General features: G+C 40.7%; 1 protein-coding gene across 1 annotated transcript; it reads right to left on the bottom strand.

Moving 5' to 3' along the window:
- Positions 1-36,762: 36,762 nt before the first annotated feature.
- On the bottom strand, positions 36,763-115,014 carry PLB1 (phospholipase B1). The gene is made up of 61 exons (XM_077782530.1): positions 114,996-115,014; positions 113,925-114,068; positions 113,451-113,516; positions 109,770-109,807; positions 108,583-108,646; positions 108,052-108,110; positions 106,592-106,623; positions 105,675-105,718; positions 104,629-104,713; positions 104,090-104,141; positions 102,870-102,956; positions 102,320-102,382; positions 100,943-101,025; positions 100,104-100,115; positions 98,553-98,616; positions 97,771-97,875; positions 96,208-96,297; positions 92,497-92,559; positions 91,621-91,701; positions 90,183-90,249; positions 89,405-89,463; positions 88,247-88,320; positions 86,697-86,740; positions 85,762-85,870; positions 84,818-84,869; positions 82,811-82,891; positions 81,270-81,335; positions 80,480-80,580; positions 77,736-77,817; positions 77,054-77,158; positions 76,307-76,402; positions 75,818-75,889; positions 75,144-75,203; positions 74,679-74,739; positions 73,902-73,960; positions 72,029-72,096; positions 71,020-71,063; positions 69,698-69,806; positions 65,888-65,939; positions 65,669-65,749; positions 64,513-64,578; positions 63,997-64,097; positions 62,501-62,582; positions 61,962-62,066; positions 60,156-60,251; positions 58,989-59,060; positions 57,329-57,400; positions 55,592-55,652; positions 54,844-54,902; positions 52,290-52,348; positions 51,090-51,133; positions 49,785-49,884; positions 48,360-48,411; positions 46,507-46,587; positions 45,460-45,525; positions 44,808-44,902; positions 43,570-43,651; positions 42,149-42,253; positions 40,980-41,075; positions 37,468-37,542; positions 36,763-36,984 (listed from the first exon to the last, which is right to left on the bottom strand). The coding sequence occupies exons 1-61, from the start codon at positions 115,012-115,014 to the stop codon at positions 36,763-36,765; spliced, it is 4,584 nt and encodes a 1,527-aa protein (XP_077638656.1).
- Positions 115,015-117,055: the final 2,041 nt, after the last annotated feature.

Raw genomic sequence — 117,055 nt, 5'->3', positions numbered from 1 at the left:
GCAGCCCTGCCAGCTCGCAGCCTGTTAAAAATAATTTTTAAAAAGTCTGTCATAACTGGTGCAGCGCGCTGTGCTCTTCGCAGCGCTCTTCTAACGCAGCTGTCAGAGAAAACTCTAGTTCGTGACACTCATAGTTTCACTGCGGCTGGAGATGCTTAGAGGACTTTTTTGGTGATTTCTGGAACTTTTTTTTTTTTTTTTTTTTTTTTTTTTTTTGAGATGAGCTCTCTAAAGACATGTTTACATACTTCTGTCAGCAGATGCTTGCCTTGGATGGACAGAGAAGTGCTTTAAAATTTAGGTGGTGAAAACCCTCTGTGAACCGGGAGAGCAGATAAATACATGTATGTTGACAAAGTAACAAAGTGCAGATGTTCTAGGAAAAACAGACCTCTCCTTTATATACCTAAATATAGATGTTGGTGTAGAAACTCGAACTTTTCCATCAGTCCCTACAAGCAAGCAAAATGCTGCCACCTTATATAATGTTGAAATCCAATATTTATCTCCTGATTAGAAGAAAATGAGTATGAGCAAAACAAAAGCAATTAGGACAAGGTGGGGCCATGATTAGGTATCAGATGTTGCTAAGTGTCCAGACAGGTGAAAGAATGCTCTTTTGAAATGCCTACACAGGTGGGCAGGTTATACGGAAATAAAATTTCAGCTCATCTGCTCATGACAGGATGTACATCTATCCTTTCTTGTTTTTCCAATTCTGCTGGTATTGGAAAACTAAATTAAAAAAAAAAAAAAAACACTAAAACGTTTTTCTTTCATTTTTTCTTTAAACTAGGAAAAACAATTATTCCACTTTTTGAAAGTTCATCCTTATCCCAACTACTTCATTGCTGCCAAGACTAATAGGTCTGCAGTCCCTCTTGAGCTTTTAGGAATTGTCCCAGTTTCATTTCACATAACTGATCTGCCCTGGAGGCTATTTTAAGCCATCACAACATCAGGTTCAGACAGTTCAGACATAATAATATATTATCGCAGAACATTCTGCATTGATAATTAAACAGGGATATGAAATTATCTTCCACCGTGGCATAAAAATATAATTAAGGCATCTTCCCAAACTCCGTAGTGTGATAAACTCTTCCAGGTACGCTGAACAAAACAATCCTCTAACAACTGTTTTTACTAGGCATGTCAGCATGTTCCAGAAACAATTCAGCAGCATATCATAACAACAAAATATTTTAATATAAGCAGAGATGCTATGAAAAAGAACAAGCTGCAAAAAATAGCTCATTCTTTCCTTGTAGATTCTGTGCCAGTGTCTTTTCTTATTGGGAGCACGGCTGACATGCTTTATTGGGTGACAGCTACTGCCCAGCTGTACCTGGGCTGTCACTTGGGTGGAAGGTCCCCTCACTGTGCTGCATAACCCTGTAAAGTTTGCAGCCCCCTTTCTTTGTAGCTTGAGCAGGGACACAAATAAGTGGGTTTCTCCCTCAGTGGGTTAAAACTTAACATATCCCATTGACATAATCCAAGTACAGTAAACAGAATTAAAAGATCAGAGAATGAGGCTTATTGTCTTCTGCAGTACAGAAAGAAATAGTCAATGAAAGCACTTTCTGTGATCAAGGGTAGATGTTCAGTAATTTCAGCATTACACCATGCACAGATACAGGCCAAAGACAGCTAAGTGGTGATTCAAGTACAAGGGGGAACTGGACTGATGCCTTGTCAAAAGCCCAGTAATAATCCTCACCTTTCTAAATTGTCTTTCAGTTATTTTGAAATTCCTCTCACGTCCACCAAGATGGTTTTTCTTCTAACTTTCCCCTTCTTGGTCTCAGTGCCATTTACCATAAATACCTCATGTGTCAACTTTCCTTATCCACATGCTCTCTCAAAATGTCCTTTCATTTGCACTGTTCTTCTGCTCAGTTTGTCAGATCTGAAAGACAAAAATTTCCAAAGAAATTGGCAAAACAACTATGTGTTAGTAAATGTCATTCCCTCAACTGTGACTGTGTAGACGCGAGTTCTCACTTTAGGCTGCTGTTGCTGGGAATTTGAGAGAGTTGCTTCCCCAGCTACAGAGCACTGACTACTCCTTCCTGGTAACCTCATGTTGGTTCAGACAGAACTTCTGCTACATATGCACAAAAGTATATGTAGTGCACATTAAAGTTAGTGCGCTACATATACTTTTGTGTTATTTACTGTGGTGTTGTAACTGTCAAAAACTATCACCCTCCTGGGTCTGTCATCAGTTACCTGGTAGACAGTACATGACAGTATTTTACAGCATTATCCCATCACTGCAGCTCATTTCCATTGTACTTTATCACCTTGGCAAACTGTAACTCAGGGCTGACTGCAGCTCTTGTGTGGATAGGAGGGAGAGGCCAGTAGGAGCCATGTGGTTAGTTTTCCAGTGTGTAATTAAGAGCGTATCCTCCCTGAGTGGCAATAGCTAAACCACTGCTGTCTCCTCAGTTCCCTTTTCCAGTTTCTTACTTGAAATAGAAATTAGTGATCCAATTGAAAGTGTATTTTCTTAGGAGAGTTTGTTTACAAAAATATTGACAGATCTCTTTAGTCAGAAATTATAAGAAACTGTATTAAGGTAATCTCAAAATAAAACCTGCAGATAACTTATCCCTGTTTTGTCCAAAAAGCTTAGATTAAGTGATAGAAGAAGAAAAGCCAACAGATCCCACTCTGTAGTACTTTATGACCCTTTTTTGTTTCTCAGTATTTGCACTAAAACTGGGTAAATTGTTGGGTTTGGTTAGAACATTTTAAGATGTAAAAATAAAATATTCTCCTACACTGAACTAAACCCAAGATTTTCTCAACCTTCCTCACAAATTAAGGAGAGTCCCAAACTAGCCAGCGGTTTGCATTTGGTGGCACATACCAAGGATCTGGAAAACTCTTCTCTAAATGCCTGCATCCATACTGATTCTCTTTATATCCCTGCTTGGAACTGCAACACTTTGTGTAAACAATTAAACATCCACTGGCCCAGGCATTCTAGTCTGGGTCCATGTCCAGTGAATGCCCCAGTCATTCAGTGGTAGTGCTGTTTTCTCTCTCTCTTAATATAGTTTTTGTTTGAAGCATGAGGTCTTTGATTGAGACACAAACCCTGTACTCATCAAGGCAATAGTATTTTTTGAAGAACAAGATTGTTTTGTAGGTTAATACTGACCTTTGATTCCTGTGAATGTAGTTATGCCATCATTACCTTTTATGCATATTTAAAAGGCAGGGCAGGGCAGATCTTGATGTTCCCAGGAAACAGATTGTTTATGTCAAAAACCAATGCTGAAACAGTAAAAAAAGATTAGAATAGATATCGTAAGTAAGACCCATATTGAAAAACTAATTTTTTAAAAAATAGCAGCTCCCTCTGCCCTATCCTGACAGCCCCCAGCTGAGTTAGAGTCTGGAAGGCAGTAGAGAGCCCCCCCAGAAGCTGCATGCAAAATAGGGACAAGGTGAAGCATAACCAGGGTTTTGTATCACAAGTTACTTAATCTCTCTGTGTCATATTTCAAATGTTTTGTTTTATTTTCTTTAAATTACGTTTATTAGCATGTGATAGAATCTCAATTCCCCTGACAGCCTGTCCTACTGCCCACAAACTATGAGAAATACACAACACTTGCTGAGGTGTTACTCCCCAAGTGAGGAAGGGGGAAGGACTTCTGAAGCAAAACAAGGAAAATAATTTGGGACTGCAAGATCTGCATTTTGCAGGATGTCAATCAAGCTTACTATTCCTCTGCTTTGGAGAGAAAAAAATCTTCTCCTACTGTTTCCCAGGAAGGAACAGCTGCAAGAACTGAAAGTGTCTGCATCTATTTTCCTCAGTAAACATGGGAATATTTAGTTTCAGCAAAACCAGATGGTTTACGCCCTGTGAATATGCTGGCATTTGACACCAGCAGCCAGTTTCACAAAGTGCATGCAGAGAGTGAGAAAGAACTCCTTTAAACTCTGGGACCTGACACAAGGAATAAAAGCTCTGAAGGCAGAAATAACAGATTGACTAAAAACCCAACCTTTATCAAGGGATCTCCAAGTGCTCGCTAAATATCATTAATCAGACTACATAACAGTCCATGAAGTGATTAAATTTTGATACACATTTCTTACACTGAAGGTTACACTTAAAAAGAGAAGGTAAATAAGTTCCTCTGGGTTATGTGGTGAGTCACGGTCTGGTCTCCTGCACGCTATGTCTACGTCTCTTCTCACTAATGTGTCTCCAGTGTGCTGTGTCCTCAGCCATATTCCCAGGACACAATTTTAAAATGTGAAACCATTACAGTTAATAGCACAGGGACAAGATTGCAGTGTTTGCAGCATAAATCACCATAGCTGGGGCATCTGAGTGCTCTATGGGGAATTTATAATATGCTAAAGAGATTTATGAACAGCCCTCAAACCTCTTGCTAATTGTAGTTGCAGTGGGTGTTAAGTGACTGAAGATTCTTAATTATTTGATGATTTTTATTGATTTGTGTTGTTATTGCTTAACATGACTCTGTAGTAACAAGGCATCTGTCAATCTGAAAGTGTTTTCCAGCCAGTGAATTATTGAAGTATGTGGTTCTTATAGGTTCTTACTGTTCTGTTGGACTGCTGGGAGGCTGATGTGGTTTGCTCAACAATACTCATAGTTTGCAGGGCAAGGCTAGGGGGACTTTGGGCATCACGATCACTGATGGATGCACCACATGTTCCTGAGCCAAATCTGCCCCTGCTGACTCTCTGTTTGCTGCATGTAAAAGCAGGCTTGGGAAGGATTTCTTTCTACCTGCAGTTTCAGAGGGAACCTTCCCACAAAAGCACATTAATTCATGACTTAGTGAAATGCATATTTACAGCGAATCACTAGATATTGCTTCTCCTTAGCCCTACAGCCATGAGCCCTAAAGGGGTTCTAGTCCTGGCTCAGGACACAGCAAAGGCCTGCAATATCTCCTTCAGTTTCCTGGAGAAGAGCTGTGTGGTGCTCCAGTTTATCCCATCGTCTGCATGATGGAGGGTGTGCCACCAAGCACACCTGCTCTGCCGTTGAGGCAATGCTATAATTTAATATACTTTGTGATCAGCATTTTAAGAGTTTGAATTTGCTATTTCTCCATTATGTAATTACATAATAATAATAATTTAGCTAACATAATGTACGTGGAGTTTTGCTGTTGCTTCTTATGTAAATTAAAGATATTTAGCAATATGTTGCAAAATGGATATGTCTATTTCTGAGATGTAAGAGGTTACTTTGATTCAGAATTAAATAAAAAGAAGCTGTTGGAAAGACCTATTTTATAAAGAAATAACTATTTAATTATAACTCTTTATCCCATGGCTTATTCACTACTGTAGAAACTGCAGAGCTTCAAAGTGTTTAAATTTTAAAAGAAGACCAAACAAAACCTCTCTGTACTTCTGTCTCTTTAGAAAAATTCAGATATTTAAATGTAGATTCAGGAACTGAAATTATATACTAACTAAGCATTAAGGAAATAGCTAATCTTTAGGTAGAAAAGAACACTTATTTTAGTTGTTAATCTGCTCATAAGAAGCAGAGATACTCTATATTTAAAGTATGCTACAGAAGAACTTCTAAAGAAGTTGAAAGTCAAATTTAGATATCAAAATGTGTCAGACAGCTTGACTTTTACCAAATTGTAACTAACACTTCTTATTCCTATTATGTGGCATTTTTATTAAGTAATCTAATTTAACCCTGTTGTTCCAAAAATAATTCACTGGCATATAGTATGGCTCAGAAGAACAGGAGGTGGGTGAGACCAGAGCAATGAGTCACATTGACAGGTTTAAGCCTTGAGTCAGCAAAACCTGGCCTTACTCTCAAACCTGGGTGGGCTTGATTCAGAGGAGACCATAGCTGTCATTTGGGTTTGGGTTTGGGTTTGGGACTGTACACGTGCTCTCACAAAAGGTCTGCAGAAACACGCATGGTCATGGCTGGCCACGCTGAGCTTTCCCTGGTGCCAGCTCTGGCTGGAGCTGGTCATTCCAAGCTCCTGCTCTTCCTCCCCACTGTGATTTGCCATCCTAGCCACCATGCTGATGTGTTTCTGGGAGTGCACTGCAAGTCAGGTGTCTGCAGTGATCCAGATGAATAACAAATCCCTCTGGCTCTCTGGAAAGAAGTAGCTTTAACCCATGTTGCTCTGGGTGATCTGGTGTACAGCAGCCTCCCAAAGACACCGTCACAGCCCAGCTGAGGACTGAACTCTGTGGTGTGAGGCTGAAACTGGCAGTGGCTGGTGGAGGAGGGGTCTGGCTGAGCAGCCCCCCAGAGCAATGGTGTGGGGTAGCTGTACCATCAGTGGGCTAGCAGGGAGGCTACAGCTCCCAGCTGCAGCTCTCGTGTCCTACTGAGTCATCCCGTGACTCCAGATAAGCCTTGTGCCTTATCGTGCCTCAGCCTGCCACCTGCAAATCAGTGATAACAAAATTTAAATAATTCAGAAGAACGTAGCAAGGCTTAATGGAGGTTTGTAATATGTTTTGAACTCCCTACATACAGTAGAGTGAAATTTAAGATATCGCTGTTACGGAGCATGTTGCTAGTAGTGCTGTCTTCCTTTAATAATCCCTGCAAACTCCCTGTCTTCCTACTCTCATTATCAGTGCTAGGCTTTGGTGTCATTGTGTTGCTTGGACACCTTCTAATTTAAATTTCATGTTTTGATTTCTGGGTGATAACTTCAAACAATTTTCTTCTGCTACGCTATGCAGCCTTTTGCTCATTTTAATGAAACCTAGCAACCACAATATAAATTGGAAATAACTACAGCCCATTAGACTACTGAAATCCCTGAAGATTTGAATTATTCACTATTAACAGAACTTGTATAATTATAGGTTAAGATATCACTTAGGCATTTAGCATACATCAGCTCCACTGTTAATTTTTAGCTTTTGATCTGTATTAGTAACCTCAGCTTGCTAAATTAAAGGATATGCCTCCAATTAGCCTAAATTTAACATTCAAGAACACATCTCTAGTGGGATGATGCTTATAAGTTTAGAACATCCAGGCAATTTCAGCTGATCTCCAAAGTCTCTATCAGAAGTGAAAGAGAAAACATTTTCTTACAAACACTTCCGTGACTTTCATAGGGGTAAAAGAATAAAGGACAAAGCTGCATTTTGTGTAAGATCCAAAGCCAAAAGTGTGACAAGCATTGCAGTCCTCTGCCCCCTTAGGGTTCCCCCAGAAAGTTTGTACCTGGGACAGAGGCAGCTGGGTCATTGAATGAGGACATTCAGAAACCTAAACACTTAGTCTGAGGCAAGAAGAAAGCATTGAGATACATAGAAAAAAAGGGAGAGCACTGACATTGTTAGGGAAAAAAAACCCAAACCAAACCAAACCAACACAGTAAACAACAAACCAGCAAAAAAGTTGTTACTTTTCCCCAAGAACTTTGCCTGTGTTTAACACAGCAGAGTTGGGTAGAACACTTCTGTTTGTGCACTGGACATGTTAGGCATGTACTACAGTACAGGCAGTTGTGGCACCTGTGCAATGTGTGGTCCTCACAGAGTTTGGTGCTCTAAAAACAAAACTCTGCATAAGCTGAGTGTCAGAATTGAGCAGTGTAAATCCCTCATTCAAAGCTGATCTCATTTTTTGGGATTGTTCCCAGGAATCTTCAGCATCTTCTTTCCAATTAAATGACCAGAACAATTAGTGTGACAAAGATAAAATTTCATATACTCATCCATTAAAATAAGGCTGCTTTCCGAGTACAGGGTAAACTGTAATTGTCTGGTTAGGGATCTTAATAACAGCATTTCAGCTACCACTGAGCAGTTTTAACCCCCTCTTGAGGGTCAGAAACTCAGCTGCAGTATCTTCAGCTGTATCTTCAGTATCTAACACTCAACATTTGTCTTTTTTCTTCTGAGAGCAATGAGATTATTTTCTGTTTGCTAGTGTATAAATTAACTTTTCTGTTCCACTAGGAAAGAAAGATTCCTGCTAAACATCTGTGTATTTTTTCAAACCATTTGATACCTGCTTGAGATTATTTGCTTGCAGTAGATAGTCCTAGGTAATCACACTTTCACTTCTGGAAGGCCCTTTTAAAATATGTAGTTAGAAAATGGTTTAGGCTTCAAAGCAAATGATGAGTCTGTTCACACGTACTGGTCAGAAGTTGGATAGAATCTTAAAGCTTTTGTCTTGGCCAACACTGAGAAAAGATATAGCTTTTGACAGTGTTATGTCTTCTATTCATAAATTCAATAAAATTAATTTCAGTAAACATAAGTGATCTTGTTAATGAGGAGAAATGTGTTGCACTTGGTAGCTGTATAATTGTGTCATAAGTATAATTCAAAAATTGGTTGCTAATATTGATGAGTGTCTCCATAGGAAAGCTCTGGGTGATAACAAATCCTCTTCCTGGGAAATCTGCTTATAAACTTATAATTACAGAGAAGGGAGAAAGCACTAAACTGGAAAATGCTATTAAAAATGTAATAGAACCCAAATTATTCAAAGATTAGTCATGACATTCATTCAGCAAAACTTGTTGCAAAGTGTGGATTCTATTGGAAACAATTGGAATCAAAAGATTATACTACTAAAACCTAACTTTGGTGTATCCAGAACAAATGAAAAAGAAAAAAGAACATTTTCAGCTCACAGCACTCTGAGGATTTTTCCTCAGTTTTGGTTTTTTTTTTCCACTTAGGAAATTGGACCGTGTTATATAAAACCTTTTGTCATGCTAAGCAGTCACTGTAGTGTGTGCATCTTTTTAGTTAGACCTCCAAAATGATGGGGGTGCCTCACTCCTTAGACAGTTCCTTCTGGCCATGTCAAATTCCAAAGCCATAATGCCCATAGTTGTCCTACCAGCCTCCAAATGAGGGCTTTGCTTGATGAATCTCAGATTTGTGACATCCTCCATGTGCTTGCAGTCCTGTTTCTGAGCAACCAGGTGTGGTCCAAGCACAGGTAGTGCTGGTACTCCAATGCCTCTGTTTCATGAGGCTCCTTGAACTTTTCATTCCTTTGGCTGCACTGTTTGTCCCTGATGCCAGGATTATTTGTGTCCTATGTAAAGTGGATGTCATCTAGTATAAAATCCAGTAACAGCTCTGACAGCAAGGACCAAAGCTGAGGTGCCTGACTAATTCAAGGCAGCTCACTGATGAGCACATGGGATTTTTCATCACCCTTTGGAGGCTGCTTATTCTACTCTGTGGTTGCTGGAAATGCCTGTGTGCCTGACTTGAGTGCTTTGAATCACCCTACATGGACAGGGACCGACTCCTCAGCCCTTGCAATGTCTCAGTAGAGCTGCCTAAGCTGTCTGGCCTCCTCCTCTGCCTCTCCTTGTGTGGGTTTATGCCTGAACCCTTGCAGTTTTCTCTTTAAAATTGTCAAATGTTTAAGGAGTTTGGATTTCTCTCATCTACTCTGGAATTTTACTTTTAATTACTTAGAACAAAGACTTTTCCCATTCTAATTAAACACCTTTTGCCTCAAGTGCAGACTATTTGTGCTTTTGCATGATCATTTACTTTTAAGATTTTGAAAGCATTTTTCACTTGCATGCTCCAGATGGCTTGCCAGTGACAACATTCATGCATTTAGTTCTTTTCTCTCATTAAGCCTGTGGATTTTCAAAATATTTCTGGAACGCAATCTTACAGTTTTCTCTCTCTCTCTCTTTTTTTTTTTTTTCCTTTGCCCTTTTCAACCCAAATGCAAGAAAAAGTACTAAATAGGTGTTTCCATGTCTGACTTAGATGTTGGGGTTTTTTTGGATGGAGGAAGAGTGGAAAGGTACAGGCAGAACTTACTACTTTAGTGATGTCAACAGTCAGAAATACAACAGGCAGGTACAGTGCTGCTCAATTGCTGTAATCCCTTAAATCTGACCTTCTGCCCAGCCTTCCTGGGTACATATGCTCTGTGAACTGGCAGAATGAGCCAAGCTACTGACAACCCGAGCTGGTAAGGCTTGCCCACACAGCATCACACAGATGCATCTAGCCACACCAGCCCATCCACAGACAAGAAAAGAGTCTCCTGAAGCTGTTATGACAGCCAGAGCCAGCAGCTGTATGGGGTGAGGGAGAACCTGTTCCATGCAGGGTACAGCCTGCCTGGTGTCCCGTAACATCTCTTAAATCCCTTTTGTCCCAGCTGCACCCGTGCACTGATTAGTAAGGAAGTTAGAGCTGGCATGATTTATACAGGATGGTGAAAAGTCATATAAATACGCCAGTAAGTAGGACTAGGACAAGCAGGACTAATTTTTTGCATGTTTTTGTACTTCCCAGGGTGTTGCTTTTCTCATTATACCACCCTCTGCTAGTGGGAGAATCCCACTAATGCAGCCTTTCTTTAAAGGATCGGGCCTGATCTCGCTCCGGTGGGCTGGTGTCCTTCTGTTGGCTTCTGAACTGGGTAAGAGTCAGACCCACTGTGTGGCTGGGGAAGGGGAGGTTTTGGAAAACAAATTATACTTTGTTAAGTGGTTAGAAGACACGCTGACTTAAATAAGCACTTAGCTCCCATTTACACTTGAAAGTTTTGTCGTGCTGGTAGAGTTCTGCCAGTAAACTCCTCCTACATAATTAGAGGCTTTTTGCCTATAAGATGCATTCCAGTCTGGCAAGCAACATAAGCCAAAACATCAAAACCACCACTTCTTTTTTTTTTCCCCCCTGGTGTTATTGTATCTATGCAAGAGCTTTTGTTGAAGTAGTTATGTCATAAAAATCACTCTAAAAATCACCAAGCCTTCAAGTACAAACTAAAACCTTGTCTACCCAGCCAGATATGGCCGTGTTTTAAATAAAGTTATGGAAAAATCAAGGTAAATTTGTTAGAACGTGCTGACCACAACTGAATAGTCATCAGAGATTAAGTTAAATCCCATTCATCACTATATGAGCTAACCCTATATCCAGAGTGGTATAATCTAATTTGACTTTTTCATAGCTGTGGTTGGACAGGAACTGTTCAGCTTGCCTTAAACTATATCAAATTTTAATAGGGCCAGAATGAAATCTGCTTTATTTCAGTTTATTTTTCACTAGCATTATAATGTATTTATTCTGACATCTCTTACTTTGGTTGTCGTCACAATTAAGTGTGTTAAGCAGTCTTCTTTTTAGGCTTTCATATTCATTTGCCATTTTTTGATACCATGAACTCTAAGCATAACTGAGATCCCAATGAGAAAGAAATATCTGTCACTTTTATATTCCACTGGATCTTTAAATGCAGACCCCCTAAAATTACTTAATTGCCTAAGTTAAACTATTTTCAAGCATTAGTATAGCAGATTATCAATAAAAATGACAATATATCTTCTTAGATTAGTATCACTTTCTAAAGGAGGTCATTAGACACACTCAGATTCACTTTTCCCAGTGGAGAGTAATTTGGTCTTGAATTTCTAATAGTCTACCACATTTTAATTGTATTTCTTTCACATGAATGTTGTTAGATTTCCCCAAAAATGCTGCCCTTCAGAAAACAGTAACAAGTTTTTATAATTGGCAAGGCTAGGATCTGAAGAAGTAACAGAAACTTACTTATTAGGCCCCATAGAAAATCAATACTACCTTACACATACAGTGCAAGTTTCACTCACTGCTATCAAAAGTCCATCTGCTAATGAAGGACTGGAGCCAGATTTGCCCCCGAATCAGTCACAGTTTGTTACTGAATTCAGAGGAGGTAGATTTAGGCCTATACTAAGTAAGAGAGAAATGTAATTTTTCTCTGAGATGCAATGAATTCTGCAGTGTGATGTGGACCAGTTCAAACAGTTCTGCTTATTTCCCAGACATGAGAATGCCCATGACCATGCTGCAAGTACCAGCTAACAGTGTGAACAGGTTGTCAACAACAGTCAAAGCAGGACATGCACAGTGCTATGTCCCGGTGATACCACTGCCAAATGTGACTGGACAACATAAATAGCCAAGCTGGAATTAAACTAGGCATTGTATTTTATTTCAGAAAGCACTGGGGGTTTCCTACTTGCCACAGATAGGGTTTGTGCCTCACTCCAGGCAGGTATTGTGGCTCATGATACGTTTGAACTGTGTCTGGCAGAGAGTCTGTTGTGTCACTGTGACCTCTGTAAGACTTAACGTGACAATAATCCTTGGAGAGATCCCTGCCACCAGCACTTAAACTACAGAAAGGACAAACTGAAAGGCTGAACCAGGGGTGTAGTAGAGTGCTGGCATATGCTTTCAATTATGGGATGCTAAATAGACACAGTGACTGAGGTTTTCAGAGGACCATGAGAAAGTCAAACACTTGGATATATTTTTTGTATTATTTTTTTGCCTGCAAGAACAGTGAAGGGACTAATGGTTGATATTCCACTTCAGGCCAGAGCCTCACACTGAAATAATGAAATTCTTGCTTCATTACTCAAGCAAACAGACCCAAGAGCAGTTTTTCTAAACACAAACAAAACTGATGCAAATGCAATTTTGTTGCTGGCACACAGCCTCCATGTGTATTGCACCCATTACTTTTGCTTTGGTGGCAGGCTGAAAAGAAAATACATATAAGCTTACAAAGCTGTTTAAGGTCAATCCTGCCAGGCTAACAGTAGGGTTTTCTCTGACCATTTATTTACTATCTATCATTGTCATCTGTATCACCACAGGAGAGTATCATCTCCTCTTTGCTCTAAGTGTTTGCTGTAACCCTTTGCAGCACCAATTGATTTCCTAGTACAGATAATAATAAACACCCATAACACTTACATAATCCACCCACAATTTTCCAAGAGAGGACATTAAAAAATATGCCTGTGAAAAGCAGAAGCTTTCAACTTCAAAGAATACTGTGCCATTTTGGTAAATAGTCTTAAATATATAATTCAAGAGTGGAAGTGGGAACTGTGCAATTCCAAAGATTCATTAGTTGCTAGGTATCTTTTAGCTCCAGGCCACTGAGTGAATCTGGACCACATGAGTAGCAACAGAAAGTTGTTACTGCCTGGCAGCCAAGGGGAGAAGACATGGTGTTCCATCCCACTCAGGTTTTTCATGGGCTGCTGACCACAATACAAAGACCCTGTACTGAACAATGTGCACACATTAATCATCTGACTCTGATCTGGGAATTAGCCCTTTTGATTGGGGTAGATAAGCAATTGCCCTGCATGAAAAGCAGTCTTACCACTGCCCTTTCTATATTTATGGTATGAAAAATGAATACAGGCAGACCTGTAGCCAGTCCAAATTGTCAGAGTTTGGGTCATTGATTTCAGAGTGACTACCATTGCTTATGCTGCTGAGAAGCTGACCCAACAGGGTTTACACACATTGATGGGAGCCAGATTTTTGCAAGCATTACATATACTTCTTATATATGTCTACTGTAGAATAATTCTCCCATCTTTTAAAGATATTAAATATGATTCTCAAATTACTTGCAATCAATCAATATCCAATGCACTAGATTCTTTTCCAGCCTCTTACTATACCAGATTTCATTCATTTTACAGCACATTGGAGTAAAACACATGGCTTTAGATTTTTGAGAGTGCCTTTTTGAGAGTGGTATTTTTTCTGGGAAACTACTTTCAAAGTTGGGTAATTGGTTTTTATTTTCTTTTTTTTTTTTTCTGTGCATTCATTAATGCAGCCTCAAATTCTGATATTTCTGTCCTTTTCAACCTTTGATAGATAAGAACAGGACACACCATAGTACATTCAGAATTCCCATTTCACTGCAAACTTTTAACTTGCTCTATACATCACATAGCTCATTCTGCTGCTAGGGGAAGGTATGTACAAATTATATACCGGGTATTAGTGGTGTTAAACTCTAAGAACTCTAAACTCTAACCTATAAGAAGTACACCTGTCACTACATATCTCAAGACATGGGCAGAACACTTTTTTAACTGTCTCAGAGGAAGCAGCATGGGTGCAGTCTCATGCTTAAGAACAGCCATTTCTGCTTCTTCACATCTCATGAACAGCAATAAACAGCTGCTGTGATTAATGAAATGATCTACAACCTTCTCCAACCTGACTCGAGTATTTAGTTAGTCAAAGCAGTTCTTTACTTCCCATGTGACAAAGCAACAACAGTTCCTATAATTAATAAAAAAGCAACAATAAATCATGTTGAGAATATGAGCTTTATGAATGTTTACTGAATGCTTGAACAGAACTAAAAAACCCCAAACTCCTCCAAAGATGATTATATAACCCCATGTTTCCCTGCCCTGAGTTTCTGGAGGCGAGCTGTACACGCCCCAGTGGCTCAGCTCTGCTCCGGTGTGGGCGAGAGGAGGGGACACGAAACCCACATGAATGAGGCCGCTGGCCAAACTCCACTGTTTGTGGCACACCTCAGAGGCACACACACCCACAGAGGTGTGGCTGTGTTTTCAGTGCTGTAGGGCACCTGAAGACAAGCTGGGGAAAGAGCCTGGGCAAGTGGAAGATTTGCATCTCCTCATGGAGAACCCCCCAGTGTGACAGACCTGACGTCTGGGTCTCATGGCTGGCTCATGGTCTGCACTGTTATCAACCTGAGCAGCACAGATCAGCCTGGCAAAACAGCACCATTGTTTGGTATTCCCAAATGGAATACCAAAAATACCCTTTGGTATTCCTAAATGAGGGGTTCCAGTGTCCCTTTTTTATCTCTGCAGCTGCCATTTCATATGCCATACAGCTTTTCACCTGCCAAGAGCCTTTAACTCACAAAACATAAAATAAAACCTCAAAGCATCTCATCCCAGCCACAGCAATATGAAGTTTTTCATCATTTACTTGGTTCTTTTTTCAAAGAAAAAAGAAATACTTATTTGGGGGAGAGGCACAGGGACCTACTTATCTACTGATTTCATTGTCAAATTGGCAGATCACATATAGCCTCCCCAAAGCTTCTCTGTTGCTGAGTACCCCGTTTTTCCATGGCTTAGCAGCCTGACCTCCTGAAGGGGGATTTACTCAAGTAACATGCTGCTTTTCCCAATAGCATTTTCTTTTGCCAACACCCATCTTCTCAATGAGCAATTTGTGATCCTAGCTTCACGGTGGACCAAAAAAATGTTTTGTGTATTTGAATAACATCTGGTGCATTTGACTGGAACTGCAAATAGAATGGACACAAAACTAACTTTGGCTTCATGGAAGAAAGTTCAGTGAAGTAAAAGTTTAGTGATTCTAACAGAGCTCAAAATTATTTGACCTGGGTTGAATTTGAGCTTGAAAGAAGGGCAAATTGAGACCATACAAAGACCTGAAGAATAGTTCCATAAAGAAAAAAGGTACCTTATCAGATAAGCATTCACATTAATTTTTATTCAATCTCATTCAAGGAAGTGATTTTTTCATGCAAACAGGTTATGTTAAGATTAGTTCTGAAATCCTAGAACAAGTGGTTGGTCTCTGTTTCTGAGCCATGACTGAATCCTCAATGAGTAGAGGACAAAACAGCAGACAAATGAAGAGCCTACAGCCCTGGGAGGGGATGATAGGGGCTGGCCTGAAAAGGGCAGAGGCATCACCATTTCCCTATCAAGAAGTGTGAGGTGGGGCAAAGACAACTCTTTCTGTCAAGGTTTGGTGCAGACAGGAGAACCTTACACCCAGCTGGCCAAGCTCTTAATGCAGGGGGCTTCTCTTCCAGAAACAGCTAAGCTCCAAGCTGTGGCCTTGCCCTACAGAATCCATGAAAAAAATAATATAAATAGTGTCCACCATACATTGGGATTATAGAGGGAGAGTTGTGACATAGTGCTGATTAGCCCATGATTTTATTCTGCTTTTTTTTTGCCTTGCTCTTCTTTTCCTAAAGTTTTCCACTGTTTTAATTTCTCCCTCTCTAATTCAAGATGTGTTTGAAAAACCATTCAACCATTCCTCTCCATGGACTACAGTGGGGTTTGGATCAAATCCTACAATATATTTGCAGCTTGTTAAATTGCTAAACATTCTTGCTTCACAATCTTTGTGCTATATATTGCTTCATCAGATGAAACTATGATAAAATTTGATCATATGGTCTAATTCCAAGGAAGGCCAGTACTCTACCCTAGTCAGAACTAGCATGCCAGCTTAGCCTTTTAGTCCTTTGGAAAGCTGGGCTCCACTAAGCACAGGCTTTCAACGCTGGTAGGTGGCCTGATTTACAATACCATAAATTACTTGCTCCTGGAGAGAATTGTAATCAGATAAATACAGTGAATTCTTTCTACTGTCTGGAGGCAGTCTCTGAACAAAACCCCATTTCATACAGCCTGATGTGACTGAGTTAGTGTTATTTTACAGGGATACGTGCATTTTTTATGACGGCTTACTTTTAAGAATGTTTATTTTTTCAATAGTGATCTCTATTTTACTATCACTGTGAATCCAGGCAAAGGAAACTTGTGGATCACAGTCCATTGCCCATATCAGTCCTCACTCCCAGTACATTCAAAGTATGATGTGAGTCTAAATTTACAGCTCATTAAAGCCTGTTAAATAAGGCAAAGGTTTTTTCTCTTCTGATTTAACCTAGTAAGTAATCATAAAGAAGCCAAGAAGGAGAAAAAATGGTTCAGAATAGGTTTCTCTGCAGTAAACATTCAAAGACTGTGAAAAGATTATGCCATTATCATTACCAGAATATAAAACTGGCATAAAGGAATAATACATATTTCAGTGTTGCAAACAGTGAGGTTACAAAATTAATTAAAGAACCTTGCCCATATATAAAAGATGGTGAGCTAGTCTAGTCTCAAACCTATAAGTGAAAAACATGTGGGGTTTAAAATGAGTACCTCAGCTGGTGCTCTGGACAAAAACCTTTAACCAATAATTAAATTAGTAAAATCCTGAGTTGTTTGGCATTTTGGGGGTGTTTCTTTGGGGTTTTGTTTTATTTTGTTTTGCTTCTGAGGTTTTTTTTGTTGGTTGGGGTTTTTTTAGTTTGCTTAGGGTTGTGGGGTGGGTTTGTTTTTGTTTTTTTTATTGGGTTGGTTTTTTGTTTGTTTATCTTGTTAAATTGCTATATATATATATATATATTGCTATATATATTAATACTATACCTGCCTTAAGACACCAAAACTGTCTCCATGTCTGAGAAACTAAGTGCTCACAACCATAATATGTTGGCTGCTTCTGTAGCTTTGTCAAGGAGACCTCTCTGGCAGATTTAGGGCCAGCTTAGTGGTTCTCAAGCTAGGATTATAATAAATATATGGAGACTTTGATACCTGTTTCTTGCTTTCTTTCCCCCTTCCTTTTCTTATTAGCTTTGGCATCAAAGACCTTCACCCTGTAACACTTGTTACTTGGACATCAGAATAAATGCATTCAGTGCCCATGAAACCCTACAGAGAGCACACTGCACGTGGGTTGGGTGAGCAGGGAAGGATACTCAGGGACAAACAACTCTCAAGCCTGTAACTGTTCCTCCTAACTGCATCTGCACATCTGGCATTCATCTATCTCTCTTTATATTTGCTAGCAGCTTTATTAATATCTAGGCCACTAAGCAGATTTTCTCTTCAAAACCTGTGGCCCAAATTCTTAAGAACACACATTATATCCCCTTAAAAGGACAGAGAGGAGTGTACATGTTTGTTTACATTTGATTAGAAAGCACAATGAGCTAAATTGTGACACATTTGCATAAGAAACAGTGGAAATTTGCTTGATTAAGAGTTCCAATAGATTTCTGTTTTCTGGTCAGTATCTGCCCTGCATTCAACTCACCTTATGATGGTTAATTCTGTCAAAAATATAAATAATACAAGCTAGGGGGTCAAGCCTAGAAGCCAGCAGCTGTCTCCCCTGCCTCTTCACATCCAAAATCCCTCATGTTAAAGAAGACTGCAGCACAGCTGTTTAATTGTTCAGCCACTTAAAGGACAACAAAACCAGTTAAGCATTTCTGAACCCTGGTCTTACACTGGCTGTCAGCTCTCTAAAGAGCATTTTGCACCTTAGAACATAGTACAGAACAGTAAGAAACCCCACAGTGAAGCCTCCCATACAGGTGCACTTAATTAAACTAACACCCTGTGGTTTAAGAAAGACGAATTGTGCATTTCAATTTGCTTGAGAACATCCTATGGACATTGGAGTGGAAGGATTTTTTTATACTGATGGCACAGGCTGGGAGAGTGCTCACCTGGTTTTGTTCCCTGGCCTTAGCTAATAACTTCTAGCATCATCCTCGGCACACTAATTATCTCCTGGTTACATTTAGAAAAATCCCATGAATAACTTTCCAAAGCTGGCTTTTTTTTTCAGAATTCTTGATGATGTGAAATGATTAAATCAGGATTAATGGTGTTTCTAAAAATACATACTTGTGCAGACACAGGTTGTTCGATCCAATGTAGGAAAGAAGGTTAAATTATACAACATAAGCAGAAGTTCAGCATAGTTGATCATAACAGTCCCTGCTGGACTTAATATCCATGAATTAGTGTATGACAGGGGATAAATGCAGTGGGACACAGTGTGATTACTGACTCCAGCTCCTGCTCCCTCTTCTATGAAGTGGCTCCCAAGCCTAGCAGTTTACAACCCCCACTGCATCCCTGATATAACAATAAATAACAACACTAAATTGCTGCTGGGGTACAGGGCACTGAAAAGCAACAGAAAAGACCACATAATTTTCTTATGCAAGAATATGTGCATTTTGGTCACAAATGTAGGGATAATCAAGGGTCAGAACAGAACTTTCCTGTCACTATCATTACATAAGTAGCAAACATTTGGGATCTCTCATGCTATCTTTTTTTGGCTTTTAAAAAAACTTTTTCCTTTCTTTTCTTTGAAGCCTCAGATGCTGACCACTATTCAAGTCTGAATCACAGAATGGGTTGGGTTCAGAGGAACCTTAAAAATCATTGAATTCCAGACCCCCTGCCATGGGCAGGGACACCTTCCACTAAACCAAATTGCTCAGATCCTCATTGTACTTTACCTTAAGCATTTCAGGGTATTGGGCATCCAGAGTTTCTCTGGGCAACCTGTTCTAGTGCCTCCCCACCTTCACAGTAAATAATTTCTTCCTAAAATCAAATCTAAATCTGTCCTCTTTCAGTTTAAAGCCACTCCTCCTTGTCCTATCACTAAAATGATGAAAACCTTAACAGGTTAATGGCTTCATCCTTAGTGCAGGGTACACTTTTTGGTAGGTTGGAAGAGTTCTTTTTAAAAACACACTAAGTAGGTGCCTTTGACAAAGTAATTTTTTTCAGTGTGAGCTTTTATCTCTGACTGTTCTTCAAAAGGGGATCACCCAGTGCTGACTTAAGGCAGTGGTAAAGCTTCCATGTGACTTCAGTGACCCAACCTTCTGCCACTGCTCTTATTCCATCCACCCAGCACAATGAATCAGCTGATTGCATTTAGGAATTTGCTGTACACCTGTAATTTATTGTGCTGTCATCTCAGAAAGAACTATTGTTAAAGAATGACATAGTCTTTCCTTTAAAATTTACTGTCCCAATAAAATTATTCACCCAATCTCCAGTTCCTAGAAAACTCCACAGAGGAAATAAAATTTTAAAGAGGGTCCTTTCTCATCACTAACAACCAAGTAAAAAGTGAATCATTGCAGAGGACTTGATGTGAAATACAGAAATACACCAGTCCTCATTTTTTTTTTTAGAGAGAAACCTCAAGATAATTCAGCTATTCAGCTGAATGATTAAAGGATATAATTTTCATGAGTCTTTAGAGGATATACAGAAATCAAGAGCACCATCCAAATTTTGCCACTAATTTGCTATGGTTAGGTCACTTAAACTCTCCATTCTCCCTTATTCTTGCCCATAAAGTAAAGCCAATTCTAATGACTGCTCTTATTGCAGAAATACTGCAGGAAGGAAGATTAAAGGAAGATTTAATTAACTAATATTTTTCCAGCAGGGGAAATATATAAAGTACTCAGCAAATGCAGCATGTTACTACTAGTGCCAAAACAGTGGTGGATAGTAAGAGTGCCAGCCCTTTTTGCTAAGGGAGAGATAGAAAAAATCTGTTTATTTAGATGGAACCAAAATTGAAATGGGTTCAATTTTTACAAATTTTCCCAACTGCACATTCCCCAGGCATTATGAAATCACACAACATATTTGCTGCTTTTTGAAACCAGGAGAGTGACTCCCTCATCTCCACAAACACACTTCAATCTTTCTTCTACTGCTTCTTCACATACTATTTTCCATTACATATTTTAAAATCTCTATGCCAGGCAAAATGAATTAGTTCAAAAGTCTTATGGAAAACATATTTAAAACTTGTTTGATAAATGCTGTGTTTCAGCCTAGCATGGTTTTTCTTTGCACATTAACAGATGAAAGCTGCCAGCAATGACGATAAAGAAACTCAGGTAGTATAAAAGTACTCTTCAGTTGGCTTAGGATGACTTATACTTTGAGGATCTGGACACAAACCAAGAGGAAGGTTGCCAACAGAGCTTTTCCTCAGCAACCGTCTCTTAGAGAGGCTGTTGCAATCCCAAATAATTTCCTCTACTAAACCCCTGTTCCAGCTCAGGAGTTCCTTCCTTTTGCAGTAGCAATGGGAAAATGCAACCAACAGCATCAGACCCATCTGTACAAGTAGTTTAACTATACAGATCCATGATTAGTATTTCAATTTGTGCCCTGTGCTTACCAAAGAAGCTTGAGAGCCAGCTTCAATTCATAAGGAAACATATTTTTCAAAGCCATCTGAGCCGACATGTTCACAAAAGAACACTATCTGACTCACTGAAATCAAGATCCTCCTCGGCAATAAAAACCTGGGGAAAGAGAGGATTTGCATCTTGCCCAGGATGTCAACAGGATTTGCTCAATGACAAAAGACACGCTGATCACTGGCAGCCTAAACCCAGCACAGCAGGCATCAGCACTTAGCCCTGTCCTTGTAGATATCTTGGATGTGTTCATAATTTCCCTCATTTCATCCATTTCATTAAGATGAGAATGTTCACATCAGTAAACACACACATTTGGTGAAATAAGCTTATATAAAATTGCACTCTGTACTGGAGTTTCCCTGCTACCAGGATGTGCAGCTGACATGGGGACGTGCCTGAGGCACAGAGAGAAGCTGATGTTAGTGCACCTCTGCTGCCACAATGCAGTCCAGGTTTGTGGTTTGGGTCGTGGTCATTAAGGAGCACAGCAGATTGATTTTTTTCCTTATTTATCCCTTCACTGTAGCATTCAATTTCACTAGGTTTATGTCTTGCACAAAATGTACTGCTACATGTAGAGGAGAAAAATACATACTACATACAGAAAACATATCCTGCAAGGACCTTTCAACATCATTTCCAGATATCATATTTTTCTGGTTATAAAACAACTCCTCAGTATCTTCAGCTGTGCATGGTGGCATGACAAACCCAACACAGTCATATCAAGGAATTTATCTGTTCCCATCTTGTTTCCTGCCACCAGCTGTATGAGAATAATTTACTTAAAAGCAACTTTGGAATACAAGTATTTTGACCTCAAGTATATCAAAACATCTCCAGGCAACCTCCATGCAGGATCAGCTGAGTATAGACCCATTTCCACCATGACATGAGGAATAATGTCATTTGATCTCATTCTTTTTGTCTTTTCTAATGCTTTTGTCTCTTTTGCCTACTCCTCCTGTTACCTGGTGTGCAATATGCACCTTAAGAGATCCAGGGTACATTGTCTCAGAGAAATAGCAATTAATTATTAAACCTGTCTCTATAACAGCCTTCCAGGTGTTGAGACAATCTGTAAGCTAAGCACCGATGTTTATCTCTGTAACATGGCACTATTGTATGAAACCTGTCAGCCCAACTGCTGCAGAAGCCTTTTATTTATTTTTTATGGAATTGCCTTACAGTGGAAAAATGCCTATTTACAGAAAAAAAAAAAAAAAAAAAAGAGAGACAATCTGTGGTTAAATCCTCCCTTTTGTCCAGTTCTGGGCAGGCATATGTCACCATGCAAAATATCACACTTATTTCAGTACTGTCCTTATCACCTTTGCTGTGTAAGCAGTCAGGAGCTGGAAACCTGGAGCCAGGCTTAGATGCAGCACTTGCCATTTCCAAGCCAGCTCATTTCTTATAGGATTACACATGTCTACACATCGTCTGACTAATTTTAAGGTTGTCCAAGGAAGGGGAATGGAGTGGGTGAGGGCTGAGAATCTGCTGCCAGCAAAAAAACCCCAAAATTGTAGGGTGAGATTTTGTGCCCTGCAGTTGCCAGATGAACCTTTAGTGATTAGATTTTCTTTGTCTTTATCAGCATCATTACAGGTATTTTTTTCATGCTCTATAGCAATACATTAAAAATCCCTTTCAGGGATCTAAAACTATTGTCATCACAGTGCAAACAACCTAAAAGTAACTTAATAAACACTACAAGAGTCCAGGTTTCTTATGGATTTGTTTCTCATACTTATTTGAAGGTGCAAACTGAGGCACTTTGTTTGGTGCCTAACTAGTGTATCTCCCTTATGAACTTTTTGGTATCTACTAAGATAAAATATATCTGCTACTTTTCTTTCTGGCATGTGACTCCAGGGTTCCTCTCTGCTCCAGCTGGCTGCCTGCTCACACAGAACTTGCAGGAATTCAATTAGCTTTAAGGCCATTCTCCAGCAGCCAAATTTAATCAACTGGTGTGTTCAACAGTTATTTGAGGATGTACAGAACATGATAGCCCTATTTCCTGAGGAAACCAGACTAGCAATTCCTACTTCTAAGACCTAATCAATTGCAATGGATGTATGAAATAAATGGGAAAATGTGAAGATTGCAGAAAAGCCAAAGTTAGGTAATAAGAAGTGGAACATTCTATTGTGCAAAAAAATGAACATTAGTCACAGTGCAATGCTGACAGCTGGCACTAGCTTTGCAACCAGGCAAGGCATTTAAAGGAAGAAAGTGGCAAGGTGGCATTTTGTCCCAAATCATCTTAAATATGCAAGGCAGCATGGGGGGAAGATCCACTTGAAGGGAACTAGTAGGAGATTGTTACAGTGAGCTCATGGGCACTCTATTTCCCCTTCCCTGGGACCCTGTGACTCTGATCAGATAACCCTGGACCCTCCTTCCTGCCCTGACAGGGTTGGTGGAGAGCCAGGGAAGCCCACCCTGTCCAAAGTCTATACAGACCCCTGACATTTCCTGTTCATCCTCTTTTGCCCCTCTCTCCACATGGACATCACAGAATAAAGAGAGCTGAACCAACATATATTGGGGTAAGAGCTTCTTTTGGAAATCTTTGCCATCTCCTGATATTCCTCCCCTCACAGCCTTGGACCTCTGGGTTAGCCTGATATTCAGGGGGCTGTGCAAGGGGGGGAACGTCAGGAGATATATAAGCAAAGGTGGTTGTATCATATGAGCAGGGATGAGCTTTTCCACCCTGGATCCATGTGCTGATCCAGGGAGACTGACCTGCCTCCAGCCTTGCCCCAGGACTTGCCATTCACCCTGCCCTTAACCTGGGGGCTCATCTTCCAGCTGAGCACCTCATGGAAGTACTCCTGCTGCCTCAACCCAAATGGAGCAAGGAGAAACTTACTTTGTAAATTCAGACACGAGCAGGTGGAGAGCTGCTGCTGTGGGAAGTCAGCAGACAGTAAGTTTTTGCACTCTTTGCAAAAGAGGTGTCTGCCCACATTCTCCACTGGGCTGAGTAAAAAGCAGCAGCAAACAGGTGCTGGTGACTGAATGGTAGGAAATGTGGGCCACAATGGCAGAGACAGGGCACAGTACAAGGTTCTGTGGAGCTGGGACTACTCACAGGTTTGACTGCTTCATGTATCCATAAGGCAAAGTCACGCGTTCTGTTTGATCAAGTGAAATGAGCCTGGAATAAATAAATGTGAGAATTATGAGCTGAAGCAGTAACAAATCAGACATGTATGCTTTGCCTCTAGAAAAACTATTCTTCTTCCTCTCCCTGCATTGAGAGCAGGAGTTGGCTCTTATCAGCTCTTTCCTTTTCTAGCCCTCTGCTGTCAGAGCTACCTTTTTCCAAGGGAGCTTTTTCCCCACTGGCTAAGCCTGATGCTTTAAGGCCCATGAAGGTTTTAAAGCTGCTTACAGATTGCAATGTGACCTTTTTTAGTCTTCAGACTGAGATTGACTCATGTGAACTCAGAGTCCCTGAACATGGCTAGCAAATTGTCTTTCATATTCTTAAACTGTCAGAAAGTAATTAGTTATAAATAATAAATGTTGCGTGGCTTGCAAAATACATATCCAGCCTATTTAAGAATATTTAATGCTTGTGGTAAGTTTTTTATCTCCAAGTATTTTTATCTTAACTAGTGGTTTCAGCCATTGGCCTCAGAACTGCCTATAAGAAGGAAGGAGAAAGATAAATATCATACATTATACTCTTAAAAGGTGAAGAAAAGAGAAGAGTAAGCCAAAGACAGAACTTGGATGAGACCCAGGAGGAATGAGGACGGACTTGTGCATGCATTAGCCACCATGGTTGCAGTGCTTTGCAGAAAGGCTGTGCTTTACACTGGCTTATTGCCAGACAGCAGGCAGGAAGATTTTCTGCAAGCCCCATTCTCAGCCTCTGGGAAAGGCAGGACAGGAGGCAGAGCAGGTCCCCAAAACTCCTCCTGCTTCACCCAGTACTGACTGCTGTGCCAGTCTGCAAGGCAGGCAGGGGACACATATCTTGGCTCCACGTGAATATTGCCTGATTCCTCTTTCCTCTCTCCAGTTCACTAAACTCTCATTTCCTATGCCTCTGCTAGAGCAGTTCAGGTTGAAAAATAGTCTTTGTAATGCCCAAGCTTGTTTGCTTTCTTTGGGGATGTTTATTTAATATCTCCTCACAAATGAGTCAGGTTTTTTCTATGATCCACAAGGCATCAATATTGCATGTGCTCAGAGACCCAAAGGCTAAGAAATACAGGGATGCTAAGCACTGTGTATTTCAAGCACAAGTGTTTTGTTAATAGCAACAGCTAAACAAGTCAGGGAACAGCCTGAACTTCTGGAGTCAAAGCACATAAAGGTTAATGGGCAAAACGCCACAGGAGCCTTTCTGCAGTGGGAATTTATGATTTACAAGTGTACCAAGAAAAGACTGCTTTAATCACTAGATTACGCTAAGTACTTGCCAATTTTAATATAGTAAACCACTATTTTTTTCCTACTTCAGCATCCAAAAAACTTCCCTTCTTAAATATAGAAACATATAATCAGATTCTTATAAAATGCTTTCCCCCTCCTTCCCCAAGAAAAGCATTAATATCATTAATAACACCCTCAAGATCTCTGAGAAAGGGGTGCAGAGGATGGGGGCAGATTTTACCTCTTCCTCCCTGTCCCTATCCTGTTTCATGCCTCCCATGACTATTTGCTTGGAGACTCTTGTCCCATTTGCTTGTGCTGCCCTCTGGGTTATTTTCTGCATGACTTGGAGTTGTCCTCTGGGCACAGAAATCCCCTGATGCCCTCCCCAGTAGCCATGTGTACCTCAGCTGCCCAGCATGCTCCTCAGACAACAACTTTGCCAAAACAAGGGGGAAGTGATGTTGAGGAGCCTCACAACCACATGTCCCTTGTGCAAAGGATGTGCCACCCAGAGGGTCACCCCACAGCCAAGAGAAGCTGCTGTAGGAGCAAGGCAGCAACCCTGGCTCACCACCTCCTGAAAATAATATGCTAAAAATTCTATTGTGAGCTTAAATGGTATTTATAGACACCATCAATCACAGAGGTCCTAAACACATTAAATCAAAATTTCTTTAAAAACCAGTGTTCTTCAAGACTCCTAAAAACAGCTCAAAAAGATGATATCATTATAGTCCTCCCCAAAATTTCAGGGTTTCAAGTAGGTCAGCAGGGCTTGGTTTACACGGAGGCTCAGCACCTGACACTGGTATCCATCAAAAAGGGGAGCAGAGACAGCAGGAAGCAAACTCAGACTGACCCTTTCTGTTACAGGGAACAGGGCTCACAGCTCCTTACCTTAATGAAACAAGAGTCAGTGATGTAACATCAGCACAGATGTAACTGCACAGTACAGTAGCATCAGTGCAGAATAAGCTAGAATCAATCTCATAACCATCAGAACTGGTAAAGATCAAAAGAGAGCACAAATCCAGAACCCTATTTCTAAGCCAAGGCAAACAGCTGACCTCTTGCTCTGTTTTTAAACTCCAACCCTCCCCTCCCTGTCTCTGACCATAACTGGGCACAGCTGGGTGCCTGCTGCTTGCCTCCAGCCAGGGGGAGGTTGCGGCAACAAACAGAAAACATATGTGAACTACAGACCTTGCTAAATTAGCTGTATGCAGTATTTTTCATTCTTGATGTGGTGGCATTTTAGACAGCGTTGGAGTGCAGTTTCTTTGGCTAAAGCTTGCTTTTTGGTCATCTGAACCTAATTATGCAGCTGTAGCAGATGTGGCACAGCTAAGGACACAGGGATAGCAGCAGGCAGTACCAGTACACCAGCAGTATGATAGGCACAGTTCCTCAGTCATCAGTGGACACGTATATTGCTACCCTGAGTTTGACTCTTAGGTCTAAAATGAGGTACCCTCTTGAGTTTGGATTTTCCTGGCTACTTGTGTTTTTATTTATGTTTACCAATTCATTAGTGCTGCTTGCAAAAATAAGATAGCACTTACAAGATATTCTCAAGAGAAGCAGCATTTTACATTCTGAGTTTTACTAGAGCAATGGTACTAGAAGCATAAATAAGACATAAGTTAGTGTGTTGCAGTAATGCTGCTTATTCCCTGCATAAATAACCTACAAGGGCGGAGGAATATTACGTACCATGTAGGCCACTGATTTTCTCATTCTGCAGAAAGCCAAACCACAGGCAGCTTTCTTCTACAAACAAATCCAATTAGTTAAGATTGTGGATTAAGATTTAAGACTCCACATAGGAGCCTGGATGGAAACCCTTTACGTTAGCCACTTCTTATTCAAAAACAAACAAGGATGGCGGGCAGCACCACATTTAACTTGGGGACTGGTGGGTGGAAACCACCAGATAATTAAAGATCTCTCTTTATCACCCTTGCAAGGGGAGGGTCAGATGAGGCAGGATATGACCCATTACTGGCAAGGACAGGTATGTAGGGCACTGTGTCACATGGAAAGATGCAGAGCAGAACCGGAGCAGCAGCCTGCACACAGTGGCCCAGATCAAAGAAGAAATTGGGGACACCTTCAGAAAGAGCTCTGCCCATGGATCAGGGAACAGCAGAACAAAGAAAAACACCATACACTTTTCCCTCTGGAAAGACAAATGGTCATATTGGCTGCTGTCAGGAGATAGCTGATGAAAGAAAAAAACCTTTAATGAAGAATTCCTAGGATTTTTTAGGGCCAGAAATAAGGAAGGCAAACAGGTGCAGGGAGTATGCTGACAGCTGCATGTACAGCACTTCTACTTGATCCCACTCTTCCTGAAGTTCTTTCATCCAGAAAAAAAACTGTCAAAGAGAAGAGAAGGGAAGAAAGATTTCTCTCCTAAGGCATGGAACACAAATTAGGCAGATGGCAGGACTAATACAAAGGTTTCAGGCATTCATTTTTTGGGAACGGATTAGGAGAGATCTGAATCCACCTTCAGCAGGGTGAACCATCAACGAGTCTGCAGCTCTGGCTGAACGGCTGCTATTGCTCTTGGAAATAAAAGTTGCCAGCATGTAGAAGCCAATAAAGTCCACATGGTCAGCTAAAACTGATGGCATGAGAGAATCCTGCAGGACCAGCTACCCAGCAGGAGTCACTGAGGGTAGAAGTGCTGACAGTCACTTCTCCACTGCTTTCTAGTGATGCCTGTTTGGATCCATGTGACTCCAGGAGGCACCATGCTTGTCACCTGCCGGGCAGTTCCCTTGATTACATGGTGTTGCACAGCAATAGTATCTGTTTCCCTGGATGAAGAAGTGGGTATTTCAGGACACAGTATATTAAATAACTGTTTATATAGTGACAGCTGGCTGCAATGAAGTCATCAAGTGTTTCTGAGGTTACTTAGTACTGCAGAAAATCGAACAAGGATCTGCCTGAGCTCCTTAAACATGCTTGTGTCCCAAAGGGCACCACAAAACCCATGGAAGTGGCAAGGGCTCAGCACTGCAGCAGAAGTTGCTTTGGGTGCTAGCAACCCAAATTTTGGCAGTCTTTGATCTAAACAGCTTGAATATTGGGGGAGAATCCGAACACTGCAAAAGCCTCTTTTATGATGAGGGTGATTAAACACTGGAGCAGGTTGCCTGGAGAAATAGCAGCTGCCACACCCCTGGACACTTCCAAGGCTGGGTTGGACAGGGCTCTGACCAGCCTGATCTGGATGAAAATGTTTCTCATCATTGCAAGGTGGTTGGACTAGATAACCATTAAAGGTCCCATGCAGCCCAAATATTCTGTGATCTCAATTGCATCAGCTGCTCATTCTGCCCTCATCAGGAAGGTAGTGTTGCACTCTCTACTTCTGCTGCTACTACCTCTGAGCAGAAAGCTGCCAGTCTATCAAGAATATCTGCCACCAACAGAGCTTATTAGAGGATAAGAGGAGTCTTGTGTGAATGTTGAGTTGGAAATGCATTTTCTTTCCATATAGTAATAAATCTGAATGGTACAACTCCCTGGAAAATAATTGTTTAGGATTGATCATAATGGAGAAACAATTTTTTAGAGTATGCCAGTAGACTTTTTGTGTCATTATGAAAACAAACATCTTATATGGAAGAAGAAAACTTATTCTAAAAAGTCCCCAAAAGTGAAAGCAAGACACTTCACTATCATCCAAAATTCACAAAGCATTAATTTCTGTAGAACTATATTTTTTTTACTGGCCTGCAGTAGCTGTAATTAGGTATTCACTTTCTGTCTAATTCTAATCAGTATAGCAATATCCAACAAGGTGTGCTTAAAAATTATATCACATTATATGGGCGAAAATGTACTTATAATGTATTTGTAATGACAAAAGAATGAGGTTAATAAATGTAGTTTATTTCACTCTGGGGTGGGGGTGGTCTGAGAGATCTGCAAAAGGCTGGTGGGACCCAGATGAGCCTATGCTAAAAGAATTTTAGTAGGAGCTGTATCATCAAATCTCTTCTAGGGAGCAGTAGACAATATGAAAATATTAGATTAGGTGCAGAGTGGTCATTTTGAGCAAATTTGCATTTAAAATTGCCAAGCAAACAGCAGGTTGAGAGAGGCCAGGAGCACAAAACCTGGGTTCCAGTATTAGCAAGTCAAATTGTGAACTGACATCAGGAACGTGGTGAGGATTATGTCATGAATTATGTCACAATATTTGGTGCAGTTTCCTACAGCTCTTACTCCTGCAACTGCTTCCAGCCTTGGAAGTTTAGAAAGTATTAACCAAGCACTCCAAGCCAAAAAAGTAAATAAAAAAGCACATCAAACTAATTATTAAACTGCCCCAAACTCTCAGGGTTTTCCAGCAGACAGCTCATGCTGTGTGATGGTCTGAGTTGAGCTGATAGTGCTGACTGCTCAACTGGAAAAAATCTGATTTTCTGTTATTAAAGATAAGAGGCTAAAATACAGTGGCAGTGTGGTTGGTTGGAAGGAATAGCTGTAGTTTTCATGTGACTTTTTATGTCTGTGTGAGAGATGAAGCTAGGAGAAAGACTAGAAGTGGATCCTAGCTTTCATGACAATCTTTACTTGCTCCCCATCTCTTGCATATATTTCTTACATAGCACTACAGAAGTTTTTGGACACCTGAGAAATGCATCACTACCTGGGATATATATACACATATACATGTGTGTACATATTCATATATACCTGTATCTGTGTATTTTAAATACCTGCAACCCTTTAGTCACCTTGGGCTTTGTAAGAAGCAAGAGCCACAACATGCAAGAGGTACTAAAATAAGAATGTAGCTGCCACAAATCCATCTTTAATCCTCCTTTAATTACCCGGGCCAGTGGGGCATTAACGCTGAGACAGCACCGTGCTGCAGAGAGCTCCAGCAAGTGTAAAGGAAGCAGCAGCACCTGATGATGCAGGACCATACAGGACAGTAAAAAGTGAAGGCTGTAATTAGGAAACCACTTCATTGTGAAGCAGACAGCCCAATGAAAGCAGCTGATGAGACCAGCTGACTGCATCTGTATTGACAATAGCCTGCTAGCACCATTAATATCAGTCATTGTTCTCCTCCCACCCCAGTGCATCTCTGAGTGAGGTAACCTCCCCACACCATAATGACCAAAATCCTCAGTGAATTGCTTGGCTGAGAACTGCCCTGAATTTCTGTGCTGTGGTGGCCCCAATGTCGGGTGTGGGGGAGGGTTTCATCTCTGGGCTCACCTATGGCAAACAGCCAAGGAAGGATGGCTGCATCCTGCTCCTGCTTCACATATGCTCCCCCATGTGTGAAGGACACGGAGCAAACAGAGAAAATATGACTAGGCAGTGATAGATGCAGAGGAACAGACTATGCTCAAGCCCAGCAGAAAGATAACAAATGCAAAGCACTTCCACAGAGCACTTCCTCAGCAAACTTAAAATGCTCCTCACACACTTCAGTGAATTCATCACTCCTGGCTCTCCTGAGAGGGGATCAAAGCCCAGTGACCCGTTCTCCTCTCAGGAACGCTGGGGCAGAGGGAGGGAGCAAGGTGCTTCTTTGAGGCCTGACACGTGAACAGAAAATGAGTCTGCTACCTTTCGGTGCTTAATTCTGAAAAAATTTAGTTTACATGCCTCAAAAAGACCTTTGGAAATCCCTGACTAACCCGTCCCTTACATCTGGTACCCCAAACTTATTTCCTCCCTGAGGGTATTTTGTGCAGTTTGGCTTGGAGGAGCTGACAGCTTCTCTGTGTATGCTGAGAGACTAGCCCCCTGCTTCTCAGCTCAGCTGTTAATGCAAGTGGAAATACATCCAGGAAGAAGTTTGCCCTTTTGCTGCCCTTGATGCACCTAGACTGAGCCTACAGCATTTCAGGTCTCCGGAGCTCTCTGTCTAGCAGCTTGTGAAAACATTCTGAATTTACTATCCTTTTAACCAGCAAAGAAAATAAATCTTCCTTGCCATAAATGCTAATGTTGGTGCACCGAGAAATCCAAAGGGAGGCTGCAGAGGGAGAGAGAAGCATTCCCCATGCGATGATTAAAGTGCCAGTTCATGAAAGCTGACGTCAGCGCGTGCTTTCAGGGTGGCAGAGCACTTTGCATTTATCCTTTCCTTGTTTGTGCTCCATCTGGATGGGCTCCAGTGGAAATAAAAAAAAAAAAAAAAAAAAAGAGGGAAAAGGAGAAGCTAATGCCTTTCTAATGCACTTCTGAATTCCTTCGGTTTCACACAGGGAGCAGGCTCTGAAACATCTAGATTCTGCTTGGCCAGTTCAGAGAGATAAAAGAAACCGAAGGCAGCTGGTGCTGGGGTCAAACTAAGTCATAATTAGATTGTCAGAGCAAAGAGCCAGCTAGGGCAGCTCAAAGGAAGACCAAAGGGAGCACACGGGTAAATTACATCTTCTTAGGATTTGATAATTTGCAGGAACATCCCTGTTTCCCATCAAGAAGATTCATCCCAACTCACAACTGCTTTCATATAAAGTTATGAAATTTCAAAACTCAAAAAAGCTACACAAGTAAGCTACAGGTTTCTGCTAAATATGGTCTGGTGAGAAGACACCCAGGAGCAGCTCTCCAACTCCATGGTTGGGAAAGAGGATAAATACAGCCAGTACTTTTGATGTCATGAATTTCACAATATTTGGTGCACTTTCCTACAGCTCTTGCTTCCTATTGAAGCAGATTTTCTTTCCCCAGGATAGAGCAGCGCAGGGAGTGCCATAAACTCCCTCTTTCCATAACTTTTTTTTTTTTTCCCTGAGCTGCTATTGGAGTCAATAGGAAAGTCTTACCCAATCACTATGGTCACACACATGCTGCAACTGCTCCAACAATTATACTGCAGGGTTTCTTGCTGAAGATGGCTACTGATAATTTGGTTTTAGAGCTACACACTGGTACTGTCGGGCAGCAGGGATGATGATTGTGCACAACAGTGGTTTTGGTCTCTGGTCACTCTCATAGCTTTCAAAATTATTTGGTAGAGACAGATCATGTTGATAAATACAGGAGTTAGCTTGGCAGTGAAGCTGCCTCTTAAACACTTTAAATAACAGCTTTGCATTTACTGGAATTATTCAAAAGAAACAACTTTTCTTTCTCCTCAGACATGCTGATGATTTAGTGTTATCTCCCATTCAAAAGTCAGGATGGCAATATTAAAAATCAAAAGGTTCCAAATCAGTAATATTTTTCAGCTGAAAAGTAAGTCTAAAGTCAGACATCCTGCATTGCTGAATATTCTGAAACTAAATAGCCTTTGAAATAACATTCTGAAATGAAAACTTTCATTTAGGTCCACTTTTCCCCATCATTTTTCTTTCATCAAGTAAAAAAATGAAAGACCAACAGCACAAGAAAAAAAAACTCAATTTTATCAACTTAATTTCTTCTCAATGGGATCCACTCTTTTCTGTTCTGGAGGTCATACCATCACCATGGTATGATCCCTGAAAACCCCGATCTGCTCAATGTGCAAGAATCCTTTCAGAGCTGCAGCCTTGCACCTTGCAGGCTGGGGGTGGGACCTGGAGCTAATGACTGGGTGTGGAAATGCAAGTGGGAGCAGGATGGGAGGACAGTGAATTTCCATCTCTGAAATTATCCCCACCCCACAATACTCAGGGCCAGGGTTCCACACAGTGCCCTGCATCTGTGTGTGAGTGGAGCATCAGGATGGACCTGGTCCCCAGTGGAGTTTGCTGCTGCCCACCCCTCTCCCCCCCTTGGAACAACCTGCCAATATTTTGCATTCATTCTAAGGTGAAAAAAAGGCATTAATCTGGCACAGCCAGCAGTCTCCCTGTGTTAGTGATCAAGTGATAAGTTGTGCAGTGGTTACACAACTGGGCTGCGTCTGTGGAGCCAGGGCTGCTGGGTTTAATCTCCTGCTCAGTCACTGACTCACCACGTAGCCTGGAGAACATCATTTCACCTCTCTGCACATAAATTTCATCATCTTTAGTTGGGGGGGTAATAAGGCTATCTCACAGGACGCACAAATTGCCCTCATAAATATTTGTAAAATTCTCTAGATGATGCTTCGACAAAGGCAGTATGTTTTTTGTTGTCGAGTAAGTTGAATAAGCAACAGCGAGGGGAATGTCCTAATTGTCAGGCTGGTTTATTTACTTACCTTGTACCAGAGATTTCTGGCAGCTATGACAAAAGGATGTCTCAGGTAGGGGAAAGGGTGAAGAGATTCTGTGACTACTGCAGTAGGAGCAGCAGCAGGAAAAGGTCAGCTCAAGCCACAAAAACAAGTACGTGACAGATAAATGTTATGTCAAAGGCTAAGTGGCATTTGTGGCATTTGCAGCTCAGATGCACAAGCAGCTTATGTAGATGGTACAGTGATGCAATAGGTATGTCTAATCCTGTTATCAGTGCTCCCCACAGTGCCATGCCATTTCTTCAGAGAACATGCTGAACTCTGGTTTTGGATTCAGAGGCATTTAGATACCTGAAGTTCTGCTTTTGTGCCTTCCTGAAGGTATCATTTTTCATGCCTAATGTGAGGACCTGTGTCTGTCTTCCACCTGAGGCTGCCTGGGAAGCACAGCCTGATTGTGTCAGCACCTCTGATCCCCAGAGGGTCTGGGATGAATCCTCAGGGGCAAGACATGATGACATGATTCATGCAGTCACTCCGTTTGGGTTTGGCTGTGGGATGTTTAGTTGATGCTGCAACCCAAGCCCCAGAGGCTGCATTGCAAACAGGTTCCTGAGGTTCCAAAGTCTATGCTGAAGTAACATAAGATGGTCACTGAGAGACGTAAGGAGAGAGACAAGCTGGAAGCTTTCAAAAGATGAACCCTTGATTTTTGTAGTCTAATCTATCCCAGCTGTGTCCTGCCCACTTACTCCTAACTCCTGTGTTTTTCTTTGATCTGGAAACTGATTCAGAGGATACCTGTGGGCAGCCTGGCAAGTGCAGGTAAATCCCTGGTGGGTGGAGGAGAGCTGCTGAACCAGGCAATTCCTGTGTCTTTAACCAGTGCAAGAACACAGAAAGTATCTTCTGCCTCATCCACCCACTGGGGAGCCCTTACGCCAGGCCCAGCTGCCCTGCTGTTGTTGAATTGAACCCAGCTGAGCAGCCCTGGCTGCTGTTCCACTTTGGGGATTCTCTCCTATCACTACCTAAGCCCTTTGGGGCCCTCAGGTGGTGCTTTCCATCACCTAAGCAACACAAGGGGTAGATAAAGGGCTTTCCTCCATGGCTAGTTTTTAACACCAAAAGGAATTTTTATAAAATCTTTGATGGTTAAGATATACTTTGAAGGGACCGTGCTCCCTTTCTTCACAGCCATAATAATTTTACAGCAATGAGAAAGCTCTCCTAGACCTCTGGAAGAAGCTGGCTTCTCCAGCAGAAATAACTCACTCCAGGGTCAGCCCATGGATCAGTGGCAGGAATTCCTGGCTGCCTCTCACAGAACCGTGTCCCTGCAGCACCCCTAGTCCAAAGGGACTATTAAATCTTTCTTGTAGGGAAGCAGAAGGCCTGGAAACTACAAGCACCCTACCACAGAAACACATTAAATGGATCCCACACTTCATCCAACAGAGAACATTAGCACATTTTCATACCCAACTTCTACAAATCCTGCTGAAGGCCTGCAATTAGAGAAAACCCATACAGTTCAGCAAATTATGTTTTCTCAGTGAACTTAATGCAGTTATGACTTCATCATGAGTGACATTTTCATAGATCACAGAAATTTAAAGACAATAAGAAACTCCCTTTAAGTGAGTAGCTCCAATCACCCTTTGAACAAGCTCACCTAGGTTTAATAGTTCTATAAAATAAATCTAAAACTGCACAAGTCCTGCGCTTTTTCTGTCTTTTCCCTTGGGGTACTGTTCTCTCCAATGGTCAAAACCAGAACAAACTTTTTTTGTGCTAGAATGGTCATCAAAAGCATCTAAAGTTAACATTTTTCAAAACAAGTATGAGAAATCTACCATTCTCAGAAAGACAGTGAAATATCTGATATCTACCAAAGTTAACTGTGGCAAGGGCACTTAAATGGAAGATACTCAGCATGTGCTAAGTTAAAATGTGCCAGCCTGGTGGAGCAAAATGGGTACACACAGACACTGGGCAGCACTGAGGTGCAAAATGAGTACTTGGAACAGAATTAGTTTTAACACAATAATTCACAGGAGCATCCCTCCCTGTTGTGCTCAAAGATCTATGATACACAGAAAATTTCTTTTATTTAAGTAACGTATTAACTATTTTATGGATAGAGTTTTTTTTTTTTTTTTTGTTCTGCTCATCCCAAAATCCCAGATACCTTTCTTCTAAAAACAAAGGGGTTGTGTGAAGGGGAGAAGAGCAAGCACTGCAAACCTATGATCCTCCACTAGCAAATTATTTAAATATTCCAGGAAGTGTAAATCACAAAAATGAAGAGCTGTAAAAATCCAGAGCTTTTCCTTTCTTTAGGTGGGGTTGTTTCACCTCAACATTTTAGCAAAAATCCCTCAAAGTAACAAAACTCTTGCCCAGATGTCTCAGGCTATCACATACTGCCTAGCTGTTAAAATGACATAACTTGTCATTAGCACATCTCACCACCTAGAAGGTGGAGGGGGGAAACATGTAGAATCACCTTTGCACCTTCAATGCAATGGTCTTGCTGGAATATAATATGAGAAATTGCAGCTGCTGTTTATCTCATGCCTCACTATTGGAGAATACAAGGTTGCAATCACAGACTTGTCTCTAACATTCTAAATAGAGGCTTGTAAGAGAAAAGGACAGATGCACAATTAAGAAGCCAAGATGCATAAACAGGTGTTCTTGCTTTGTGCAATTGAGTGATATATTCATGAAACAGAGAATTGGACCCCAGAATGAAAAAGCTTTTAACACTTTGTCCTGGTTTCAGCTGGGATAGAGTTAGTATTTTTCGTAACAGCTGGTTCAGTGCTGTGTTTAGGATTTCATATGAGAATAATGTTGATAACAAATTGGTATTTTAGTTGTTGCTGAGTAGTGCTTACTCTAAACCAAGCACTTTCCAGTTTCCTGTGCTCTGCCAGCACAAAAACCTGGGAGTGAACATGGCCAGGATAGCTGACCTGAGCTAGTTAAAAGGATATTCCATGCCATAGAAAATCATGCTTACCATATGGAGTGGGGGAAGAAGTTCATGAGGGGCTGATTGCTGTTCAAGGACAGGTGGGCATCAGTCAGAAGGCAATGAGCAAGTGTAGTGTGCGGCACTAGTTTCTCCTGAGTTTTATTCCTCTCTTTTTTTTGTTACTTCCTATTTAATTTCAATTATTATTATTACATTTTACTTTATTTCAGTTATTAAAACTGTTCTTATGTCAATCCATTAGTTTTACCTTCTCCCAATTCTCCTCCTTATCCCACTGAGGGGGACTGAGTGAGCAGGTGTGTGGTACTTAGTTGCCTGCTGGCATGAAACCACAGCATTACTCTGAACTTCATCCTCCACCTGCCTGGTCCTCAGAAGACAACTCCAAAATATATTACTGATCAATGTTATTTGGCACAAAAATCCCTGGGCAACCATGAAGCTTCACTCACATCCAACAGGTTTTTCGTCCTGCATTCTCTGTGTCACAGCAGAGAGCTGCCTCATCAGAGAGAGGTGTTTGTTCCACTTGTGTTACAGAGGGGTTGTTTTAATGTTGTTTTCTGTGTCAGCCTTACGTTGGTTCTTCTTGGTTCTTCTTCGTGACACAACCCAGCCAAGTAAAGAACCCACCAGGATCCCCCCTACTGAAGCCACAATGACTGCCCAGTAAGGGACTGAAGATTCTGTTTTCTCCAAGCTGAGATCTGAATTTCCAAATCCACTATTTCTTCTCGTGGAAAGAAAAGGTTTATCCTACAAAAGGAGAGCAAGGGCTTTATTGATCATAGATCACTCAATGGGCAGTATTCCAACAATATGACACTGCCCCTTCTCAGAGAGGAATGGTAGATCTTTAGACAATCAGCTGGTTTTGCCTTCTCTCTATCTTATCCCAAACATTCTCCTGCTCTATTGTCTGAAAATTCTGAGAACACAAAAAAAGAAGCCACCTCAGAATCATGAGTGGTGGCATCACTTCCCAATTTGCTGCAAATAAGCAAATGGAAATACACAGACTCATTAGAACTAGCTTTAATGAAAGGCTTTCCACTGCAGGGAGGATAAAGCTTTTTGTCTTAAATCTTAAGTAGATTTCCCTGTCTGTAACAAAACAGGAATATATTTTAGCTATTTGAAACCTTCACAAAGATACTCTTTTAAAGAGCTCTACCAGTGTGAAGAAAGGAGATAAAAATAGAGGTAATTAATGGAGAGAGCACCTTGACCTTTACTTACAGGGTTTGGACACCTGAGTTTTGATCTGTCATGGGTAAAGTTGTTGTAAGTCTGCTTTTCACCAACTGGCTCCAGCTGAAGAAGAGAAAAGCAATGTTAAACTTAATGATGACTCTTTTTCTTCTCAAACTCTCTTGATTCAGACAGTTACAACTTCTTATGCAATCTTTTGCTCCTTGCAGTAACAAAGAATTGTGGTAGAAGGAGCAGAGGAAAGTTTGCAAACATTTTAACACTTGTGAACTGAAGACATTGAGAATCTGATGTACTGGCTGCAGAATAACTCCCTTGGAAGCAAGGAATAGGATGAGTGTTTCTTCCTTTTGCATTGCTCCGAATACAATGCATTTAAAATGTTCAGCTAAAGCAAAGTGGTTCACTATTACACCCAGTTCTGCCATGTACTTGTCTCAAATGGCAGTATAATCCACAGGAAAAAACCCACATGACAGATGTTAGACATATTACTTAGCACATTACTTAAAGAAAGATGCCTAAGGTGTCATGGTGATGGGAGTTACTTCAAAAATGACAGTTACAGAGAGAGGATGGGACAATGCCAACCTTTGCAGTCCTCACTCAGGCAAGAAATTCCCTGGGAATTTTAGCTGAGGCTGGGTTCACAATCTTGCAAGAAGCAAGTTAAACAGAGCCTTTTATATTATCAGTTGGCAGCTAAATTGCAATAGCTGACCATAGGCTCACCCTGAGCCCATTTCCAGCTCAACATGAGATATGCCTGGGCTAATAGCAGGCAGCTGTGCTTGGCTAGGAGTGCACATACCACTGGTTGCCATAGTTAAGCTAACGAGTAGAGGCTTGCTCAGTCATGTTAACTAAGTGTTTACAATTGTTGTATGGACATGCCTGAAGTAACAACTACAAGATTGGTCCATAGAGAACTGCAAAGCTGTCATCCAGCACTTCTGGGAATCCAGCACAGAGGATGGCTGTTGCTTCTGCTATTGTCCATGCAGGCATTTACTGTCCTCAAGGGATTAAAGTGTCAGCTGCATGCTGAAGAGAAACAATAGAGCAACGAGACCAACATGGAAAAAACAAATTTTATCCATAAGATTCTCATATGGAAACACTGAGAATACTTTCTTGTTCATTTTTAATAAAAAATTTAAAAACCAGAAAGAAGCTAGCACAGACTGAAAAATAAAAAGATATGAACCACAGAAAATATAACGAGGGAAGAGAAGAAAGTTAAAAATTGAAGAGAAGATTAGAAGCAAAAAACCAGGATGCCAAGTTTTGCTGATTGTTGTAGGGTCCTGATGGACTCTTTTATGACTCCTAGTCACTTGGCCCACCCACCAGCTAATGCAGTGAAGACTGAATTTGATATTTTTTCTGTACATTAAAGGGAACAGCTCTGTTATTTGTATGATGTGTGGCTCATATCTTGCAGCATTCTGCCTGAGGTGCAACTGGTTATTTGTAGATAATTGTAATTCTTCCCATGCCAGGGCACTTGGTAAGGATTCTGGCACAGAGCCCAGACAAAAGATAATAAAATGCAGAATTTTATAACCACCCATGCTTACTTCATGTTTTATGCAATCTGTTCTTCAGGACCATTAGCTTCTGGGCTTTGAAGATGACAGTATCCTCAAGTCCATGAGCATACAGGACAAGTTCTGGAAGAAACTTGTTGCTCCTCTAGAGCATGTGGCAAGCATGGAGGCAGAACACAAACCAAACACTCTGTCTACATGTCTCTTCACCTTGGCCAAACACCTGACAAAGTGGGTTTGGGACCAGTAAAAACCCCCTTAAGACTGCAGAGTCCTCTGACCTCAGAGAGCAGGAGCACACTTTGTTTTGCAGGAAGCCAAAAAAGCAAAGAACTCCGTGAGCCATCCCAATCCCTGCACACCCACACAGTGGCCAGGCACAGTCTGGCCCTTTCTGTGCACTGACAAGAATCCGTGTCATTTGGCCATAAGCCTGCCCAGCTTTTCAGGGAACAGGGAAACAATGCAGCCTTACAGTAAACTTGCACAGCCTAGCCATACAAGGACTGCCAGGGAAAAGCAGGGATGTGTTACAAGAACTAGATTTAAATAGTAAACAGTAAGATCTGCAGTTGGCATAGACCGACAGATCTCTCTGGGAGGGAATAGTTGTGCTTTGCAGCAGTGAGAACCTGATCCCTGCCACCCCAGTAGAAAGCTTTGTGGCAATATCCTTCTATGCGTAGGAAATGAATGACAGCCGGGACAGGAAAAAAGCTCTGGTGGCATAGGAAAAAAGACTGATGGTGATTCAGGAATGAGTAATGGCCAATAGGAATACCACATGGCAACAGAAACCCAATTTAAGACCGCCATATGCTCAGGTACTGTCCCTTTATGTTTTCTTGAAACCCTCAGCCATGCTCAATTTGAATTTTTCTACATTTGCCTGGGGTTTCTGGCCCACCATTAGCCCTGTTTAAGCTACGAAGCTGAGTGAAGCCTACCAGCCTGCTGTCATCTGGAGTCCCAGACAGGGAAACCTGATGGAAAACAGGCAGATTTGCTGTGCATGCACAAATCAATTACTCCGAGCATGTGCTTGTATTGTACATTTTATAATCCTGGACCTACAGCTCATATGCTATGCTGGGCAGCTGCAAAGATTCCTGCCCTGCATTTTCCAGTCCTTATTTTCAAGCTCATTCTGGGGTATCCTCTAAGTTTCTTATCTTGCTTAAACTTTTACTTGGATGGAAAAGAAATTCCCCTCCATTTATGTTTGCTTCTTGTGCAAACCAGGATGCAGGATTTCTGCTAGCACGATGTATTTCACTACTGGTGTTTACAAGACAAGGGGAGGAAATGTTGCTGTGGCATAAAAATGCTATAGTCTTCCTTCCAATGTGGGGAAACGTTTCTAAAAGCAACTGTGACCTTGGAGTTATCAAGTCTGGCATACACCTCTGACACCTTCTTCCAACACTATTCATTTCCCCCAAAATGACAGATGGAATGTGATTACAAGCACTGTAAGTTTGATTTCAGCCCCCCATTAGTTTCAGTGACTCTACTAAAACTGCCTCAGATACAAGAGTGGGTGGTACAACATGTCCACACTATTAATGGCAGCAAAAATTCAGTCACATATATGTTTTCCTAATAAATATAACAGAATTCACTGAAGAAGGGCAAGATCATTGAGCAGACACTTTCAGCAAACTACAGAACTGAATATTTAACTAGGCTGACATTTTGTTTTAGTGCAAGTTATTTACCAAATCAGAAAGGAATTTTTTGTTTTCTCAAGCCTCTTTAGACTTCCCAATTTGAATGAGCAAAGACTTGCACTGTTTCATGCAATATGATCAGTTTGGGTTACATTCCTAAGAAATGCAGAGTGAGAAGAACCTCAGAGTTGAGCAAGCCCCTCTTGTTAGGATATCAATTTTATGTCTTGCTTACTCTTTTGTTTCAGACACTTTTCTCATGATCTTTTGTAGATGCTGCTACCACAAACACATAGGGATCTAAGTTGTAATTTCTTACCATATTGTTCCAGAGAGCCATGGCCATCTCAGCATAGCCTCTTACACTGAAATGAAAGCAGTCTGCAGCAAAGAAACTCATATCTGGCTTGCTAGTCTGCAATAAAAGCAAAAATTTATTTCTCAGCAATTTCAATCTTTGAGATCTGACATATTAGATCTAATAGTGTACTGTACTTGATATACCCACCCATTTCACAATTTTGGTATCTTCCTAAAGGTAATATGCCCATGTTTTCACACTGGAAATAAACTTGGGTGCTCCAAACAATGGGCTGATTACTGCACCTTGAGACCTGTGTAATGCAGCCTGCTCAACTTCACACAAAAATTTTCATAACAAAACTGAACTTAGCATCAAGCCAACAGCCACAGCTGTTGCACGGACCCTGCCATTGACCCACATTCCATTGTGTACAGAACTGATAGAAAAGTGCTTATTATTACTTTTTAACCTTCTGTGACTCAGACTTACAACATTTCAAGTGTTGAAATATCTGCTGAATTTCAGATAACAATAAGAATGGTGGGCTTATCCAACAGTGGCAAATGTCTCTCTTAGGGGGAATTTGCTTCATCACTACCTGTATGGTGACCATTGGTCAACCTTGTAGGCCGACAGAAAAAAAAATTTGGGATGCTATGAAAAAAAGTATCAGTATTATGCAAAACTGGGTTGTTTTGATGAGGAGTCATGCTGGATATTTGTATCCTTAACTACACAGCATACATAATGCTAAGGCTGGAGAAAAGGAGGAGAATCAGTGTTTGGTTTCAAAGGCTGCTTCCTGTTTCTGTGCTTGGATGAGTCAGAGATTCAAGTGCCGGTCTCCATTTGAAGAAAACCTGAACACATTCCATAACCTAAATCGGGAAACTGTGGTGAATGCTAACCAACCTCCTCAACAAGGGAAGCCACACACAGTTGAGAGGAAGTCAGAGGGGTGCCTAGTTTATGGGGGCAGGCTATGAATGTTTCCTAAAGCCATTTTGAGTCACAGGCAGCACTGCCAATCTTCTTGCCTTACTGTGAGACGTCTTGTCTTCTCCTCTCTCACTCTTACCGCAGATTCCACATTGAAAATACAGTCCTTGTGGCATGGATCTTACTGGTTTAAGAGAAATCCACACACTGGCCCTTGCACGATGGGAAAGCAAAGCAGGACTCACGCTATCCAGGGGCAGCAAGGTGTTCCGGAGGAATGGCTGGATGACAACGGCGAAGTCCTCCCGCTGTTCGTACCGACCGCCGCTGAGCAGCCGCAGGGCTTCAGCCTGAGCGCCGTGCGACCGGCCAAAACAGAGCAGTTACTTGCAAGGCTCACCTAACATTTGTCAGCTAGCAGAAACATGCAGGTGAAGCATCTTTCAGCGTAGGAAGCCATGAATCGTTTGTGTAAATCCAGCTAAACGCTATAAAGCGGTCAAGCAAATGGTTCAGAAAATGATTTGGTTCATGAGGAGGTTTTCATGAGGAAAACGCACAGAAGATGGATTATTTCAAACAAAAAAAAAAGTAAAAATTATAAAGTTACTTTACTTAAAAAAAAAACATTAAAAAAATAGTTCAAACCTTACTTATAGAAACCAAAACTGCACAATTGCAATTACATTAAAATTTGCAGAAAAATATATTAAAAAAAAGGATCAAGGTCAGCATGTTTAGAAGTGACAAATGAGTCCAGAATGCCAACTTGAAGCTGAAGTATGCTTGATTTTTCAGAAAGGTGTGCTTGAATTAAAATAATACTTTGAATACATTGAAAAATTACCTGCCACTTTCAAAAGTTATGGTACCAGACCTTCATACACATAAAAAACCCCATCTCATTGTAACTTGCCATCTTAGGGGTATAAATGCTAATGATCCTGGTCATATCTCAAAATATTTCTAATCCCTTTAGTTAAAGAAAATGTAGTAGGCTTGTAGGCTTATAGAAGCATTACCCAGGGTAAATTTCTTGAGCTTTGTCAGATTCATTGGACAACACCACTGCCAGAGCCAGAATGGAGAACATTATGTGATCTGATACAGTGATTCCTGTATTCATAAGAACATCGATGGAAAAAGCTTCTGCTCCAATAGCTATTTATAGCCTCTGTTAATTTTGAGTGAATCTTACACCTGAGGCTATGAAAAGTTACTCTCAGATAGCAAGCTGGCCCACGGTTGGTTTAGTTAATTTCTTCTGCTAAGAGTAACCACAAAACAGCTGATGCAAGGTCATTTGTCACTCTTGCAGTGACACATTAATTCATGTGAGCTACGTATTGGACTCATAACAGACAAACGCATATCAACAAAGCAGCCATCATTACTAAATCCTTTTTGGCTGTTGAAACAGCAGCTGGAAACAGAGCTGGTCTCCATCTGCATCCAGCTCAGAACTTAGAAAGAAGAAGGCAATGTGAAAAGTCCTCCACTGCTACTAACTGGTTAGCTGGGAAGGGTTTTGGTTAGGCTGTAGCCAAGTTGTTTTCCAGTTATCCCTCCCTGTACTGCTGAGAATATGCATGACAGGAAGGGCAGTGAGGGAAGCAATATAAAAAGACACAAGTGAAGATGACCAGTTAGAAAATCAATACATTACCTGAAAATCTCTGTTAACTCTCTTAATTTCTTGTAATTCAGAAGAATTTTCCTCTGGGTTTAAGAAACATGGGCAAACTTTCCTTCGATGAAAGAAATACTAGAATTAAAAACCAGTCTAGAATAGTTTATTCACTTCAGCACTGCGTGTCTGCTTCAAGAAGCTCAGGATAGGTGTTCAAATTTCACGTGCAGAAGGGAGAGCCACGTTGGTGACTTAGGAATGGACAGATATTTCACAAAAGAAAAATCTCTACTGACTTACTTTTCAAAATGAGCACTTACCACAGGCAGAAAGAGCTGCACGATCTGCAACTCGAGTCAAATGTGAAAAAAGTGTTTAGTATGCCACACATCAGCAGGAAATCATATGTGTTAGAATAACAAGAAAACCCACCCTATGAATGGGCTTACAGCAGAATTTCAGACATCTGGGATTTTAAAGTAAGAAAATACAATTTTTTCATGCAGTCTGAGTCCTTGCACCACTCTGTTTTATTATGTTACCTTCATAACAAGAGGTAATAACTTGTGCTTCACTGAAATTCATCTTCTAAGAATGTGCTCGGAATGAATAGGAAGGCATTGAGCAAAACCATCAATTCATTATTTTTCCTTCCAGTGTGTTCCTGTAGTTAATCACTTGTATTTCTAAAAATCTGTGCCTAACTTAATTGGAATTCATTCGGCATCACCTTGCAACTACTGGTCTTTGTTATACCTTTCTCTGCAAGACTGAAGAGCCTTTTCACATCCATTCTGATGCCTTTAGAGACACTGCTGCTTTCTAAAGTGAGTCTCTCAACCTTTTTTGAGTTAAGATTTTGGTCTCTTTTTTTAGGTGCGAGGAGCAGTTCCTGGTTGTGCTCTGCTGCATGCAGCCCAGCCTGCACCAGAGGTAATGCAACACTGGATAACAAAGAGAGGAATCAGGGATGTCAGCCTGTGCTGCTGACCAGCAGATGGCTGGGCAAAAAAAGCCTTTGAAGCTCAGCAATCATATACTGTCTGGTGCTGTGTCATGATGCCTTATAGCTGAGAAGGGAGAACTCTGCTATCTACAGGTGCAGGCTTTTCAGCTGAAGTATTGCAAGAAATAATAGAAAGTTGATGGGTGCATCAGGTAAAGGAAGCAATGCAAGTAGCTTGGAAAGCTCAGTGTGGATGTGCTCTTGTAGAAATTGAGACTGAGCCAAAAAACCATCACTTTAAAGGCAAAGAGCTGTTTTGCTCACTTACTTTGCTGTCAGAGCACACTCTGAAGAGCTTGCTGTGATTTGACGCAGTCCAGAGAGCTCTAGGACCTCCACCATGTTGATAAAGACTCTTGGGAGCTGGGAGGATTATAATCACCAGACATACAGACATGTTACAAATAACAGAACATGATACCACTACAAAGAGCAAGAAGTGGCATCTGTAGGTCAGGGAGTCAGTGCAAACTGCACTGGCTGCAGCCAATGGCATGTGCAAGGATGATGTATAAAAGGAGGGGGAGGGAGACATACAGTGGATGTCAGCCAAAAAAATTCCAGCAGCTAGTACAAACTAGCTGAAATGCTGCTTCACTCCCTGGGACATTTTTATTTGCTCTAGGGTAAATGAAACTGTTCATGGTTGGTTTAGCCACGAAAACTGGCTGTAGGGTCATGGTATGTTTGGTCCACAGCATAAATATTGTCAAACACACAGCTTTTCTGAAACTGCAGCTCTCTTTCTCAGGGCATTAGCTAGTATAGTCATTGAAATACAGCACTGAGGAACAGTCTGACTCCAGCTATTTGAAAGATGACCTTGTATGAAACATAATCACTGACAGTCTATCAGAGGTGAGAAAAACATCAGTGTACTTGCCAGGAACATAGCTTGCTAGGGTATCTTAAAAGCTTACCTCCTCATAGAAAATATCCAGAGTGTCCTGCAGGTGCTTTACATACTTTTGCACTGAATAGGTTTCCTATTAAAAATAAAAATTAAAAAAAAAAAAAAATCGAGTCAGTCTTTTTCAGGAACCAACAAGGCGATCAATGAGAAGCCATACCAACTAGATGCTCCTTTTTGATTTTGTTGGCAGATACATTTCCAGATCAAGAAGTTTACTGGCACATATACAGAGGTTATATAGCACTTACATTTTTATGCCATTAATATATTCCTCTGATTTCTGTAGAAAATCCTGAGGTGTCTTGGCAGAGCCTTTCCCTGATAATGACTATATCAATCACATTTTTGGATTTTGGGTTGTCTTTTATGGGACCCAGAGCAGACTGATTTGCCTTATGTACAGAACAATATCTTTATTTCAAAGTGCCCATCTGGACAAACTGATCTGAAAGCAGTTAGATCCCACAAAGCCTGTAAGCAAAACAACTTTGTGCTGTACAGAGGTGTAGTTTTGGGGACAAAGGCTCCAGGCAGCTGCCTGTCAAGGAAGAGCAAAACAGAGAACATGACTGGTCATTTCAACAAGCTGGGGTACAGACCCCCAGTCTGTGCCACATAAAGAGTTTTAGAGGGGATGGCCACTGACAGCTAAAGAAAATACATGTTTTTCACTATAAACTGATATTATTTTGGGTGTCATTCTGAAGCAATAATTATTGTGTGGAGATTTCACTTGTGTCCCTAACATGCCTGAGACACCACACTGATTACTTTGTCCAGTTAAGCAGGGAGAGCTCTTCAGCCTAATCTTTGTGTTTTGTTCAATATGAGCAGGTTCCTAGTACTCAAATAATGCATTTTTCCAGAGCTGCAGTGCCCCTGTATAAAAACTTGTGCATTTGTTTCTGATATAATACAGATGAAAGGGGCAGGATTTCTAAGTGCTTTTTAAACAAAGTGGAACTTTGGCTCCCTGAGAGAGACAAAAGCTCTGTTTCCAGGGCTGGTCACCTGCCAAATGCTGGGTGAGCATGCCTAATTCAGATATACAAACCTTGTCCAAGCAGTACTGGCACAGGTCACTGCCTCCAACAAGGATGGTAATCAGCTTCCAGTCTTCCTTGAAGTTAATTTTCTAGCGGCACATAAAATAAACAGATTGCAGCATCCATTGCTTAGGCATGCAGAGGTAACATTCACAAATGGGGCTAAATGGGCACAGACAGTAGGGCAGAACAAAGGAGGTATGCTGAGTTAAACTGGCAAAAGAAAAGCATCTCTCCAGGGGGAAAATCTGAGCTGTTTGCTAGTCTACTGCAATTCACCTTGGCTTCTGTAAGGAAATTCCCTTCAGCAGACAAGCTCTGCCAGGGTAACCAAGCACGGGAATGTGTCTGTGGCAGCAAGCATCCCTAAAAGAATGGCAGCTTCAGCACAGAGGTGGACAGGAGAGATCTGCCAGCCGTGGCTGCACGCTGCAGGCAGCGTGGGGATGAAGAGTGGGAGAGGAGGCTGGAGTCACTGATGTGGCTGTGGAACCGGAGCTGCTGGGGATCCCTGCCAGCTGGGCAACAATTACCCCGTGGCCAGGAGGGGCAAGGGCTGCCCCAGGGAACAGACAGCTGGATTAAAATAGAAGAGTCCGGGAGGCTGGTGACTTCACTGAGCTCATATAAGGGCAGCTGCAGCATCCACGTCACCACAAGCTAACAATAGGCGCTGCTGAGAGCTGGATCTCATCAAAACACTTTGTAACATTCGGTACAAAGAAAGGAATCAAAGGCAACTATTTTTAGCGTAGTGCATTTACATAATAAACATCTGCAAAAGGACCCCACAAATAGAGGGAGGGCCTGGGAATCACCCAGGTCTGAATTCTCCTCTTTAACCAGCAATTTGCTCAGAAAGACTTTCATGAAGAGGCAGTGTTATGGCAGGGACAGACCCCTTTCCCTTTTTAAAAAAAAAAGAATGCATAAAAAGCTGTGAATAAAACAAAGCACGACAGCCTCTCCTCTTCTATTCTATTGAAAAGCCATGCCAGCTCTCTTCACTCTGCCAAACAATTGGCAATGCAGAGTAACTGACAGTGGGGTGAGCATGCAGCATCCATCAAGAGTTCTGGCATGGGGAGCCACATGCTTCGACAAATCCTGCTTATTCAGTGCCTTCCTTTCCCATTCAGTCTGAGCCAAGGAGCACCAGGCACTCCTTTTTCCTTGGAGGGAATGCTCTCCCTGAACCAACAGTTCACACCCAGACAGTCATCCACTCAAATGCAGCCAACACTCAGAGCAGAGCAGCCTTGTGTTTCTCAGATTTATTCCCCTCCCTGCTTCTGATGCCCTTTGTTGCCCTCAGCGGAGCTGGAACATCAGACTGGTCCACAATGCCAGATCCCCTTCTAATTCTCTAAAAGATTATGGTGTGACAGAGATTCATCCATTCCTGAGCTTTCTGGTCACTGATTAATTATTTGCCTGCTCAAAACCAGACTTTGAGCGGGCTTTTTCTCCAGCAAAGACTTCATAGCCCCTCTTCCCAGTATTGTGGATATTGTGACGGATATTGTGACTCATGTTGGTCTGCAGACCTACCTGCTTCAGCAATTTAACACTCAGCCTTTATCACCCTCACTTTGAAGGCTGCTGCTCAACAAAGCAATCCTGTGATCTCACCAGAGCCTTCAGATTTCTCCTCTTCCTCTCTACCATCCTTACATGTCCTGGCTGCACTGCAGCCTATATTAGGGCTAATTCATCTGGCACATTCATCTGGGAAAGCACAGCAGAGACAAGGACTTTTCTTCCATCAGTAAAGCACTCTTCATGACTCAAGCATCCCATTAATTACAGTCATCCCCCAGGGACCCTGGCAGCACCGAGGTGTGGCCCAAATCCCACTTACCGAGCTGCTTCTCATCAGCTCCACCAATGCACGTGCTTGGGCTGGCATATCACTAGGAGAGAGAACAGAAGATGTGTGCTCCAAAAGCACATCACTTTCTGCACCCCACTCCTCGTTGCAGGGGATCAGCAGAAATCAGAATAAGGAAAGTGATGCCTCAAAAGGCTGAGCAAACACTGAAGGACCAAGTTGCACAAGTGAATAATCTGATCTGAAAAGGCTTCAGCTGGGATGGCTGCCAAGTGGCAGGCAACTGGTAAGAGTCCTTCCTATCTCAGACTTGGCCTTGGTGCATTTTGTTTGGGAAAAAACACTAATACCCAGGTGCACAGAGGCATTGAGTTGCATAACTCGCTTCAGAAATCTAGTGGGGGAGTTTGGTGCTGACACAGAGGCTGGGCACCTAACCAGCCTTCCTGATCTGGCCTTAAATTCCTATGGCTTGTCTTATGGCTGGAAGAGAGTGCTTACATTGTGGGACTGCCAGGCTTGAGTCCCAGTCCAGTTCTGGACAGGATGCAACATCCATGGGCCAAAGCACAAACCTTGCTGAGACACCAGCTGGAAATGAGCTCCTCATACACTAGAAAAAGACTGTGCTTGAGCTAATAAGCCCTGCCTCCTTCCAGCAGCTACACAAATGCAGTTACATTATTTGGATTCCTAGAACCATACTGATCATGCTGAGTCAGCTTTGCTCAGGGAACCTATGAAATATTTAGTAGCTATACAGGCTTTGATAGTTATCCTAAATATCTCTTGCAGCAGATTTAATGGTTGTTAAAGGTGTCACAAAAAGCTTTGGAAACAAATTTTGTGAGTGTTCATGGAGCAGGAACAGTGTAAGCCATACAAATTCTTACATGTTTTGGTTGTTAACAGACTAGCAGATTTTTTTTTTTTTGGGTGGAGAAAGGAGTTATTTCCCAGCTGCTTTTTTATTTCCCCCTTTGCACTGCAAACAGGGATAATTTTTAATGCCATTAGGGTAGAAGTGAGCTTCTATTTGTTAGTATCAGGTACATTCTTTAGAAATCAAGGAATAAAATAGATGCTAATGAATTTATTCCTCATTACAGATATTGCCTGACAGTGAATTAGAGACCTGTACACTGAAGATTGGGCAGGAAAAGGTACTGGTTGTATTAGAAGCATAACTAAGGCATTGGCTCAAAAAGTATGGGCAGAAATCAAATAAAGAAAGGAAGCATGTGTTCTAATTTAGAAAAAGATAACAAATAAATTCCCCAAATTCCAAATTGAGTTAAAAAACCAAAACCCACAATTAAAACCATCAGATCACATAAACATGCTGAAAGCCAGCAGACCACCAGCATTACCTCAGCCCTGACATCCATCACAAAGGTAACCTGCCAGTCCATCACTTCTCACTCCTTTGCCTCTCTCCTTTGGGATCGTCCTTACCGTGCTGTGGCATTTCTCTCTGCAACGTTGAATCCAGCCGTTTCCTTAGAAGTGCCAGTGGAGAAGCCAAAGAGGTTCGGATTGAATTTTTTCAAGATGTCTTAAAAAGAAAAAAGCACAGTGTTTAACCATTCACAGCCAGCAGCGCTGCCTCCCTGCAGACACAGGAGCCAATTGAGTGGTGAGAATACAGACTTGTGTTTTCCCCTCATTCACCGTGCTCTACAGCAGCTAGAGACACTCCTGCTTTGAAGACTCTAGTTACTGTCCAAATTTCATCACTGCAATTATTTCTCTCCATGGGCTTGAGGAACCAGGGCTTGGTGGCCCAGGAGATTCATAGATGGATCTCAGGCAAATCAATCTTGCATTTGTCAGAGCATTCGTGGTTACTTCCCTTCATGTACCAGAAGCAGGTGCCCTGACTATGCCCTCTACCTCTCCCTCCTCCACCTAGACAAGAATACTTGTGGCAGAGAAGTGAATTTTTTTCATTTTTCTAGATTTCACTGAAACTTTCCGTGGGGAAGCATGACACCTGAAAACTGTTGTTACTGTGCCCGCAGTACTGCTGTCTGAAATCTCTTTATAGAATCTCATTTATAATGCACAAATGAACTGCACTTTCTATTTTTCTTCCAACACAGTGATATGCCTGGTACAAGGCAAAGAACATCAGTTTTTTTTACTAACAATGTCAAGTATTGTCAAACTGCTCCACAGCATGGATCACATACAAATAGAGCAGGCATTGTAAACCAAGTGCCTTCCAATATATTGTCACATTGACCACTTAGTGGTTTCTGTGGCAGGCCCAATTACACAGAACACTAGGGCAAAAATTTATAGTACTTTTAGATTTTTTTTCCCCACTGCTATGTAGCAACTTGAAATCATCTGGAAGAATCATAGTTTTGTCAACAATCCTGGCTAGATGGACTGGTAATTGTTTCATAATTCTTCATTTGTCCACAGATATTACAGTCAGTCACTGGAAAGCACAAAACAAAATAAGGAACAGGTCTGCTATGAACTTCTGTCGCCTTCAGCACATTTACTCCTAATTCTTTTGGCCAAAAGGATGATACAGCCAGCTGCAGGTCCTGTGACGTGGAGGGGCTGAATCAACTTTACAGCTAATCAGGTCAGTCTGGATCTCAGCTCTCACTCATATGAACTGCTTATACCCACAACAGATGGACATCCCCACTGTTTTCAAGGAATGACCATTTCCAGAGGTTTCCTAGCATGCACTTAAACCACTGTCAGTGTAATACCCAACTTTTGCTTTTCTAGGATACTCACTGGGTAAAGTAGCCTGGATCTCCAGAGTGTCATCACCCCCAATACTAGAAAGGGAAAGAACAAAATCACCCAGTAGGGTTAATCCTGCAGCCATCTGTCTTCTTGTCACCACATGTTGTTGTAGCTGCCCAAGAAGGAAAAAACAACCCCCCTCCCCCAATATTTCCTTCCAACAGGACTAAGGAGATAAACCACAGGAATTCAGGGAAAGCAGTGAAGGGATAACTCACATTAAATAAAGCAAGGTAGCACTAGGATAGAAGCTGTGCCTTCAGGCTGGGAGCAGACCATATTGAGAGAACTGATTTTTCATATGGACATGCTGGGATACCTATCACAGAAAGGCATATTTCCTCACCAAAGCTGCTCCATGTTGCCTTGCTGAAACTACATTTGCATGCAGTTAAGCATAGGAGAGACTGCATCAAATATTCATTAACTACCTATTTGCAATGCTGCAATGCCAATTACATAGAGCCTCTGCCTTGCCATTCAAAATTTGTCTGTGTGCAGAGCCAAGACACTCTTAGAGCAGTTGTGGCAGCCCCTCCTGGAAGTATCCATGCTGCAGACACATGCAAAGGGATGCAGAAAGAGCAAGGAGGATGATGTACACATGCACACACTTATCAGCTACATGTCTGCCCATAGGGAGCAGGCAGCTTCCTTGCACTCTAGCATGGATATTGAGCTCCACTCCCTCTGACCTGCATTGTTTGCCCACTTTGCAATAGCAAAGGTGTTTGGAACATCTTCACTGAGCAGTGCTTTCTCCATGTTCATGCCAATCCACACTCACTCAGACCTTCCAGCATTACATACTGCAGTAGATAATCACAGCAACATTTTGAATAAGCTCCAGAGAGACTAACAAAAGGCTAAAAGGTACTCTGATACAGGACCACGCTTGTAGCAATCAGGTTGTGTTAACACACACACTCCAAAAAAAAAAAAAAAAAAAAAAAAAAAAGCAAGAAAAAGCCCACAAAAACAAACACTACCCGTCCACCCCAACCCCCCACAGGAATCACTCCTTTTCTCTTCCAGCCCTGACTACTCCAACCCTTAACAAGCAATACTTGCTGTCAGCATCCTTCCCCCAGAATTTACATATAAAGACATAAATACACAACCAAGTGACCCACAGTTTTAACTGTGTGGACAAAACCAGATTTTAAAAAAAGGAGCATTTTCACTCACCTCCAGGAAAGTCCCTTCCAGTCTGTTTGTAGGTCTGGTACTTTGGCTCCTACTGCAGTCTGGAAAAGATGGAAATAACAACTGATAAAATATGAAAAGATAAAAAGTCCTATGAATTTAGGTAAGATAGACATCATGTTTTGAAGGTGATGAAACATTCTTTTAACATTACTCCAGCCAAGCTTTTGCAACATCCCAGCTTTAGCATAAGTGGTCTGTGTCCTTATTCACCATCACACATTGGCTTGTGGGCAGCCTTGTATCTCCCATACTCCAAATTTCCATGCTTTTCCTCATACACAAAAAGAACTCATCTAGATACCTGACCATGGAGCATCAGAGGAGATGCAGCCCAGCCAGAGGACATCAGATTGTAAGGTCAAGGACATGAGACTTTAAAGATGCTACTCATACTGTTTTAGCAACCCAGTGAGACCCAGATTAACACCAACTGCTTTGTATTTTTTGTATTTTTTTCCTGATGGAAAATGCTTCATCCTGGCATTTCCTGAGGAAGGATGATTTTGAGAGACTTAATAATCCAGGAAAAAAGCCCCAAACACTGATGAAAAATCTCCATCCAGTTTTAGATGTACATAAATCAGAGAAGCTGTTTTTTAATCTGCCAAAAAACCAAATCTTTGGTGTACAATCCATTTTTCCTCTCCTAGATCCAGTCTGCTACTTATCACACAGACTTGATGAGGTGTGGACAGGATTTTTTTTGCCAGTATAGATAAGCATGTTGGTGTGTCTACGCTTTCAGTGTGCATTGGTGCTAGAGAAGTCAGACAGATGAATTATAACCAGTGACATGACTAAATTGCTCAATGTTTCATTAATCTCCAACTGTATCTAGATTGAGACAGCCTTTTTTCCTGCACTGTGAATTTTCATATCCTTCAAAATTAAATAAATGCAGAAAGCCATCAGAACAAAGACCTCTGTGCTGAATTTGAGTATCTCACAGGATGGGGACAGGGCTCTAGCAAGGTCAGCACCCTGACTCACATTTAGGGCAGCAAACATGAGAAGGGGTTCTCCTGCAGCTTTACAGTTTTGTAGTGGTCTCACCTACTTTTTATTCTTCAAAAATCCATGGCACCAATTCAGCCACGAACACTGACTGCATTCAGGGATCTTGTGAGGAGTACCAGGAGGACAATCCATGCCAATTTTGGCACTTTGCCTTTGCTGCTATAGTCCCCTTGTGCCAAGGATGGCTGCCCTGTACAAAGTGCACGTGGCTGCTGTGGAGGTGTTAGTATGTGCACACACATGGGAAATACTCTGCCACTTTTTCTGCCCCCCCCCCCCCAAATAAATAATTTAATAAAACCCCCAAGCACACCTTGCTGTGGCAACTGGTAGGAACTGCACGAATAATGGCATTATGAAAACCTGCCTTGCTCAGCTCTTGAGACAGAGACCTCAAGCATCATAATCTGGCCCTATGCCTAGGGTTGAGATATTTTATATATCAAAAGAACTAATATTTTTAAAATAAGATATATATGCTAGTGCACATACCTAGCACTTGATGTGGGAGAGGAAATAAAGCAATTAATTTTAAGAGTCATGGCAATGGATAGGAGGGAGACTTGTAGGGCTTTACTGATTTCTTCTAAAAAAAGCTCAAAGCTAAAAAAAGCTCTGCAACGGGGGACAAGCCAGGATTACATCAGGTCAAGCAAAATCAGGTTCAGAGCTAATGAGAAGGTGCATGATGCATAATGAAGACATGCACACCTGACTGTAAGATAAGACTGATCATTTAAGGGCTTCAGACCCTTCAAGTCCCTCTGAACTCAACAGGAACAGAAGCTGCTGGAATGAGCACTGGCTTAGTTCAGGAGTTAAAATTCATGGAAACTGTTGACGCAAATGCTTGCTTTCATCCCATGCCAGAACAATTCTGCAGGGCTGTGTAATTCTAGAACTTTTTTCTCAGAAAACTTCAGTGCAGATCTGCAGTTTTCCCTGCTATTCTTCCCTGCAGCCCTTTTGGGTTTATTTTTTTGTTTTATACCTCCATTTCTTAGTACTTGAAATACTTGAAAATCAGAGCTGTAACTGGAAGACATCTAACCCAGGAAGCAGATCTGAAAGCAGAACTCTGAAATACAGAAGGATCAGAATTATCTCAAGTGGGAAGCACTTAATTTCATAGTCAATTATTTCCATGAGAGTTTTCAACAAATGTCTTTTTGCATCAAAAATATCAACTGCTTTCACTTCTTTTTTTTTATGTCAAAAGAGACTATTCCTGTAAGACAGACACATCCATTTTCAAAAACACTTGGATAAACTGTATGCAACAGAGAATGGGATCCCATTTCTGTCCCAGCCTGAACTATTCATTACTGGATTACACAATTGCCAGTGTCACTCATATCCCTTCAGGCTATTTCTTTGCAAAGGGAACCAGGTAGATGAGTTTTGCTTTGCCAAGCCAAAGCAATTTGCCTTCTGATGATGCCTGACGTGACAACATCTGGGTAGAAATCAACAACTGCTCTTCTCACTCTAAATGTGGGAATCCAGCAGTACTCACAGTCAGGGAATCTCCAAGTGCTCCTATGACTTTGATGTCAGCAGGCCGTAGCTCATGGACTAAAAAGCAGTAGGAGAATAAAAGCAGGATTACAGACAACTGACAAAATACTGTTTAATAGAATACAAGTCTTAGGTTCCAATCTGATGGCATTTCTGCAGACTTTTTAGGTAGGAAAAGCTTCAGGTTCTGTGTGTCACCTAGGCAAAATGTTTAATTTCTTGCCTTTACTTGCAACAGTGCATTACACTGACGTGGAAAGAAATGGAACTCAAAACAGTTTAGGTAAAAAATGAAAACAGACTAGATATGTTTACAGATACATACAGTCAATCTCTCTTAAATTACCTATACATCTGGGTCTTAGATCAATATTTCCTATTAAAAATCCCCTTGTAAAATCTTCAAACTGCACCCAGCATTTGCACTGCTTCTCAGAGCACATTCCAGCTTGCTAAGTCACTAACCCTCCTGGGCAGTTTTAGTCAGCCACCTTGTTGTATGATGAATGAGGTACAGGACACATGCATACAATAAAAGTGATCACATTTATCCACAGAGATGACCTGCTGTCATGCAGAACTCATTGTGAATGGCAAGACACACTTCTTCCCTTTGTTGCTAAATATATCAACTTTTATTGTTTACTTTCCATCTAGGATGTGCAATTTCAACATCTTATTTCTTTTAGAAACAAAAGATGAAATTTTTTCCTGTGTATGATTTTAGGTTGGGAATTCTTTCTCACCTGATGTTGGGACAGGACTAGATGGAGTATGACCAGGACAGGACAGTTCACTGCCCCAATTCTGAAATGAGAAGTTACAAAATTGTTTCATCTTGTAGCTAAAAGATAATGTGGAATTCAGAAATGGTTTAGTTGTACAGTATAGAGCAAAACCAAATTAAAACATAGATCCTAGTTTGGTGCCTATGTAGCTCAACAGTCTTTTACACCTCTCTGGAATACTATCCAAACAATAATTACTTCTGGTGACATTTTCTAGCCAAAGCATAAAACCTTATATATTCTATTATTATATTATTGTTCCCCATGTACTTTGCCAGGAACCTATTCTTTCCTTAGAAACTTTCAAAAATGGCTTGTTTTTACTGAATATAAAATTTGAAAAAAACCTCAAAGCTTTAAAAGTTCTAGTAAAGAAAACTGTTAGGCTCTAAATAATTGTAATTTACCATGCATTTTTAGGTTATATAATAGTTATTATGTATATTCCACCAATAGAGGATATCAAATCAAATATTGCAGAACACCTTAGTTCACCAGCAGTGAGAGCTGATCAATGTCTCCCCCTGCTTTTTGGTAACAAGCAACCATATTAGCCAAGAAGAAGCAAGGGAAAAACTAAAATTGTTACAGCAGACAGCCCTTGCAGGAGCATTGACAACTGTGTGCTCAGATTGAGAGGCCAGCCCTGCTAGAAACAGGAGGTCAGGCTAGGGATGTCCTGAGGTCCCTTCCAACCCCAATTATTCTGTGACTGCACAATTCTACCAGAGTAAAACTACATAGACCAGTGGTCTTCAGAAAGCATCACGACAAATTAATCTGTTCCTGCAAAAAATTGTTGTACTATGCTCCACTATCAACCACTAAAGTCTGGCTGCAGAAGCTAGAAAGGACAGATAGACTTATTTTTAGATCAGAAAGTCTTGCTTTACCTTCTCTCTACTTCTTTCCTTTATCACTTCAAAAGCTGTTGCTGTTGAGATTCAGTGGAATTACCTATTAAAGTATAATTCTAGCTCTACAGATAAAAATCCCGTATCAGTCCTGCAAACTATGACTTGCTAAGACAATAACTGCTGTTCTTTGTGACCCTCATGGCACACAAAAAATTTTGATAATTGGGTTAGTCATGAGCACCCCCAGTATGTCAAACTAGCCCAGTCCATTTTGACTGCCAGGCAAATAATTGCTCCATTTCTTCAAGTCCTACACACAAGATCTGTTTCTGCAGTTTATTGAATATGCCTTATGATAGCTGCTCAGCCATGGTGGAAGTTAAGTCTCTATGAAATGGGATTCCTATCAGCTTTGTATAGGGTCACACATCCAATATGTAAAGGTGACTGCCCTCTACAGGTTAAGCTTACTTGAGTGAAAGGAAGAACAATGCATCCAGAGGAGAATATCTAAACCTTCCTCAGATTATCTGGGGGTCAGGATTCTAAAATAGCTCCTCCATACTGTGAGGAACTTGCTATCTGAATTAATTATGCATTCCAGGTTACTTACTTTGGTTACAGTTTTGATACTATTCCACCATTAATATAATTAATGTTGTTTTAATATAATTAATGTTCTTTTAAGAACACATTTGTTTACACAATGAAAAGTGCAATGCAAGGCAGAATTCTCTTTCCAAAAACTGGTAATAGCTTATACAATCTATAAATTCAGGATGATGTGTTAAGAGACCAGACAGTTTGCCTAAAATGCAGCAAAAGGTGCAACAATTACCTCTATTGGCTCTCTAGTGGGCTCCACAGGTGTGTAGTTGCTATTCCTGTATGTTCCCAGGAAGGGACTGTTCTGGAGAAAGAGGAAACAAAATAAGAAAAATAAGAGAAACTAGGCAATAAGCACATGGCACAAACCATAGCAAGTGATATCAAGGTGTCATATAACCAAGAAAAAAATTTCCTAAACTATAAAATTTGAATCTTGACTTCAAAACCGTGCTTCATCCTTAAAATTGATAAAATTTATTTTTAGTGCCTTAGGACAAAAATGGCATATGCCAGATGCCAATTGCAGTTTAATATTTTCCTCTCCTAGCATTCCAAATTAGACATTATTAGAAGTTTAGTCCTTTTCAAAAGATGCTGATATAGAGTCTAGACAAATCTGGACAGATCTGTGTCAGCAGCAGGGAGATGAAAGATTGCTCACTGAAAAGATCATTCTTCCCTCCAAGGGAGGTTGTAGAAATTTCATTGTTATTTTTGTCCCCTATTAATGCAGCATGCATTCAGGAAGACATGCACATCATACAGACTAAAAAAATTCACCTGGAGGCTCACTTACCTCAATCAAGAGAAACTCCAGCATCTGCATAAGACAATCTTAAAAAACTTAAAATTAGAAGGCAGGTTTTTATGGTAGTTAAGGTTGCCTCAAAACAAATAATTTTCCATGGCTACTGGCACTTCTATCAATGACCTTTTCATAGCACTTAGGGTTACTAAAGGCTTACTATTTCTGCAAAAAAAGGCCATTTTCTTTTCAAGGGATATAAAACTTTTCTTTGCCTCTTCTGAAAAGCAACATCTTTGGACAAGAGTGTAGGAAGGGAAAGAAGCATAAAATCCACATTATTTGGCACTGAAGAAGTTGCTGAGTTCATTTAAAGCTGCTTGGAAAGAAGGCTGAGTAAAGGAAATAGGATCAATTTGAGCAAATCAGAGGACTTCTGAAATATGCTGGTTAATAACTCAGCAGATTTTCCTCATCTGACAGGATGGACACAATATGGACAAAAGCCTCGTGCATAACTTGAACACCTGCCTCCAGAACTAAGAGAAGTCAGAACTCAGCTCCCTGATCTGTTCAGCTCTTCAACCTTCTCGTTGGAAGTGCTGAAGAAAGGGAGCCAGTTCCTGCTGCCTGCAGCAGTCATTTCCACGTGCTGGTACCCAGCAACTGTCCTGCAAGTTCAGCAGCTTGTTTTGTAACTGCAGAAGCAGCTTCCAAAGCTCTGAAGTTTCCTCTTATGGATCAGGCCAGGAAAGCCAACCTGACACTAATCCAAGAGACAACAGATTCTGGGTTTTCAAAGCTGCTGTGGTGCCCAACCTCATTGATTCTGATGGGAAAGTTAATGCAGCATATTCTGTTGTTTGCTGCTTGAGCTGCCTCTGTACTTCACAAACAACAAAGAACAACCTCTGCTGTAGCTGCAAACACACAAATCAGCGTGTTGTCAATCAGTATTCATGGCACAGCAAAACGGCCATGGGACATCAGTGCAGGTATATAAGAATACCTGCTCACTCAGAGGTAAACAGACAACAAAGCTTTAAGTAAACTTATTCCAGATACACCAAATCCCTGCTCTCTGCAGTACATACAAGCAGTACAGCCTCCTGACAGCAAACTTCCATAATGTGGTTTTGTTTACCTGAGCTGGACAGCCAAGGACGATGTCAGCTGAGAAATCAAATGAGTCCGCTTTCTGGCCTACAGGCTGTAACTAGAAACAAAGACAAAGGAACCTATTTTTTAACCATGTAAGCTCATCTTAAATTTGTAAAACAATTCTAATTTTAAAAAACTCCAACATAAATATACTTTCAAATCTATATACAGATGCCTGTATTTACAGACCTAGATTCAAGGCTGAAATGCGTCTACTTGCCAGAAAGAGCATGGCAACAGCAAAACAAAAGAGCAGCTCTAGAAAGAAGCTTAAAATGGGAAGTGGAAAGCTACAGTGGATCAGTTTAAACTCCTGGAGGATTTTGGCAGGCACATGAAGTACCTTGGAATTTTGCCAGAAGGCAAGGTCATAAACTTTCTTCTCTTGCACAAAAGACATTAAGAGTCCCTCAATTTTTTATAGCTAAGCTGCATGATGGCATCTCCAACAAAAGGTTGTTTATGTGTAGAAGATAGTACCAAATCTAATTAGAGGTACTGCTTGATGATTGCAAGCAATCATGTCAGCTGTTAAAACATTAATCCAAAGTACATGGAAGTTACTATTCAGGATCCAAGATACTGCCCCTGACTGCTGGGTACTCCTGCACTGCAATGCTAAGTAAAATGGGTTTGCTTAAGCAATCTTCAGTGACTTATCTTTATTGAGCTTAACTCATTTCCAAAAGTAGTAAAACTTAACTGAATTAAAGCCACTTTAATTCCTAATGAGACATTAACAACACAGGGATTTAAAACAAACATCTAAGTAATCAGTTTTAAATTGACAGATGCAGTTACAATTCTTTATTTGGTGGTTTCCCATAGCAGCCCATAGAAACCCATAGAAACATCATCCTTATTAAATGCTATCCTGCCTTGCATAAAAACAGATGAAGAAGACCTGAAGTCACAAAATTACTCTGATCATGCACTTGGAGCACCCCTCTCCTCACCACACACTTAAAGAACCAAGAGATTCTAGGCAGAGAGCAGTGCCAAAGCTGGAGAGTATTTAACTAGTTAAGGAGAGATAAACACAAGGGCCAGCATTATTCAGGCCTTAATTGCAATGCTTATTACAGAGATATTTTAATGGTAGTCAGGTCTAGGTGAAGATCTCACTGCATGCAGAGCCATGTCACCTTACCACAGTATTCCACAGAGCCCTGGCAAGCTGAGAATGGCCTTTCTGGCTTGGATGGAAGCAGTCAGGTGCAAAGTAGGAGACATCTGGTTTCCCATCCTGCAAATAAAAGCATAAAGGACATCTGAGCATAGAAAAATCCCCACACTTCCAATTTGGAGTTGCTGAGGCCAAATCAGAACCACTGAAGAGAGATTCATGTTACTTGCTCTCCCTGCTCCATTGCAGAAAAGCTCCTGATTATCTGGCAATGCAAGCTGTACTTCAGCAGACCCATGAACTACCAGAAATACCTAGCTAGGGATGACTATGTGCTTCCATGGGCAGATCCATCCAGAAGCAGCAAAACCACAATTTCAGTGATGAGTGCAGTTCCTCTTCAGGTTCTGCAATAAGGATGAGTTCCTCTCCCTGGTTGCAGTTGCCATTAGAACTGGAACCACAGGCAGCATTATGCTCTGCAGTACCTTCTGCAAAGCTGTGAGTTTTGAAAGGACCAAGAAGCAAGTAAATGTTTGATGGAAGGCAGCCAGTCCAACCAAGCACACCAGAGCTTTCTAAACAAACTGTACTTTAATACAAAATACAATAATACAAAACTTTCCTTTCTAAACAGAACTGTACTTTAATATGGTGTTAATACAGGTACTGGAGGATCTGGAGGAATGGAGTTTGGAAATTTGTCTGTCACATGAATCCTGAAATTAGGGTCACACATGACTGAAACAACTATTTTTGGTCAGAGCGGTTTTTCCTCAAGCCTTGAACAGGTTTTTTTCAGTGTGGTTGGACTTGCTTTTTAGAGGACTACTACCAAAATTTGCATCAGATTTTCTTCCATGTTTAGAGACAGAGTTTTCAGTTCAGGCACATCTGAATGTTGTGTGAGATAAGAAATTGAAAGAGCATCCTGAACCTCTTAAAATCTGAACTAATTCTTGTGAGACTACAAAAAAAATATGTTCATAAATATTTTGCTTCTTCTGTTCTTATTTTTGTGTTCCCTACCCTCAGTACCAAAAACCTTAGAGATGACTTCTCATGGGCACCAGCTTTACACACAAACAAAAACTTCATGCAAACAAAACAAAGGAGGTCTGTGAAGCAATTTTGTCCATAGCAGCACCTTAACTTTTCAAACTTTCACCAACTATTGCAAAGATTTTCAGAATCAGTCCAGTTCAATTATGCCAGAGGAATCCCTGCTCAATATTTTACTCCAACTCCTCTTAGCTCCAGGTACATATGAAAATAGTTTCAGCTTTAGTGAAAGTTTGAGTCTTTTCCTAGATTTACAGCTTACTGGAAGTTGCCATTCAAGGAACTGAAATATACATCAACAGATACATATGAACTACATAAAACTACTTCCACAAGATCATCCATAAAGTTCCCTTTCTGTCAGACACAGAAAAGTAAGTTCTGTGGCATAAAGGGGAGCTGATGCCATAGTCTTCACTGAGCAATGCAGCTATGTTGCTTTAAGAAGTGAAACTTAATAACTTGGTCTTTTATTAATCATGTTGTATTTTCAGGAAGAAAAATATTTATGTACTTCAAAGAACATACACAAACACACCTCTTAAATCAAGTTTTGACTCATTTTCCAAAACAGTAATTGATATTGACAGAACAATAAGTAAAACTAAGAACTGCTTACTATATGAAGAAATCTGTTGTACTAGAGAAAAATCAGCAATTTCTCATAAGAAAAGCACAGAACAAAGTGAAACTGTTTTGAATATAGTCTCTATAGGTAAGCTACCCATCCTTAGTCCTTTAGATGCAGAAATCACCTTTAGATCATACCTGATCAAGAGGAAGCTTCAGATTTTGGAGGAAAGGCTGGATGACGACTGTGAAATTTTCATGAGTGTCATATCTGCCAGACTCTATCAGACTCTGAATGCCCAACTGCAAGAAACAAAGAACCACCAGCAATACTTCAACAACATCTCTGCATTATAACTATTTTCTTTGTTTGCGTTTTCTGAAAGCGCTGGAATCAAAAGGAAATTTTACTTGTGAACTTAAATAGCCACAGCCACTGGCAAAAGAGGGCTGAGGTGCTGCAAAGGGGCTGAGAAGGCTGGAACACAATGTTGGAACTTTTTGTCAGGGACAGGGTTTTGGTGAATAATCTCTCACCAATTAACCTCTACTAGGAAACATCATTTTTCTGAAGACCTCTGCTGCTAATTTTGGTCACATGAAAGGTTTGCATAGCATCACATGAGCTCCTTCTGAGTTCATATTTTGAGTAAAATACAGATATGATATGTTGCTTGGTAATCAAGAGCTCATCTCCACTGGAAATAAAGTAACTGTACCACTCTTAATAGTCATACCTGGTAAGCTTTGATGGCATCCCTCACCATTGTTAAATTTTCTGAGTTTTCTTCTCCTAAGAGAACACAGCTGCACAGATAACTGTGGGGGAGGTGAGAGGAGAAAACAGGAACAGAGAGAGTTAAACATCTGATAATGCAGATACCACCTTCTGTCATGCAATGCCCTCACAACACGGGTGTAACAAGGGAATCTGTACAATCACGTTTTTGTGAAAACATCTTATTTTCTTTGTTATTGTAATTTCAAACCTTAATCTTATTTTCTTCCTCACATGAATGATACTACTTTAAGTAATTTTGGTTTCACACCGGGTATATCAAAGTAGTGCACATTGCACAGAAGCTAGTTTTTTTCATTAATTTCACCCTGGCATCCAAAGGCCCTGCAGACTGACAGAGGTGCACACCAGAGCCCCTGGGGAACTAGAAAACAGTACTTTGAAATGTAGTGCCTGCTTTACCTCTGAGCTGACACCTTTCCAACCAACAATTCCTTCTTCATTCCCAAGACAGAGAATTTGTCTCTCTAAGATCAGCAAAGAATGCAAATTACCCATTGCACTAAAGCCTCTGCAACGGGGGAAACCTGTCTACTCCTCAAAAACATCATATTCCTGCAAATCTAAATGTTTGTGCACTTCAACCCCATCTTGAGGAACCCTGTTTCAGTAACTTTAACCCTGGCCTTTGAGGAGTACATTATGTACAGCTCTAGATATGGAAAACAGGTCAAAGCCAGGAGAAGGAAATGCCATCAGGCAGGGTGATGTCAGCACTGCATGGGAAGGAATTCCACAGGACTGTGCTGCTGCCTTTAAACATCAGTTCAAATTACAAGGGAAGCACAGAATAAGAACATCAATAATGAAACATAAACTTTAAGGAATTTAGAGATTTTAGAGGAGCTAAGATTTTAGTTAGAGATAAGCCTTACTAGAGTTAATTAAAATAAATGAGTAGGCCTTGATGAAGTTAAGAGTTAGTAGTTAACTAATTATTGATTGCTTGTCAGCACAATGTTTAGTTAGCTGGGTTTATAATGAAGAATATAAAAACTGAAAAATAGCTTTTAGGAACATAAGACAATTGTGGGACTCCTCTGTTCTGAAACCAGTTGAAGACAAGGAATGGGAGTTCTACCAAGAATTCATTTGTCATATTTGATTGAAAAGGTAGAAAGGTCAGAATGAGGAAGACTTCCTTTACTTCCTCTAGCATATGAAGTAAGGAATGGGATGTACCAGAATTATGAATATGTATTTATATTTTGGGTATTCAATACTTGTATGGATAAAAAGACTCTGTAATCACCTGGAAGGTGTGGTGTGTATTTGGGAGCGATCCCGCACGCTGCGCGGTGTCACAATAAACACACACTTTCTAACTTTAAACTGTTAGAGAGTTTTTTTCTGTCACAGTTGGATATTGGTACTAGATCAATATCCATATTTTTAATAAATCAGTAGGACAAAAGGAAGTCAAACCAGCCTTACTCTGCCATGTAAGTGGGGCAGCGAACTGAAGGGTCCACAAATAAAGGTCTCAGAGCAGTGACGTCCTCCACATCAACCAGACTCACCAGAGCTTTTGGAACCTGAAAGGTAAGTCAGACTTTGACTGGTTACACAGCCCACAGTGCATTTATTTTTCCCCAAAGTCCAGCCATTTGACACCGCTTCCCTTTCTCCACCACTGGAAGATAAAAAAAAATTAAAACTAATGAAAAAGCCACAAATCCTCCACCAATCTCCTCCAGCTCAGCTTTTGATCCTTCTCCCACACCACAGCTCAATGTTACTATCTGTCATTTCAGACTGCATCTCACTACTGCAGATAGACAAGACACAAGAAAATGTTTTTTTGTACAAGGCAACAGCATATGTTTGGTACTAGAATGCAAAAAAAACCAAAACAAAAAACAACACAAAATCAAACAAACAGAAGAGCTAGCATCAGTCAGTCATGTCTCAGTGTGAGCTAGAATGCTGGGATAACTTCACAGTACTTGCCTCCTTATGCAGAATATCAAGAGTTTCTTGAATCCTTTTGATGTAATTCCAAGCTGAGTAGTGATCCTGATAGAAACAGAAGAGATTTACTGTCAAATGGAGACACAAGGAATTTAGGTTGGGAGGCTGGAGAATCACATGAATTCACTTCCTTTTCTGCCCTACAACACAGTGGTCAGTGAAATGTTCTTGCTTCTTTCTAGAGACTGGGGATTTTAAACATAGTAATTAATCCAAAACATAGGGAGGCTTGGTGAAATTTTGGATTTAAAATAAACCTTGTTGAATAGCAGCACATTTAACCCAAATCCACTGGGCCCTTCATGTAAAAATGCAGGAAGGGACCAATCTGAATGCATGCTGAACAGCATAGACCAAACAGCCCAAGCATGCTCAGAGGCAGCTGATAAGCTCTCATAAAATTATGTGAAATCATTGCTAGTCAAGGTCATAGCTATAAATAAGGCTATATAACTTGGCAGCAGCAGCAAAGATGCCTAGCAAGGCTCCTGCAGAAGAAGCACATTTCTCAAGCACAGGGGGTTGCAGGAGAATCAAAAATGCTCACAAGTGAGCATATTAAAGGCAAGAGTGAGAGCTGGGAGTGAAAGGTGGCCTCTCCCTGTTGCCTGCCCACTCAAATCCCATGACCTCCTTATGGCAGCCCTAAAGGCTTCTCCAGAATCTAGAGAAGCATAACATTCAAATAAGCCTGAGCACTGCAGCAGCTTCCCTTACATATACACCTCACCAGCTCCTAGCACCTCCCCACACCACATTATGGTGTGGTGACAATTGTAGGGTTGCACTGCTTTGAACTGCCACTGCCATTCTTGGGTATCTAAAGAGGCCAAGCTAGCAGCAGAGCAGTTACCACATCAGGGAGTGAGGCATTTCTTCCCTTCCATTTTTTGCTTATGGTCAAAAAACAGTAGTCAAAGCAGTGGCTCTTATCCTGGAGTAAGCCAGAGAAAACAAAACCGTCCTACTCTGCTGCTGGTAGCTTTTTATATCAGGGTATTGCCAGCAACAACCCCTGTCAAAGCATACAGCAGCCCATATATTACTCAAGTTATCTCTGTGAAGGCTTTATGATTTCCCTTGAGGTGTTTCTACACTGTCACCACAGTTTGAGATAGCCAGTGTCACTACTCACAGGATTTTTGCAATAGATGCACAGATCATTGGCTCCAATATGCACTGTTATGAGCTTCCAGTCAGCACTGAAGTCAATTCTCTGTGCAATAAAGAAGAAAATAACAAGTCTGAATTTCTTTACCTTTGTGATATGCACATGGTGTCATTGCAGGTGGATCTGCTGTGTGAAGCAGCACCTATTCATGCTGTAAGTTTGAAGGAGTCCCAGACAGCTTACCTGATCAGTTTTCATAAGACTCACAAGCCTTCTTGCCTGGCCTGGCAAGTGCCTGGAAAGAAGGAGAGCTAGTGAGTGAATCTAACGCCCATGTTGAGAGATCAACATTACCACGCTTCAGACATCTTAAATCAAGTTGACAGATATCAGAAGGGTTGAGTGAGGACACAGCCCAATACTCATGTTGCTGTGATCAAATTACAGGTTCACATCTTGGTAATAAAATCAACATCAAATCAAACTTGATTATACTATATTATTGATGAATACAGATTTTACTCAAGATCAGTAATTAATCTGGAACTGTAAATTCAGCTCCTATTACAGTGCATAGCTCCCAAAACAGCTAAAAACCAGATATGGCAACAGTTGTAAGCAGAGGGTCTCTGCAGAGCTAGGCTGCTATCAACCTATTCCTTGTAGACTAAAACACAGGAATCCCCAGTCCCAATACTTATCTGGCCTCTTGAGCAACATGTACCTGAAAAACACAGGTTTCAGATCTCACTGTGCACACCCTTCTCATTTTTGTAGCCTGCACCTACAGTACATAACTGTGTGAAACAGCTCTGTGTACACAACTTTCCCAGGGTATTTAAAAATCCTAGAAACCTTCAAGATTACTCAGAGAAATTAAGATGACAGCCTTGCTGTGTTCCAACAGCCAGGTGAGCATTCTCATTCTCTTTTTTCTGTACATATATATATACACACAGATAGATAGGATAGATAGATAGGCTAGGTTAGATTAGATAGAGAGATAGGTGTTCTAAAGTGCAATGATTTTTGAATTACCTAGGCTGAGAGCTTCAGCTTTGTTTGACTGCCCTGACAGATTGGTCTTCAAATATGCATAGGGAAGAGAAGAGAATGGGGTCAGGAAGCATTGACCTTCCAGGCAAGTCTGTGGCTCCGAATGAGCTTCATCTCCCTCCAGGCTCTTGTTAAAGACACTGGCTGTCTATCATTTCTGGGAGCATGTCAGCTGGCATTAATAAGCATGACACTTGTTTTGTTTGGCAACCAGAATTTAGCTCCCCTTTGCAATGCTTTGTTTACTGTAGGAAAAAGAGAGGTCTCTCACCACCCTTGTCCAGTTGACTACTGATCTAACACTGGCATGGGAGCATCTACTGAGGAATGAGCCCTGTCATACATCTGCTTGTGACACAGACACTGTGTGCACGTAGTAGTTCTTATCACCAGTACCCTTGTACAATGTCATAACCTACTTATTTATATCCCAAAGCTATCACAAGCCATGAGTGGTCACAGTCTCCTTCTGTTCTTACTGTGGAAACCCCTAAGCTAGGCATTGTCTGCAATATTGACACAGAGGAAAACACCATTTATTGATCTGACAGTCCACAACATATTTGATTTCTCATACAGTCAGTGAGGTGCTGATGCATCCTGAGCCAATGCAGTCAGCAAGATCCAATAATATCTTGAATGAAATAGTGCCAGCAATGATCCATCCTTGAACTGCAGTTTCAACCAAATTTACATCTTGACCAATGGAAACAGTTTGCTAATGGGAAATACAGATATTCACAATTCCTGTCACCTGTTTTCTCCTCTCTCTCTTAAATTCTAAACCTCCTTTTTTTTATTTCCCCACATGAAATCAGAGACATCAGCCAGGCTCTGCTTCAGCTACATTATTCAGATCTATCCTTAACTCTATCATGTACTTAAGCACTTTGGCAATGAATGCAGATAGGCTTAGGAATATTTTGCTGTATGAGACCTGCATTATTACATTTTCATCTAGTTCAATAAAGAGCTCTTCAAAGCAGCCATAGATTTAATTTTAAGAAACCCTTACGCCTGGTTTCTATAAGCTGGTAAGGCTGCAAAATTATCTGATTTCAGAAATGTCCCACGACCTCTGGAAAGCACTTTCCAGGTAACCATAAAGCAAGACAGGCCAGTTAACAATTCTTAAATACCAGCATTAGCTGGTGGACTTTTTTTGCCCTGTGAATCACTGGAAAATGGATGGTTTTGGCTGATGAAGAATAAATGTTGAATTGCATTATCATTCCAGGGTCAAATACCTAAAGCAGGAGAAATATTTCCATACATTGCAATACACTTCAGTACTTGACTAGGATGAATTAATCTTCTCAGGTACATCAAGAACCAAAACATTAAAGGACAGAACCCCAAAAGAAGTATTTGAGAGCTCAAGAATAGTATTTCACAGGACTTTTTGCACAACTTTCTGCAGAGAGTTATGAGACAGAAAAACAACAGAAGACAAGCAGAAATCTGGCATGATTGTTGTCTATGTCTCCTTGCTGAATGTTTACAAAACATGGCTACAAAACAAAGACAGTTCAATTTCATCATGTTTATCCAGTCCAGTCACTTGTAGGGAAAGAGAGAAAACGAATTCGTATTGATGAAATCGGCAATTTTCATTAGACTTGCATCCATCAACACATTTCAAACAGCTGACAAATAGCTATTTAATAGCAATGCCTCAGCTGCTGACACAAGCTGCCCTAAGTCACCATTATGACTTAAGATGTTGTGTATCCTACTTCAAGTACTCCCACCAGACCAAAAAGCCTTTTTTTAGGATTTGGCTGATAAAGAATATGAGACAGGCACCTCTCTCATTCTTTCATGCAACAAGCAAAAGCTAGAGGTAATCTGGATACATGCTGCATATAGTATATTAATAAATTCTCATCGATGGCTGATGTGCATTTCACTGACATACACATTTACATTTGGTCACCACTAAATACAAAAATGCCTTCTTTCAGTTCTGTGGGGGCTGTAGGATATAGCAGGGGACCTAGCACTCTATTTCTGTCAAGAAATCCAAGTATTTACTGAGATTACAGAATGAGTCAGAAGTTACACAGGGTCTACAGGAGAGCAATAAAAAAACCTGATAAATCCTAATAATCTTTGCTTAGATACAGCAAACACAAACACCTCTCTTGGCTCCTGAACTTCACTTCCAAGACTCCTTTGGGAAGCAAGATGAATTTTTCTTTAAACAAACAAATTAAGGTCTGGATAATAGCAATTCACAATGTCAAATCTGGGCATGGTCTGCCAGGTTCTGTGCCCAAACTATGACTGAATTCAAGCAGCCATCTGTTTTGTTAATTAAACAGCACTGACTTTGAATAAGTATCCAGGGATTTCTAGGATAAGCAATATAGCAAAGCTCAACTCATGCAGCTTCCCAGGTGTGACTAAAAGCAAAGAGCCAAATTCAGGTGACTGCAAGACATTATAATTCCTATTATGTTGGCAGAACTGGCTCCAACTGCACCAGGTCTGCAATGCACCAAAACCCATGGATAACCATTAGTAATTCTCTTTTCTTAAGATCCTAGACTGGGTTTTTCCCCATCTCCCTCCTGTCTTTTCCTGCTTGCTTATCCAGAAACCTGAGGCCACAATTACATAAGACTTCATCCTATTTTACTCCTTGTTTCTCTTATCAATTCATTACATGTTCAATTTCTAAAAACATTTCACATTCTCAGATTTACTGACTGATAAATAGATAAATGAATAGATGTTGAACAGGAAGAGTAGAAACCTCTCAACTGTTTCTGCCAGTTTCTTGTTTGTGGATTTCATAAGGAGGACTGTTAGTTTCATTTGAAAGTTCAGCAATGAATTAAACCTATACGTTTAACGTGTTTTGAGCCAATTTCCACTCTAACTCAACTGGTTCTGCTTGCTCTTCAGAACAAGTTGTGACAGCACATGAGACAGTTGAAAGGCAATTAGATGAAGCATCCATCACCTACAAATGTAAAACAAAAAGCTACGTACTCAGCCAGTGCTCCAGGAACTGCCTGGTTAAGGAATGCATTGGAATCATTCTCACTCCCAGTACCAGTTGAGTAGCCCATGATTGCAACATTGAACTCTCGAAGGATGTCTGAAAAACAGAGGTGGCAATGAAGGCAAAAAGACCCCAGCTGCTCCCTGCCTACAGGGACTAGAAGAACACACCAGCAGTGCCACAATTTTCCTCTGACAGCCCAGCTGCTGCCACTGCCAGCCAGCCTTGATGGATTCACCAAGCAGTGGGGAGAGGGGTGGCTCAGCAGTGTGCTTGCAGTGCCTGCACTGGCACCAGCAGGTAGGACTGGGGACTGCTGTGTGCAGTTCTCTCTCATGTTGTACTGGATAAAGCCTAAAATAAAATTATCTGTCATACGACGTTGACTTTGTGAAGCAAGTGTGAAAGGTCCTTTAGCCCAGCTGGAGTTGGTTTTCACCTAAAGCATCTGGGCCTGCTTTACTGTTGTGCAAAATCTCATAATATTGACAAATGTGAAGAACAAAGCCTCAGGTGCATGGTTCTGATGAAGTTCCACCATGTTCTTCATAGCAGCTTCCAAAAGGAAGTTGGCAGAGTAATTTACAGCTGAGAATGAACATGGCCACGTTGTAAACCACAAAATCTACTTCAATCTCAAAGACCAAGTTTAACCACATTTTACAGAGGGCTTTATCAAATGTAATAGGACTCAATGAATCAAATAATTGCTTATTCTAATTATATTCCTGCTACATTCTATTTAAATAATAGCCAACACACAAAGAACAGTTTACTGGCCCTCTTTGAATAGAAGTTTATTACTGCAGCTGATCCAAACTGAAAGTTGAGTAGCTCTACATTAACAATAGACTGAGCTATGTAAAGTTCTAGGTTTCAGTGAAGAGAAAGTTAAAATTATTCCCTTCAGGTTACATGTATGAGTAGGCAGCGTTATTTACCAAAGAGGCCTACTCTATGCAAATATTTCTTTTGGAAAAATTATGATGGAATATTTCTGAAAAGCAAATGTTAAGTACGTCATGAGCACAGACATAGCAAGGTTATTTAGAAATTCAAATAATATTCACCAAAGTTTGAAAAGGGAGAGGGAAAAGTAAGTATGGGAATTTCTATCTGTTCTCAGCTTCGCTGATGAAGGCAACTTTTTATTTCTTAGTTGTAGCATACAGTTTCTTTCAAAGTTAGTTCTTGTTAATTACCCTAAAGCAGCTTTGAGATACTTAAAAACTCTCTATAAATCTACCAGAAATTAGTCCACTGCATCTCCTCAGTATTGCTATTTATATCTAGCAAAGCATTTACTTACTAGGTAGAGTAGTCACGTTCTCCAACGACTCATCTCCTCCAATACTAAAATGAGAAAGAAAAATCCCAGTCACTCACCTCTTATCTGGACAAAGACAATAAACAAAGTGAAAACCTGCTACACATCATGGAGAAAAGCAAAGGGTTCTTAGTTTGGAAACTATCATTCTGTCAGAATCCATGGAGATGACAGAAGTGGAAGTGCTGTTGGGGAGAACAGGTGAGGTTTCAGTCATGATGATATTTGTCAGAAGGATTTAATGCCCTTGTAGATGTACAGGGGTACAGTCAATCATTTATCAAGTGGCAGAAAAATGCCTGACATAGCTTCATACTCAAATACTCAATTCATACTTAAGTACTGCAGATTAAAAGGTCAACTTTGAGGTCCATTCCAGCCTCATGAAGCCCTCTAAGGTAACACCAAACACAGACAGCCCTTGAGTGATAAGAGAACTTCAGCAGTAGCTCCTCACTCCTGCTTTCTGCACAGGGATATATTTCTTCAGCTTTTGTGTTAGCAGGACATTCTGAGGCCACACTCCAGCTTACACAGAGGCAATAGTACAGCACAGAACTGCTTCAGTCAATATCAACAGAGCTACAGCACAACAGCAAAACAATTTAGTCTTTTATGACTGTGTGTTGCTATATGTGGCAAAGTTCTCTGGCCAAAGAAACCATTTCCCATGACACTACAAAAAGTTCAGAAATAGAAAACTTTGAGAAGTCCTAAGACCAAAAAGTTCTGACTTGTTTTGTAGATTTCCAACCTGACATCCCAACATAAAAATACAAACTGTTGTAGGCAGCCAAAAATGAAAGCATGGGAGAGATCAGAAAGCTTGCTTAAAATCCACTGCTGAAACTATTTTCTGTAAAGCTACCCTTGTGACAAAATCTTGATACACCTTTAAGAAATGCTAGTCTGAGAAGTAACCTTTTTTCCAACTTTCTGACAGCTGAAAGACCTAAAACACATCTCTTCATCACCTTGGCTGAAGACTTACCTCCAAGACAGTCCCCGGTATTGAGTGATCACATCCTGGAGGGTATCTGAGGCAATTCCTGAACCAGCCTGGACATTATTTTTCATTAACCAAATGAAATTAAAGCACTGTTACTAATGCAATGATACAAATACATAAACAAATACAATTTGCAAATTTAAATAGAATTACATAGTTGCTTTATTTACTTTTTAATTGAATTGATGTCTTCCGAAGTTTTAAAAGGCATCTGACTTTTCCCAGACCTTTCTCCTGAAGGACATAACAATACCTTTCATAATTATTTAAAAGAATCATATTGTATATGTGACACACAAAATGTATGATGGAGCCGTGGAACAAAGATATGGGTCTAGATGAGCTAAATAACACTTTTATGGTTGCATTAGTCAACAGTGATGAAAATCTCAATCAAATACACGAAGTGGCTAATGATATGAAACACTGCATGAACTCAGCAGAGAAAATAAGCATGTATCAGAAAGAAGCACCATAACTCATATATATCAGTTTGAAAACCATTGTGCTAAATTGAAAGATTTATAGCAGAACTAGAGCAAGGAGGAAGCACTTTCTACACTTACCCTGAAGAAAGAGGCAAGCTAGCAACTACACCCCTCCTAAAACACCTCCAGAATTCAGAAGCAGAGTTCCTGACAGCTGTGATTGTATAGTTTTATTCTAAATCTCGGTGCATGTTAGTACTTGAGTACAGTACTAAGCAGCTATTTTCTGCTACCTTAGATTAAACCACAATACTACATTTTCTTCTATGTATAAACTTTATTGAAATAACAGTAGATTGGTGCTCAGAATAACTATGCACAGGCCAAGTGCAGCTCTGAGACAGCAATACATCACTGCATGTTCTATGAGAGCAGATTTTATTCCCAGTTCCTACAGACTATACTTAGAAGCAGAAACGCTGCAGGGCCCTAGATATTACAATACAGCAACCACAGCCATATACAGAATATATTTTATTTGTTCATACTGTGGGTTTACATCAAAGTGCTTCTATTTATTTCAGTAGCCTCCTGTGTGTAGGAGTTGTAGCACCACGTCTGCCAGAGAGTTGTGAAGGGCTCACGGTTTGTACACACAATGTGTTTGTTGTTAAGGCTCAGAATCTGAGAAACCTATGATCCAATTACATCTTTCTGTCGAGTGTTTCCTTTGACTGGCTGTAGAATTTCAATCTTTGACCAGTATGAAAACATAAGGCAGAAAGGCATAACTGGAATATGGGATGTCTGGATTTTGAAACATATTCCTTCTTGACTACCAAAGATTATCATCAGCAGCAAGAACTGTATCATGATCAAGAAACCAGTTAGGAGTTAAAACAAGCACAATAAAATGACTGAATATCTTCTGAAATGTATTAAGTCAGAGGGCTCTCACCCTATATTTCCTTATTTCATTAATGCTAAAATGATTAAAATGCTATTATCCAAAACCACTTCTGCATTCTGTTCCTGAAAGAACTGAGGCTGAAAAACAAGGCTCATCAGTCCATTCCTATGCAGAAAAAAAAACTCTGAAAAGCACAGTAACCTAAGCTTTGTGCTATGTCCCATTCATTTCAACAACATCTGATCTCCTCTGCCTCCAACCCAGCAAAGTACCTAGGCACCTCTTTAAAGGATTTGCCTGTGTTTTTGCCCGAGTTCAAAAGCATTTGAATAAGTGTGTGGGGGAATGGAGTGCTGGAAGACTGACACCTTCCTTCCTAGCCTAGCTGCTAGATCTATTATAATCCATGAATGAACAGATCTTTGCTTCTGGGAGCAATAGCTATTTCCCCTCCACTGGAGCAGGCATGTTTGTAGTTTTACCAAGAGAAAACAAAGTAAAAACACCAACTTCTCACCGTCAAAGAATCCCCAAGGGCTGCTACAATTTTCACATCAGCTGGCTTTAGGGAATGCACTGCAAAGGAAAGAGATACAGTTGAACCTGGTTAGGAAATGGATTTTTTTTCCCCCTGTGTATGTGAAATATGCCATTGTCATTGGGATGCTCTGTCACATTGTTTTTGCAATACCCAAGTGATAAATCAGAAGCTCTTTCCAGCTCATCTCCTGTGAATGTAGCACCAACATATGCACATTATTCAGTTTTTCAATGGTTAACGTCCCTTCCAAAAAGACAGGAGAGCAAGGAACAAATAACAATAAGTGGCAATCAACATCCAGCACCAAAGTGAAGGTAAAACAATGCAGAACTACACAAAGCAGGAACAGCACGTTAAAGACTTCGAAAGACTAAGGAAAAGACAACATGAAGCCATTCAAAAAACCAAATACTGCTAGATTCCAGACTAACATGAATAAAGCTGTATTTCCAGTTTCTTTCCATGACATTTAGGTGGAATAGCTTATAAGCTATGTCAGCACTCAAATCTGGATTTCATCACAAGTTATTTTGAAATTCTCCACTGGCAGCAAGTTCAGTGAAGCTACTTAGTTAGAATGCTACCTGGCATACAGTGTGGCATTGTATCTGTTGAGCATCTGCTGAAAAACATGACATCCTTTCTGAGCAATGTTTTTCACAGTACAGCAACCATTTCAGCCAGAAATTAACATTCATCTTGAAGGACAGCTGAAGGTAATTCAACTTCTTAACATAAAAGAGGCAAGACTACCTGAAGTTGCAGGAGGGGAGGATGGAGACCTGTCCTCACATGGCAGCTGGCTTCCATAATTCTAAAGAGAAAAAGAAAGCTGAAGAGCATTTGGCTACCAAATACAGTCAGTAGAAACTAGGATCTTCCCAGCAGAGGCCAGGTGGATAAACTGGAGCCTCTTTAGCATGTAATTAACTAGAAAGGTCTTGGTTGCTCAATTCAGTAGTCATATTCAATATTGCTCAGAAGAGTGCAGCATCCTGTACTGCATGTGTTTAAGCACGTGTTCTTACAGGTTCTTATATTTTTTGTTGCATTTTGTCTAACTCAGGGAGAGCTCCCTGCTCTGTGCCATGCACTCATCCTCCCAAACCCCTCTGGCCAAAGACTGATTTCCCCTGTGCTGCAGAACATAACTCATTTGGTTTCCATACAGGAACAGATGCAGCAGAGTAACAGTGGGATGCTGATGTTGACACTTACTGGAGATTGGTTAGGGTATGTGTAATTACTGTTCTTATATGTCCTCAGGAATGGCTCAGCCTACAAAACAAGGCAATCTGAATCAATGCAAAGCAACAGAGGAACACACAGAGATTTCCATTCTCCAAACTTTGACTCTCAGATGCCCGTAGATGATTAGCAGCTTGATGCAAAAAAGACACAGGGATTAAAAATAAATAAATAAATAAATGGCCTTTAAAAAATTTGTGTAACAACAGTGTAAATCTGGGTTATATTTTTATAACAGAAGTTAGAGAATACCCTCAGGACCCTGCTGTGTGTGGCTCACAAGAAGCTCGTGGCCCCATTGCGAGGTATTGCCAGCGAGTCCTGCAGAGCTCTGCTGGCTGGTACCATCACTGCTCTGTTTCCCCTACTGAAGCTTTGCCATCCAGTGTGGATACTTGTTGGGCTTGGTTAGGTAGGCCAAACACCCTTCCCTTGTGTTTTGGCCACCTGTGATGTGTGACTCTGAGGAAGCTGAGTCCTGCTTACCCCCCATCCTCTCCTGGGTGAGCACTCATGCTGCTTTTGGTGGAAATGGCACAAACTGCGTGGGGAGGAGCAGATCACCCTCACAGAGCCAGAGCTCTGGGTAAAGGCTCCCAGACCCTCAGCCACTCCACAGAAACACAGACACCCTTGTAACTTACCTCAGATGGACATTTGAGGACCAGCTCATCATCCATGTTCTGACTATCTGTCTTCTTCCCTACAGGCTCCAGCTGGGTTGAAAAGGGATGCACAGATGAGTACCAAGAGAGGAATGGGTGATGCTGTGCTGCCAGTCATTGGAAACCACAAGACAACTGCAGCTGCCCCATGCATTGATTCCTTGTGTGCTGAAGAGGCTAATTCCCTTACACCTGGAATGTGGCCTGTGGTCAATGTGCCTGGCAGGCACCATCTTCCTGAGGTACAGCCCAAACACACCCAGCTTTACCATACCCCAAGATTATACTGCTTTGATATGACTGCTTTAACAATTCAGGTGACCTTTCTTCATATGATCACTCTTTTCCTTTGTAAACACAACTCAGAAAAGATAAGGCTACCTAGTAGATCTTGGTGGGGGGAGGTTTTGCTGCCAGGGCAGGATGAAGTGAACAAGGAGAGAGCAACACAACCTTTAAAAATCTTACCATGTTGTTCCACAAAGCACGTGCAGCCTGGGAATGAGACTTTTGGCTGAAGTGGAAACAGTCTGGGGCAAAATATGAATCATCTGGCCATCCCTCCTAGAAAACAAGATAGGTGCTGTCACAGAGGCAGCATATATGCAACAAGCCACGTGTTCTGTCTTCTCTCTTCCAGTGAGATAACCCAGCAGACTTCTAAACAAAGTATCTGCAAAGGCCTCTGAGGCAAACAGAATTAAACCAGGCCAAGGAAAGTTACTCACTCAGAACTGAGAAGCCTTTTAAAACTCTTTAATACACTATTCCCAAAGTAATGAGGAATACAAAACACTGTGACTCTGAGAAGAGAATACCTAGGCACAGATATCAATTGTGTTCTTTATTTCCCTTGAGATTTACACATTACAGTCCTTTGAATCATATGAGTTTTCATACTAAAAGTCATTTACCAAAGTTCTGTAAAGGACTTGATGTATAGGGAATGTAGAGCAAGTGCTTCCTGATGATTTTGACCTTAAATATCTACTTCATGGCTGTCCAATTGCAATGTCCCAAATCAAGGTCTGTATTCCTGTTGCCCAGTATATCATATTCCACAAACATTTCATGCAATTTTCGATGGCAACTGAATATAATAATTAATTACTATGTCAGGAAACTGCTAGCTACATTTACAGCTAAACCAATTTTGACAAGTCAGTGACATTGCACCAGGATTCAATGTAGGTGTGGTTTTCTTGTTAGTTTTACCTGTGTTTTTGGCATTTCCATGTTAGTCATAAATGGCTGCACAACCACTGTGAAATCATCCTTCGTGTCATACCTTCCACTCTCCACTAACTGGCGGGTTCTCTCCTAAAGAGGCAAAGAAAAGTTGTCATGGTTCCTTCTCCTGTGTTCAGCTCATCAAGCTGTTCCACCCTGTTACACCTCACCCAGGGGTTGTCCCTTCCTCCTGCAGAAGGTTTTCAGCTTGTGCCAGGCAGGCAACCCAGCTCCTTTTTGAGACCCCCATCCTGCCTTTTTGAGGACTGGTAGCCTGCTCAGGGATAAGGTTTTTTGTCACAAATATGTCCCTCCAGAACCACCAAAGTATTTTTGGTTTGGCTGACACGCTGTGCCTGAAAACTTGTTCCCGAGTTACCATGTTGTTTGGCTGAACCTGATTTTCAATAACATAACTGATCAGAAAACTGCTGACACTCTGAAATACTCTATTTCCTATGGCTCTGTAGCAATTATTCTTCTTGTCTGTTTTCTGGCTTAGTGAAACAGAATTGTAAAGATCCTGATCCTACTTTTTTAAATCACAACTACAAATATGTCATTAGAATGAGTGGAAACTGTCCCTTACTTTCAAGTTAGCCCACCTGTGGTCCCTTGATCAACAGAAGGATGACATTAAACTTCTAACAAATGCAATGTGCCTTACCTGATACATTCTGTTAAAGTAGATCAACTTCTTTAACTCATTGGAATCATTCTTAGGCTTTATGACACAAGGGCACAGTGTCCTGTGGGATAAGATCATGGCACTGAGATTTGCTCTTCCTTTTTCCCCCTTGCTTCCCAGCTGACAAGCTGCAGGATTAAAAGCTCTGAGAGGGATTTCTTTGAAAGGCCATTGAATGAGAGCATTACCTCTCACCCCTGTGTTTCTTCATAGCCCAAATTCTTGAGCAGAAACACATTTATTAGGGATAAATTAATGAACAGAAAGTGAGAAAAAGCCTCCATGCAAGCAAAAACCACACTGTGTGCCCATGGCAAGGTTTCAGCAGCAGGAGTGATCTCTGTGAGGAGGAGCCAGAGCTGCCAATTCTGGACAGAGCTCCAGCAAACCAACCACAGGGTATGGCTGAGCCTCTCAGCCAAGCTGGTGGTGTCTCTGTGAAAACCTACCTGAGAAGGGCAGAAAGCACCAGAGAGAGAGGAGAGAACAATAGCAGGAACAAGGAAAGGTGCTCCATAGCAGAACAGGCACTCCTGGAAGGAACCACAGCCTTGGATGCAGAGGAGTGTGGGACTCCTGCTGGAGCACAGGACAAGAATGAGCAGGGAGGAGTGGCAGAGAGATCCCAGTGCAGACCCCAAGCCATGCCTGAGGGTGCCCTGCAGCAGGAACAAGGCTGGGGGAAGAGATGCTTGGAGAAAAGTTGAACCTGAGAAGGAGGGAGGACAGGTGCTTTAGCTGCTCAACTTCTTTGTTAATTCATTTCCCAATACCAGAATCTGTAGATAAATGTTGATGCTCATGGACAACAAATACAATTAAGCTCCCCAAATCAGGGCTGTTTTGCCTGCAATGATACTAGGTAAGTGGCTTCCTGGTTTTTATTCTGACCCATGATTTTCTTGCTCACAGTCCTTGTTTTCTCCCCATGTTGCTGGGGTGGGGTGGATGAGCAGCTGTGGGAGTGCTTGGCCGGCACCTGGGGCCAACCCACCCCAAAAAACTGATCACAAGTACATTTGTGCAACATGCTTTGCTTCAGCAGAACTGTGCAAGCATTCTTCAAGGTGGAGTTGCCACAAATTCATTCTAATCAGCTGAGAGAGTCAGGTTATAGTGTGTATCACAGCAAGGCTGGTAAAGCACCAAAACAATCACCAGGAGTGATGCAGAATTCTCCATCCTTAGAGAGCCATTCTAACCTGACACATCTTAAGATTTTTGTGAACTCGTGTTGGCCACATTTATCCCTCCCCTGAGGTTTTGATCTTTCTAGTACATGGATATTTTTAGGATGTTCCATCTACCTGGGCATTTCTTCAGAAATCCAAATTAGAAGAAGGACTCCTTTCAAATATCCTGACAGTGTGACCACAGTAAAGCATCCCTAAGGGAGCTCTTAGAGAAAGACCTCCTAGAGATGCAGTGGATACATGTAAAATATACACAGATCCCTACTGTGTCCAAACTGGTCTTAATGGAGACCAGCTAACAAAAGCTTTTACTTCCACAGTACATCTATATGAGAACAGTACAAATCTAAATTGTGTTTTCAGAAGTTTCAGAAACATATGTTGGCAACTTTAGTAGACACATATTCTCTTTAAGTTGTCTGCTACTCTCAGAATAAAAAAAAAAGAAGATTTTTTAAGATAAAAATATTCCTTAAGGTGGTTCTTCTACTCAGTAGAATGACATCATCATTGTCCCCCATGGGCTCTGCTTAGCACCCTGTAAACTTGGCTTGCTGCCAGACAGGCAAATGTTAAATTCAGCATGGCACCTGAAGTTATGTGGGGAGATTACAGCTATCAGCAGATAATCTAAAGGCTTTGCTAACTATCCTTGTCCAATGAATAAGGCCTGGAGATACTAGCCAGCAACATTTGTAAAAAGAAATAAATAAAATTTTTAAAAGAACTACAACTGGCTATTGGGTGTACCAGCACCCTGAGTTTCAAAACCAATTTTCCACTGACAGCCACAAGGAAGCCACTCAGTCACAGCAAGAGGGTTGCATCTCTGTCTCTCCTGTAAAACCAGTGGCTGCCTACATTCACAGGACAAAGTTATTCTCCCCACCTGTCCAGAAAAGCAGAGACTTGCTGTTCTGAAAACAAGAAAGTCCTGCCAGAAGCAACTCCAGGGGACAATGCTGGACCCCGAGTCACCAAAAGCCCACTCAGGGTACAGGCCTGCCACCTCAGTAGTGGATTAACACTGATCTGGAAAGGATTGTTGAGACATAAAGCAACAATTCAGCATCCAAAACATCTACTTGAGACACTAATCGGATATAAAACTATGAATCAGCAACGAGATTACAGAAACTAAAAAACTGCAGAAGCAAGAGGAAGAGTTTTAAGTGCAGAAAAGTAAATCTGTAAATAGAACTAGAAAACCTTGTGTCTTAGTGTCTTCTCTATTTTCACCAAAGAATGCCCAGCTGAGCTTTCTCTGCTCTGGCTTGAACTCACTTGCAGGGTAAGTGTGGAGTCAAAAGTGGCATAAGAAGTTCATAAGAAGCAATAACAGCAGGGCTCAGAGACAGAGACAGCTTATTCTAAATGCTGCGTTGAAACCAAAATGTGGAGGCATGCACAGGGAAAGATGTTTGGTAGTCTGAAATAATAGATCCTTTTCCCTTTGAGAAAAAACTTCCTGAGAAGACATTGCAGCCTTCTGAACAGCAATGAGAGCTGTAACATAAATCATCTGCAAACCTCATCAGCACTTTTGGGCAGCTGTTGTTTGCTGACTGATGCAGCTCCCGGAGCCTTGCTATGTAAAGCATCATCGCCAGGTTCACATATGCCCGTGGAACCTGCCAAGAGGACAAACAAATCCATGGCAAACCCCTGCAGCAGTGTTGGTTTTGTCCCTACACAGCCACAGCAGACCCTGGGAGCAGCCTGCTGATTCAAGCATTGTGTTTTATTTATAACAGAGGTGTTCAAAGTACTTTCTCAATAATTAATTCCCCACACAAGCAATACTAAATTACAGCCCCTGCCTGCACTGCCTAGTTCTATTCTAAATGTTGATAGCTGGTCACTTGAAAATGATGGCTTCAAAAAGGTTCATACAAGTTGTTATAGGTCTCAGCAATACCCAGACACCTGCTAAGTCTTCAAGTATTCTTATCATTCTTCATGTGGAATATCAGAATCTCTCTCTTAATGACCACAAAAATATACTTATTTACAGTTTAAAGAACAAGCAAAGCATTTTCCACTCAGTTAATAATGTTTGTTCCACTCTGTTATAACATTTTTTTGTATTATTTATCCATAGCACATCAGCTAGAATCAAGAACATCCTTATTCCTTTGGTAAAAAGCTTCCCCAGCCCGTTTTGCCTTTCACAAAGATTTTCCTGTAAGCAGACACCTCTGGATACAGTAGTACTCTGCAGATAAAAGCAAGGAAATAAATTTTTAATCAATAATGAGTGACTACTTTGTAAACAGAACAGAAAATCCCTGCTCCAACATACCAGAAAAGTTTGCTTTACCTCTTTGTGAAGTAAGTCCAAAGCTATTTGTATATTGTAAGTGTAATTTTCAGGAGAATAGCGTGCCTGTTAAAGCAAGAGGGTTGAATTTCATTATTAGTTTACTCAGGCAGGGACAGGAATGACTAGCTGGAGTCTCTCACAGTAGTGTTTATGTTTCTAACTCTTGGGTCAAAAGTAACAGAGTTATAGGCAAAATGGTCCTGTCTCTGCTTTTCTTCTTTCCCATCCCAGCTATCTCACTGGCAAGAAAAGATCTAGCAGCCACTGGATACCAGTGAGGGTGAAAATTCACAGGGTTTTATCAGACATCACAACATCCTCCACTCCTAGGCTTGCTTGGGCTGGTCTTAAAAGCACAACTAACAACTCATTAACAGGGGCCATACATGGGAGAGAAGAGTTTGTGTAAAAGTTAAGTTTATTTCTGCTGTATGGAAATGTCTCCCATACATGAACATGTCTCCCATATGTTCCTTGCCTGCCACAAATAATAACGGGCAAAACGTACGTGTTTAGCTGAGGATGAAATCACTTCATACACTTGCCTTTCAGTGCCAAAATTTCCTTGTTCCATTTTAATGCTTTAAACACTCTAATTTTATTGTCTCAAGTAATCCAACACTTATTTTTTCACTTGTGGGACTACAGCAGTCACATAAACTTTCTTATGAGAAATGCCTGTCTTATTTTCAGCCTTTTTTCTCTCTCATTTAATTTCAAGCAGAAGTTGATTGAGAGCCCCACTTGCCTACTCTGTAGAAGCAGACAGCTCAGATCCCTTATTCACTTCCTAAGTCACAGCTCTATTTGTACTTGTGCCACAGGAAGATGACTGTGATCCTTGGATGCACACACTCTCCTTGCCACTCACCCCAGTCACGTGAACAGGCACTTTTTGGGTTGATAGCAGAAGGTAAGGATGGCTAATTTGCTCCTTCCTTGTTTTATAACCATCTTACTGTGCTGCTCTGCTGTTCTTCCTGATCCAAAATTAATCATGAAGGACGACAAGTATGTGCTCAACTACCTGTGAGTAACTAACCCTCATCACTAAGTGAGGAGCCTGGCACAGCCTTTCAGCTCCTCTACAATCACATATACCAAAGGCTAGATACTGTATGTTTTATATATTTATATATATAGATATATATATATATATACACATAATTGGATTAGCATGAGCTGTGCTTAAACTTTTCCCATAGCACTGAAAATATGAAGAGAGTACCAAGTAAGACTTAGGAGTGTGACAAGACAAGGAGTAAAACATTTGGTATTTTATCTACAGGAGGGTAAAGCAACCATGCAACAAAATGTTATCCTAGCTGGCAGCAAAACAAAGTCGCAACAATTACGTAATTTACAGATCTTCCAAAAGTATCTCTAACATTATTGAAACATTGTGCTGAGCAACCTGAAGGTCTCAGCACAGTTACATTCCAGAGCTGCACTATTTTTTTCTCACCCACCAAGTTCCTCCCTTGTACCCCCTGTGATGCATAAAGACCCTGGCCCAGCTCATGCTGCAGGGAACTTACTGGGTTCTCGCAGACTTTGCAGAGGTCATTTCCTCCTATGAAAAGTGTTATGAGCTTCCAGTCATTCTGGAAATCTATTCTCTACACAGAGAAGGAGATGGAATAGAAGTTTTAATTAAAAAAATAAAAGGAGGGAGATGCCATCAACATACTAAATACAAATTTCCCATTTCTCAGAGTATGTGGCTATCATTCCCTAGGCATCCACAACAAAAACAAGTTTGTAGTCATGACTGAAGATGCAGAAACTGCTGTGATCTAAACCAGAATTAATGGCATCACAGAAAACTATTTGCTTCGGAAAAATATTGCACAAAATCTGTGTGCTTTTCTTAGTAAGATCTTGTGCATACAGGGGGACTCTTCCTGCAGTCCTAAAATATATCTGCATAGCAAAAATGATGGCATGTGTTTTGCTGTGTGATAAATAATGCAGCTACCCTGCTGGTAAACCCTGGGGGACAATATATTTCAGACTTGCTGTGAGACAAAGTGCAAAGAACAGTGGGGCAATATTAACTCTATCTAACAATAATGGTAAAATATTACAGCACATTTTGTTTCTGCAAGGATTTTACAAAGGGATAGCTAGCTAAATCAAGGTAATTATGCTGCAGTAAATAATCACTTCCTAGCTCTGAAGAAAGGTTCAGAGATGCTTAGTAGCATATTGTGGATGTTGTGCTCAATATTCTAATGCTTTCATTTCAGTGCAAAACACAAGTAAGAAAAGCACCAATTATGCATCAGCCTCCAATGGTTTGAAAACATCTGTCTTCAAAGGCTGCAGGCAATATATCCCCGCTAGTAAACATAGTCTTCAGTAGTTTGGTCTCAAAATATGAAAGAAAAATAAAAAAGATGGACAAACTTCCTCCTGCAGTCAACAAGTGCTTTAAAAAATGGGGGTAAAAATGATCTCTTAAATCAGAGATATATGACCTCTACTATGAGCATGTATTCTAGCCAGAAGGAACTTCACAAGTTATATAAAAACATTTATTACCTAAATAAAAGATATTTCCATAAATTTCTGTTAACATTCTCAGGCCAATAAATTTGGCAGAGTAGGGCTTAGAAACTATGAATGAAAACCATCCAACCATTCATTGTTAGTTGCTGTTCCTTTTAATCTCATTTCAGATGCATCCATCAGATGGAAATCTTGTTTACCAGAAAGTGAACCAAGAAGGAAGGTACTGCAAATATTTTTGCTAATATGTATGCACCAGAGTATTTACACTAAACATGCACATAGATATCTTGAAGGCTTTTTGGCTGCTTTCCAGCTGCACCATCGGAAAGCCAAACTATTATAGTGTAACTTAGATCACTGATTGCATAGCACATTTGTCAAATTACAAATAGCAAACATTCAAAGCACGAGCTGAGGTGAGAAATATGTAAGCAATCCACAAACTAATGTGTATTTTACAGACCATTCATCAAATAATTTGTAATAATAAATGTGTAAGTCAAAAATCAGCTGATGACTAGATGAAAGAAGGGACTGATTTGTTTTTTTAGAAAAAATGTCCCTTCCTCACTTCACATGTTCACTCCACACAATTTGCTACTTGAAAATCTTGCCCTCAACATCCTAGCATGTATCATTTTTGCTGGAAAAACCACCTGCTTACAAGATAATTAATAGCACCACAGCAAAATCCTCACAGAGAAAAAGTTCTGTTATCTTACAGGGTGACACAGGTTGGAAGCAGAAACAACAGCACTGCATTTACAGCCACTTGCAGTAAAAATGATGAAAAGGTTACAGTTATCTGGCTTTGATAATAGCTATCATATGCTGGTACAAATTCATATATGACTTAGCTATAGATTATTTTGTGCTGAACTCACACTCTGCACTGGGAAGTTTTACACCACCCTGCTAAACCTACAGCTTTAAAGTTTGGCATTCACTGTTGAGATCTGCTCTTGGTCTGTTAGAAACTAATGATGCTATGCCACTTCATTCTAAAGATATTCATGACATGTTGAACTCACAGTATCATTCTTCATGCGGTCCACCAGTTTCCTAACCTGTTCAGGAACATCCCTAAAAATAAAAGAAAAATAAAATAATAAAATACATTAATAAAAATTTAAAGAAATAATCCTGCATAGATAACAAAGCAAAGAGGAAAGCTGATGAATGGACATCAAAAACCACAAGATCCCAAAGAAAGTCCAATTTTCATTGAATGGAATATGCAATATAGGCAACAAAGGCTATGTTTTGAGACAGTGATGGAAAAAGAAAGAAGAGAAAATAATTAGCATCCAACAGGCATTGGGGTACTTTGCAAATGCTGCATAGTTTCTCTTTTACCAACTATATAGAAAATGCACTTTTCTCTTCCCACCATCAGACAGATGCTATCAATAGACATAGCTCTGAAGTGTCTGTACTCATACCAATGTTATTTTATGGCCTCAAGGCACTGAAGTAGGTCTAATAAGAACTGTTACCAGTGGAAAAAAAAAATAAGATATGAATTGCACTGAAGAGGGTGCATAGTGATCTCTAGTTAATTCCCAGCTCTGGCAGACCAGGAATTAAACAACCCACAACTTTCTCAGTCTCTGCACAAACTCTTGGTCCTGATGACAATAGGGTTTGAATATACCTCCTATAAAGTGGAGATATCTTTTGTCTGATTCACAACAGGACAGCTTTCTGAGTACTGCTTGTAAAATGCTGTGGCTTTCTTGGCTGAAAATGTCAGAGAAAGTATTGCTTTTGTTGCTAATTTATTTGCAGTGTTTCTAATCCTTTTCAAAGCCCTCATCACATTTCTTGGTCTTCATGCTGCAGTTAGGATAAAAAATATTTGCCTATTAGACTTACTGTGCTCCTGCCAAAGTCCAGGGTTTGGACTTTTTTTAGTCACAAGGAATTTTATAGAAAAAAATCAAATTCCCATTAAAATTAAAAGTTTTCTTCTTACTCTGCACGAGCTCCAGCCACAGCTTGGTTTAATGCAGCATTGTTTGAATTCTGTGTTCCAGTGCCAATGGAATACCCTACCAAGGATGGGTTGAACTCACGAAGAATATCTGTGGAAAGAGACAGCACCCTGAAATATTGTTTCCTGCAGCAGGTAACAAATGAGGCAATAAAGGTTAGACTTTGTAAAAGAACATTAAAGAGCTTTAGGAGATAGTAAAAGAACATTAAAAAGTTTTAGGAGATAGCTATTTTAAAAAAAATAATTTAACCTTTAAGTATAATAAACACAGAGATTCATCACCATACAAACATTTCCCAGCCTTCAAGATTTCTGAATATCATTAATTCAGATATCTCATGACCTAACACAATCATTTGGGCTAGCAATGCCATTTTGCCTGGTAATCAAGGCTGAGTAACCATATACTCAGGAAGGAGAACCTCATGCCATCATGCTCTAACTGCAGACAGGTTGGAATCAAATCCTTTAGCCTGATGGCCCCAGATGTATTAACCCCAAAGACCCCAGATTCCCTTCTAGATCTTAGGTTACAAACCAGCCTTACAAACACCTCAGATCTAAAATGTCCTGACCTTTAAAAAGCATGTAAAATCTGATCTTGTAATGTGATTCTGCCCCTGCCTAGGACAACTTTCCCATATAGTCAAAATAGTTTCTTTAGGCTGTGAGCTAAGACCTTTGATTCATCTGTGACCAAACACATTTTAGACAGAATAATACTGAAACAACCAAAACCTAGGAATTACAAACCACATAGTTAAGTCATGCACAGCATATTACAGCCTGGTTGTTAAGCAACTTTTACTCAGCAGTGGACATTAAACACAAAGGGACTGTTTGTGTCACACTACAAATTTTAACCCTTTTCTCCTATCTCCTTTTATAATAGCAGGCACCACAGGCACACTTACTTGGTAGTGTTGTAACTGTGCTTATGTTTTCATTTCCTCCAACACTGTTAAAAAGAAAACAGGGGAAAAGAGCTGGTAAGCTACGATGGACTCGGCAAGGCAATGGACAAGGTGGCAGAGTGCCCCCTCTTGGGGTTGCCACACTTGTACAGAGCTGCTGGCTGAGCTGAGCCCACCACGCTCGGGGTGCCTGTCCCAGGGGCCACCACATCCAAGACACTCAGCTCCAGCAGAACAATCATGTTAGAAGCCCTGTGCAGCAGCTCTCCTTTCTGCTTTTTCATTTACATTTAAACACAGCTGGAAGAAATGAGATTTTTCTCAAGGCTGCCACCTTTGCTACAGTTCTACCTATTAAAATATTTATGGCTTCCATTTTTAGTTAACATGTCTAACCAAAACAAAAACATATATTTCAGAGTGTTAAGTAAATTGCCTTCCCCCCAATTCACATTTCACTCAACTGGAAGAATACTGCTAGACTGGTGAAATTCACCATTATGTCTGTGTGCTCTTTATTCTCCTTCATGCTGAAAAAAATACCAGCATACTTGTTGCAAAAAAAAATCACAATGGATTACTATTAAAGATCAAAATATAAAATGTTTGACTTAGAACACCTCTATAGTGTCTTTTTAATCTGGAACAGATTTTGAAGTGCACTAATACCATCCCAGAAAGTGCTTGAGGCCAAGCTGGATGGTGGCACCATTGTCTAGTGAAAAGTGAGCACCTGGTCGAGTGAAAAGTGTCCCTGCCCATGGCACAGAGGTTGGAACCAGATGATCTTTAAAGTACCTTCCAACCCAGACCATCCTATGATTCTCTGAATGTGTTTATTCTTCTTCTAAAGTTGCAGTGACTTAGATTGGTAAAAAACGACGAACAGAAGATCAGCCTGACAAGTTTGGTGTCAAATCATACAGTTGCAGATTAACAAGAGCGTGATTGCCTTTCTCCAGAGTGTTTCTGATGTGTCTAATAATATGCTGCTTACGTAAAAATCAGTATTGACTCAAAATTGATAAACTGTTCTCCATGAGGTAAGCAATACTGGGAAGGGAGCAGGGAAAGAGATACTGCATATGAATCAACAGCAGAAAAGATTTTTTTGTAGACCACCAATTTTAAATGAGACAAACGGGTGATGTGGGCCACACTGGGCAAGAGCAGACAGGGTACAGAAAGAGCAGGGACAGAAATGCAGAATGAGCAAGTGATGCAATGGCAATGGAATTTAGAAGACCCTGTCCTAGGGTCTTCTTCTTCCAGGGCCTTCACAACAGTGGGATTGAAAAATAACTTCTTAACAAGGACGTGATTTTTCCATGTACCCAGGTTTGTTCCAGCCATGCTACATTGTACTCTAGATAGCCACTACTTGGAGTATTGTCTTTATCACGAGTAATAGTCCAGCCATGTGCAATCATGTAAAATGTGACATCAAATCCAGTTTCCACAAGCCTTCATTTGCTACAAAAACAACTGTATCAATCAAAACTGAAGAAAATGGATTCTCTCCCACTGAGGGGAATATTTCTGGGACTCACCTCCAAGAAAGACCTCGGTACTGAGTCAGGACATCCAGAACATCATGGGGTCTGGATCCTGCCCCATTAGCTGCCTGGAGGAAGAAGAGATCACCTTCAGAAAATAAGCATTGCTACAGTAACTAGTTCTCCGACTCATGCTAGTGAGAATAATTTAAAAGCATAATAATGAAGCAAGCTACATCATCTTCCCAAAATAGAACAGATTCCTGTTCTCAAGAAGATCAAAGGCTGAAGGTATTTTAACTCCACTCCAGTGAATTATCCTCTTCTATCAACTTCATGATTCGATCAAGTGGGGGAAAATTACTTGAGAATGTTCAAAATACTCATATAATTCTAAATTTACATAAGGAATAAATATGACAGCAGTGGTCCTGAATTAATAATTTATTATAATGCTCCTCATATTAAAAAGTTGTACACTGATTCTATGTTTTACCCAGTTTCACCAAGAAAAAAGACTACAAGGATTTAATGTGATAATTAGCACAGAACATGTAGGAAACATGAATTATTATATGAGCAGTAAAGCAGTCACCACTGATTGGAGACTTAAACCAGTCTAGGGGTAATGACCTTACATTATAACAAGGAAGAGTGTTACAATAAAAAGTTCAAGGCAAGTTCAACTCAACACACCTGATGTTCTATTGCAATTTTTATCATATATTTAGATAGTATGAATCACTATGGCTTTATAGGCTTTGGTATTATCATAGACATATATTTATCATAGTATATAGATACACAGATATACACAATGAGATGCAGAACTTTTTCTTCTTCAAGCTGCTTTCAGGACCAATACCTTTGGAGCTGCTAAAAACCAAAAGAAGTTGTAAAAACTAATTGTAAAGAAAACAATTGTTGCAAGTCCACTCCAGCAGAATAGTTTTGCTGCAACACAATCTAATCTTACATTTCTTCCTTGTGTGGCACTCTTGTGGACTTCAAATGGGAACTTTGCACTCAGATTAGACTCATAATCTGATTATCAATCAGACAAGGTGGAGTATGGGAAAAAAAAAGTGAAAAATGTGTTTGGCTCAACAGGACATGGTATGTATACCATTTCCCAGATTAAAAAATCAGAAAATTCATTGCAAGTTTTTCATTGCTAGCTTTATCAATGGCAATCTAGTGATCTTTACTTACTGTGAGTGAATCTCCCAGGGCAGCAATCACCCGAATATCTGCCGGTTTCAAATTATGAACTGGAAAAAACCCAAAGATAATGTAAGGGAAAGAAAGAAAGAAAGAAAGAAAACCACAAATTGTGATGGTTATTATAAGTTTTCTTCAGAATAAGCATAATAAAGCATTGCAAAGACAGTGTTTCTAATACTCATGACAGCATCAGTTGAGAATGACAGAGACTGATAGGTATCAAATCAGAAATTATTCTTGTACCATAGCTGGGCAGTAGCTACAGTGACAAAGGAGGCAGCAAGATTCCAGTCTTACATTTGCTCTTCTTCAAATTTCTTTTAACTGTTGAAAACAACTGAAAATCAGGCACAGCTCTGGTGCCAGCACAGAGTGGATATTTAGAACCATCATAGATTCTGAGCAAAGACAAAACCTACCCAAGGAACTCCATATGGGGTTTTGCACCTCAGACTGCATTACAAGAGCCCCCTACAGTTTTTTCACCCTGGAAATGAAGGACCTGACTTGCCTCCTATCTTTTCCACTGTCACTTCTTTCTTTGTACATGGAAGATGCAGCTGCATAAACTTTCATCACCCTTGAGGTAGTGAACTCACATCTTGCTATACAACTGCTCACATTGTTCCAAAAAGACTCTTAAAAAATACAGTCAACAAAGAGCACTTCTGCAAAAAAAAGAGTACCTCTCCTGAGTAAACCCAGTTCTGTTCTCCTTCTGTCATCAAATGAAGTAGCTCTGTGACAAAAAGGCATAGTACTATACCTGAAACTGGAACTGCATCAGAGGGAAACCGGTCAGGACAGGGAATATTTGTTCCATAATTCCTCTCCTGCAAAGACAGGGTAAGACTTCACATCAGTCTCACTATACTTTGGTCATGATAATCTATTTACATCTCAGAGCATAAGATTAATGAAATCCTCATGCATTTTGTATACAGCTACCCAGCTCAGCCTAGCTCTTTTGAAGGCAGACACAAACTCAGCCTGCTCAGTTGTGCAGCACGATGAGTGCAGCACAACTCTTGCCTACCAGTGGGGCCAGTTGTTTTAGACTCTGAGCCATGTTGTGCTCAGCTATGCAACATTTGGTGTGCCCATAACCTGAGCATCTTTTGCAAAAAGCTATTTGAACATCCCTGAAATATCCTAGCACAAAACCATACCTCTGTCAGCAGGCCATGAGCCTGACTTCTGCACATGCAGTCCTGTATGTGCAGCCAGGGATTTATCCTCCTGGCTCTTTTGGTTTGCAGACAGAAATACCCCCAAAGTCTATTGTTAGTGAAGGGCTTACCATCAATATTCCAGAGCAAACCATTACACAAGACTCAAATATGTGCTTTGGCTTCAAATCTCTCTGCAGAATTCCTTAAGTAGGCTAACTTGCTTAAGGAAAAGATACTTAATATGTCTTGTCTCATTTTTCTGGATGGGGTTTTTAATTTTTAATTTAAAAACCCAACAAAACAACAACAAACATAACATAGTATTGCTCCTTACATCCTTAACACCTCTTACAATACAGCTATTTTCAAAAACCAGAGTGGTAGGTACCATTGCCTCATGGCAAGGTCTGTACAGCCCAAGTAACCAACTAAACAGATGGCACTATATAAAAATGTGAACAGAAATGCATCTTACAACTCCAGTTACAAACAGGCCATTTTGTCTAGATGGTCTAGGCATTGTATTCTGAGGCATGAAAATGAACATTAACAACTCACTCTGTTCCTGCTCAGGAACACCAAGTTCTGCTCAAAATCAGAGTACTCTGACTTAAAAAATGCAATCATGGGTCTTTTTCTCCACACATCTAATGTGAAACTATCTCTCAAAAATAAAAATCTGATCTAGTTTCTTCCATAGTAGCACTAAATAGCCCCATTTTCACAATCTTATCATCCCAGGGAAAATAACCTTTTTTTCCAGATGTTTAACATAGGGTTTTACCATTGAAGGCAAGACTCACTTTGGGCTAGCTGAACACACGTACCTTACTCACACTCAACAGAATGCACCAAGGAGAGAATGTGCTATTAAATATCTGACTATTTAGTCAAGCACAGAAGTAAAACACTGGAGTTTTGCATTTAGTTTTCCCAGGTAGCATTGTTTATTTAGGCTACAGCACACTCTTACCCACCTGCCCCACTCCCTGGACCACACCCAGTCCATGGATGCAAACACTCCCACCATACCTGAGATGTTTCCCTGCGGTTTGATGTCCTCAGGGAAGATGAGTAGTTACTATTTCTATACGTAAACAAGTATGGATTTTCCTGCAGAGCAAAGAGAGTTATGTTTACCAATGCTAGTGGAAACACATCAGCTGACGTTAAAGTCTTCTGGCTACATTTTCCGAGAGGAAAAAAATCTTTACAGTATTAATTTCTGAATGCATTAGTGAATGCATTGCATCAGTGAAGTAAATCAGGTTAGACCTGAAAGTTAAGCCCTGGTCTGAAGCCCTGTCCTAGATATGCTCTAGGCACAGCACCACTGCCTGCCTTAAACCTAACATCAAACAAAACAAAATTTTACTTTGATATTTTAATTGCTGTTCAGAAGCTTTTGGATGCCAGTAATATTTTATCACTATCAAATTATTGAAGTCAGAGCTTAAATGCAAAAGCATACAAGAACCTGTCCTTTGAACATGAGGTGCTCCAATCCTGACTGCTGACAGCTCCAGGGACTAAATTAGTAAAACATGGCAGCAGAGGTAAATCACAGAAAAGCTAGATTATATAAAATATATGGATTCAATTTTATTGGTGACGCAAATTTGAATATTGATAATGCACCTCATATCTGCAATAAATAAATTCAGATTATCTAGATATATTTTTGAAAAAAAAATCTGACAGATGATTTAACTACATTTTTTCAAAAGTTCTTTTCTTCAGAGTTTTATCTATAGAAAATAGACTCTGTGTCAATGAACTTTAGGAACAGTGCAGTTACTTGGGCAAGTGCACATTTCCAAAAACTTCGGAAACAACGACAGTACTTGAAAACCTGGAAATTCTGCAAAGAATAAATAAAATCACAGAATAACAAGGAAACCCTTTTACCTGAGATGGACACTGGACAATTTTTGTGGCACCATAAGGCTGCTTCTGTCCAACTGGCTGCATCTGGAAAGAGAGAGAACAGAAGAATTGTACACATGCTGTGTGTGGGAAGGGAGGGAGAGCAGCAGCAATGCAAAGGCTCTACTGACTGAAGTTTTCCATCAGGCTCATATACATATATCAAAAAATATATATGTTTGAAAATTTATTCTGCTTATGATAAATATTTATCTATGCAAAATATATACATATATACTTACAGAAGCATTGAACTGAAAATGAGTCCTCTCACGTGAGCAGACTGTCTTCCCATCATGACTAAAACTGTCATCCTAACATTAATTGGCTTTTGGGAATGCTGACTCTGTAAGTGTTGATTGTTTATCCTACCTTTCAGAACTGTTTCATTATCTACATTCTTACACATGTTAGGCAACACCAAAAGGTGCTTTCCTACTCCATATAGAAACTTAATGACATTTATGTTTGTTGGCCTTCTTGAAACAAGATGGAGAGGGGATTATTGTAAGGAAAAATTATGGAATTATTCAGAAAATAATGACAGCACAAAGGGGAAAATACCAAAAGTAATCACTTCACCTGTTCAGACAGCTTGCTGAGTGCTAATTAAATTGCAATCACACACAGAGGAATTGGCTGAGGGTTTAGATCCCTCAGTGCATGCCTGCTCAGCTTGGCACCAGCAGCTGCCAGGACCAGCAGCCTGCACAAGAAACAGGATGCGAGAGATGGGAAAATACAACTGCAGCAGGCTTGATGTCACCAATACACTCCGTGCAGGAATGCGAAATGATATTTTGATTCTTCCATCAATTAAAATAATGGGGAAATTCAGAGAAATAGAGAAGAGGCTTACAGAGTTTATATTCTTTGAAAGAAACATGTGAAGAAACAGTCTGCTTTTTCTTTTTTTTTTGGGGGGGGGGTGGGGGGGGGGGGAGCAGGCAGGGGCATAAAACCTAATTTCTCCGAAATGTGCAAAATAATTTACGTGTAAAAATAAAAAAAATGAAGCTCAGAGCAAAGAGATATTGGGATACTCTTCCAACCTCCTAGGAAGAAACAAAGTAGCTATTTAATCCCATTCTTAAAAGAAAATACACTTCCAACAGAGACTCATCCCACAAAACATAGAATACATACAATATAATATTTCTTGACTAGAAATTAAGCTTAAACAAGCATTAGACACTTGCATGTGTTGGGAGTTGGGTGACAAGAACAAATTTCTGCAGAAGGCAATGAGTTCCAGCTGGCTCAGACACGCTGCTCTCCCAGCAAAGCCTGACAGCTCCCCTGCAGCTGGTCCTGGTCAGGGAATGGGGCACAAGGGCTGAATTGTGGCTGCCAGCCCTCCCCCAAATTCCAGCACATCTGTCACGCCGGCACTTGGTGTGGGTCTGCTCTGGTACCCAGCAGCTTCTGTGGCAGCACAAACCCCTGAACACAGGAGAGAGAGGCATGGGCAGCCTCCTGCAGTGCTGTTCACTTTTGGGTTCTTGCCTGGCTTTAGTTTCTCTTTTTGGCTGCAGGATAAGCTTGGGGTTTGTTTCTGTAACACAAAAAAGTGCCAAAAGACAAGAAGCTCTTACTCTTATGAAGTTCTTTACATACATGAATGGAGCTTTGCCCTCAGATATATGACCAGAGGTAAAATGGAATAATTTTGGCAAATGCCTACGATCAGGCTCTCTGTGGTAAACACCAAAGCTGTCCAAGTACACAGCCAACCTCTCTCATCTTTTCCAATGTCATTTATCTGACTGTTCTCTGGTGTGCTTAGCAGATGAATTGCATTGGTCCTAGAGAGTTAGAACTCTTTTGGTCAAATATCCAGCCCTGCCCATGACAAGCCCTTAGGACATGATGGCTCAGCTCCTTCTTAGTCAGGCTGAAGTGCAGCCCTAAAGCAAATTGCCACTAGATTTTCAAGGCTTTGCCCTTTGGCCAATAAGCAGGTAACTATTCCAGGAAAGAGGCTGGTACCAAGCCTCAAAAAAAGGTCCTGACAGCCTGCCAGAGAGCAGGAGAAGGCAAACCTCTGAATGCACTTTCATTATGCTATGTTTCCAGGTCCACAAGTCATGACCTTGATTTCCTATCAGCTCCCAAGACTGTGCTGTGGATTATTTTTTAATTTTTCAAGAAATCAGCCTAAACTGTTGGCTGGATTTCCCAGCAGAACTGGAGAGACCTTTATCAGGCCAGGACACCTGCTAGTGCTTTTTATGCTGAAACATCTGTCATATCTCCTTTTACATCATGGCAAAATACAGGCAGACAAGGCAATCACAGGCAGACAAAGGAAGAACCCTGAAAGGCTCTTTTCTGATGATTGCTACTGTACTCTGAAAAGTCCACTTAATCAAAGAGAAGGCAGGGAAAGAGGGGGCAAAATGCATTGAGGGGATCATTACCACACAGTCTTCCTTCAAACCTGTGGCAAGATGTGGGTTTGCCACATTTTGCTCCTCCTCCAGCTCACTTAGGCTGTCCCCTCACTAGAGGAATCATCTCACACTGAGAAAATACACTGAAACAAAGCAAAGCAGGTATTTGTCTCCCTTATGACAATTCTTTGGTTCTGGTGGCTCCACAGCATACCCAAGTTTGGGTAACTGGCCCTGATGCAGCCCAGCCTTAAAAGCACAGCTTCATTTTGCTTATGGCTTTTCATCTCTGCTATTTTCACAAAATGCTCCTGGGCAATCAGAGTGACAAGAATAGAGGAACATGCCACAGAATGGCTTGCTCAAGGACAGAGCAGAAGAGGACAAATAAAGTCTGTGTAGAAAAGGATTAGAGACAGAAAAATGAAACAGAGGGCATCTATTTTATGATGGAAGAACTGAGGTAGGAACTGTGACATCATCACAAGGAATATCACAGATAACAGCAAAGGAGATAAAGGGACCCAGCATGGCTGTTGCAAGATTACCACTGCAATTTTTAACTCCTTGGCTCCTACTAACTTTCACTGTAAGATAACATATTTTATTAAAGTGACTGTACTATTCTTCTAGACACATTGTCCAATGACAACAGAAGCCTATAAAAGCCTCTAGTAGAAGCCTCTTCCTGCAAATTCTGCTTCTTTAAATGATCAGGGCTACAACAGCATTATTATGGCTTGAAGTAGCATAAAAGAAAACAGCTGGATAGGACATCCAACTCTAGGGGACATAACAAGAGCTCCTCAAGGTTGTCTATCACCTTTTGACTATGAGCAACAGCAACACAAAGATGATGGTTAATGAGGAGACAGTGATATAAGACTCATTAGTACAGAATGGTGGGATTTGCAAAATAGAGGACAGAGTAGACAGGAGTATAATTGCCATAATCTCAGGTTAAGACAAGCTTCAGTCATTCTGTGATGTGCTGTCAATGAAGTAAGATTAGCAAAACCAAGGTCTGTCACAGCTAATTTAGTCCATGAGGTTTCCCAAAGGGCTACTTTGAAAACCTTTCTAAAAAGTTCTTAGTAGAAAGTAGCAGCAGAGTGAGATTTGTCTTGGAAGTGTAGGGCATTTAGTATTATTCAAGAGCAGCCTCCCTACACAGCTGAGGATAGCAGTCCTGGGATAATTCTTGTGTTCTTCCTTCCCCTGGCTCAAAGCCTGGCTAATGCAATGCTACCAGGCATCCAGACCAAGCTCAGCAAGAAACACTCCCTGTGGTACTGCTTACCATGTTGTTCCAGAGGCCCACAGCCATGAAAATGCAATCTTCCAGAATTTCCACTTGTGTCTTTGATGTGGTAATCAAATCATCCTTGCCCTGAAAGAGAAAATACTTTGAGCATCATAAAATAATTAAGAGTATGGAAAGATGAGATATTCAGTCACAGAAGTTCTTAATCTGTAAAATAACCACCATATCCACAAGAAAATCAGTATTTGGTATTCTCATTAAGAATTGCCACTGATCCCCATTACCACTGGAGTGCCAAGACAGAAAGATGCTGGTTTTGTAAATGATTGTTGCACATCAACAGGACAAGAAGAGCACAGCAACACCACAGCATGATCACAACAGTGACACACAGTACAGCAGGAAGACATAGATGTGAACACATGAATCATTTAGAATAAACAACATTTCTAGTTTACACATGCCTTTAAAGACTAGAAACATGCAGAATTTGTCTTAGGAGGGCATGCTGAATTTTAAATGAAATATAATGACTGGAAGTGTTTGGAAGGTTACACATGGTGCCTGCAGACAATACCATGAATCAGAGGAAATAAAGAATCCACCTGTGACACATGATGGCATTTAAAGAAATAATAGAGCAAATTAATGACAGAAAAAGTAATGGCATGAAAGTTAGAAGTCTGCTATTTGCATATGGACCAGTCATCTACAAAAAAAGCCTGGCACAAGATGACCCCAGTTGCAACGAGAAGATTTTGCAACATAGCAAATCCTTTGTTTTCCTGGAAAAAGAATTTCTTCTCCCAATTCACTTTGTCCTGATACTGATCTGAGGGGAGAAATGGAATTACCTCCAATTCATGGAGCTATTATCACGATGCTCAAAAACCCAGACCATAAGTCACTATCAACCTATTTTACAAAAACCGCCTAATGTGATGGATTTTGATACCTCACTCTAAGTGAGCCATTCTCCAGAAAGTAATATTCTCCCTCTTCATTGCCAGATCCTAGACAACCTTGACCTTTCAACTTCCCTTTAAAGGCCACTTATAACAAAACCATGTTTGGCATCCTAGGCAATCCCATCTTAATTCCCTACTGCCTACACCAGAAAAAAAGTCTGAGTTCCCAGACTCATTGCAGGGAAATAACTCTACTTTCCAACATAGTTTACAAACACCTTTATCTTTTGTTCCTCTAACCCTTCTAAATATTTCACATTACCCACGTTTTTGCCTTTGTTATCAAACACCTGAGCATAAACAGGGATGAATATGGTGGTGACTACAAAGATAAGGAAACATCAGCAGCACTGACAACTTCCAGACACTTGCAACTTCAGGTGCAGAGGTGCCAAAGCTTGGCTCATCCTGGAGCATAGCATTCAAAAAACACAGGATCTCCGACTGGTGCTGTTTAAATCAAATTCCACTCTCAGGACTTCTGTGTCTGATCCTGAGGTATGTTTTTCCTGTGCCTGACTACCCTCATCTCCCAGAATTACACAGCCTAGGACAGGAAATCTTGTTGAATACTGCACTCAGTCACAGCAAGCACAAATCAGAAAGAATGGAGCAGCTTGAGTTTACTCACCAGTCTGAGCAGCAGATTTCTTCCTTGGAGAGAAGGCTGAAGAACAACACTGAAGTCATCCTTTTGATCAAACCTTCCAGATTCCAATAGTTTTTCCAAAGCATCCTTAAATAGACAACCATTTAACAAGACAAGTATTATTGGGTAGAAAGTGAAATGTATGTGTGATTCATCAGGGCATAAAGTACATTTAAATTATCCCCATCCCTAATAAACCACACAAATAAAATTGTGTAATCCAGAACAAAGACAGTAATGCAATGAAATCGTGTTACCCAACAACTGGAAAATCCTTGTAGCTATAAGAAAGATGGTTTACCATCATTTTCTTTGAAAGGGCAGCAAGCTTAGGAAGGCAATGAAATGTCATGTTTATTGCCACCTTGGCATGTTTAAAAGAAACTCTAGCACAAATGTCTTTAGCTTAACAGAAAATTAAAATTTTTCCAAAATCTTCTAAAATTCTTCTAAATCATGTGGAATTTTACTGGACAAGATGGATAATTTCTCTGATGGGATATGAAAAATCCTAGGTTGCCATAAGTCATACAGACATTTAAAACTTCAGGAGATACTAAAGTCACTCAGGTATAGACAGAACTTATTGTCAACATTCCTGAGGTAAGAAATGGGATTGGAGTTGCTATGGGTATGTGATAGAAAGGCTGTTACTCAACTTCCTCACTGCTATTCTTCCCTTACCTCCTTGCTTCAGGCCAGTCTGGAAAATGAATAGACATGTTTAGCAATATAAGAGCCAAACAGCACAGAAGATGCCATACCTGATAGGACCATCTCAGTATATTATCATGTAGTGTGGAGTGTTCAACATAATTGCACTGATTCCTACAGAAAATAATTAAAAACATGAAAGACATTATGAACTTTTGATGAACAAGGCGGATATCATTATTTATTTTAAGCCACTGATGAGCACATACTAAAGACTAAATTGTTGTATTTGTAGAAAAGGCTACATGGAACATGCTAATTTTTGATATAAGCATAGAATTATATATATTCCCATATCCAGAGCTTTGTATCTCTTTTTTATTTGAAAGCCTAGTTAGCTGAAAAGTATGCCAGACTTAGATTAGCACAGGATCTCACAAGCTAGCAACATGCTCAAGATTAAAATAACAGCTGCACTGGTTTTGAAACATTTCCCTCCCCTGTAGACACACAGGAAAATTGAAAAAACTCAAAATACTTCCACCGGATTTTTTTCTTTAGTATTTGACTTGAAGACCTGCATCTACAGATGTGGATGGAAGCTGCAGAAGGTTAAGTGCTAAAGGATGATTGGCATTGTCAGATTTCTGACCTGCAAGGTGAGGTGGGTATACTGCATATTTTTGAAGCTAACTGGAGAATTCTGAGAGTTTCCAAAGGTGTAGATGGGAACAATATAAGATACACATAAGATTAGTCAGGTTCCAGCAAAGATGGACTGAAATCTGTGAGTTTCTGGGGGGTTTGCAGATATAAGCAATAAGTATCTGTCAGGATCCTTTTCACAGAGCTCTAGCTAAACCCAAAAAATGAGAGTTTTCTGATAAAGTGCTATTGTCACTGCTGGCAAGTGAAAGAAATATGAATTCAAGACCAGAATCTTACCCAAGCCTAACAGAGGAAACTCATAAAATACATGAAGATAGTTACATGCCTAAAAATGGGGTTCATGTATTCCTTTCAGTGTAGATGCTTCTAGTTGGTAAGAAATTAGTAAAGGAGGGAACTTTAAACCCCATTATGTCCCAGACTTCAATGCCTAAAGTTAAGGCACAGAACTGAAAGTGTCAACCACTATTAGCCTCTTTGACTCTTCAAATTTCACATTTTGGTATGGAGTTATATTTTTCTCTCAAAAAACAGTTCATAATGACAACTTAGTTACCAAATGCTGGAGATCCTTATCTGGGACAGGATCTGGGAGGGAGGAGGTCTAACAAACTACTGGGAACTGTGTTTATCAACCAGATAAACTATGAGAGCATGCTGACAATAAGAAAGCAAATTGACTTATGTAGAAAAGGAAATAGAATAAATCCTCAGAGGAAAAACAAAAAAAAATTAATTTCATTTTATTTTTAAGGTCTTCAATACGTGGTAAGGCTCATATTCCTAAACACATCTTTTCCACATTTCTCACATTTTACCCCTTCATGTTTGTGCAGGAGAAATAAGCTAGAGTGCCCCATGCAGTCGTTTTTGAAAAGGAAATCTTCTCCTCTCCCTGTATTTGTTAAATACGTGGTTACATAGCAGCCAGACCTCTTCCCCCATTCCATCAGAACACCTCTGAGGTTATACACTTGCAAAGCTTGTCAGACACTTCAGGATGACTATATTAGTACATATGGTGTCCTATGCCAAGAGCACAGGGGAAAAAATTACTGTGGAGTACGACAAAGTGTAATCTCACCAGCTGTAAACCACTCCATCATAACTGCTCATGTGCACACTCCTACTACATACTAAATTGGGACACAAACTACTCACACTTTTGTTACAAAGTACTGAGTAAGACAGATAAATAGATGCAGTTACCATAAGGAACTGACAGCTTCGATTGTCTCTACCCTAGCATACCCTAAGCCCAAGCATAATCTTTCCAATAGCCTAATAATGTCCTTTAAAATCTGTTGCTCATTTTGTGAGCATTGATAGGTAGTAATTTAACTTTTGAAGTACCTACAGAGCTTCTAACTTGAGAGTTGCAGAACAAAAGTACCACCTGGGGGTAGCTAGATGGTGCAGTTTTGTGACCATAATCTAAGTGCTGGGTCTGGCTGGAATGGAGTTAACTTTCTTCCTAACAGCCCATATGGTGCTGTGTTTTGGATTTGTGGCTAAAACTGTTGATAACAAACCAATGCTTTGGTTCTTGGTGAACAGTGCTTGTACAGAATCAAGGCTTTCTCTTTTTCCTTAATTCTGACCCAATATTCAAATTTGCTGTCCAATTTGATAGGACTAAAAGCACTAGATTCCTAGTAAAACTATATCTTTCAGAGAAAGTATATCAGATTTAAAATCTTTTACATGCTTTTATATTAAGGGCAGAAAAACAGCTCAACAGATTGTATCTCAGTCATAAACTCAGTACATATACATAGGTGTTTGTTGAACACCAGCAGGAGACAGTGACAAGAAGAAAGAAACCTGTTACCTGGCATTACTGTAATCCTGGCACACAAGAGAGGCAGTTGTGAGCTCAGTGGAATCCACTAGATTTATGAAGGCCTTGGGAACCTGCAGTAATAAAGTAAAAATTATTAATGCTAGATTTGCAATTGAAGATCAGCAAGCAGCAATTATGGTAAATTACGTCTACAACTTCACATGTATTACCTCTGGCCTGGGATTCTGCCTACATAAAATCAATTACCTAAGTATTTGCCAATTCTGTCCTGAACCCTGATCCTATGCCTGCTATCTAGGATCATCTTTTATGAAGTAGTTGTGACCCTGCTTTCTTGACTGAGACACAGCAATTCATTTTACATAATGGAAATGGCCACCAGCCAACTAAACTGAACTCAAATGAATTTGGGATTACAATTTTTGTGGCAACACAGCAATGCAAAGCTGGGGAGGAAATATCCTGCATAATAGCACAAGCACTCATGCAACCCACCATACCTCTCCCCCGTGCAGAAAGCAGCTTTTCATTTACATAATGATATTTCACTTTCACAAGTGCACATAAACAGATTCTGGAAATAATAGTGGAGAGAATGTGAAGAGAATGTGTGGGTGGAATTTCCCCTATACACAACATTTGTTGAAGTCAATTGGAGAAAAACGAGTGGTTGTGGTCTGATGCAACCAAAATGTAGCAGGTTTAGAATATGCTGCAGGCCTTCAAATGCAGCAAAACAAAATTAATGGAAGATGCTATTGAAATAATTCAGTTAAACATTTTACAGTCTGCTTTAGTAGAAATCTATCCTCATCTAGTCTACTATCATTAGTAGACCAAGACACAGCACAGAATGCTTCCCAGAAACCATCCTAGATAAGCAGATAATTCTTAGCTCAGCCAGCTAGAAAACCTTTAGAAAGGCTGAGATTTTTAAATTAACACAAAATAGTATAAAAGGTTTATTATATGTATTTAAATTGATGTTTTCCCTAGTCTGTAAAAGTCATCACCAGGTAGTTAGGAGCCTGTACACTGCCTAGGTGTTCCACACCAGTAATTAGATATTAATTACTTTCACCAACAGCCCTGTTAAACATAATTTTCAAACCTAGACAGATATACTCAAATATTCACAGAAATAATTTTTAAAAAACTCAAGGATTGAGTGATACATTAGCTTGTGTTGCAAAACAGAGCAGTTACCCATCCGTCCTTTCTGCTTGCATGCATCAGCTTTTTAAAAATGGGAGTAAAACAGTGAAAACAAATGGAGCCAGTGGGTTGATGTTGATGAGACTGGTGTTCTAAATCATGTGAAGAGTGGTACAAGCTCTAGTCTAGTAAGAGAGACTGGAGAAACACACAAAGGATTCAGCTATTCAGGGCTGATGAATATCTTACCTTCTTGTACAAAAAATCCAAGACAGCTGTAAGCTTTCCCAGGTTTTCCAATATGCAGTTCTTCTGAAAACGAGATGAGAAAGGCCATCAAAACTAGTAGAAAAAACAGGTATCCATTTCCTAAAAGTCACAAACTCTGTGTATTGAGCTGTCTACTGAATGGTTATTAAGAATTACTGTATTCTAAATTCAGCCTTAGCCAGCAACAAGTAAATAACATGGGAACTAGTCTTGGAATTTGACTGCCTATAAACAGAGAACTTGACATATAGAAAAAAAAAAAGACAGGGATAGGAAAGAAAAGTATCTTTATACTTGAAGGTGGAAAACAGTTGTTCTACTAAGACATCTCAGGCTAGGGATGGCAAATTAAGTACAGATGTTTATAAATACAAAACACATCATGTGCCAGGAGTTTACATCATTGGATCCAGGCATCCCAACATCCCAGACCTAACTACTCCTTTGGTTCCCTGTGGCAGAGAGCAGAGTACGGAAAAGTGTCCTAACTACCTGCCTTGACTGCTAAACCACCCCACAAAGTACTCACAAGTTGTGTGGAAGCATAGGAGGAACATGACATTTCAGCACTAAAAAACACTGTGATCAGTTTCCAGTCATTTTGAAAGTCCATCATCTGGGAGAAAAAAAAAAATAAAGGTGCTCTATTTGCTATTTTTCTTTCTCACACAAAATTTGCTGTGGGTTCAAAACCAGCAAGACCAAGCAGGAGTCCACGGCCCAGTCCTGGCCATCTTGGTCCCTTCCATTTGACAAACCATCCAGCTTTTCCTTAGAGGACACAGCAAATGGATGGTTAGGCATCAAGTGCTGCAATTAAAGCTGAATACTTTTTCAGGAGAGAGACTGAAATTGCTGCTGCTGCTGTAGGAGACTATGTTGGAAAAGATGGGCATGGACAGCTTAGCACTGAACTTGATATTGTCTCTTTACATCACTGTTGCAGCTTGCCAACGGGATTACTGTACATGAACTGCTGAGAAGGGGTCACACTAGAGGGACAAAGACTGGAATAAAAAAATCAGAGAGCTACAGCCCTGCTCAGCTGTGCTGTGTTTATTAGGCAATGCTGTACAATCCTGAACAGCCTTGCTTAGAACCACATAGTTCCACAAACATGCATACTAAATCCCTGTAGAGCAAAGAGGCAACAGCAGAATTGCCTTGGCAATTACTTTCCCCCATTATTTCAAGACTATTTTACAAAATAACATCATGGTTAAGAACAAAGGAGAAATGAATGCTTAAAGCTCCCGGATGGGACCTAAAAAGCACTCAGTCATGAGCTATAATTCAAGCACTCACCAGCATCAGCCAAAGCATATTTAGGTCTTTATTGGCCTTTTTGAAAATATATTCCTAAAAGAGCAAAAAGGAACTGAAGAGACAAGTACTGAGAATTATTATTTTGGGTTGACTTTGCAGAAACACTGGCACAGTCACAGAGTGTAGCTAGCAGAAATCTCACATCTTTAGCCAACAGAAAGCAAACATACTGGCTTCCCTACCAAGCTCTTCAGCTGCTTTGACAAAAGTAAAAAAGGTGGGATACTTTCAGAACAAAACTCTGCACTTGAAAGTTGCACAATTGATTCTTATTTACAGCAGAAAAACTGAAGTCTGCTAACCTCAAGAAATGGCATATTCTGTTTTGAAAAAATTTTGAGCAGTGTTCAGGCATCAAACCACTTTTCTGCCTTTTTCTGCTTCAACACCATGCTTCTGAATTGTCCTGTGCTTTAAACAAACCTGATCCACTTTCATGAGTTCCACTATTTCTTCAGCTTGATGTAGGAGGTCTCTGAAAAGAAGAAAGAAAAAGAGAAATTATGAAGGCATCAGTAAGGTTAAAGCTTTGGTCGATTTTTATCATTGAATCAAAAAACATTTGAGGATTCAGGTTGGATTAATCTTTTCCTAAATGTGTTAAGATTAGACAATTGACAGTGCTACCCAGAGAGCTTTGGGTGATTAGTTCATATTCAGCTACCTGACTTTCAGACATGTGCACTTAGATAAAAACAGCAGCTCAGTAGGCACACCTCAACTTCTACTTGAGCCAAAAACTTGTTTTGCAGCTATAAAAGAGACCTGATGTTAACCCAGGTGATACAGACCCCAAAGTGGGGCTTTGTTCCTCCTGATTCTGACAGGTGCCAATTGAGTCACAATGACAGCCTCTGCCAGGACTGAGCACAGTGAAGGGCTCCAGTGCTGATCAAAGATTTCCATCAAAGATTTCCTCCCCCTGTACATGAACTGCCCAGTGAAAAGCCCTTCAGACTCACCTGGCTTGACTGTCTGGCATCCCTCCTGCTGTGCCAGGTGGAGGGGACAGATGTAGGACCGAGGGGTTGAAGGTGCTAACGAGAGCTGAATGACACACCAAGGTTAGGAGATTGCTGCATCCAGCGACTGCTACTCTGCTGGTTCATTAACACAAGTGAACTAAAACAGCACCAGAGCATGTAAAGCCTGAGGATCTACTGGCAAGCACAAGAGGTATGCCCAAGCCCCTCTGCAGCTGTTTTTCTTGGTTCTATTCCTCACCTTGTGAAGTGGAGGCTTGATGTCTGAGTTTGCCTCCAGACTCAGGTCAGAAACCTCTGTCCCTGTCTCATGTCAGCCACAAGCATTGTAGTTGAGCTTAAATAGAGGCAGCTGTAGAAATGAAGCTATGGGGAAAGGCTACCCAGGGAGACTCATAAAACACCAGCAAGTTGCCATGTTATAAACCACTTTTACAGGGACATGGACATCACACCAAGGAGTTAAGATACTAGGAAGATGATTTGGAGGGCAGAACCCTGGAGCTCTATATTACACAGCATTTAAGTGGGTATGAAACTTGTACTTGCAACACCCTTTAAGCAAGTAAAGGCTGCCTTCAGAGACAGCCAACAGGCAACATATTCCCAGATGAGGCACATCTATGGCAGTCCCAGTGTAAATTCTATGCACATGGCAGTTCTGGGCAGGCAATCCCACACAAAGTTTCAATGGGCCAGCAAGGGCCACAAGCACACATCAGCAGAGACTGTGTAGTGGGTAGAAATAAGAGGCCAAAAAACCCTTTTGGGCATTTAAGAATCTTGCAGCAGTCTGTCACACCCCTTCTTCAGTGCTGTTTGTCTACCCAGACAATACCTTTAAAGCCATCACAGACAGCCCAAGCTGGCTGTACTCATGTCCCCAGGTACACCATCCTTCCCTTACACCCCTGCAGTGGTGTGCCTGTGCTGCACCTGCTCTGCAGCCCAGCAGAGCCCTGGAGCTCCTGCCAGCAAGCTGTTAAATTAATTTGCTGAAGTTGTAGTGTGACAGCAAGACGCACCTGCTAAAGTTGCCACGCTTAGTTCAAGGAAGTTCTTTCCTGTGCTATAGAAAGGGAAGAGAAAACAGGAAGTTCCTGTTATTCCATTTCTCAAAGAAAATTATATTACAGCACAGCCTCAATTTCTTATTAGTTATGCTGCATCTCAGAGTGAAATTCATGGCAGCTGTTGCAAGTAAGAAAGGGGCCTTTCTTTCCCCAAAACTGTCATGTCATCAGCTACTGCTGAGTAAGAACATAGTCTCAGATCTCAATTTTTTGTGTCTCTTTACCCTCTGCATGTTGCAGTACTTGTGCTTGCTTATACGTAGGTATAAGTGATGCAGATGCCTCCCCGTGTATACCCACATACAAGGTGGACACAGATGTTTTTGCAACCATTAAAAAAAAATTTGTCTTTTAAAGTTTATCTGTGCAGTGCTAAATCCTCATCTGGAAGGCTGTGACTCAAAAGATCTGCACAAGGTGTAGCCATATGTTCACTCACTGATTAGGATCTGCTGAAGGGGCATGGAAGAAGGAAATGCTGTAAAGGTTGTCCATGTAGCACTGGAATCAGCCAAGCAGAGGACAGAGTATCTGGAACTATTGAGTTCTTTCTTATCTCTGATAAAGCCCTCCTTTCTAATCTCTAATTGGTGAATTATTATATTTACTGCTTAGGATTTATCACACAGCAATGATTCTTAATCACGGGTATTGCAACCCTAAGGTAATTCTATATCCTGCATAAATACAAAAAATTCGTTACCAAAGGATGGGGAAAGTTTCAGTGTCTCAAAATCCTTTCTATTTTATACAGGCTTTTTCCTCCTCTCTATAAAACAACAAAAAAATTGCTTGGGCCTAACTCCTGCACTGTGATACTAAAGAGATTAGGATAATGAAACTTATAAAAGCTAACTATTAATTCTTACCTTTGGAGCAAGTCCTCACCAGATCCTGGTGTCTATGAACAAAGAAGCAATAAGAACAATATTAATTAAAGTGCAAACTAGACCTAGGTATGCTGTTCCCCTACCATATTGCAGTCCTGTTAGAGATACTATTGTTTTCTACATAATCTTCTCCATTGTGTTGTAATCACTCACAGATTTAGATTATTTTCCAAAATTTCCCTATTACGGTGCATTTGCATAGTCTGGTAATCCTTTCTTAGTTACTGCTTTCATTAATGATTTTTTTACATCTGGCTTAAAATAGAATTTGATTCATTGAAATCAAAGTCCATAAAACAAAATGCTATTCTAGACCAAATTTCTCTGGATCTATTCCTACTCCTTTTCAACAAGGGACACTGTCTAAAGTCATGCAGATAATTTACATAGATGACACTCAGACAGAAGAGTGTCTGTTAAAAAGAAATTACATCAAGAGAGGAACTTCACTGTTTTCAGAGAGTTTGATGAGGAAACAGTGACAGAGATGTTTGCTCTAGGAAAGCAAACATTCCTTAAAAGAAGACCATTTACATGTTTTTCTATGACACCCCCCAAACAACAAAGAAACCAGCACAAATAAGACTTGTTCCAAAGGGCCATGCACCTGATATGGGTGAAGCACCTTTGCATTCAGGACAATTTTTTTCAAAAGAGAGAGGTACTCACAAGGAGTTGAAAAGTGCTGATTTTGTAAAGGAAAAGTATTATATATTCATAGATACCATCTCAAATTTGAAAGTTGTTTTGTAATAAGGAAGACTCTCCCCCATTTTCCACAGTTACAGCCTCTGCAATACCTATCAATTTTTGCTCTACAGGGATTTCTACACTTCCTCAAAGTTTCAGAATTGTGGTCAAATGCTTTTAATTGGGCCTCAGACCTATTTTGGGTATCTACTTCCAACTATTAAGACAAATAAAGATCATCCAAATCTAACTATATTATTACAGGCAGGACAACTTTACCCTCTGATCTATACAGCATAAATGTATCTATGTGGTTCTTGGAGGCCTTCTGCCTTCTAGGTAGGAAATAAGTTTCTACAGAAAACACTTGATGAGGTGGAAAATCTACTGCATTTCTTGACAATTTGTATTTGTTCCAGTTTGAATTTTCCCAGCATCTTCTTCCAGTTATTCTGTTGTGCTCATTGTTAGGAAAATCCTTGCACTCTAATCAAATATCATGGTTCTCTGCAAGAGCACTGTGATGGCATTTCCTCCTGGACAAAGTCAGCTGGCTATTTTTAGACTCAGGGCGTATTGGAAAACTGAACAGCAGGTATTTCCAGCCATTTTTTTACCAGAAGTCTTTGATGCTTGTGGAAAGACTGAAGCCCTGAACACCCTGAGACTCCAAACTACATCATCAGCTGACTTCATCATCACAACGGAGGAAATGGGTCACATTCAGCACATTTCCTGCTTGTACTTACTCTTTGCAAACTTCCTATTGCAGTGACTGCTTTAATGTCAGCTGGCCTTAGAGCATGAACTGCAGAAAAGTAAAATACTTCAGGTTACAAAAACCACCAAAACAGCAACCCCAAAAGAAAGTTATATTTACCAGTATATTAAAACATAAAGGTGGCTAAAATGGTAACAAGTCTATATTGATCACTTTGATTGGAAGTTTTAAACTAGTCAGAAAGCATGAGAAACTTTACTCAGGTGCTCAGGAAATACTTTGTGTGTTTAGGGGCACAGAAATGCTCAACTATTAAACAAGAAAAATCAAAAACCACTGCTGATTGAAGTAATAGTGGCATCCCCAGTCACCAGCTGAAGAAACAAAGGTAGAAAAGTAATCACAAGTGGAACAAAAAACTAAGGAGTTTATAGAGCCCAGCTCCACTTCAGCCAATCCCATACACAGGCATCCCTGCAAAGAGCTGATTTCTGCCCCAGCCCATTCCCAAACAATTTTGTGAGGGAAAGCCTCTGCAGAGACAATATCAAACATAAACCTGAAGATGAAGGGGTCTCGGGCAACATCACCGGCTCACATGAAAACTGCAAGCTTCTTAGAGCCTTAGACATAAATAAATAAATATGGTTGATCGTTTAGATCTAAGAAGGAAATTTGTTGAATGTGGTGTCCTACAGGCTCCATTCTCACACATAACCAAGATTTTACTCATGTAAACAACTTCAAAGTATAATTGCATCTCTGTTAGAAATACATGGGAACACAGATGTGGACAGCTGCATTTTCAGTTAACTCTTCTACAACTTGACACTTTCTGCTCGGTTTTCTTACTGATTGCCGCAGCACTGGGCCTGAGCAAACAATAAAATGTGCTGAACACATCCTGCCACATCCATTGCTGCAGTGACTGCTTAATCTGGAAGGGGTCACATGGACAGCTACTGCAGGCATCTCTGTGTGCCAAGGAGCACCTAATTGACACAACAAAAAATCTCCAATACACAACAGGAGAGGCAGAATGAACCAATTGTGGCTCCTTAACAACACCTGGCCAGGTGATCAGAAAAGGCAAGGATGTGAGTGATGTTATTCACTCAGCATGAGAGACAGCTCAGTACCAGCAGGAATGTGGTTTAATGCCATCCTATATCTTTTATGGTAGGCATAGCCCAACATCAAGTGCTTTAAAGGGACATGAAAGGCAATCCTTGCCTCCTCAGGTGACTTGGCAAGGGGTTCCCTCATCACAATGACCATGAGTGGCTCTCTGGCCATCCCTAATACCTAAAGGTGAAATCTATATAGTGACAAGGGCCACCAGGGTCCCCACACACTCACTCCCTGGTGCCCAGCTGGAGGACTTTAATGGTACAGACACTTTGCACTGTTATAAAGCAAATAAGAGTTTAATTCTGTGTTTCTAAAAGAGCAACAGAGCATCTAGGAACAAGTGCTAACCACAAACGACCTACACACAGGATATGCAACCTAATAACAAACATTGCTTGGAGAAAACCTCATTTCCTGATTATGTTCTGTAATCTTGCAGCTGCACTATCACATTGCTGACTCACTGGCTTTGCATTTCTTCTTTGCAGAAGTAGTTTAGAGCAACAAGCTGTATTCCTTCTTCTTCTTCTGCCTGCCTCAGAGGAAGCAACAGCTTGCTAGGCAATGATAGGTGTTAAAAACAGGAAAAAAAAGAAAGTTGTACTCATACTTTACCTCTAGTTTCTCGTATTCTTCCTGATCATCTGCATTACCTTAAAAACAATAAAGAAAGGGTTATGCTATATTTTTTTACCTTAGGAAAAAAGGCTTTGTAAGACTTAATTTACCTGAAAGCACAGAATCTGGAGAGAAGACACCTTTCTCATCTGCCCTATTTTCCAAAGATGAGGCTCATCCCAACATCCAGATATATTTTCTTTGATTTTGTATACTAGAAAAACCTCTTAGTTATCATAAGCAGGTGAGATCTGTTGAAATTAGTGGAACTCCATGAATTTATACCAACAGGAGACGAACTGCTTGTGGATCCCCTCAAACTCCATCCTCCACAGGCCTTCCCTACCTGTGTTCCTTTTCAGCATATTTCATACACTGCTGCAATCACATTCTGTTCAAATTTAGATTAGTTTGAATATGTTCAAGGTGAAACTCCTTAGAAAGGAGCAATTCACATTAATCTACATCTTACACAGTCATGGAGCAGCATAACACTGTTGTGAGTTTGCCATAGTGATACAGAAACAGCTGCAATTTCTTCTCTTAGTAGAGTGTTGACAGACAAAATAGCCTGTGGAGCCAGGAGTCAGGCCTGTAGATGTTTCAGCAAACACTACTCTCTTTCCTTGAGCATACACTTAGATTTATACAAATTGATTTGGTTTATTCTAAAATTTCCACAAAGACAGACACAAAGCCTAGGTCAGCTGAACTTCAAAGCAGGTTCTCAGCTGTCCTTGCTTGCCCCACTGAAGCCATCAGCATCCAGCAAGTCTTATACACAATTAGAATAATTGTCCTTTAATAGTCAGGAGCTATTTTTGGAATACTTAGCCCTGCTGAGTACTTCTGGCTTGTACACCTTACTTTCCATGTCAGAGACAGAGGAAGAGCTGAGCCCACAGCAGGTGAGACATCCTCAGGTGTCAGTGGGCAGCCAGTGGTGCTCAGGCTGCAGGGAGATGTGCCTGGCCTGCCACCTGTGCCACACTGCATGACCATATTTAATAAGTGGCAGCAACTTCTACATGTGTTTTTTTCCCCTACTTGGTTTTCAGCCACCTGCTATTTGCAAATTTATATTATTTTTACACTACTTTGTAGAAGGTTGAGACAGTTTCCTGGCTGTTGTGTGACATTTTTTTAACATTTCTGGCCTCTTTAATCTGTGGGTTTTGATGATGCTTTACTCAGGGCAATAACCAGAACCCCAACTCTGTTTAGGATACTGAAGGCAAAAGCAATGAGGGACTTGTCTGCATCACACAAATCTACTGCTGGAACTCCGTATCTGATAATTGTAACACTAATTTTAACTATATTTGAGAATAGTTCCTTAGGCTACATTGAGAGAGAAAGAGGATCCAGTCCCAGTTTCCAGGACTCAGGGAGTTGGAGGAACAATTTTAATGTGTCAGATTGAAAGGTTACCTAGTCTGGGATTTGCCTCTGACAATATCCAAATGCAGATGTTTAGGCAAAAGAATAAGGAAAATACAGTTATGTTTCAATTTTCTATCCTCCCAATTTTCCATACAATTGTGTTCCCCAAGCAAGCAATTACTTAATATTGACAAGCTGCCTGACATCTTTCTTCCATGGATTTGCCTATTTGTTTTTCTAATACTTTCACTCTTTCGGCTTTCCCCAAGAACTGCGGCAAAAAATGCTTCATCACTCAATTACATGTTGGGAAAAAGTAATTCTCATTTTTTAATAACTTAATTGTTTCCTTGTTGCTCTTGTAAAGAGTAGTCATTCCCATGTTTCTGCAAAATTTGCTGTTTTGCATGCATATATCCCTGTATGTCTTTATGATATACTTATCCCTTCTTCTCCAGGCTGAAGAGCCAGTTTCTCTGATCTCATGTTGAAATTTTTTCCCAAGTCTGACCACTCTCCCCCTTTTTTGAGGTGAAAAATCCAGACCACAGTCAAGATGCAGGTGAAACGTGGCCCTGTACACAGCAGCAGCAATGTGGTTTTTATGGTGTTCTCTTGCTAACTGCTGAAAGAATTTCTCCTGACTATCACTGGCACCGGTATCTTCAGACAGTTTATTCTGAGGTCAAACAGTATCTATTCAGAGTTCAGCATAGTGCACACACAGATAAGAGTAATATACAAGGGGAAAACTTACTCTACATTTTCACTCTGAACACCCTGAATAGCTTTGCACCAGTGAGTTAGAATCCACCCTTACCCAGATCACTTCTGAACACGTGCAGAGCCCACATCCAACACAGATCAAGATGAGCATCACAGTTAATAAAATGGAAACATTCATATTTCTGCTTGGCTCACTCCCTTGGGTGGGTATCATCTAATCCTGGCAATTCTTTTACAATCTGTCATCAGTTTGTTCAAGGATTTGGTCATTGCTCCTTTTGTCCCCTGTGCTGAAAGGTTTGGAGGGCAAGGCCTTTTTTAAGCTATTATGCAAGGACACCAAAGAAAAAAGAATTTGTCAGGCTTCAGCCTTCTTTTATATATCAGTCAGTCTTACAGACTTCATGTTTCAGAAGAATTTGGAAAATGATTTATTGACTTTCATTCCTTTAACAATGATTCATTGTTTCTCTTCAGAATAATTTTTGTCTTGGCTAATTAAATTTTAACCTCTTCAGTTTTCTTGGTTTGTTTTGGATTTACACTTTCCACAGGATGACATTTTAAACTCCTGCTACTCCCAATATTATAGTTACTCCCTTACTATACCACTGAATAATTCTAACTTGTATTTTCAATTTTCTTGACATAAAAAAGAAAGTATTTTTCAGACAATTCTCCCAAAATCTGGGAGAGAGATTCTAACTCTTTCCTCCCTTGCTCTTAACAGTTAATAAGTTTCAACAAACAATTCTTACAGGCTGCTATCAATCAACATTTTTTCTCCTGGATAAAGTTTTCAGAGGAACTGCAGCCACTGTGCATATTTTTCACTAAATTAAAAAGCTCAGATGTTATAATTTCTTCTGATTACTTCAGGAACCAAAGCCTCCTAACAGTTTATTATTTATAGAGAACCTTATAATCCTGTGAACATGGTGATCATCCCAGCCTACTGCTAAGGTAAAGCACTATTACCAGTTACAATTATTTTCTTACAGGCAGAGACCTGAAGCACAAAGCCAATAAAGCCAAAGCATAAACAGCATTTTCAGCCTTGAGCACCTACAAAACTGTCATTGGCACCAAATATGGACTTCAGAGACCCAGTAGAGGGAATAAAGGCTCTCCCTACCCTGAATATTACAGATATATTAACAATGCCTGGAATGCCATGGTGCTGACTAACCTTTCACTTAATCTTCTATCACTGAAAAGAAGATTATCATAGTTACAAATTCAGAGAAAGCCTCTGTTCCTTGCTTGAATTTCTGCCCCATTTTGTCACAGATCTCACTGCTAGTCCAATTGTTTGGTGGTGTTTCTCTCACTAGAATGCTTCAGTGCCTAAGACACAGTCTATCCCCAGAACAGTGCAAACCAATGAATACATCTTCCCCCAAAAATGATCAAACATACACAAAACTGCATTTAAGATCACAGTTTAACTCACAGATTTTCTCATCCTGCTTTTAAAATTCCTGCTATACACCCACCTTGCAGCAACTAAAAATAGAGGTTCCCAAATACTGTGCAATGCAAATTTTCAAAGGGCCTTCCAAAACTTACCTTCTGAGGAGAGCAACCAAAGGAACAGCACACCTAACAATAGCTTCATGGTAACCACCTCTGTGACTGATAATCCCAGAGTGCTGTGTGTTAGATGTTAAAGCTGAAAATAAAGAAATTCTCTTGCTTTTTCTCCTTTATAACTTGAAAGTTGATAACTCAGCAGCCATAAAACGTATTAGCTTCTACCTTTGGAAAGTAAAGTGGCAATGATATCTCATTTCATTGCCCATGCAAGGGTCAAAGAAAGGCACAGCTTCTCTCACTTTGTTCAGGCACAGCTGGCCATTTTTCCGGAGAATTCTCAGCAAATCAAAGGACCAAGATCACATGAGTCATCTTCCAGCAGGGTCAAGGCTCTTTCAGGCAATACATAACATATTAGTTTGGCATTAGCCTGCCTCTGCCAGGCAGGGAAGGAGCCTCTGCTCCTGAGGTGACAAAGACAACTGAACTCTGTGCAGCAGCTCACACCCACCCAAAGTGGAAGGTCGTGCTCTTCCTTTTGTCTCCTTCCCTCCTTGTCTCCTTTCTTGTCTTCAAGCAGACTCATGCTGTGCCTCTCTTCCACTAGTTCCTCTTCTGGCAGATTTTCCTTGGGTTGTGCCTCAGCAGTATCTGCCACGACAGAGCAGTGCCAGACAAGCAGGAGCAGTGACTGTGCCCTCACAATGACAGGTCCCCAAACCCCTTGCTGTGACATTATTACAGCAGCAGTCACTTCAGCAAAGTCAAAGAGTGTGCAGAAATGCCATACAACACCCCCAGCGAGGCTACCACCATGCCTCAACTGCAGCACCAGGGTCAAACCTCTGAAGAGCAGAGGTGCTCTGCTGTCCTCACACAAAACAGCAGAGTGACCTCTGGCCTCCTCCGTGCCCACAGACACCCAGAGAGAGCTTCTCCATGAATAATGGGAGTCTGCTTAAGTAAAAAGCTTCAAATAAGCCACTAACACACCCAACTCAGGCAGTCTAACCCATCCTTCAAAGGGATTTTTATTTTGGCTTTCTGTTCTTTCATTATAAAAAATTGACCTTTTTTTTTTTTTTTGAAGGAACATATTGGAGGTAGATCTTGTCCTCATTTCTTTTCAAAAACCAGGAATGCTATAATAATTCTGAGCATGAATAGCTGTTGTTCAGAGCAACATGCAAGGAGGAATGTACATAGACAGGGGAAAGCATTCCTCCACCCCCTGAACCTCCATCCTCAACTCAGCAAAACCATACCAGCACAAGGGACTTCTCACCTCAGAGACAGCTGCAGCTTCAAGTCTGAGAGGGATGAGCTCATTCTGCTTGGGGGTCTCACACCTGAAACAGCCTGACACCCAAACTCTTTTAACCAGTAAGGCAATGAAAAGTTAAATTCTTACTCAGGATCAGAGTGCAGCACCACAGCAGCAAGCCCTGCCTGGGCTGAGCTGCAGTGGAACTCCCAGCACATGGTCAGAGTTAAGGAGGTTCAGGTGAGGCTGGGCAGGACCATCATCACCTCTCAGTCAAGGTGGCATTGCACACTCTCAGCATGGATGAAAGTTACCTTTGGTGGGTTTTGTCATTACATCCAAGGGTTTGTGGCTGCTTCACTCCTCAAGGGAAAGCTCTCACTATCAAAAGTCTGAGAAACAGACTTCTTGAAGATCTGGAAGTGTTTAAAGCCCCAGAAAGCCTCTTTCTGATTGTAGACCAAGGAAAACACAAAAAGGAAGGTAGCAATAATTCATTCATTTGCCCTAAATCACAGACCCGAGAGTAAGTTTAGCCTTTAAACACTGTGACATGTTCCAGAAGCAAAGCAGCATTAACTTCAAGACTTGTAAACCTCTTGTAAACACTTCTTCCCACCACCAAAGTATCAAAATAACTCCTAGACTGAACAGCAAATAACAAGTAGCAGCAAAGATCAAAAAAGTTTGCAAAAGGAAGACGAGAGAATTTTCTATTAGATATAGAAGGTGTCAGGGACAAATTAAGGCTTTTACATTACTCGAAGGGCAAAGCTAGCTGCAGCTACAGAAGGCAAGGAGAGTTTCAGCCCATAAACCAACACTCAGCTGATGGTATTTAGGAATACCCTAGGGAACTGCACCCATGTAGCTGATTACCTAATGATCAACACAGAACATCTTGTGTCTTCCCTGAAGTGCCTGCTGCTGCTCAGGTGGGACAAAGAGCTAGCTAAGTGTGGTAGTCAACCCTGCCTGAATCGTTTGAGTCTTCTGCCTGCTTGCCCTGGATGGAGAGGGCTCAGAACTGAAGTGGCACAGAAGAGTTTTGAGTGAGATTTGGTGGTGAAAAGCAGAAGTTTTGTGCCTTGGCATGTTCTCGAGCAAAGGACCCGTTTCACAGGTCTACACCCAACTGTGCAAGACACCACAAAAAAAAAAAACAAATAGTCAAGTCACAGTTACAGTTGCAAAGCCAGCAACACCCAAATAGATACTCTAACACAGGTGCTAAAGCATATTAGCCAAACCCTTTGGTTCATTGCTGCATTATTAGGTGGCTTATAATAAACCTAAAGCTTCATCTTTCATACCTGGTATGGAAACAACAGCTGGGAAAGCCATGGGACTTTTTTTTAGCCTGTCTTTAAGTTTTCCTTACCTCCTCTGTTAAACAGAGCTTTATCCAGCATTTCTTTTATTCATACAGAATACCAAAATCCAAAAACTCTTTCAACTAATCTAAATCCTCACCAATAAGACCACTGTTTTAAAACACAAATAAGGAAAGTATGGCTGCATATTAAAAGATTAAAAACCCCAACAATAAAAACAGACAAAAAACTCCATAGCGTTCATAATCAAACCCAAGATGTTTTTACTTGCACTGAGTAAGTTAGGGAGGTAGCTTACTCAATTGCTAATAAGCAGAGGCCATATATCAGTGGATAATGTAATTGCATCCACAAAACAGTCATGTTACACTGGCATAGAGGACTTCTTATGGAAATACAAAGCAGACTGAGTTTCCATTTCATTTGAAGATAGAGCCTATCTGAGACCTATCACTGCTTCAGCTAATCCTACTGCCTAGACAAGGCATTAGATCTTGAATTTTATATTGAGGAAGCACATCCCTGAATTATTTCATCCATGAGGCACCCATCTGTGATGGGTAGAACAGGACAGTGCTTACAAAAACATTAGGAATAAATCATATACAAAAGCAAGACATGTCATGTGTCCTTGTGATGTTGCACCGTTGCCTCCTCCTGCTGTGATTCACACTGCTGGTAAATTTAGTGCATCCTCTGAACCTAAAGAGAAGATCTTCCTCCTCGGGGGAGCTCAGCCATGCAGCAGAGGGTGAGGAGATCAAGTGAGGTCAGGGGCAGGCAGGGACATGAACCATCAGCAGCAGTTCTGCAGCAGCAGGCAGGGGAGCTGCGCAGCTTGAAGGAGGCTGCTACCACCTGCTGGAGGGAGTGCAAATCCTGCAGGGAAAGAAGAACAAAACGTTAATGGGGAACTGGAAAGCATTGATCTGCATAAGGTCAGATTGCTGGGAATGGGCAAAAGGCCTCGCAATGCTTAGTGCACTCTAAAAAACTCAGGCTTTTGGTGTCGCAAACGAGGAGGATATAAATTATTTCTA

The sequence above is a fragment of the Lonchura striata genome, chromosome 3 (assembly GCF_046129695.1).
Source record: "Lonchura striata isolate bLonStr1 chromosome 3, bLonStr1.mat, whole genome shotgun sequence".
Classification (NCBI taxonomy): Eukaryota; Metazoa; Chordata; class Aves; order Passeriformes; family Estrildidae; genus Lonchura; species Lonchura striata.
This window is presented reverse-complemented; position numbering and strand designations above follow the sequence as displayed.

Excerpts from the sequence above, each read along its gene's own strand:
- PLB1 (XM_077782530.1), bottom strand. Across the intron at positions 71,064-72,028 it reads TACCGGGGACTGTCTTGGAG|TATTGGAGGAGATGAGTCGT; the intron begins GTAAGTCTTCAG and ends TTCTCATTTTAG. Across the intron at positions 62,583-63,996 it reads TGCCCCACTTACATGGCAGA|TTATCTGTGCAGCTGTGTTC; the intron begins GTAAGGCTGGTT and ends CCTCCCCCACAG.